This window comes from Rhinolophus hipposideros (assembly GCF_964194185.1).
Source record: "Rhinolophus hipposideros genome assembly, chromosome: 16".
NCBI lineage: Eukaryota > Metazoa > Chordata > Mammalia > Chiroptera > Rhinolophidae > Rhinolophus > Rhinolophus hipposideros.
Genome location: NC_138062.1, coordinates 40,355,449 through 40,499,627, shown reverse-complemented (window position 1 = coordinate 40,499,627; position 144,179 = coordinate 40,355,449). Strand labels below are relative to the sequence as shown.

The 144,179-nt window shown below is 40.3% G+C and overlaps 1 protein-coding gene across 7 annotated transcripts; it reads right to left on the bottom strand.

Moving 5' to 3' along the window:
• Nucleotides 1-48,343: 48,343 nt before the first annotated feature.
• On the bottom strand, nt 48,344-126,678 carry ADRA1A (adrenoceptor alpha 1A). 7 transcript variants are annotated; one of them, XM_081076918.1, is made up of 4 exons: nt 126,382-126,678; nt 123,643-125,196; nt 55,005-55,390; nt 48,344-50,507 (listed from the first exon to the last, which is right to left on the bottom strand). In XM_081076918.1, exons 2-4 carry the CDS (start codon nt 124,523-124,525, stop codon nt 50,499-50,501), a joined length of 1,278 nt encoding a protein of 425 aa, XP_080933044.1. In that variant the 5' UTR covers nt 124,526-125,196; nt 126,382-126,678; the 3' UTR covers nt 48,344-50,498. The 7 variants fall into 7 exon arrangements, 4 of the variants coding, with proteins under 4 accessions (XP_080933044.1, XP_080933045.1, XP_080933043.1 ...); XR_013995142.1 differs by lacking the exon at nt 126,382-126,678 and having other exon boundaries at nt 48,867-49,045; nt 50,321-50,507; nt 123,643-126,157; XR_013995143.1 differs by lacking the exon at nt 126,382-126,678 and having other exon boundaries at nt 48,868-49,045; nt 50,321-50,507; nt 54,229-55,390; nt 123,643-124,890.
• Between the last annotated feature and the right edge of the window lie 17,501 nt (nt 126,679-144,179).

Here is a 144,179-nt window from a genome sequence, read left to right as displayed (position 1 = left end):
CCTGTTGTAATTGTCACAGACAGTAGAAACCTCTAGTTGGCTGACTGTTTATGATCAGACTCCACATATTAAAACTGACTGACATCTTGGCTCTCTGTACCTTTATAGAAACAACACCAGCTGTTCATTGGGAATTTGCAAACAAGCTTAGTTATACTCATAGTTCACAGTAGGTGAAACAAAAGAGGAATTCAGTCACACAAAATCTGGAAACTAGTACATTTATCTTGAGCTGTCTCTCTTTTTCATGGCATAGGTTTCCCTCAAATGTCTGGAAAACTTGGATTGCTGGTTCCGATCTAAATACGAGGCAATAAAAAGACTGACGTAAAGGTGATCTGCTAACCAGGTGGGAGGCAGGGGTGAGTGCCCTTCAAATTGTATCTTGATGGCAAGGCAGCTGACCCATTTTGAAAAAGGGCATCCCTAGTTTATGTTTTGTTCCTTTTTATGATTTTTCTGGTAGTGTGTTGGGAAGAGACATGTAGACACCTACTTTATCTACTTGCTTTGTGGTGGTTGTGGGGATGGGTGAGCTGTTCCATACACAGATCTTCCATTAAGGCCCCATTGCTGGGCAGACTGAGTTCAAAGCCATGGCTGCTCAGCTCTGCTTCATTGGCTACCTGCCTCCACTTACTTTCCATCTTTCAGAGATGTATTGAAATCTCTTATCTATTGTGGAACTTCCTTCCATTTTCTTCCTAAAACTTTAAGAATTTGGTGGTAAGCCTATTAGTGGCAGGATGGTGAGTTTCAAAAAAAAGTAAAATGGAAGTTTATCATGTACTGCATTCTGGGTGGTGGTTCTAAGACTTCAAAGAATCCAGGCCAGCTATTCACAGCAAACACAGTTCATTTGAATCAATTAGCACAACCTTCACCACTGTGCAGGTGAATGGAAAGGTTGGCAGGTAGAAGTAGCCTTTATGCTTTGGGCATTTCCTTTGTTTCTATTGTCTTCCTATAGATTGATTATTTTCTACTTGTGTAGCAAAATCATATTTAAAAATTTGTAACTGATACCTATTGGTGTTATTATGCTTTTCTTTTAAACAGTAGTCACTAACAGAATTGGCAATTATAAATCCAAAATTCTTTAAAGAAACTGAGTTATCTGGTTTTTTTACACTTAAAAGCATTCTTTGAATTAATTACCATTATGAACTATAGGCCATTATTAACTATATGTAGGCCTGTACATTTAGAGATTTAGAGTGTGTGTGTGTGTGTGTGTGTGTGTGTGTGTGTGTGTGTTTAAATAAAACTGGGTTCCTGGTCAACATTTCCTGTAATGTGTTAATTAATTTAAAAAATACTTTTCAGTAAAATCATAAGGAATTCTAGATGACCAAAAACATATTGGAATATGTTTAAGCTCAGTAGTATTAAAATATAAATTAAAACTAGTAACAACGAGGTACCTATTGCCTATGGAATTAATATCGGTTATACATACTGATAATACCCAGTGTTGGAGAGGGAACAGACTGGTGGGAGTGTAAAGTGAGATGTTTCTGGAGAGAAATTTTGCAATAAATGTGAAAAGCCTTAGTTATGCATATGACTCTATGGAACAGTTCTTCCTTGAATAGCTTATCCTAACCAAAGAATCACTCGTGTTTGAAAGGGTATAACTGAAATAATGTTATCACAGTGCTATTTATTGACCAGCTATAGGAAGTAATCTAAATATCTAAAATAGGAAATTGGCATAATCACTTATTATTCATATACGTGGAAATCAATATAGCCAAAATAATGTTGTAGAATATTTAGTACTTTGGAAAAATCGTCATAATATGCACTTACAAAAAAGATAAAATCTAAAAAAGATTATTGATAATATGATCCCATTGTCTGTTTCATTTTTGATTATGCAAGAAAAAAATCTGGAAGGCTGTGCAGCCACAGTCCATTGCTAGAAAGAAAACAAACTTTTTAAAAATTAGTAGAGCAGTTTTAGTTTCTGGAAAAATGAGCAGAAAGCACAGACAGTTCCCAAGTGCCCATTCATCCCCACTCCCCTGTTTCTCTATTATTAACATTTTGCTTTAATGTGGTACATTTGTTAAAATTAGTCAACACATTTTAATACATTATTATTAAAGCCCATAGTTTGTATAAGGGTTCACTCTTTGTTTACATTCTGTGAGTTTTGATGAATGTATAATGACTTGAATCCATCATTACTGTATCATACAGAATTGTTTCACTGCCCCAAACCCCTAGCAACCATTGAATTTTAAAAAATGTTTTCATAAGTTTTGCCTCTTTCAGAATGTCATATAGTCAAAATCACAGAGGGTGTAGGCTTTTCAAATTGGCTTCTTTCACTTAGTAAGATGCATCGAATGTTTCTCCATGTCTTTTCGTGGTTTGATAGCTCATTTCTTTTTAGTGCTGAATAATATTCCATTGTCTGGATGTACCACCATTTATATATCTAGTCACCTACTGAAGGAAATCTTGGTTGATTCCAAATCTTGGCAGTTATGGATAAAGCTGCTATAAGTATCCATGTGCAGGTTTTTGTGTGAACATAAGTTTTCAATTCCTTTGAGTAAACACCAAGGAGTGTGATTACAATCATATGGTAAGAGTATTTTAGTTTTATAAGAAACAGCCAAACTGTTCCAATGTGACTGTACCATTTTGATTCTGTCCAGCAATGAATGAAATTTCCTTTTGCTTTACATCTTTACCGCCATTTAGTGTTTTAGTGTTTTGGATTTCAACCATTCTAATAGGTATGCTAGTGGTACCTCACTGTTTTAGCTTGCATTTCTCTGATGATGTATGGTGCTATTGTGTTTTTAATTTCAAGTGCTGGTTCAATGCTGACAACAAGTTATTTCTAACAGATCACAAGCATAGACGAAGATAGGACCAGACACCTATTTCATACCTATCAGGTTGTTGTCAAGTACAAACTATTTTCTGGCAGTTTAGTTACAAACATGTGTCAAAGTTTTATTTTAACCTTGCTGCAAAGGAAAAGGCTTTAACATATTCTCAAGATTCACTTTTGGAAGACACATTTAAAGGAAAAGAGAATAATCACTGTTAAACTGTATATAAAAAGTTATACTATATAAAACAAGGAATACTTGTCCAAAGCATTTATTGTCCCAACTGGCACACATTTGAGAGAGCAGGGGTATGCTATTAGTGATTATCCTGAGACAAACCTGCGACTTCACCCCATACCCAGGGACGCTTGACAGCTAGACTCAACCTACAACACAAGAGCATGGTTTCCAAGAACAAGTCTTAATCCCATCAAAGTTTATCAAAAAATTGCTCAAGCATTTGATTGGAAATGCTAATTTCTTTTCAGAATGAATTGGGAATTACATTGCACCAAAGGTTCTGTCCCAGAATGGACTAAGGACAATTTTTCTTTTCTTTTTTTACATCGCTTTTCAATCCTTATGGAGGCAGGTGGCTGTCTTGGAACATCCTTCTCTCTGGATTTGTTTCCTTTTCTCTCTTCTCCCCATCTTGCCCTCCGTCTCTCTGACCTCCTCCTCAAGTTTCCGCTCCTTGTTGGGGGTACTCCCTCTGAGAAGTCCATAGCAATAACAGGAATAATAGCAGCAGCAAAATCTTATGCTGTGATTACCCTGTAATAGATGTTCTAAATACTAGGCATATATCTACTAACTTAATCCCTACAAGAGCCTTTTGAAGTAGATACTGTACACATCCTATTTTAGTGGAGGTAACTGAGGCAAGAGAGGTTCAGTAGCTTGCCTAATGTCACACAGTTAATATGTGGTGGATTTGAACACAAACAGACTGGAGCTTCAGCTTTTTATCACTCTGTTAGGGAGAAGCATCTATCAGACAAACCTTTCTCTCTTTATATTTATTTTCACCTGGGCAAAATAAAAAGAAAAATGGGAGTGAGAGGGATGGAAAACTATAGGTCCACATTAAAAAAAAGAAATATATATATATATATGTATATATATGTATATATGTATATATATATATATATACACACATATATATACACACACATATATATACAGATATATGTATATATATGTGTGTATATATATATGTGTATGTATAGACAGATATGTATATATATATACACACATACCTGTCTTAGTCTGGTAAGGCTGCTATAAGAAAATACCATAGACTGGATGACTTAAACAACAGAAATTCATTTCTTTTGGTTTTAGAGACTGGAAGTCCAAGATCAAGGTGCCAGCTGATTTGGTTCCTGGTGAAACCTGATTCCCGGCTTGTAATCAGCTGCCTTCTTGCTGTGCTCTCACATGACCATTTCTTTGTGCACACGAGAGAGAAAGAGAGCTCTAGTCTCTTATTTTTCTTATGAGGACACTAATCCCATTACAGGAGATCCATCTTCATGACCTCATCTAACCTTAATCACCTCCCAAAGGCCCCACCTCCTAATACCATCACATTGGGAATTAAGACTTCATACGAATTTGGAGGGGGGGTGGGGCACAAACATTCAGTTCCTAGCAACATCCTCACCTGTAATGTGTTGGAAGAACACATGTGAACAAGTTAACAGTGGCAATCTCTGTGTAGTAGGACCAGAGGTGATGTATTTTTGCATATTTATAATTCTGTTTTCCAAAGAAATTTTATTTTTATGGAAGGGAACACATGCTCTTCCATCTTACAGTTGAAGAATGACCTCCAAATGTGTTTTTGCATGGAGGTATGAAAAGTTCTCTATGAATTCCAGGACAAAAAATTTACAATACATACCACCCTTTAAAATAGGTGAAGTAACACTATGGCATTCAAATGTACTCCGAGCAGGGGCTCTGGCCTTTATGAAAATTACAGACCAACTGAGTTAAGCTTTCAGCCCAGGCAGAGGAAGTTTCCTTCATGCATGCAGAGCCTAATTGTTGAATGACCACGCCATCCATCATTTCAGGTTCCTCTGGGTCGAGGCACAGATCATCTCTTGTCGTATTAAAGAACATGCAGAAGAGGCTCCTGGGAATTGGCAATTAAGAGCAACATGAATCAAACTGGAAAATTACCCACAATGTCAAACATTTGTTCAGACTCACCCATTTTCTCTGCTTTTTCTTAACTCCATTTTTTGTGGTTGTTGTTACCATAGGATTCAATTATGGATGGCTGCTTTATCTTTATCATAACGGTGATACTTTTTCTAGCCATTAAGTGCATGAACTCAGAGCACAAGAAATGAAAGTCTGAGTTGTTAATAGTTTAGTCTTCATGATGTCCAAATAACCATTTCAATAATTGAAAAATATTGTTCAGCTCTGTGGACAAAACTCAATCCCACCAATGTTGGGGTCTTCACTTTTTGTATTCTGTGTCCAATAATTCAATGTAAGAACTTGGGTCCCAGGCTTACATGACGGAAATCAAAGGCTACTATTCAAGAGGATCATTTTTATGTTTTAAAGTACTCTGTTAATGCCTTAGTAACAATCACATTTCTCCCTGGCTGAAGACCAAAGCAAAAAAGGAAATCTAAGTGTCTTAGTAGCTTTGGAACTGCATTAACATAGAATTTAGATCCTTTAATAATGAAGAGTCTTACCATATGGAGAACTGGAGTTTTCATGTTCTCTTATCAAAAAGTGGGGCCTTCCTATAAAGTAAAAAGGACAAGCAAGTCATAATTGGTTCTCATTTCCTAAGGAGTCAGGCCCAGTGTCTCTGCCTGGCTTCATGTATTTGACCAGCTTTGCTCTACTTCTCAGTTCGTGTGTTCTGCCCATCCCTGCAGACATCCCCGTTGTTCTACAAGTCTTCCTTGTTCACCTGTCTTTACACATTCTCTAAGTTATGAAGAGACTGCCTATCCTTTACATATTCCTTCTTAAATTCTACCATCCTTCAGAATTCAGCATAAGGCCCATCTTTTCCACAAAATTTTTTTGATCATTCTAGTCTGTACCATTCCCTTATTATTTAGAACCATGACAAACCATATTTGGGGGTCCATTATTCAGAAAAATTGTTATTTACTTGCTAATGAACTGGTTCGTTAATTCATCTAAGACATCATTACTGAGCTCCTACTGTAGGCTGAGCTCCAAAGGGCAAACATGAAAGAGATAAACTCGTAAGTTTTTCCCTTAAGGTGCTTAGAGTCTAATTGACGAGACATGAAAAGGTGGAAAGAGGTATAGATAATGTAGTGTGGAGGTCCATAAGAAGGGGACTTGACTTTTTAGAGAATGGGAGGAGTCAAAGATAAATCACTAGAAGAAAATATGACATAAATGAAGTTTGGATATTTTACGACTACCTAGCTATCTGGTTGTAAGGCATGCCATTTGAAGCTAGACACGTTTTCTTGTGAACTTTTCAATGCTGGCTAGAAAGTACTACTTTTATAAACCCTTTTTATTGTAAAGTACAGCACATATATAGAAGAGTACATACAAGTATACAGCTAAGTGAATTATTGAGGTGTGAACATTTATGTGACTACCACCCAGAAATATTCTATTTCTAGCAACCCAAAGGCCTTTCTAGATGGTAGTAGTCAGAGTTATGCAGAGAAACAGAATTAAGAGGATATAGACATACATATATGGAGAGATAGATAGAGATAGAAATAGAGATAGATAGATGATAGATAGATAGACAGACAGACAGGCAGGCAGGCAGACAGACAGATGGACAGACAGACAGACAGACAGGCAGGCAGACAGACAGACAGACAGACAGATAGATTGGAAGAATTGGTTCATGGAATCATGGGGACTGGTAAGTCTGAAACTTGCAGGGCAAGCCAGCAGTAAGTATAGTGATACAGGGAAGATCTGATGTTGCAGGTTGAATCTAGAGGCAGAATTCCTTCTTCCTTTCTTTTTCCTTTAAAGTCTTCAACTGACAGGATGAGGCCCATCACATTATGGAGGGAATCTGCTTTAACTCAAAGTCTACCGATTTAAATGTTAATCTTACTTAAGAAATGCCTTCACAGCAATCTTTCCACTGGTGTTTGACTAAATATCTGGGACCCGCAGCCTAACCAGGTTGACACATAAGATTAACCATCATATGGCTCACCATCCCTTTCTTTCCTTCCCTGTTTTGCTTTATAATTTTACCACTTATGTTGCATCCCTAAAATTAATGTAGGTTTTGCTGATTTTGAGCTTTATAAATGGGATTGTACGGAAGGAATATTTTTGTGTCTGGCTTGTTTTGATCATCATTATATTTTTAAAATTCACCCATGCTGTTATTGCAGTGTGTAGCTATAGTGCCTTCAATTTCATTGCGGTATAGTATTCCATTGGATGAACCTACCACCGTTTAGCTCTTCTTCTTTTGTGGGCATTTTGTTTCCAGCTGGAGGCTATTATCAACGACAATGCTACTATGACCATACTTGTATCCTGGAGCACATACACAACCATGCATTTCTGTAGAGAATTTCTTAGGAGTGGAATTTTGGGGTTGTAGGGGCTGTGCTTACATTTTATTAGGTAATGACAAGCTATTTTCCAAAGTGATTAAATCAATTTCCTTTCTCACCAGCAATGTGTATGAGAATCCCTTCTTCTCCCTCTTCTCTCTCCCCTCTTCTATCTCCTTCTGACTGCTGTCATGTCTACCATGAGTCAGACACTGTAGTCCCTTGCTTCTATACCTAACTTCATCTCATTGAGTAGTAATAATTTTATAATAAATACTCAGTAAATATATTGCACCACTGATCAAAAGACTGAATTCGTGGCTGAAGTATTTCTCATATCCACTAGGGAGCTATCTTGAAGAAATAAAATATCATCAGGCGCTTATCTAGTTTTTTGGGAGGACAGATTTTATTCCGCTTGAGGGTTGTCTAAGAGAGTTGTGGTATGCGTGAGTGTGCGTGTATGTGCATATTTAGAGTATTGCCAGATTTTTACATGTTTTTCTGATCAAATTGGGGTAAAATGGCGTTTCGTAACCACGATTGACATTTCCCTGAAAAAGATGATGGTGAACAATTCCAGATGTGTATTGGCTGGGTGTATTTCCTCTTATGTAAAATGTCTTTTCACTCCCATTTCACAGATGAGGAAAGTTAGGTTTAAAGGGTTGAAGTATCTTGCCTGTGGTTACATAAGGATTATGTGGCAGATATAGGCTTCAAATTCAGGTCTGTCTGAACACAAAACGTTTGTTTCTTCCATTACCTGGCACTGTTTCCTTAAGCAGTGAGACTGGTTTTAAATAAACATATCAGTAGTCATTCTCCCAAATAAGTGCTTTCTTTCAAAGGACTCACTTTAGACGTCTATCCCTTTATTCCTAAAATGAGGCCATTGTTTGAGTAATTTGTTGATTTCTTTTCACAATGGCTGCCATTTGAAACTGTCAGTTTTTAAGCCTTGTAAGAAAAATAGTCTTACTAAATTAAATTTTTCTCACTTTTATGGAATCCAAATGCTATTCCTCAGATTTTTCATCCACTTTAGGAACTAACTTCATTCTGAATGGCTATGGTTGCTTCAAAAGTTAAAAATACCACTAAAATTTTTGAAAATGTGCCTCATGCACTCATTTCAGTGGTTTTCCAGCTATGTCCCTTGCAACCCTCTGGATATACCTCCCTTCCTTGCCCCCCCATAATTAATCATTATATGCGGGAATCAGAGACTAGAAGAACTTGGTAGTAATTCATTTGGGGGATTGTAAATTTTTTTTAAATTGGGGAATATTGGGGAGCAGTGTGTTTTTCTAGGACCCATCAGCTTCAAGTCAAGTCATTGTTTTCAGTCTAGTGTGGAGCGTGCAGTTCACTGGCTCATGTGAAAATCGAAAGGGCGACCTTGGTGTTATGAGCACTGAGCTCTAACCACTGAGCCCACCAGCCATTCCTGGGGATTGTGGTTTTATGTGTGCTTCATCTATTTACAGTATCAGAGAGTCAGGTACTGGAAATCAAATTCGATTACATTTTTGCTTAACAGAATCACATCAGATAAATGCTTCCTGGACAGGAAAATCGAGCCAGAAGCTGAGTATATTATTAACTCCTCTCCAGCTGCATATCTGAGAATAAAATTCAGTCAGCATCCCAGTAGAAAGAGTTCAGAGCCAAGGACAGTTCATACACCTTGAATTTTAGTAAACATTGAGTTCAGATGGATATCTCCTGTTTATTGAATAAGTCAACAGGCAACATTTCATCAGGGGGCTTATGAAAGCTTCCTGCAAAAGAAAGGAGAGGGAACATCTTCCTGAATATTTGAATGGAAGGTAAAGTCTGAAGCAACCCACTGCAGAAGTAGAAGAACATTTTAGGGAATTATTTGCATAACAGGATGCCGAAAGACATGGCTTCCATGATGAAGGGATAGAAATTTATAAGAGGAGAACGTGCTGCCATGGAAATACAAGAAGATGAGACAAGAAGGGACTTGGTGAATTAAGGAACCCTTGCAAAGCAATTAAAAATGCAGCAGCTGAACTGCTGCTATCTACACTGATAGCTCTACTCTCTTCTGGAACGCAGGAGGAAAAGTACAAGGACTTTTAACCGAAATGATGTGGGAGTGGATAATAGCTACTGAAGATAGCAGAGAGACAACCTCAGCATCTCAGGTATTCCCAAGGAGGAAACAAAACAACTGAAATGGAAGCAGTAATCAAAGATCTGCCTGAGCCCTCCTTCCTGAGTTTTGTTCCATGGAGGACATATTCACCATGTTCCAAGCAAAAGGCCGCTCTTAATTTTTGATAAGTGATCTGTGAGGCAGTGTGAAGAAGTGAGGTCCATATTCTGAGGACCGGAGGTGGTGTCAGGAACAGAAATGCATAACAGACAGGGCCTCTAAGTTGTCTGTAGTATTTCTAGAAAGGTCTACATCTAAAAGCTTCTTGTTACCTTTAAACTGGTGCACCTTAGGCCACCATGGCCAGTCGATTTTAAAAAATCAACATTAGTCAGGGTTCTCCAGAGAAGTAGAACAAATAGAATTGGATGTATACATATGTATACATATATGCACACACATATATACACACACATATACACTCATACACATAGGTATGTTTACAGATACATACATATAGGTATACATACCCATATACATACACACGTACACGCATACATACACACATACATGTACATATACAGCTACAGATATACAGTAGACCCCCATCTATGGTTTTACTTTCTGTGGTTTCAGAATACAAAGTATTTGTTCTGAAAATACTGAATAGAAAATTCTATAAATAAACAGTTCTTCAGTTTTACCTTGCATCCCGTTCTGAGTAGTGTGATGAAATCTCACATTGTCCCACTCTGTCCTTCCTAGAATCAATGTTCCTAGAATCATGTTGACCAGAGTCTCCATGTTCTATGTCCCCTACCCCCCAGTGGTCACTTAGCAGCCGCCTTAGTTACCAGATTGATTGTCATGGTGCTGCAGTACTGTGTTCAAGTGACCGTTATTTTACTTAATAATGGCCCCAAAGCATAAGAATAATGATGCTGGCAATTCAGATATGCCAAAGAGAAGCCATAAAGTGCATCCTTTAAGTAAAAAGTTGAGTATAGACTGTATAAGATATTTAGAGAGAGGGAGAAAGCCCACATTTGCATAACTTTTATGAGAGTATGTTATTATAACTGTTCTATTTTGTTATTCGTTGTTGTTAATCCCTTACCGTGCCTAATTTACAAATTAAACTTTATCATAGCTATGTATATATAGGAAAAACATACTATATATAGAGTTTGGTACTATCTGTGGTTTCAGGCATCCATTGGAGGTCTTCGAACATATCCCCATGAGATAAGGGGGAACTACTATACACATATACACATATATTAATATACTTTTATTTATCTATCTATCTTCATCTATCTATCTATTAAAGGAATTGGCTCATGAAGTCATAGAGGCTGACATGTTCCAATATCTGCAGGATGGAGACCCAGGAGATCTGATGTGTAATTCTAGTCCAAGTCCAAAGACCTGAGAACCAGAAGAGCTGATGGTGTGAATTCAAGCCCAACAGGCCAATAGTCTGGCAGGCTCCAGATCCAGGAAGAACTGATGTTTCAGTTGCAGTAGGAAGGCAGGAAAAAGCTGATGTCCTAGTTTGAAAACAGGCAGGCAGGAGAAATTTTTTCTTACTTGTGAGGGCATCAGCCTTGGTGTTCTATTCAGGCCTTCAACTGATTGCATGAGGCCCACCTACATTAGGGAAAGAAATCTGCTTTACTCAGTCTACTGATTTAAATGCTAATCTCATCCAAAAACTTTGTCACAGAAACACCTGGAATAATGTTTGGACACCCTAGGACGCAGTCAAGTTGACATATAAATTTAACCATCACCAAACTCTGGCTTGTCGCTGATCGTATATGCCAATTATTAATGTCTTTTATCTTCTGTGGTTGAGGGAGGTGGGAACCAGAGTGAATTTGAAATGCTCTAGAAACACAGGACCCATGTCTTTTCTATGTCTAATAGGACTACTTCTGGGCACTGGGTAGGGGCCCCAGAGATAGAAATCTGCACTATTCATAAGGAAAAGCTTCTCTTTGAGAATTGAATTACAAAAGCCTAGCTCTCACCCAAACCTGTGGCAGGTGAGTTGTACCTGATAGAATGCCTCTGGGAGGAGGGGAATGAGCTGCTGACAAAGCAGCAGCTTCCCATATCAAATACACGTTACTCACCTGTGTTTTATAGATCTGTGTTTTATTGACTTATTTATTTATTTTTAATGTATTTATTTTATTAGTTTTGGGTGCGTCAAACAATGTAATAGTTAGACATTTATACCCCTCACAAAGTGATAAGTCCCTATTTTTGAAAAATCTGTGTTTCTTAACTTGACTGCACACTGGAAACCTGGAGAGCTTTAAAAAATATGGATGCCACCCGGAAATTCTAAACTAATTACTCTGGACATGACTTGGGCATCGGGATTTAAAATAAAATATATACAGTAGGATTCAGTTTTTTTGATGTATATATCTGTGCATTTTAACATATGCATAGACTTGTAACATCCACCACAATCAGGATACAGAAAATCCTAACACTTCCCAAATTTCTATGGTTCATCCTTTGAGATTTCCCCATTTTCACCCCGACTCCTAAACTCCGGTAACCACTGATCTTTTCTCTGTCCCTCCAGTCCCCTTACCCCTTTAAATATGTAAATTGATCATGTGATCATATGTATGTCATCTTTGGAGCATGGGTTTTTTAAAAGCTTTCCAGGTGATTCTAATGTGCTGCCAAGATTGAGAACCACCGACACAGTCTTTGTAGTTTGTCCCTTCAATAAATGTGAGGACAGCATCCTTCTTAACTGAATGAGCAGGAGCATTAGCTAGAGACCCGAGAATATTCCAACAAGAGATCCAGAAAGGCAATCCAATGTAGAAAGAAGAGAAATCATTTTTAAAGGAAAATAGGCGATGTAAATTATCGAAAAGCTAGTTCAAATAAAAAAAATATCCTAAAATGGGATTGTTCTAAGAGCTTGAAAATAGGGAACAAGACTTTCTTGGCAAAGAGTGGCATTGGATGACATACGAGAGCTCAGCTGCCTCTAATGGCCATACTTGAGGGTTTGCACATAGAGGAGGAAATAAGACACCATTTTTTCAGTCCAAATGAGTAAATTATGATTGCTGCCAGATGTCTCTAGGCAAAAACAGAATTTTAAGCAAGCGATGAAGACTGTCTCTTTTTGTGGCTCTAATTAAGGCGCCGTCTCTACCATGGAGCCAAATCACCATGAGGGAATCTCAGATATATTTGAGGAAAAACTTGTGGGTCTTTACTGCATTCCTCTGTGTCAAGGAGGGGGCTGGAGAAATGACAGCCTCCGTCGCCCTTTTTGATGAGCAGGTTGTGAAGGCAGGATTGCCTGCCTCCCTTGGACCATGTCCCCTCCCTTCTGTCCCCTCAGTGGACGTTCCTTTCTTGCTCTCAGACCCTGCTCTCCAGGAAGAGCACTGAAATTCAGACATGCGTGGAGGGTAATTTTGAAGGAGTCCCTGAAGGTCATCAGTGTCCACAGAGCCATATGCAAATGCATTTAGGGGCGAGAGTTATAGTTAAGTATTCCCTAATGGAAGTAGAAGCCTCTCTGGGTAATGCAAGGAGGCTAGGAATAAGAAAATTAAGCTTCATAATTAAATTTAACTGCCTCTTTTTTTTGTTCTGTGGAATGCATCAGGGAAGTCAGTGGTATTACCGTTTTGGGTTCAACTAAAAATAGCCAGACTGTAGACCTGAGACTGTGGAAGTTATCCTTCTGGCAACAGGGATGATAGCTTTTGATAATAGAATAAGTTGTGTGCACTGTTTTATTGAAAACGTGGGATACTGATTGTGGTTTTCACCAAAAGGTTTCAGGGTTGGGACCTTGTTCTCCCTGTACAGGTCCTGACTTCCTGTCCTGAGACTGTACATGTGAGGTCAAAGGACTATGGAAGTATCATTGCGGCTCCATTAGGAAATAAAATTTCTTCCTTTCTGTGTGAAACTCTCAACTGGCTCAAATTTGGGATGAAAGATTTGTAATTCATTTTCTTTTCAGTCATCACCATGGGTGAGTGCTGCAATGGTGGCAGCAATTGGATTGCTTTAATAAGAGCCAATCACGTGCAGTAGGTGCGGCCAGCAGGCTTTCCGGCTGCTTAGCCATCCCCATTATCAGTGGTGGCCTGGGCAGACACAGCGTCAGTTCAGCAGCCTGGATCGTTGGTGTTTTCCTGTTGTCTGAAATCTGTACACTTGTGTATCAAGCAGCAAGTGATAGTGCAGTCCTGTATGTCTATGGTTGATAATGGTGACAGGCTGAGAGCAAAAGCCAGAGCAGGAACAAATGGATCTGTTGTTCGAAAACAGGATTTGGAGTTTCTCAGGACAGGCGTTTTTGGTGTTTTGTGCAGAAATCTCCCATTGGATTGCATATTAGCCTACCTGCCCACAGAATGCCAGTAGAAGCCCCTCCCAGTCTCGTTGACAGCTCAAGCCTAATTCACCAGCCAACCAACCAATCAACCAACCAACCAGACAAGTCCTGCTCCCACACATTTTCAAAATGCCTGGATTGAGAAGTACTGAATCATGGAGGGAATTTCTGGGAAGGAAAACTTATAGGGAATGACAAGGAATCCAAGACGTTTGTATTATATCTTCTTTTAAAGCCGTTCAACATTTTTATTTATTATAAAGATATGCTCATTACAAAAATGTAAGCAATACAGGAGCACATCTCATGTCTAGTGAGAGAGAAAAAGATTTGTCATGAGGAATTGGTTCATGGGATGTTGGAGGCTGAGAAATACTGTGATCTGCCATCTGTAAGTTGACAACTCATGAGAGCGAGTGACGTGCTTCAGTCTGAGTCTGAAGTCTTGAGAACCAAGGGAGCCGTTGTATGAGTCCCAGTCTGAGTGCAGGGTTAGACCAATGTTCCAGCGCAAACAGTCCGGCAGAGAGCGACGATTCCTCCACCGTTTTGTTCTTTTCAGGCCTGCAGTGGGTTGGATGAGGCCCACACTCGGGGTGGGGGTAGGGGGCATCTGCTTCCCTGAGTTCACCGATTCAAATGCTAATTACTTCCGGAAACACCCTCACAGACACACCCAGAAATAATATTTAGCCAACTATCTGGACACCCCCTGAGCCCGTCCAGTTGACACATACAATGAACCATCCCAAGCCCTCCCTATTGCTTGGCAAACCAGGAAAGTCTCAGTCCCATCCCAACAAGGAGAGGGCAGCCAATAGAATGACTCAAGGCAATGGCTGGTCTATGTGGCCCAGCACCACCCCACACTGGCTCTTGTCTCCTCCTATGAGCTCCACGCCCCCCTCCTCACCCCCCACCCTCACCCGGCTTCATGGGCTCTCAGTGTGTGAGGGGTTTCTCTTCAGTTATGACGACCTATTCCAGTTTTGCTCTCTGACTTACTAGGCTGGAGTCCTTGCCCCAGTCTCTGTTCTGCACGTCCATCTGACTCTGGTATCCTGGAGCCTTTGAGGAGGGACCCATTCTCGCCTGCGACTGAGCAGAGGTCAGGAGTGCAGACTCTGGTGTTAGACGTGTCCCAGTTAGTCTGTGTCCCATGCGACCTTGTACAATTTATATCATGTATTGAAGCTTCAGTTTCTTCAGCTGTAACATGAGAATAGCAATATGATGCCCTAGCATTGTGGTAAGGATCAAATTATGATATAAGTAAATATATGCTTACTTAGTATAGTGCCTCACACTTATACCTTCCCAGTCTCATCATCTTGAGCCCACGAAATGGGATTCTATCAACTTTTCGGGTACTGACATTTTTTTTGAAAACATTATCCCCTGAAAATGTCATCCCCTTCTCCTTGAACTATTTCTGAGGGTTCCCCTGGGCACTGACTTGGGAGTGTCTAGAGCCAGCACCTCAGCTTTCCTAGCTTCTCACCTGCCTCCATGCTGCTGCCTCCCAGGCCCCTCTTTTGCTGGGAACTGCTGTCTCTGTGTGACCATGGACACCTCACGCTCTGGCCTTTGAAAGAAATAACGCCCTTCCTCTTTCCCTCCAGCACAACTGCAGCCAAGCTGTGCCTTCATGCACAGTGCTCGAAGGTTCAGGGCTAACAGAAGTGCTGAAAGTAATCTGCAATAGTGAAAAGAGGCGGCTGCTGTTAGAGACAACAGGCCTGCCTACCCTGCCGGACCCTGGCAGGCCTGGTCATGGGACGCCTGTACTTGAAGCAACTCCACAGCTCTGTCAGCTCCCCTGGCCCAGAGCCCCCTTAACTGCCCCAGGATGAACTGTTGTCCAGGGAAACTGACTACCGGAGCCCCAGTCCCTGAGGGACAGGACGGAGGCTCTTGACCCTCACCCCACTCTCATGGCCCAGATAAGGCAATCACAAAGATTTCTCAAATGTGGCTTATTGTCTTCTAATGAGTTACTTGTGCATAATGCCAACAGTCCAGGTCAGCGTGCTTTGCACCAACTTCCATGCCGGCCTTTTCATAATCTTTCCTCCAGAAAAGACCAAATCTACATGTTCTCTTGCTGCCTTCCAGGCTCAGGTTCTCATTGCTGGTGAGCAAACGCCTGGACAAAATGACACACACACCGTCCCCCAGGGCAAATGATCATTTGAAAGGATCACAAAGTCAAAACAGAAATTTAAGGAAAACCTTTTCGGATTTCACAGACGTAAGCATGGTTATGCTGCAAAATTACCCAAGTGACCTTACTGAATGGAACATGTAAGCACCTGGGCCTGAAGCACCAGCACGTGAGTTATTTCCAGAGCACCCACAAATATCTGCACAACTAAACAGATCTCACGACGTGGATGCTTCCAGAACTAAGAGAAGCACTGCCTTGAAGACAATTTTGTTCCTTACTGTACAGTGCAAAAACTCTTTGCAATTATATTCCAGTGCCAGCTTTGGGGGCTTCAATAATTTACAGGGCCATGGTAGGGACCCTGTGTTGACCAATGGCTGGTCCCATTAGGAGGGAGGGAGACTCAGACACTGAGTGATATAATCATAACAATCCTGAGAGAACAGGCAGTCAGGAGGTTAGCAGTTAGTTACATTTTGCACATGAGGAAATTTAGGTTCAGAGGAGCTAAATGAAGGCTGTGCGGCCATTTAGTAGTTGAGCTATCACCAGATTCCAGACCTTTCGAGTCAATCTCAAATGCACATCATAAATACTCTGATCCAAGTCTTCCTCATATTCTTCCTGGGTTAATGCATTGCCCTTCAACATGGTGATTTGGGGGTTCAATAGCTATCACCTCTTTTTGCTTGCCTGAGTTCGGGACTAAAGAAGAGATGGGACTAAGAGTAAGGCTTTGGGCCAAAGGCCAGATGGGTTGGTTCACAGGGCAATCCGGAATGAGCCAGATTTGCTCTGACAGTTCCAGGAAGCAGGCATCCCTGTAGAGGCCTATCCTGGTTAAACTTAGGACATGGAGGAACCAAGAATCCCAAGAGAAGGATAGAGAAAGGGGCTGAGCCTCGAATGCTCAGCTCCGAGACCCGAATGCACTAAGCATTCCTGCAGCCAAGGCGGGGAGAGTGGAGGGGAGCCAGAAGTATTACTCTAATGGAGATCTCAACATGAAGTCTGGAAAGGAGGTTCTCCCAGAACACAGACCTTAGGGTCAGCGTGTTTCTTGTCCAACCCTTTCTGCCTATTAATGCTGGATGAATCTCTCTAAAGCATCTTTTTTTTTACTGTTGAATTTCTCTGACTACCAAATGTTCACATGTCCCCATTGCCTCTACATCAAGTCCAAATCTCTCCTAGACTCCCTCCAACCTATTTACCACTGATGTCCAGCCCTGCCAGCCATTCCACTACCCCACAGGCTTTGCTCATTCTTATTTTTTATACGTTTGTGCTTTTTTTGTTTCTTTCTTTTTTCTTTTTTTTCTTATCCCACAGGAAGTGCTGTCTCCCACTTTCTTCTCTATCTGGCAGAGTCTCTCTTGCTTTCTAGTCCTGAATGATGAGTGAGCTTTTCTGCAGGACATCCCTGGCTGCTCCAGCTCACATTCATCTTTCCCTTTTCACATAGTTCTTTCAGTCCCTTTACCTAGTTCTCTAGGGGTGAGGTCATAATTATTCTTTTGCTTTGTTTTGTTATGGGCACTAGAGCTAAACTGCTTTAGAGCAAGACCCATGTCATACTTTTGGTATCCCCCCAAAGTGACCATTTGTCATATTTGCATATCCAGTAACTGAATCACTTTTCTTCTTATTGTGGGGAGAGACATTGTGTGAGACTTGGTGGAGGACAACTTCCCTCCAATGGAGCTGAAGAGGCCAGAAACTCTGTTTCCCCTTCTCTCCATGCCCTGCAAGTAGACATAGGCACACAACTTAGGCTTAGCCGGCATGGAACTTTGAATTTGCAGAGTACTGCAAAGATGCTGATTTAAAAAAAAAGCAAGCTGACAAATAGTTCAGGGTGATGATGGTGGCATCAGCAGTCTAGCACAGGGTAGTTACCCACTGAAAACCGCTGTTGGTGGCAGCAGAGGAATCAGAGCCAGGAATGGTGTCCTCACTTGATTGATGCCAAATCTGTGTTCCTGGCTGGACACCTGGATGGATTCTGTGCACTTTCTTAGCCTGGTTCTCCAACCTTCCTGCCAAGTCTCTGAGCTTATTGGTAGCTTTTTAATAAATTTCAGATTCGTGAGTGTTGGGTTCTATCACTTAGAGTCAAGAATTCCGTCTGCTATACTTGACAGCAGAGCTGAGCTCAGCTGAGGTATACGGACTGTCCTTGGACCTGAGTTAAATAATCTAGCCTCTCTTTTGGGAGTTTGAAGTCAGGTTGTAGAGGGCACCAAAATCTGGCTAAAGAGCCTGTAAACTGAGGTGGTTTGAACTACAAAATAGCAATCATTTGAAAAGTGAGAGACTCAACCAACTAATTCACTCAAGTTTTCAATTTGCTTGACGTAGTTTCCTTCCAGAGTTGATGACGTGATGGAGAGTGTATAGACATTCGCTGCAGCATGAGCCTTCTTACAAGAGTCCTCCCTACAAGAGAATTGGGTCATATGGGGTGGGCTGGGGGCTGCTGATTATTTAGCTTCATACATTTATATTGCATGTTTGAATATGAAGATCAGACTTGGAGATCTGGAGGGCCCTAGCACTGATTTTTACCTTCCTTTCAAGCTAAGAAGTTTGCCTCTTACTCTTTCATGGAATCTGGCAGAAGACACGTCTCCTGAGTCACAGACGAAGAACTTTATTACTCCTGGCACATACTTATACTAAAACGTTATTTGTAATCTGAAACTAAAATTTAACTTGACATCCTGTCCTTTTACTTGCTAAATCTGGCAATTCCCGGCACAAGACACTGCATGAACACCAGCATATTTGTGTTAGTTGGAGGTCCAAGAATTTCATCCTTGGCATACCAAGCAAGGCATACAAGGAACATGGTGAGACCCATGGGGATAGTGGCAGCAGCGTTGGCAGGTGGCTGAGGGATTGCAGGCGTCTGGGGCTCCAGCAGCAGAGGTGCTTTTCAGCAGTACCCGTGGGTGCATGGGCTCCTGGAGGTTCGAGCCATGTCTTTCAAGGCCATGCCTTGAGTAGCTCAGCACCCAGTGTGGGCCAGCTCCCTGATATTTGGGTGACAGTTCTTTAATTTGTCCTTTGTTCTTCTAGCCTTCCTTTCACACCCTTATTCCTTTGACCGCCCAGCCAGTACAACACATTTCAAACTAATTTTCTGCATTATATTTCTCTTTGGATTATTTGGAGTGATGCTTATATTCCTGGCTGGCCATGGACAGATACAGCTATGGTGGCATCTTGTTGATTAATAAGCTTATAAATATAACCCAGTGCTCAGCATGTAACGAATGAATAAGAAATGCTTAACCTGAAATGAATTAAATTATTGTGGGAGATTCATAGGTACCGACATCTAATAACATTATCCCAAAATAAATGGGAACCAAAGGCATTGGGGAATGTCACGGGAGAACATTTTCAAGCCAAGTATAAAATAATGGTGGTGTTAGGTAAGACATTATGTATAAATCAGAAGTGGAGGCAGTGGGAGATAGATTATTGGACTGAAAGAGCTCATTTTATTTTTAGTACATTTTCATTCATAAGATTAATCATGGTATGAAAGTATTATTCTCTTTTAGAAATCTCTCCATATGATGAAATGAAGTACAATCTTACATTCATAGGAGAAAAGTATTTTAGCAGTGTGAGCATAAAAGTAAAAATGGATATTCTGCAGTCATTGATTCAACAATATTTATTATGTGTTACGTGCAAAGTGCAGGGTTTTAGGAGTGTTTTACTAGAGTAATGTGACCTTTCAGATATAGTACATCAGGGTAAATGTAATGATGCTCAAGGGAATCTTAAAACATTTCTGTTGGAACCAGGGGCCTGATGTCTCAGTCTCTCCCAAGCATAAATCCTCAGAGCTAATTGCATAGGTTGGCCAACAAGAGGCCAACTGCTATTTACATTGTTATTTGGTTTTGCTCCTCTTTCAAAAACCACTAGAGGAAGAACAACCACCTTCCATGACAAAGAGGGGATTCTGGGAAAACATCTCACTTGATCAAACTGTAGTAGAGAACACCCACAGGAAGATTTAGTGGTTCCCAGTGGCCAAGCCTCCGATTTTAGGGATCTGTGGTGCATGATTCATTAAGAGAGTTGGGGGCAATTGCTGCGTATCTCTCTGTGATAGTTAATTTTATGTGTCAACTCGACTAGGTCACAGGATGCCCAGATATTTGGTCAAAGAATGTTATGGGTGTATCTGTGAGGGTGTTTTTGGGTGAGATAAATATTTGAGTTGGTAGACTGAGTAAAACAGATTGCCCAGATTGCTTTCCCTAATAAGGGTGGGCCTTATCCAATCAGTTGAAGGCATGACTAGAACAAACTGAGTAAGAGGGAACTCCTCCTGCCTGAGTGCTTGAGCTTGGACTTTGGTCTTTTCTGGCCTTTGGACTCAGACTGAAACAGCAGCTCTCTTGTGTCAACAGCTTGCCCACTGCAGATTTTGGGGCTTTTCATCCTCTATAATCACATGAGGTAATTCCTTATATGAATTCTATCTATCTATCTATCTATCTGTCTGTCTGTCTGTCTGTCTGTCTGTCTATCTATCTATCTGTTTGTCTATCTATCTGTACACATATCCTTCCTACTGGTTTGGTTTCCTTGGAGAACCCTGACTAATACAGTCTCTAAAGCAACCTGAAAAAGTTTCTTGTGGGGGAAGGATGCAAAGAACTTAAGTAAATGTTGTCCTTCCTCGAAGAATGTAAAATATGGAGACAAAACAGAAACATACAAAAGGTGAAATGACAAGGTAATTTAAGTCACTGCTGAAATACTAACACAAAAGGTGTCAAAAGGCAGTGCAAGAGTCCCTCAGAGGGGAAGTACAAACAATATTTGCTCGCATGTATCCTTTATACAGATAACAGGGAAGCCTTTGGAGAAGTTGGGGTTTAAGACGTATCATAAAAGATGAAAAAGACAAGAGAAGGCTTTCTAAGTGTGGATGTAGAAAAGGAAATTGCAGCTTGGCAGTGACTAGAAAATTCTGGCAGAAGCGCTGACTTGATGTAGGAAAAAAAGGAGAGATAAGACTGAAATGCAGGCTGAGATAAGATTGTGGAGGGCACTGAAAACCAGTCTGCAATTATTTTAGAGACTATGTATTTTTCGTGAAGATTTGCCTTCCAAATGACACGTCAGAAAAATTAATTTGGTGGGTGTAGTAGATTGAATGGTATCTGCCCCAAAGAATATGTCTACCCAAAATTTCAGAACATGACCACCTTGTTTAGAATGAGGGTCTTTGCAGACATTATTAGTGAAGAATCTTGAGATGAGATCATCCTAGATTAGGTTGGACCCAATGACAAGTATCCTTATCAGAGACGGGAAAGGATAAGACACACAGAAATACAGAGGCCATGTGACGATGGAGAAAGAAATTAGAGTAATGCAGCTATAAACCAAGGAGTACCAAGACTTTCCAGAAAGTAGAAGAATCTAGGGAAGAATTATGAAATGGATTTGCCCTCAGGAACTCTGGAAAAAAACAACCATTCCCACACCTTAATTTTTGGACTTTTGGCCTCCGGAACTGTGGGAGAATAAATGTTCCACATGTAAGACACCAAGTTTGTATAATTTGTGACGGCAGCCCTAGGAAACTGATGCACTGGAGTGTGTGGGTAGATTATGTAGGACGGTGGGCCTAGAGTTGAAGCAGCGAGCTCCCAGTAAGCTGTTTTGACAACGCAAGTGATTTCCCTGAGTTTACAAAATCAAGTACCATACTGTGTTCCTGTGTTGATGTATCATAAAGTCTGTCTATGTAGCATAAATAATACTGTTTAAAAAATAAAAAAAGAATAGTCAGAATTTTAGGTATCATAAGACCCAATCCCAACTCAAAGTTTAAAAAATATAACCTACTCTGTCATTATTGTTGTGATGGTTAATTTTATGTGTCAACTTGAGTGGGACATGGTGTGGGGACAGAGCCAGGAGTGCAGTTTCCAGGCTCTCACCCTCACGTGGAAAGGTGCTGGCTCGGGTAGTAAGTGGCCATCAACTGTGATTGGATGGCCATCAGCTGTGGCTAGTTGGCCATCAGCTGTAACCAGTGAGCCATTGGCCACTAATATAACTGCTGTGGCTACACTAGCAGCAAATGGGGGCTAGCAAGAAGATGGTGCTGGCAAGCGCGGATTGCAGTTAGCACAGCGGATTGCAGCTAGCCAGTGGGGTTGGTTGGCAGAGAGACGTGGACGGCAGGTTGTGGATCGTGTGGCTCCTGATACCTGTGTCTCCAACCCAGCCGCCAGTGAGAATATAGTGGTGTGACTCCCCTACCTATGGCTCCGTGGGTGTTCCTTTTTGGCCTCACCATGTCCTGCGTTGTTATGTGGGGAGCGGGACCAGAAACCCTGCATGACATCCTGCATGACACACCGGTGCCCAGGTATCTGGTCAAGCATTGTTTCCAGGCATGAAGGTGTTTCTGGAAGCAATTAACATTTGAATGGTGAACTGAGTAAAGCAGATGGGCCTTATCAATGCAGGTGGGCCTCATCAATCCGTTGGAAGCCTGAATAAACAAGGTTGAATTCACTCTCTGCCTAATTGCTTGAGCTGGGACATCAATCTTCTGTCCTCTGCTCTCCTGGTTTTCAGGCCTTCAGATCCAGGCTCGAATCTATAATCTACACCATAGGCTTTTGGCATGCGGGTCTCTGAACTACGCCCCTGGCCTTCCTGGATCTCTAGCTTGCAGATGACAGATTGTAGGACTTCTCAGACTCCATAATTGTATGAATTAATACTTTATAATAAATCCCTTTATCATAAACATAATAAATCTTTATATCTGTACGTCCTATTGGTTTGTTTCTTTGGAGAACCCTAATATAGTTATGGTTAACTACATGTAGCGAGACAATTTCTTTGAATGGGTAAATCCTTAAGGACCAACTCCTACTATTTGGCTTATTTTGGCCCCTTCTTCCTTTTAGTGCAGCCCATCCTCATGGTCATTCTGGGGGCATCTACTGAGGCCTTCTCTAGGAGTTAGGAGGGGCTTTTTCCAGGATGCACGGCTTTCCAGTCAAGTCATAGTCTGTACATGTTAGTTTTGCAAAGGCAAAGATGGTGCGGCACAGGGAGGATTTAATGGCATTTATTTTTCTTTTAAGAGCAAAGAGCTTTCTAGGAAAAATAGCAGTAATTCAAAGATCAAGGCCGATGCCTTGTGGGAAGAGCAGGACACATTGATTTATGGGGGTTGGAACAGAAAATGTGGTTTAAGAATGACAATGAGGAATAAAATAATGTGGCTTGGCTGACGGTATGTCAGTGCTTATTTGTGTAAGCCTGGTTCGAGAGGGCTTCAGAGAATGTTTAAGTCCTTCAGGGAGACTGAGACTGTCATTTGCAAGAAAGATAGAGCATTTAAAAGCCAAAATGGAAAACAAACAAAAAAAGGAACTCTTTAGTTAGTATGAAAACTGGAACCCCATTTATTTTGTTCGCCCGTCAACGGATATTTTTGAGCTGTCGCTATGTGCCAGGCACTGTACTAGACATAGAGATGTGACAGGAATTCTGACAGCGATGGTCCCTGTCTGCATGACACTCACAGTCTAGTCAGGGAGACAGAGGTTGGCCAAATGATTACAAATTAGTTCTATAATTATAATTTAGTAAGTGCTACCAAGAAGCATGGGGTACCATAAGATTGTATACAAAGAGGATCTGATCTAGTCTTGGGGTTGGGGTGGGGACACTGAAGCTGAGACCTGAAGGATGAGTAGCAAGAGGCTGAGTGGAGAGTGGAGAAGCTTTCCAGATGAAAATAAGAGGGAGCGGGTAAATTCTAGGAGCTATAAGGCAGAGTGACTGGAGAGCAGAGAGGAAGGGGAAGGGAGATCTGTTCAGCCAGGGACTTATTCAGGATTTTGGATTTTATCCTAACAGCAATAAGAAGTCATCGGGGGGTTTTCAGCAGGGCATGACATGACTGATTTGGCAGGAGACCAGAGAGGGATTTGGCCCAAATCCTCATTAGCAGTGATTAGATGTCACTTGCCTGGTCTTGTCCTTTTTGACTAAATGGCTTGAAAGCCCAGCAGGAATAGCTGTGGATGCAAGGTTTTTGGATTCTGATCACTTCCTCATCAGAAACATAGCCTTGACCTACACTGCTGGGTGGTGGAAGCTTCTGCCCAGGGAGCTATGGCATGTTCAGCATCGTTCTTCCAGGTCCTGCCAGTGTGGAACCAGATGCTCTTGTCTGACAAATTCCCATCGGTAGACAGAGGACACTTGTGGTAGGGGAAGATCTCAGAGGAAGAAGTGGAGTTACTGGAGAACAGCCATCGATTCTATGGCCAGAGCAGAGTCAGCCTGGACAACCACTTCCTGTAGGACATTTCCCTGGAGAAGCAGGAGAGATCAGACCCTGGGGGAAAAGAGATTCAATGCAAATGTCACAGTGGACACAGCTCAGATAGATCTCTAGGATGCAGGCTTTAAAGGTTGGAGATGGCTTGGCATTTATCTGCCTCGTGTCTTTATTTCTTATTATCCTGCCTTTTCAACCCATCTGACAGTTCCTTAACCTGGCACTCCAGAAGGAAGAGACTTAGGTGGGTACTACTACAGAAATTTTTTTAAAAAGTAGATGTTTATGTTTCCAATCAGCCAGTGATTTCTGTTCGAGGAGTCGAACTCCTAGAGCTGCATGGCTCTCTAGAAAGGCACAATGTAGAGGATAGATACTAAGGCACAGGCTTGGTGGCACCTGGGACAGAAGTGGCACAGAGCTTAGACAACATTAGGATTTGCTGTCTACCTATAGACACGACTGGAATGATAGCTAATACTCACATGGTGCTTCTTGTGTCATTTGACCTATGTGTCTAAGCTCTTCACATATGTTAGCTCACTTAATCCCTACAATAACCTTGGTAAATAGATGCTATTATTATCACCCTCATTTTCCGGGTGAGGAAACTAAGGCACGGAGTGGACACTTCACCGCCTGTGAGAGGCAGAGCTAGGCTTTGATCTCAGGCAGTCTGATACCAAGGGCCACGAGGTCAAGCCCTCTACTCTATGCCTCTCTAGAATGAGGACCAGGGACTGTGCTTGGGGTCATCCATTTTATAGAGTGCTTCTTATAAATGGTAGATGCCTTATGTCTTAGTCTGTTTGGGCTGCTCTAATGAAATACCACAGATTGGGTAGCTTATAAACAGAAGAAATTTATTCCTCACAGTTCTGGAGGCTGTAATTCCAAGGTCAGGGTGCCGACCTGGATGGGATCTGATGAGGACCCTCTTCTGGGTTGTAGACTTCTGACTTCTTGCTATGTCCTCCCATGGTGGAGGGGGAGAGGAAGCTCTCTGGGGCTTCTTTTATAAGGACACTCATCCCATTCATGGGGCCTCCACCCTCATGACCTACAGGCCCCGCCTTCTAATGATGTCATCTTGGGCATTAGGTTTTCCACATATGAATTTTGGGAGACACAGACATTTAGACCATGGCACCCGGTTTGTAAATCAGAGTGGAGAGACTGGGTCATTGGACGGAGCATACATTGAACTCAGGGACTCGGGGATCAAGAGGAAGATGGAGGGAATTTCTGAAATATTGAAAATGGAATTTAATTGGAGGAGATACTGAAAGGAATAAGGGGTCCTCAGAAATGGCTTGGGAACTAGAAGGGCCACAATTCCTATTACTAAAAATTTTAAGACATCACAGCTATTCCAAAAGCCCTGTTATGAGAGAGGAGTTAGTTTCTCTAGTCCATGGATTCCCCCTGGCTCTGCCCTTTCCCTTCCCCCGAAAAAACCTGAGTGCAAATTAACCCTTTATTGGGAAACATCTCCTAAATGAGTTTTGATTTCCAGCAGCATTCATTTAGATTTGCTGATAACCTGGATAAAGAGAAATCATGAATTTGTTTCCTTTTCCTTCTCTGTTTTTTGTCTACTTATTCCTCTGAGAAACACCAGATGCTGACGACGGTCCTCAGTCAGTACTACAACTGTGTCATCTCAAACCCCACTTATGTGTGGGATATCCAACCAAATAAAGGAAAGAGTGCTTGTTTTGGAAGCTGCTGCAAGGACTCACATCTGGTTCTGAAATTGCTCCTGTTTTTCAAATTCTGAGACTGGAAGGAAATACAAAGCTTTGGAAAAGTGTGACTCATGAGTGGCTAGGGTTGGTTGATCCAATTTTGGAGGTTCTGAAGGGCAGGAGGGCCTGGCTTGGCTGTTGAGGAGCAGACTTGAGGTCCAGGTAGCTGGGTGAGTAGGAGAAGATGGGAATGGGGGCTGTTATGACTCATACTTTGGAATTTCTATTAGAGGGAGGTAGGAAGATTCATTTCGTAAGGCCGTGAGTTCTCTATGGGAACAGGGCACTGAACTGATAGAACAGTAATGTTGAAACATTAAGTTTTATATGGTGATGAGACATTTTAAATACCTGCAGCACACAAAATGAATTAATTTATTCTGTTGAGTTTGGGTGATGAGACAACTGAGGATAACTGGAAATGGAAAATAAATGAATTGGCTTCTTGATTCAGTATTTATTATAACATTGAGATAAATCAAATTAAAAGATTTCTGGTCATAATAGAAAAGACACATCCATCACAGTTCTGAAGGACTGGATACTTATCTCTTTTATTCCAGGTGGGTTTATAGAAGCAGTGGCAAGAACTGAAAGTCAGCCACTGGAATTTGTTGGAATAATTAGATAACTATTCACAAAAAAATAAATTTAGAGCCTGACCTTATGTCATAAACCAAAATAAAATCCACATTGAAGGAAAGAGTTACATATAACTCATAAGTATTTCACAGAATGAGAAGAAAATGCAATAAAAAATCATGAGCTGGCAAAGACCTCTCTAAATATAACCCAAATCAGAAATCCTGAAGGAAAATATGAACAAATTTGATTGCCTCAGAATTAAAACAGTGAAGCAAAATAGAAGCACATTACACAAAAACAATGTAAATAAAGTTTAAAGATAAGCAAAACACTTAGAAAATATTACAGCATATGTAATAAAGAGTTGACTTTTTTAGTATGTGAACAATTCTTACAATTTAACAAGAAGAAGCAAAACACTACCGTGGGGAAAAAAGGCAAAGGATGTAAAAAGAAATAAAGATATACAGATTGTCCATAAATTTACGTCGTAATGTGTCACCTTCCCAGGAATTAAATATACTTACGTAGCAGGATGCCAGTTTGGTCTATCAGTTTGAAAAAGAATAAGCTAGAGTGATCATGCTGGAATAGTGGTGTGAGAGCCTGGGGACATTTGTGCTTGTGAACCCTGCTGGCAGAACGGTAAATTGACTCTCTTTTCTGGAGAACAACTTGGTCATCTGTGTCAAATGCATTTGTATGCATATGTTTTCAACTAGAAATTTTACTTCCATTTATTATCTTAAGTAAGTGATAGTGGATATGTGCAAAGGTTTAGCTGTAAGGTTGTTTATGGAAGTGTTTTACAATAGGCAAAAATTGGAAATAACCTAAATATCTAACGAGGGGCCTTGGGAAAGGAACTCATGCTAAGAACATATAACCTAAAACTCTGTTAACTATGAAGAATGTGTTCTGTGTGCTGTTTGCTGGCTTCATAATTTATGGGGACAGTCGGGAGGGCACACCCTGGAGTCAGGCCACCAGGCACTGAGCCTAGGCTCTATTTCTTGCTGACTGTGTGACCTGTAGCAATCTACTTTATTACCCTGTCTGTGCCTTGGCTTCTACATCTATAAACTGGAGAAACATAGTAGTGCCTAATCATAGGTTAGTTGCAAATATTTGTTGAACTTTTAAAGCACTGAGAATAATATTAAGTTTATAACATTAGCTTCCAACTGTAAGCTTTTCGACACTACCGTTAAGTGAATAAAACAAGGTATATTTTTGTTAAATATACTTGAATGTATGCTGAGGAAATTATTTGTTTAGGAGTCTAATCACGAGAATAAGAAGGGCATGGTTCTAAAAGATTTTTTTGCATGTTCAGCCATGTAGAGGAGTCACCTAATTACAGAGCATGGAGAAGAAGCAGTCTGGTGGGCTGTGTTTGACTGGATTTGGTGTAATAACTGTGCTTCAGGGGAAAGCTGAATCACACTTGTTCTTGTAGATTACACACACACACACACACACACACACACAGTGGACCAAAATATCTGTTAAAATTATTCTTTTGGAGATAAAATATCTAAAGTCCAAAAACAAACTTGAAATAGTTGGGTTTTGGGTAAGAGACCTTGTACTCTAATTTATCTGTACCTATAAAAAATAGGAAAAATATACAGGCCATATATCTAAATATTAATTAATAGTGATTGTTTATAGTGATTTTTACTTTAATAAATGCGATAGAATATTTTTCAGCCCTGAAAAGAAGGAAATCCTGCCACTTGCAACAACATGGATGGACCTTGAGATCGTTATGCTACGTGAAATAAGTCAGACAGAGAAGACAACTAGTGTATGATCTCCCCAACATGTGGAATCTACAAAGTCAGTCTCTTAGAAACAGAGAGTAGAATGGTGGTTGTCAGTGGTTAGGGTAGGGAGAAATAGGGAGATTTTGGTCAAAGTGCATAAACTTTCCATTATGAGATGAATAAATTCTGGGGACGTAATGTACAGCATGGTAACTATAGTTAACGATACTCGTCTCTCTCTCTTTTTTTTTAAACTTGTGTCTATATGAGATGATGGTTGTTAGCCATACTTATTGTAGTAATCATTTTGCAATATTTGTAAATCCAGACATTATGCTGTATACCTTAAACTTATACACTGCTGTATGCTATTTGTATCTTAAGATAACTGAAAGACACAAGTACTATATGTATACTTGAAATTTGCTAGGAGAGCAGATCTTTTTTTTTAATTAAATTTATTGGGGTAACGTTGATTAGTAAAATTATATAGGTTTCAAGTGTATATTTTTGTAATACATCATCTATATATCGCATTGTGTGTTCACTACCCAAAGTCAGTTCTCCTTAGTGATGGCATATATTTGACCTCCTTTTCCCTCTTCTACCAGCCCCCCGCCCCTTACCCTCTGGTAACCAGTAAAATGTTGTCTGTGTCTATGAGTTTTGTTTGTTTGCCTTGTTCCTTTGTTGCTTTCAGTTTTATATCCCACATATGGGTGAAGTCATGGTTCTTGACTTTTTCTGTCGGACTTATTTCACTTAGCATAATATTCTCAAGATCCATCCATGTTGTCACAAATGGCAGTATTTCATCCTTTCTTATGGCTGAGTAGTATTTCATTGTGTATAAACACCACATAGTCTTTATCCAGTCATCTGTTGAAGGAGGAGAAAAAGGAACCCTTATACATTGTTGATCGGAGTGTAAATTGGTATAGCTACTATGGAAAACAGTATGGCGGTTCCACAAAAAATTAAGAATAAAACTACCATATAACCCAAGAGAGTAGATCTTAACTGTTCTCACTGCACAAAAAGAATGGTAACTATGTGAGGTGATGAATGTGTTAACTAGCCTTATTTTGGTCATCAATTTCACATATATATGTATATCAAATCATCACATTGTACACCAGAAACATTAGAACTTTATGTAATGCTATTTGTCAGTTGTATCTCAATAAAGCTGGAAAAAGAGAGGGAAACAGCAGCAGCCACCCTCGTTTGACTGCTTGTTTTGGGATCTGGATGATCCTATGAGTGGCCCTCTGACCTCTGACCTCACTCCGTCCTTCTCTCTCTCCATCCCCTGCAGGGGAAGTGCCAATGCAGGTCCTGGATCCTGTGCCTCTAGGCTTGGGATGGAGGTTCCCCTGGGAGGGGTGAGAGGACTGTAAACAGCTAAGGGGGACTGAGAGAGCTCCAGTGGCTCGGGCCCTGTCTCAGGGGGCTTTGTGCTACTCTCCTCTCCCTCTGTGAGTCTGGTGTGGTTAAGGGACTGGAAGGATGTGTGTCCTAACCCATCCCCAAACATCCCCACTGAAAGAGATAAATACATCTTTGCCCAGCCCTGGCTGAGCTTAGGGGTCCCCCTGCCCAGGAGGAAAAGCCTATAGTAAAGATATGAATTGCCCCAAATTAATTTATGAATTTAATGCAATTTTAATCAAAATCCCAGTGATTTTTTTTCTTGAAACATGGCAAACGAATGTTCTTACTAAAATTTATATTGTAGATGAAATAGTTAAGTCTAGTCAAAGGTTTTGAAAAAGAAAAAATAATGTGGGGAATTTTTACTAGCAAATCATGAAACTCACTATGAATTTCCTCGCTTATAAAATGGGGAACAAAGATGCTATCCAGCAGTGTTTTTTTTGTGAAGATAATAGGGCATGACTTGTAAAGTTCCTGGCAATCGATAAACGGCAGTTGATATTATTTTGTTCCTGGCATAGCTTAGATAAATTTGCAGGGTTGGGGGGTGCAGTCAAAGCAGTGCCTGCTGCCTTCTAATCTCTGCTTGTAAAATAAGAAGTGAGTCCCTCTGTGTAGGAAGGGGGAAAGGGTTTACATGCTTTGGGACCCAAAGCATGTCAAAGGTTTAGGACAGCAGTTGAGAAGAGTGGCGCTGATCAGAGGCCCAAATATAATTGGAACTCAGCAATCAATACATATTGTTTTCCGCACTGATTCTCTAGCTGCTTGACCCCGGGTACATTCCTTCACCCTTTAAAGACCTCTGTTCTCTCATCTGTAAAATGTGGATTCATAACCACCTTCTGTAATATCATGGATATAAGTGGTAGTACGTGTAAAGCATTTAGCAGACTGCCTGGCACATGCCACCGTAGGTGGTAACAATGATGGCTTTTGAGGCAGATGACTGATTTTGCTAGGCTCTGCAGGGAAGAAGGACTGAGCTGGGGAAATTAGGTCTCCTGGGGTCCAGGACAAAGAGTGTGGCCCAGAAGGAAGTAGGCGCATGTGTGGAGATGGAGGACATACAGCCATCAAAGAACAGAGAGTTTGATTCTCTTGATATTTCCGAGCACCTGGTCATGATCCACATGGCTGTTGATGTGCCGAAGTCAAATTTGGCTTGTCTTTGTATTGGCTGTCCAAGGTCTCTGCGCTGGCTGCCGGAGTCCACTCTGCCCTTTCATTGATAAAAGTTATTAAACTCAAACCATCTGCCATGTCTTTTTATTTTGTAGACACACAGTTTTAAAGTTGCATGAATGGATTGATGGTTTTCCTCTGGCCAAGCACTGGTTAGCACACAATTCTAGAAGCATCTACTTCTTGTCTACAGGCCTACCCTGAACGTTTCTGGGTCAGGGTAAGAGTGTCAGTGGAGGCCCAAATGCTATTATCTTAAATCAAATACAGTCATTCTCACTATTCCCAGGTTCCGTAATCGCCAATTTGTCTACTTGCTAAAATTTATTTATAACTCCCAAATCAATACTTGTGACATTTTCACAATCATTCGTGTGTTCCCAGCTGAAGTGGAAAAAGCTACTGCCCTACTTTCTTGTTTTGGCTCTCACCCTGCAAACAAGTGTCCTTGTTGCAGTTTATTTATTGTCACATTGTTTGCACTTTTGTGCTTTTTGTTGGGGATTTCGCTGCTTGAAATGGACCTCAAGCATAATGTTGAAAGGCTGTCTAGCATTTCTAAGTACATGAAGACCATGATGCGCCTTATGGGGAAAACTCATGTGTTAGGTTAACTTTGTTCGGCATGAGTTATAGTTGGCCATGAGCTGAATGTTAGTGAATCAACAGTATATATTAAATAAAGCATCTTCAAACAAAAAAACACATTAAAAAAGGCTGTGTGTTGATTAGTTGATGAAAATGCTATGACCAGAAGCTCACAGGAAACTACCCCTGGATTTCCTCTAGGAGCAGTGCTTCAATATTCTCTAATTCAGTGTTTGCAGTGACTTTATAGAACATAACAAGAACAGACTGTATGTTTTTCCTCCTACTGTGACAAATACACATTCAGAATGATATGGAAGGCAGGTTCAAATGACTGAGCCTATGTGGAGAGCTGGCCTCTGGCCTGCAGTCCCTCTCCCTTTCCACCTCCAGCTCCATTGTGTGACTGTATCTGGACTCCATGGGCTGCAGGTCCAGGCTCTGCCCAGAATCCCTGGACACAGTCCCCTTGGCTACTGCCTGGGCTTGAATGGACAGACTGAGGAAGGAGCCTGAGCAAGCTTTGGGAGCAATCTCTGGGCCATCTGGGCAGTGCATTTTGGGTGTTCCAGGGTACCTGGAATGTGGTTCTTTAGGTTGTGGGGGTGGAGAGTGGTTACTCTGGCTTCAAGAATTTCTAGCCACTTCCAAAGTGAGGGCCTCTGAACGTCGAGACTGAGGACTCACTGCCTACCTAGATGGCTTGTAACCCTAAGCACGCGGGAAAGTGACACTTGTCAATCAGTGTAATTTTTCTTCATTTTCTGTTGATTATTTCTCAAGTTGATTACTGTCCAAAGAAGTGCACAGGGACCTTGTACCTGAGACACTCTGAGAATCTTGTCTTTCCTGCTTTGTTGTAGTATTTTCTCCTCTAGGTTTACAGCTGCAGGCACAACTTGAAGACATCTCTTCCAAACTTGGATGTAAACTCTCCTCACACCTTGAATTCCCGAGTGTCTACAGAGCACTGAGCCTGGAAAGAAGAGTCTCTTTTTTCCCCCCTCACCAAATATTTATTATAACATGACAGGACTCCTCCCGCCCTTCACATGGGTAGCAAACAGTGATTAAATCAGCGGCTCTCAAATTACTGGGGACAGGGGCACTAACTCTGGTGCTTTTTTTGCAAGTAATTAAAAAGAGTGTTCCTGAGATGAATTCTAAGAGGAAAAATTTCTGGAAGCAACATTTACTATCTGGAGAATTTCAAGATCTATGTCTTATAGGAGGCTTCCAGGGACAAGGTTGGAAGTGGCTGCAAAAAGCACATTCGTTTGAGGGCCTCCATACTGGTATGCCCATTTTATTGGTGCTGGGTCTCTCATGGGCTTCCTTATCAGAAAGCCAGGGCATCAGATTGCAGCCACTCACTCAGGGGATCATCACGTTAGATTAGGGGTTATTTAATGTAGTTGAGGGTAGGAGAGCCTTAAGCTGAGGATGGCCAGCTTTGGGAACTGGGGACACATGTACAGCTAAGCAATCACACGTCCAGAGATGTCTCGTGTCTAAACATCCTGTCTTGTTTTGAAAATCATGTCCTGATTTTGGAATGAGAGAACATTGTCAACTGTGGTTTGCAAATGTGCTTTTGTAGTGAAGCCACATTAGACATTTTATTAAAAGCTTTATTATACGCAGTGGAGAATTTTAAAAGCAATGTTCTAATTTAGGAAAGCATTTGAATATTGCACAGGGCAGCAAGTTTCTCTTTCTTCTTTGCCAAAAAGTAAGCTTTATTAGCAGCAGAGGAAATGTGACTCTGGCATTCAACAGTTGGAAAATTGTGAGCAGGTGTTCAGTCTTGCTCTGCCTCAGTTTCCTCTTCTGTCAAAGGAGCATACTATATGCTGTAAGGCTGGCTATAAAGAGGAGGCTGGGCAATGTTTGTGACGTGCCTGTCACGTAAGGATATTTGGAGTCAAGTAAGAAATGTCGTAGTTGCTGACTCTTTGCCTGGCTTATTTCCTGGTTTTAGATCATTTGCGGGGAGTCAGCCCCGGCACTTTGTTGTATTGGTGGGTCTTCATACTGCCCTGAATTTTGCTTCTTCCTGGACTTCGGAGCCCCTGCTTCCCTGACCTTTCTGAGCTTCCTCTGTGTTGTGCTCTGTGTTGAAGAGAGTGGCTCTTGCGAATTCCCCACCTTTCCTTCCATCCTCCCAGGGAGCAGCTTAATCTGCTTGGAGATGTTGCAAACAACAAACTGTATAGACTCAGCTGGGATTCCTCATCCTTGTGGGAGTGCACTGGCCCGGGCAGCAGCAGTTCCCTCCTGCTCTTGCAGGCTGTGTCATCCCTGGGCAGCACCCCTATCCTGTGTGCCCTGGGCCTGCACTGCCTATGGGGCCGCCCCTCACAAAGCTCCTTCGCCCAAAGGTATAAGCTGTATCCTCCAACTTGAAGCTTTATCATCAGTAAATCTGACAGTGTGTCTTCCAGAAGCATCATAGCATACTGGGCAAGAGACTAGTCTCTGGAGTCTGGGTAAGTGGCTTTAAATTCTGGCCCTGTCACCAACTGCTGTATAAATCTTGCAAATCCCTAAACCCTACGTTTCTCTTCTGTGAAAGGGGGGAAATAATATAATCTACTTCACAGACTTATTGGAAGCATTAGGTGAGTTAATATATGTAAAACATTTAGAATAATACCTACCTCCCAGTAAGTAGAAAAACAAGTGTTAATTAACTGCCACTCTCTGATCAGAGTTAGCAATTTATTCAGAACTTGCTGGGGGAAGGTAGATGGTGGATATTGGCCCCCTCAGGGACCCAGTTCCTCCTCTTCCACAATCCCCTCATCACTGCTGCTGTTCCTAAGCCAGAGCCTCTCCTGACCACCCACCTGCATTGGTTATAATTCCCACAAATGTCTGCTTAAATAAAGGTGCATACTGTTTCGGTTTTTAAATAGATTAATCTCCCTGCTGGAGAAAAAGAGCGCAAAATGGAAATTGAGTGTCTGTCTTTTCCTCTTTCCTCAGTTGTCCTTACACCATTCAACCAGGCCAGGGGCTTGTCCCCTACTCATTCACATTACTGATTTAGAGAGAGCTAGTAGTACTCACCCTCTGTCTTTTGGCATGCTTCCTAAACTTCTGCTTGCACTGGATTTCAACCATCAGGAAACTGTTCTTGCAGATATGAGCCCCTGTTTGATAATTCTTTTTGGTTATAGACCCTCCGCTAGGCTTCTTTAAACATTGAACTCTTTGGGGAGATACCTCATCCCCAACAGCTTTTTACCACCTGACCCTACCCCCTTCTTCTGGGAAATCTTTATTGGCTGGCTGCTGTGTGCCAGGTCTACGGGAAGGTAAGATACTCACCTCCCCGGAAGAATGCGTAGTGAAGGGGTGATTAAACCCTGCTCCAAGGGGTTCTAAGGGTCCTGTAGAGACTCCTTATGAGTCACCAGGGAGAGTGTGTATCTGGTGGGGATGTCTGAGTTGTTAGGGTTTCACCCTACTCTTTACATCATCGTCAGCTTTTCTTTTGTTCTGCATATTCAGCTTCTGGGTAAGAGTCCATTAAGAGACAAGATTGGACTTTAAAAAAAACTGAAAACCATTGACCTAATTTTTTTCCACTGAATTTATTCATGATGACATTTTATAGTGGTTCGACCCTCCCAGCTTGTGTTTGGCCAAGAGGATGACAGAGCAATCTGGCAGAGTCAAACAGAGGGGACCTCTGCAGTTGTCCCTGCAGCTGAAAGGCTCCCCTTTATTTTTGAGAAAAGCCTTTTGTGGCCTACGGTAGTACTATTTGTGTAATAAGTAAATAACATGGGATTGTTTAGGGGAGGTGCCTCATGTAAATTGATTATAAAAGCAATCTCCAAAGAATTCCAAAAATATTTTAAGCAGTGACAACACTGTTGAAATACGTTTGTGGCTCATAAAAATGCTAGAAGCTCTAAAATAAGCTCTCCAGCTCTTTTTGTTAGGACTCATAAGATCAAACTGTAACTTTCCAAAGGGCAGGAGACTGGACATTGCTTTATTAACTTTGTGAGGTGTTTGTTAAGGCAAAACCTTAGAGATCTAAGATAATCAGGGATCGACCAATTGCTCAATGACTCACCTCTAAAAATGTACCTAATGTAACTAATCAGGATATCTGCCTCATTCTGCTGGATATTAAAGGATCCATATATTTGCATGTGTGTAGAGCATTTCTATAAAATACTATAGAATGTAAGCTTATGGGGCAAGCCTTTTTTCTCTCTGTTCATTAATGTATTGCAAGATGATGACTGATTTATAACAGATATTCAACAGATATGTGTTAGATGAATGAATTTATTAGAAAATGGTAAAGGTGGTTGGTTACCTCCAGGAAGTAGAACTATTACTTTTTAACTTACATTCACATATGGTGTTTATATGGGGAGGGTGGGAAGAGTGTCTGCTTCCATCCTTATACTTTTGCCTTTGCCCACAGAAAAGAAGAAACTGCCCTTGTTTCACTGTTGTCCTTTAGCCTTATGACCCTCCCCTCCATTTCCCCCCTGGCCAAATTGAGAGGAAATGTCTATTTTAGTTAGTTGTTCTTGGACCTTGTATTCCTAGTAAGCAGGATTCCACTCTTTCTCCACCATTTCCCATCCCACTACATTATGAGTGTGGCCTCACTTCCAGAAGTAGGCATGGCCTTAATCATGCTCTCAACTTCAATTTTCCTACTCTGAACGAAGCACAGGAATTCTTTACATATATTAATCCAATGAGGAAGGTACTGTTATTATCCCATTTTACAGATGAGAAAATGAACACACAGGCTTAGGCCACACACTACTAAGGGGCAGGGGAGGTGTGCTGAAGTTGGCTCGTAGAGACTTCAGTTTCATGGAGCTGGATGGATAGGGACACTGGAGTTTTTTCCTCAAACCTGGACATTTTAGAATCAAGCAAGTGGGTATAAGAAACCTTTAGTGGAAACAGAGCTCTCCTAGGGATTAATAAATCTTGTGCTTTGTTTCCCATTGGCTCTTGTCTTTCTAGTTCCTGCAAAAGAGAACTGCAGGGTAGGTGTGGTAGCACTCAGGACTCCAAAGCTCACCCCATGATGCTGCAGCATTCTCATTTAGTTAGTTTAATATGTGCATATATTATCTTGGAAAGGAGCGTATGGTTCAGAACATAATAATAAAATGAGGAGTAAGCATGCGGATAGTGTTTTTTCTGTCCACCTACACAACAGAATAATTATTTTTCATAAACTCTTTTGGAGGCAACTTGCATTTATAAATAGGAGAGATAATAATAATTGACTGGCAGATGATTTGGTATGGAAAGGCTCTTTTAGAAAACTGGTTCACAGATTTATTAAATACTTCAGTTAAAATAAAAATGCAAAGAAACATAATTCTCGCTGAAAAACGTAGGAGTCTGAAACAGAGACTAACAAATTCAATGCAGGTAGGGGTGAGGAGTCAGTGGTATATAATGTCTGAGAAAAAGATGGCCACACTGTCACACGTTTCAGAAGAGTTTGCTATTCTGAGATAGTTTCTGCTCTGTGCTTATCTTAACAAAAACAATGACAACAATACTAGCTAACATCCTTTGAAGGCAGACCGTGAGTGAAGCACAGGAATTCTTCACATATATTAATCCAATGAGGAAGGTACTGTTATCCCATTTTACAGATGAGGAAATGAACATACAGATAGGCAGGCTTAGGCCACACACTACTAAGGGGCAGCGGAGGTGTGCTGCAGTTGGCTTGTACAGACTCAAAAGTGTATATCTCTCTCCAACACCATGTTCGATGATGTGTTGGCAGCTTGATATGGATCACTATTAGAGAATTTACACCACAGGAATTGACAAATGCTGCCAATTCTGTTTTGTGTTGGCTTCATTTTTTTTTTTGCCCCGGAGAGCTGGTTGCTATACATTTAACTGACACATCACTGGAAAGGATTCAAACCTCTGGTTGTCTAATTCCAGAGCATTTTGGTAAATATGAATATTTTCGTGTCAAATTATTGATAATAGTATTATAAATTTCCGTATTGTGTGAGCCACTTTTATTTGGGTATTCTGTTACTTCCAGCCAATTGCACCCTAATTGATTCCTAGCACTTCCTTATTGGATTGTGAGGATCAAACGAGATGATGTATTTGAACCAGTTAGAGCAGGGTTTCCCATAGTACATGCTAGCCGTGGAAGAACGCACAGCAGAGAGGTGGCCCTGATGTCATTATAGCCATCTATTTTAAATGATTTCTCTAACTTCATAGGAACCAATGAATGGCAACTCTGACAATATCTCCACTTTCTCTTACTTCCAGAGTCTATATCCTGAAGTAAAAAAATAAGTGAGTTAAAAAGAGAAGCTATCAGGGTAAACCAGTTAGTCTATAAACTACTTATGCCACTTCCAAGCTTCATGAAAACAATACCTGAACAATTGCAAACTTCTGTGTAGTTTAGGATGCCCTCCCATCCTCCATCTGCCCACCACACCCCAGTCCCTGTGGAGATCCAGAGAGTGAGGCAGCAATCATGCTAACCAAGCCTGGATAATGACCAGTAGCCCATCCCTGGGACATGACACCATCTGGCCAAACCCACATCAGTGTAAATGTGGTGCTATCATTTGACTTAGATGCTAAGGGCTTTGGGTAAAAATAATGATCCCTGATCACCAGGAAGGGAATGTTCATCTTTGTGGCTTGTCAAAATGAAAGCCACAACAAAACCAGCAAGATCAACGAGAAAACAAACAACCTGTAATTGCTGAGCGCTAACTAGATGTCAGCACTTTTCTAAGCATTTCACATGCACTGGTTTATTTTATTATTCCATCAAACCTCTGAGCGATGTACAAAAATTGTCCCCATTTTTGAGAAGAGGAAAATAAGGTTTAGAGATGTTGAATAACTGGCTTGAGATAACCTAGGTGGTGAATAGCTGAGCGAACTTGGAACCTGTGATAATTTGACTCTAGAGATCTTGTCCGCCATGGTACCAGCATGCTGCTGAGGAGACCCACTGAGGGAATGGACTAAAAGGGTAGTGCTGGGGCTTCCAGGCTCTGAGACCATAGTCAGACAAGAATCTCCACCAAAGAACTCTCCTTGAACTGTGTTGACAGTGACCTTCACTGACCACTCGCCCCCCTAACCTACTGCCTTGGCTTTGGGTCACTAATACATCCAGCCTTGAACACATTCAACATTTTTGGATGTCTGATGTCCAGTCTCATCTTCTCCTGCCTCTAAACCTGGCAATGCAGTTGTGTTTGGGCTCTTACCTGAGCCCTGAATGTTGCCAGCTAGCATATCCATGTACAATCTACCTTATTCAGCTGGCCAGAGACACCAACTCTCCTCTCTGAGCTGCCCGCTCTACTTCTTAACAGACATATTAACAACACATTATGATTAAAGAACTAGAACATTATGTGTTTAAAGAAAGAGGTTTAAAATATTTTATTGGAGAACATACATCAATATTGAGCAACACTTAAATATTATGGCATCCATATTTAGAAGGACAATATAAATGCTTATAATTTGAACAGTCACTTTATTAAACAAATAAAATAAATTCTTCTTCAACAGTGGGCTGCATGATCCATAAAGTATATTTTTGAATAATTTATTCATCTTCTTAGTAATATGTACATTTGTTTTCTTAAAGAGAAAACAAAAACCAATGTCATTCTTCACCACATCACATCATAAACACATGGACCTGTAAAAATGGCATGTAGAAAATTCAGAAACACTTAAACAGCACATTCCAAGGATACTGAGTTCATTTAAAAGGAATTTAATGCTTTAGAAGCTGTTGTGGGCAGCCTGGATGTGTTACACACTCGTCAGTACAACATACTGCAGCAAATTGAAGTAGAGTAATTCACACACATAGATATATTTTTCTGACTAAGAAGAATATTCTCCCTCTTGTAGCATAGAGCACAACCAAAACTCTCAGCACGATACAGATGAACTTTGTTTGTTTGTAACATGGAGGGAAAGGTGGTAAGATCAACTCAATAGACCAAATACCAAAACCTGGAGGAGGATGTGTCTCCCAAACATGGCACAGTTAGAAATTGTATCTTACAGGGATGTTACTTGCTACAACAATCATAAGGCTTATAGGAAAACCACAGCAGCTAAAATCAGCCAGTCAGCCCACATTTGCTCCTCTGGTAATGTGGAAATGCCATGTTTGTATTTTGAACAGACCTAATGAGGCGACAAGCAGAAAAGCTGCAGTAAGCCAGGAAATGTCACGGGGTTCATGTTTAAACAGCATCAGCTTTATTTACTAAAATAGTTTTAATTTCACAGATAAAATGAACCTCCACATTTGTTTTCCTTAGGCCCAGCCAGTCACCGCCCTTCCTAATTGTTATCTGATTTGTAAAAGAGCTGCTCTAATGCCTTTACTTTTATTTCAGTTTCTCCTACCACCTCTGCTGCCTTTGGTCTGGGATAAACTACCAGGTTCCTTTTACCCCTATTGTGCCCTGATAGAGCATAAGATACCGACCCTTTAATGATGGATGATGTGAAAGTCAGCCTCTGGGGTACTGTAGTGATCCAATTATTTTCTGGATTTTTTTTATTTTGGTAGGAAAAACTCTCTTAAAAGTTATTGCACAACACTTTCTTGCAAAAAGCAATTCCTCAATTTTTAAAAACACTGAATTGCACTGCATAAGATTTGTGTGTTAAGACTTCCAAAGCATTTGGTTATTCTTATGAATTAGCCACTTCATGATCGAGCAAATATTTCTTTGCATGATGAGAAAGAAATAAGACTTTTTTTTTCTGGTTAGCCATCCCATCACAATACTGCGCTAAGCTTTGAGAACAAAAGAATCAGACAACTGAGAAACCAAGGCCTTTCCATTTTCAGCCAAGCCAAACATGGAGCTCTGCGAGGAAAGCCCCTGAACTCATCATTTACAGGCTCATCCTCGGTCCTTCCTCGGCTTAAAAAAAGAGTGAGAAGAAAAGCAGCTGTGGTTTGCCTGCAGAGGATGTGAGGGATGAGGGCTTGCAAAGCCAGGTGGCCACCATGATAAGCAAGGCTGACTTCCATGTGCCCTGGCAGCCTGGAAGAGAAGGCAACCCCAGGACAGGCTGAGGTTCACAGCCCCTGGGTCTTTGCACAGGTTCATTCCTTCCTCGCTTGGAACAACTCCTTCTGTCCCACTCCATGTTGCCCTTTAGGATCCAACTCGGAGGTCACCATTTTTGAGAAGCCTAACTTTGAGGCTGGATTGGGTACCTTCCACAAAACTTCCATGGTACTGCATGAACACTCGTGTCACAACGCTTACCATGCTCTACGACAATTATTGGCTGGGCTGTACTCTCCACAGACCACAGGAACCTTGAGGGTGAGAACCATGTGGGCATCAGTGTTTTGCTCCACCTGTGCCTGGAGCCTTCACTGATATTACAGACGGATAAATGAATGAAAGAGCCGCTGTGCGGCAGCAGCTTCCCTCGGAAAAAAATGATTTTGTTTCGCAGCATGACTTTTTCTACTTCTATGGATGTCCCAGAATTTGAGGAATACGCAGAGAACTGTAATGTTTAAGTTTTAAGAATGCAACAGGGGGCATTGTACTATGCTGATTCTCAAAATATTGAGTATTTTCCCCCAACCCCGTTTTCCTTTCTCTTTACATCCTTAAATCACTGTTGTCTCTGTGTCGACAACAGCCATCTGCTAGATTTGTGTCTTAGATGAACGCTTGATAAAGAAGCAAATCCAGGGGTCAGGGAACATGTGCAGGTTCCTGAAGTGGATTGAAAAGACAGTGGGTAGCAGGGAAGGAGGCTGGGCTGGATATAACACTCATAGCTGGCTTCATGTAATGGATATATGTCCCCTCAAAAATCAAGACACATTGACCTTTAATGAATTATAGTAATACTTTTAATATACTAGGCATCATGCATCAACATGACCAAAATTTTATCCTTCTGTACAGTAAGCATTCTTACTCCAAACTCAATGTACCCATTTTTACAAGTTCAGACTTTGGTAGAGCTGGTGCTTTGTAAACTGAGGCCCATACTTAGTTCCCTGTTCGTCATCCCACTCACATTCTGCTCCCTATGAGGCGATGCTCTGCTTTCCTTCTCCCAGCACTGAAAGGACGGAAAACTCTTCTTTTTAATTTGGGCCAACACCGACCTGTTCACCCTGGCCACAACTCAGCTGTTGCTTCTCCAAACCCAGAATACCGAAATAGACATAGACTGTGTTTGTACAAAGCAGAGTTGGGCCAGTAACCTCGTCCCCAAACATGAGTTTTCCCTTCCATTTAAAACAAGTTTGAGATTCTGAGTCATGGACCATTTGGCAGGGAGATGGTAGCAGGTGCCTGCCAAACACAGCCTTTGAGTACGGCTGAGTGCACTAGACAGGCTGAGTCATGGGGAACCGGGCTTGCAGTATGGACTGCCTTCTGAGGCACATGCTCAGAAGGGTCCTGGAGATCATTTAAAGGGGTCCACAGAAATGCCCAAGCTCTCACTGGCAGCACTTGAAATTGGAGCTGAGACTGTGAGCTGGTGCTTCCATGATGTGGGTTTCAACTCCAGCTGAAATGAAAACTGCCTTTGGATCATGCCTAGGAATTTGCTGTTTTGTCTTGTAAACACTTGCTTCTGACAGTTATTCAGGCCAAGCATTGCCCAGACCTATTTCCTGAGATGATTTTAAACCCAAGCTTTCCTTGAAATGCTCTATTGTCTTCCACGGGTCAAAATTACTTCTCTTTCCCCTGACATTGGTTCTACAAACACACACACACATGTTTTACACAATGACAGCATTCTATATAATGTCTTTCATAGAACAGCGACAAGAACAAAATACTTCCAATGCCAAGTAAGTAGTCAAGGCGAGAAAGATGACAAACATCAGCGAAGCGTACCCTTGTTCAGGGCCGTCTATAATCTGAGAGCTTGATGGAAAGTTTCAAAGTCATACAGGGAGTCTGATTGTTAAAAATTAAAACATATGTTCTGGAAGGGATATTTCCAACTCCAGAAAATAACATAGTAGGGGGTTGGGGGTGGGGATGAAATGATTGAAACTTGGAATTTGGTGTTTAGTACCCTAAATTTAGGAATGATAGCACCCAAACAATGGTACACACCTGTTTAGTCCTTCCTTTCTGATAAAAGGGTAATTTGTGTCTTGAAGTGGTGGTGATGACTAACTTTGGGAAACTTACCCTGAACTAGGAGAAAGAGTGAAGGAAATGGAAAGACTTATTCTGTCATTTCCTGCATGTGGAGTTTTCAGTGCTTTAAGATACCTTTAAAGGTGACCGAATTTATAATAATGCTTTATTTATATAGCACTTGGGAAGGGAAATATATAGCATTTATATAACATTTGAGAGCAGGAAAGAGTGCTAGCATTTACTGGGGTCTACTGTGATGTCATATGTTTTACTCCGTTTCATTTGCCGACTACCCCATTTCACAGGCAAGGAAAATGAAGTCAAGAGGTTTCAAATGACTGGTCCAGAATCACTTAGGTACAGAGATGGAGCCTGAAATTAGGCCCAGGCCTTGCAGCTCCCAGGCCTCCGCTCTTCCCACACACCACTTCACAAGACCCCTCCTACGATGGGCTCTGGGTGGACCCGGTAAGTTCAGGCCAAGGGTTCAGCCAGCTGTGGGGGCAGCACAGGTGCACTCCAGGAAGAGTTCCACAGGAGCCTCAACTTTCCCAGGTTTTCTCTTTTCCCTGAACTCCCTCCAGACATTGCTGTCTTTGCTCTTCTCACACCCACATCCCTGTACGGGTTCTCTGTGAAAACATTCCTTTTGTGGTATAACGGTAACATCTTACATTTTACCGTATCAAAATGTGCAAGGGGCTTGGCACAGAGGAGATGCTCCAAAACGTAATTTTTACGATTTCAAGTTTATCTCTGCATACTTCCTCACAGTATATTCCATTGTCTGCAATATTGGGTTAGGTAGGTGTGGGAATACTGGAGAGTGGACTGCTTGTGACTTGTTATACCCCAGAGACAACAAACTATTTTCCTCCTTCCCCAGCTGATGAAGATAGCATGTGTTTGGATGCGGGCTATAAAAGCTGAAGCAACCTTTCTATTGCAGAGTGTCAGTGCTCAGGGGTTAAGATTAGGGCTAAGGGTTGTGTGTGATGTTCAGAATAAGGAGGCAGAAGGTCTGCTGAGCTGCTGGAGACAGCAGCAAACATGGGACCCCACTTTTTAAAAAAATTCAGTGGCTCCCTAATACATGTTTACCCCCCCTTAAGAAAGTACATAGAAAACTAGTCATGAATTGTTACTTAAATATTTGGTCCTACTTGCTTGGTTTGCTTTTTAAAATACCTCATCAGCTTACTTTTTAATAGCTTCCCTATTTTGCCAGACTGAATTTGGGTATCCTTATTTTTGATTAAAGGGGGTCGTGTGCCTACCCATTCACCCCTGTTCCCTCTTTCCCTGCTCTTTACAAGGACTGTCACCTCTGCTCTGACATGGGGGCTGGGTGCGGGAAGCTCTGTGGACTGAGCAGCATTCATCCTGGCGTTCAGCTTTTGATTAATGAGCCAAGGGCCTTCCAACCCCTGAGACTTTAATTAGCCAAGCTGCAGAGCTGAAATCTTTTCATTATGAAAGTTAAGGCGGGGGTGAGCAAAAGGAATGGGGACAGGAGTAGCAGAGAAAACCAAGTTGTTTTTTTTAATGGATAAATCAACAAACCATTGCTACAATCATTCAAACCGTTTTTGGATGGTTTTGGCCTAACTATGCTTACTAGTTTTGTAGGCCCTGCCTTTTCATGTTATTTTTCCAGATTGTACTGAAGCTGGTGAACCACATTATTCTAAACAACAAGAGCATTCCCTGGATATTGTGGGACCAGAAACCCTTCCAATGTGAGGGTGCCTGGGGAGGGGACAGGAAACCAAAGCAGCATTATTCCCTGCCCCCAAAGCAGGACAGCGGATACAATGCAGTTAGTGCAGTCCCGAGTCTTCCAAATGAGGATAAATGCTCTTTGCTTTTCAGGAGGAACCAGGCAAAGAAAAGACATCAGTCGGCCGCTGTCAGGGAAGCATCACGTGAGCAGTAAATTTGTCTACAATAAGAGGATTGGGTAGGTTGATGAAACAGGAATAGGATAGAATTTCTTCAGAAAAGCAAGGTGATCAGGCCAGCGTACCCTAAGAATGGGCAGCTGCACCCGAGAGACAGGTGGAGCAGCAGGTAAGACTGTAGCATTATAGCCACCGAGGGCTTAGGTCCTAGGGGCAGATAGTGTTCAGACGGTCTGCATGAAATGCCTTTTAGTAGGAAATGGCTGTCTGCTTCCTCACATCCAACCAAGTCAGTGTAGCTCCCTTTCCTCTACTCTTTCTTAGGCTGTGAGACAAAAGAGAAGAAAAGCTACCCGAAGGCTTGTTGGCACCCACTTTCCAAGCTAATCCCCATGTAAGGCAGATGTCATTGAAATAGCGTTTACTCACCCATCACTGGGATCGGGGCCTCATAGCGATCGCAGCTCCTCCGTGACCTATCTCTCGGGGCTGAGTTCTGCTATTGGTTCTTGATCCCGTCTTGCTGATTCACCTCAGGGTCTTGGGTCTGTCTCATTCAGCGATGGAGTTTGGCTTTTCTGGGTGCAAATGTCTCCTGGGGGAATCCTGGGCCTCCCTGACTCGAGATGGCACTAACCTGGGATTCCCCATGGTTGTGCTCTGCACCCATCATGAGAATTTCCCTGTAACTTTTCAGAAGCCCAGGGGGTCATCTGGTATCAGGAGTGCTGGTGGGTCATCTGGTATTTCTATGTCCCTGTGGACCTCATCTTCCAGCCCCCGCCTGTAACTGGTGCTTGGATCTTGTCCCTCCTTCCTCTTTGTCTCCTCTCTCCTGGCTAAGGAGGGGTCCTGGTCCTCAGACCTCCAAGGGCTGAGCACGGCTATGCGCATATGCAATGAGAGGACAGTTCCTGCCCTTCAGTTTTAATCTAGTTGAGAAGACAGAACCTGGATAGGTACAGTGTAAAGTATGTTTTAAAGTGGAAAAAACAAAAACAACTCACACACATGTTTTAAAAAGCAACAGAAAGATTATAATAAAGTGCACAATCAGTTGCCAAATGCAATTTGCAGACAATTGCTATGGAAACTGAGACAGGGTGATTGGGAAGGGCTGAATTTGAACTTCTGATCTGGGAAAAGAATGGTAAACAAATTTTTATTGGCTAAAAGGAGCGAGTGCAGAGGAGAATGTTATGGGCTCGTGTCCCTCCAAATTTCTTCATATTTTGAAATCCTAACCCCCAGGACCTCAGCGTGGGACTGTATTTGGAGATAGGGTCTTTACAGAGGTGGTTAAAGTTAAATGAGGTCATTAGATTGGCCCTAATCCAATCTGATTGGTGGCCCTACAAGCAGAAGAGATTACGACACAGACATCGGGAGGGAAGGTGATATGAAAACACAGGGAGAAGGTGGCCATCGGCAAGCGAAGGAGAGACGCCAAGGAGGAAACAACCCTGACGACACCTTGCTTTCGGACTTCCAGGCTCCAGAATTGTGAGAGAAGAAATGTGTGCTGTTTAAGCCCCCCAGCCTGTGGTCCTTGGCTATGACAGCCTGAGCACACTAATACAGGGGGATTGCAGATGCATGGAGCTGTGGCAGCAAAAGCAGGAGCATCTTTGGGAGGAGAGGCCCCTGGGCTTGGAGTGGAAAGGCTCCTGGTGCAAGCAAATGATAAGAGGATGGAGTGAGTCTGTGAACAAGTTCCAGGAGCAGGAGGGCTGGTGGGAGAGGGATGCGGAGTGCGAGCCCCAGGAAAGAAGAGACTCCTGCTTCTGACAGATGAGTCATTGCTCAATGCCAACATGAAACCAAGTTTACTTTACGAGATTAATTAGGGCTTTGAAGGACTTAAGGGAAAGTGAAAGGGAAAAAAAAAATGACAAAGGCAGGAGGCAAAAGAGAGTAAGAAGAGAAGGAGAAGGTGACTTTGTGGGGCTTGGAAAGCTGTCAGAGGGTTTTAAATTGTCAGCAAATGAGAGGTGTCAGCTGTAAGAAGAGGTACACCTCTGGGGAAGGGGATAGACACCACTTCACTCCTGACGACCAGCTGTTTCTAAAACATAACTACGCATATGTTTCTACCCTTCATGACTAATAGTATAAGACTAGAAAGACAGCAGTATGGGCAGAGGATGAAAGTCCTGGTCGAGGGCCTTGAGTGTGCCTGCACCCTGCGGGGCCGGTCTCCTGCTCTGGGCTCCCTGGAGACTGTGTGGGGAGGGGAAGGCCCCAGCTCGCAGCCTGATGCCTGATGTGGGCAGGGGACAGAGGTGCTGAGGGAAGCCACATCTTGTCATGCAGGGCTATGTACGGAAGGAACCCTATCCCATGGGAACTGGCACCCACTGGAGTAAGGGCACTCACCCCATCATTGGTCGTTGCCTGTAAGTTTGGCAAGAAGTAGAGGGTGGAATTATATACAGAGAGGAAGGGATAAGGAAAGCAGGCTGGAAAGAAGAAAGCGAAAGGATCAAGCCAGACAGGGGACAGGAAAAGGGAAGGGAAGCTGCCACACAGTGGTGGCCCAAGCCCTCCTTTCTCTGCCCAGTGGAGGCAAGGGTGCTAGTACTGGCCTCTATCCTTCCAGGTCTTTCCATATCAGTTCTGCACCTACTACCATTCAAAGCCCAGCCCGAGCTGGCTGGAAAGTCCTATTCCTCAATGCTGCAGACACCCTTCCCCGGGCCATGGGAATGGCACACCTAGTTTCCAACTGAGAACGTCTTCCTCTTCCTCATTGCCTGTCAACACTGGGGCAAGGATGGGGAAGGAGGTCCCTCCAACAAAGTGTTAGCTCAGAGAAATAAGGCGTCATCATCCCCAGGGGAGGGCTCACTATGTTTTCCCATAGTAATGCCGTTGCAAGTCCACTTAGGCGATTTCAGACTTAAACAAAAAGGAAAAACAGGAAAAAAAGAAGGAATAGGAGGAGGAGAAGAAAGCTGTTAGAAAGCAGTGTTTGTCTTTGGGACCACGTCATGACATCCCTCCCCAGATGTCTGCAGCCTGCTGACCCCCACAGGCTTGCAGGCCACACTTGGCCCCTTGGGAAGGCCTGACCACAGTGCCCTGTGCTGGGACCGTGGAGAGCCTCCCCTGGAGCTCACCACAACACAGGGCATTGAAGCGGGGCTGGAAAGGACGCACGCTGTGGTCAGTAAACCTTCCCGAGAAGGTAAGTGTGGCCTGAAAGCCTGTGGGTATCGGCAGGGGCCTGGAGGGACTTCCCATTGGTCCTGGTCAGATGGTACCTGTTAGCTATTTCTGCTCTCAGAGCCAGCTGGATTGTTCTGGGGGATATTGCCAGCGAGGTAAAGAGCTGAGAGACCCTGTGGACTCCCCTGGGTTTTGCCAACAGTGGGAGAGGGTGGTGTGTGCTTCACTCTTATCCTGATACCTATGTTGAAAATCACAAGGGGGTGGTAGATGAGGGTAAAGGGGATCAAATATATGGTGATGGAAGGAGAACTGACTCTGGGTGGTGAACACACAATGGGATTTATAGATGATGTATTACAGAATTGTACACCTGAAATCTATGTAATTTCACTAACAATTGTCACCTCAATAAACTTTAATTAAAAAAAAAGAAAGAAAATCACAATGATATACTAAAGTGTATCTTTTGGGTAGACAGGGTAGAATGTGAACCTGTCATTTTACCTAACAATTTGTGCAGGTTGGGAACACTAATGTCATCAAGTGGGGATGTGACAATGGCATATTTTTTAAAAGGTGCTTGCGTACTGAACACGAAAATCCCCTGCTCAGCATTATTTGCACTACACTGTAAGCTAGAGACACATGGATCTGGGATGGCAAACTATGGCCCACAGCTAAATCTGGCCCATGCCTGTGAACTGAGGATGGTTTCTGCATTTTTAGAGGGTTGCCCCCCCCCAAACTTAAACAAAAAACAATGTGTGACAGAGACAGCGTGGCCCACAGTGCCTAAAATATTTACTCTCTAGCCATTTATAGGAAAAGTTTGTCACTCCCCGGTATGCATTAAGTAGATCTTTATTCTTTGGTTCATCTGGAAGCATCCTCCCCCTCCTCCATGTATTACAATGCCTCTTGGAAGAATGCTTTCTTGACTTGCAGCAGATGAGCTTGGAACACGCCCAGCTCATAAGCTGGGAACTGTCTGTGCTTCTCTGTATTTTTCATGCCAAGTGCATCCTGGTGCAGGAGAGGAAGTGAGAGTCATGATTAGGGTGTATACAGGGACCCCCAGGATCCCCGGGAAGGGAGTATCTTGAAACTCCCTTTGCATTCCTGAGGTCCTTAAGTTGTTAATCAGTGCTGGCTTTGCCTTACATGTCACCCTTAGTGCAAGCCAAGAGACCCCCACTCTGCTTATTTCCTTTGCTCAGCTGCTGCCTATCTAGGGAGAAAGAGCAGAATTGTATCATTTTGTCTTTTAGCCAATGAAAGAAACAGAGACAAATAAGCACTCAGCTCCTAGAACAATCTTGTACTGCCCAGTGTCTGGCAGAGCTGGAATAGGAGAGAAGGTGCAAATCAAGCTGAAAATATAGATCAATGAGGAAGGAATGGAATTTAAAAGTCAGGGCCTCAAGAAACACAGTGGACCTTGGGGATATTGAAGGTTCATGGAAAAAGGAGTCAGAGGCTGGATATGAGGCTATTCAAAGAAATCCTTAAGCCTCTCCCCACCCCACCTTGTTTCTTCATATGCTAAATGCAGATAATCTGTATTATGGAATAATATTCAGAAATGACTTGAGATTGGCAGGAGTACTTTGACAAGCATGAAGTATTGTATAAATGGAAGAGAGTATTTGGAGTTTTCCTGTTGGGATTATCTGTGTTCACTTCTTTAATAGGCACCTACTATACTCAGGCTTTTTAATAGTGCCTTTATTTTTCTTTCCTCTCCAGATAGAGTATAAATTTGTTCTTAGATTTTTTTTTTACCTAATTAGGTTTGTATTTCTCATAGTTTATCAATAATCCTCTCCAGTTTGTAACGCAGCAATGTTGACTGTGGTAGGGAGGGAAAGTAATGTAATAACTCCTGAGTCACACAAAAAGGAAAGACAACTACTTTGTCTTTGCAAATGAATAAGCATCAGCTTTATGGCAGTTCCTTGCTTATCAGTTGCAGCAACATATTACAGAACCATCCATCCTTCCACTGCTTTGAGCAGTGTCCTTGGTAGGTCTTCCTTCTCCTTCTCAACAGCCCCCACCCCAACTGCCATAACCTTTTTAGGTGGGAGACTCAGTAATCCACGTTGCAGGAACGAAGAAGAAATGACATTTTCCTGCACACAGCAGATAAGGTCCATCCTCAGCCCTCCTAACATTTGAGTCTGGGGGAGCATGAATGAGGTAATGCTGATGGGAGCACTGGTCAGGGGCCGGGGTTCCTCTGCTGAAATCCTGACTTGCTTTTGCCAGCCCCGTCCCCCAACGGTCATCTCCACTCACTCAACTTGCAGGGACTTTGGAGGCCAGGAGGCCACTGCTGCCATTGCTTTTTGAAGATCGTGGACCCCGCAGTAGCCTGGGCTCAGCCCTGCTCCACAGCACAGTTTGTAGACAAGGAGCAGATGCCAACAGTGTTCCAACCAGGCTCGACTGGAGCTGCATGCAGGTGGTTTCATGCTTAAAAGTCCTAGTAGTGTAAAAAGAAATCAGAGTAACAAGTGAGCATACTTCTGATGTGGTCTCCATAGTTACCACCTCTGCCTTCTTTTTTGTCACCCTGTTTTCGCTTGCAGAGTTTACCTTCTATGTGCTTGGGCTCCCTTCTCCCTTTGCTGATGAGTAGAGCTGTTTCCTTAATTAAGTCGACAAGTACTCCCTTATGGAGAGGCAGCATCCCTTTTGGCAAAAGGACCTGAGCAGAACCAGCCCCAGAAACAAGTGAGAATGTGTCTCAAGCTGTGAGTAAGTAGCTGTGATTAAAGACTGGATAATCACCTTCCTAAGCAAATAGTTCCTGAAATGTTCTCACTCTCAGGCCATAACCATAAAACCTACTGGGCCATAAGGTCTCCAGGATGGCTTACTGTGAAGAGATCTGGGAGCCAAGACGCAAAGGGCATAAAGCTTTCATTTGTGAAAGGAAATCCAGGAGCATGGGAACGCCATCTAATAAGGAACCACCGCTGCCAACCGATTTTTCGTTCGTAAAGATTGCCTAGGTCTGGGGCTACCTGGAGATCAGCATTCTGAACCATGATCCTACGGTGACAGGTGTGACACTCACGTGTTTGACACACACTCTCTGAGCTCTGTGTAATCCTGGTGAAATACCTATAATTCCTTCTCTCTTTCTCCAACTCAAAAAAAAAATGCTGGACTACAGCTGAGAAGAGTGGTGTCATATTTGTTTTTTTATTTAGTTTAAAAAGGGATATACTTCCTGGAAGTGTGCTGATAACTGTGCCTGGTAATCAACAGCTTCAGCACACTACGCAATGTGTTTCGTATCCAAAATTGTGCTTTGCTGTCTGTAGGCCAATGCAGTCTCATTCTCTTATAAGTCCACCTTCTCCCAATTGGATATCATTTATCTTTCTTGCAAGGCCTGAATAACATTCCAGGCCACAATCCCCAAGAAAGCGGTGCAGTCTAATGGAATTGTGCGTACCAAACCCTTTCATTCATCACCTGCTCTTGGGTTTGGCTGGAATGAAGATTTGGCAGCATATTTACCGAGGTTAATTAGAAGGCGAATCCCAAAGAAACAAAACATTTAAAAGTTTGGGTATGGTTTAGTATCCTCAGCATACCCAGCGCCACGTGGGGGACTTTTACCCCCGTGTTTATGAGGCAGGGGTGCTGTGAAAAAAAAAAAGAAAGAAAGAAACATGCAGACTTCAGTGTTAGGGAGACCCAGGACTGAATCCAGGTTCCTTCTTGGCCTTGGGCCAGTACTTAATCACTCTTTACCAGTTTTTACCTGTAAAATATGAATAGTGGAATTGCTATGAGGTTTAGAGACAATGGGTACAAGATGCCTGGCACATCTAACAAAAAAACCTTAAGAAAATACTTATTTACCCAAATATCACTCTACCATGGATGGGCCAATCCAACAACATGGTGAGAGAGTTGGAAGCCTTAGTATTTTGGAGAGTATTAGCCTACCCTGGTGGAGTGGTTACAGGCAGAAGCCATCTTGGATGAGACACGACAGAGGCAAAAGGAAGAAAACTGTGACAAGCAAAATGCTTTTATGAAATCCTTTGAAGACATTTTTGGATAAAGAGATTCAAGGTTTCTTTTAATGCATGCAATTTGAATTGCAAAAGAAACTCAGATTTCGCCTGTCCCATAATGTCAAGTTGAGTTTTTGTGATGTTGAGACAATCCCAAAGCAACTGCCTTTTAGAACACTTAGAGAAGACATTTTGACCACTGTTGCTCTGGGTAAATTCTTCAAACTCTAAATAGAAGCAGTAAATATGTGAGTATAAATATGACAATCATTTGTTTAACTGTGACAATTTTAGATAGTTTTTGGCATGCTCAAAGGTACAGAGACTTTTGTGGATGAGTAAAAAATAACTTGTATATTGTTTATTCCACTTTGACTAAATCTTGGGTGACATTATTAATTTCTTGTAAAATTGGCATGTTTATACATAATATCATGTTATGGGAAAGGAAAATAATGTTAAAGTTTGCCTCCCTGGAGGGAGTGGGGTTAAAGAAGAGTGTAGCAAACAATTATTTATGGATAGTTAGCATGAATATAATTTTCATGGCTCTTAATCTGATGATGGAAAGATTCTTTAGTTATTTATTTTGATTAGCAGTGGCATTAATGCTAACTTTCTGGTGATCTTAAGCTTTCTAATACCTAACATTTAAATTTGTCCATAAAGATGTTTAAAGATCATCTTAAACATGGAACCATATTTTGGTGAAGAAAAACTATTACCATTATTTCATGGGGATTCTCTTCCTACAAGGGGAGCTGGCAAAAGAGATTTTTTTTTTCTTTTTAAATTCAGATGCTGAAAGAAGCTCCTCTGAACAATGAATCTTATCCTTCCTATTAAGGCAGAAGAGAAGCGAGGTTTGCATATTCAAGTCCTTCCCTGGTGCTTACATCCATAATAGGACACCCACATCTGGTAGAGCTGTTATGGAACATACAGACAGACCAGAAGAGTCTAAAAATCCAGCCAACATCTAATGCCAGAATCCAAATGATGAGCAGAAGGCAGAGTGTCTATCTATCTGGTCAACAAGAAGACACCCTCCAGAAAGTAGTAATATTCTGTGTCCAAACACAACAACAACCCAACTCAAAGCCACATGCTACCTTACCCTCCATGGCACTATGCAAAGATAGTAGCCTTTCCAGAAGGATGTAAGGAAATTGTCGTTTTGTTGCCAGGGAAGAAGGAAAAGATGATGAGGCCACTAACTTTGTCATCAAGGTTAAATAATGGCTATAATCCACTTCAAACTTCTTAGAGGAAACTACCCACATATGGGGAAAGAGGCTACCAAATTGGTCAGTAGTTTTAGATCAGTGATTCTAGTCAAGAATTATTCCCAAAACACAAATCTTAGTTTAAACTCTTATTGTGGAATGTGAAAAATATTTTAATTTGTACATATAGTTACCACCTTCATATTTAGTAGTATACTGAGTTATTAAGGTTTACCAAAATTTGGCATACATAGTAAAAAATAGCATGTTCCTCAAGTGCTTATAGAAAGTGGGAATAGGTAAATTGAATGGGCTCCTGGTTCTTTTACCAGAATAAATGGTTGAAAAAACTCTTTGCAAACTTCTAATTTTGATGGGTTTTTGGTGATTAGTCAGTATCTTCCCAAGCTAAGCATGTGTATCTCTCAAATTTTTTGAAAGATACACCTGGATTATAAGGTTCATTCCAACATGCTACGGGGCCCTGGGGACCTTGAACCTCATTCGAGATGGAATAGTGAAGCAGCTGAGAAAAAATGGAAGTCAAGATGTACTTTTCAAAATATGATAAACTGTGGATTTTCTAGAGGAGTTCTAGAAAAATGTAAGTGATTTACCAAGAAAGGCTTTACGAGGCCTTTATCAAAAAGGCTGTGGGGCAATTTTGAAGCCTCTACTTTAGCATGAAATTAGCACCCACCCCACACCACGCCAACTGCTCGATCATTAAATATGTCATACAAAAAGACTTCTTCCATCTGATCTTGGAACTGCTTAGTGGAATTTTCTCCATAGTAGTTAAGTTGAAAAAATGACCCTCATCTCTACTGCCTTCTATTAGGAAAAGCCATCCTCTCTCTGACGGATTTTTTCAACACTCTCTAAGACCCAAGCATAGAGGTTGTGTCTCCATTAGTTCAGAGACATAATGAGTGCCCCTCACCCTCATCCTTAAAAGGCATCAGGTGCAGTATCCAGTCACATTGCAGCAAAAGGTAAATCTCACGGTCAAAGTTCACCCAAGCTGATACATTGGATGTATCAAAAATGGTGGAGTTTAGAACTTGCTCTAAAAATAATGTGCTTGGATATCAGCCACCATCTTAAGGCTCTTCCTCTCCAGGCCCTCTCCCCATAAATATCCAACGTGGCTGTCAGTAAGTGTAGCCCGAAAATAAAATCCCCTCACTCCACCAAGAAATAGATCCAAACTTAGAGTGTGTGCTGAAAATATTCATGATGAAATCATAATCCTATATTTATAGTCTTTTGGATTGTGTATGAAATTCTGTTTCCCATGGTGTTTTTCGTTGAAAGGGCCAGACGTGGAGAAGGATGCCCGAGAGAACATTAGCCTCAAGGAAGTGCTGTTTATCCTCATTTTGAACTGTGTAGTTGTGACATCTTCCCTTCTCCCTGAGCCCGACCCATGGCCCGAGAGTCAGCTCTCCTCCCCCACCCTTTCCCAGATGGTCCCTGGTTTGAGGGTCCTGTCTTGTCATCCAGGAAGAGTGAACTGGACTTTCGAGTAGCAAGTGGAGTGGGTGCCTAAGATTATTCCCCCTTCCTTCTGACCTTTCCTGTCCTCTAGACTTCCTCCCCATTTTCACTGAGGGAGATGGTGTGGATCTTAATGGTTGGAACTTGATGGATCTCTCCATGGCTGGGGGTCGAGGGCCCCATGCAGCAGCAGACCTGCAAAAAGCTTTTACTTCTCACCCGGGCTGTGGTGCAGGCTGATTGGTCTTTGGGTACTGTAATCCTGGCTGCTCCACGGGGCAGGGAAGAGAAAAACTTCCATTCACAGACCCCATCCGTCTTGGAGATCTTATAGAAGGTCTCTCCTGAGCCCACGGGGATGCGTACTAGGTCCTTGTGCTGCCCCTGCAGCGCATGGCTGGGTGGGTGCAGGGTATAGCCCAGGGCACGTTTGGAAGATTGCTTTCTGCGGAGACACTGCATTCGCAAGACATTCTGAAAGGCCTTTTTAAACTCTTGACTGGAGCATGGGTATATAATGGGATTGATGCAGCTGTTTAGGTATCCGAGCCAAAATGTTATTTTAAAAACTGTTTCTGAGGGCTTGAAATCCGGGAAGAAAGACCCTGGAAGAAAACACAAAGATTCATACATGTTATTTGCAAGCTAACAGGCCAACTGGCTAGGAAAACAAGCAAACGACAAACATCCTTTTGTCTATTTTAAAAGTTTCAGATGATTCCAAACGCATTTGAGTTTCTCACATTTGACTGACTAGCCCCTAAGAATTAGCCTTCAAGACCATTCTCACTGATCTCCATGTGCAACATTAATTATGGGAGCAGACCCAATGGATAGGGTTGCACTGGTTGTCAGCAGTAAAACAGCCTTGATGTTTGCTATGAATCTTTAAATAATGAAAACATGAAATTTAGGCTGAGACTACATAGCAAATTGTTTTGCTTGAATTGGAAAATAAGTTGGAATTCATTCAAATAATCCACATAAAATGGGGTTATCTGAATATTCCCTTTTTTCTTTAAAGCAATGTCATATTGACTGCCTAATAATTGTGAATTTCTTCTCTCCTGAATATTGGAATTGTATATTTTAATGAGAATCCCAAATTTATAAAATACTGGCTTTGCTAACTTTTGGCCAGCGATTTTCAATTACATTGTAAGAATAATCCCCTACTTATGATGTTTCAACTTAAATTTTTATCTTCACAATGGTGTGAAAATGATACACATTCAGCAGAAACCACACTTTGAATTTTGAAGTTTGATCATCTTCTGGGCTAATGATATGTGGTACGTTACTCTCTCGTGATGCTGAGCAGTGGCAGCGAATGATTTTCCCCAACTGTAGGCTAATGTGAGTGTTCTGAACACACTTAGGGTTAGGCTACACTAAGTTCTGATGTTCAGTAGGTTAGGTGTAGCAAATGCATTTTTGATTTATGATTTCTTCAACTTAGGTTTATCAGGATGTAACCCCATTGTAAGTTGAGGAGCATCTGTATTTTCCTTTGATGATGCCTTTTGATGTTACAGTATACTCCTCTGCTCAACATACTCCAATGGTTGCCGAGTGCTTATAAAATGCTTGTCATTTGCTTGACAATCAGGGTCCTCCACAGAACTCAGCCTCATCTAGCTTCCTAACATTCATACTTTTACTTTAACCAGACTCACTACAAACTTTTCTCCAAGTTGTTGCTCTTTTTTATTTTTTTCTTTCTTTTTGTCCTTTTGAGTTGGGTCCCGAATTTCTCACTGGAAGTCCTTCCTCATGTAGGGACATCTGGCCCCTCTACCACATCTGGCACTTTGTCTCTTTTATTTTTGCCTCTTTTAGATGAAAAGGCTCCTAGGAGTTGGACATAGTATTTTATTTTGTTTTTAAAGTTCTAAAGGTTTTAAAGCTTTATAATCTCATAAAACCTACAAGAGTTCTTTAGGGCATCATGAAGGGGATGGTGGTGGTTCCTGTAGTAATAATGTAATAATAGGAATAAATTATTGAGCATTTTCAAATGTCCAGCATTGTGTTAAGTGCTTTGCATGCATTGCTTCACTACCTCATCACAACCCTAGAAGGTATATACTGTGTATTCCCATTTTACAGATGAGGAAAATGGGACTTAAGGAGTTTAATAACTTGCCAAGAACAATCAGCCAGTAAGAATGAAGCTGGGTTCAAACCCGCTTGTGCCTGGCTGCGAATCCTGTACTGCACCCTCTAACACTGAACTTGCCAAGAATTGGCACCACTGGCTGTCTGGTTTCTCTACTGCTGCGCAGAGCTTACTGCTAAATTGTCAGAGACAAAATTAGATCCTGATTTAGACAAGAAAAGCAAAGCAGTATTGAATTGCTTATTCAGAAATTGCTAGAAATTTCCTAACATAAAAATGCACAGTGACTTTTTTTTGGAATTAGTTGATCTGTACCCAAACAGTTTCAAATGATTGAAAAAAAAAAAATCTGAAGAACATATTTCACGACACATGAAAATTATATGAAGTTCAAATTTCAGTGTTTTCTAAGTTGTCATTGCAGTTTTGATTTACTCTTCGACTGAAAAATTATCAATAGATATTTTGTTGTGTCTATATATTTTAGTCATTCTACTTTCACTATAGTTTTATCAATTTTTTCAGTCATATAAAAATGTAAAAATCATTCTTGATTCACAGGCCATACCAAAAAAAAGATGTGGGTTGGATTTGACCCATGGGCCATAGTGTGCTAACACCTGAAATAGTATTAATTCCTCAATTTAAGGGAATTTGCTTGACAGAAGTCTTCATTCTATCCATTGATTATTATAAATGTTTATTATGAACAAGACAAAGATGTCTAAAATTAAAATTAATAAACAATATTCTACAAGACTAAGTCAAGGCAATGACAGAAAAAAGAACAAGAGATAATGATGGAAAAGACAACTTATTATCATTTGTGTACTGTATACTAATGATTTGTTACCTGGAAAACAGATGGTGTATTTTATATTTTAAAAAATCATGTTTCCTAGCTTTGACTACTAAAAAGACCCAGAAATAATGATCGATGCAGTTGTAATAAATACCCCAGTAGATCTTGTTCTCTAAATAGAGTTTCCCACTAAAAGGAACCAAGGATTCTTGGGGAGAAACAACTGATTCCAGGTATGGGCAGACAAACAGATAAAAACAGATATAAGTAGGGTAGTCACGAGAGACTGCATGATCACATCTAAAGGACTTGAGAGCTACCCTGAAGAAGTTACCACTGGCCTAAGTTGCCACAGCTTGAGACTCAATAAGGGTTTAAGAAGTATTAATGATCACAGTAAGGATTAATAATGGGTTTCAATCATAAGTTTTAATGATCCTGGAGGTGGGATGGGGTTCGATCCTCGTTGATTACCTTTGAAGGAAGGTAAATAACCACTCTATTATTTTTAAAATGGTAAATAAGTAGAGAATCAAGCATTTATTCTTATTTTCTTATAAAATCTATACTTCAGTTAGTAAATAGTTTATGAGTGGAATTTGTTCCTTATAGATGTTTTCCAGCTAATAATAAATGAAGATAGAATGGCAGATGTTACCATTTTGCAATCCTAATTAATATAGCAAATTGACAAATCTAGGCAATGGTCATCATTATTGATATCGTAAAAAGAAAGTCAATAAAACATTATATACCTCCTGATGAAAGTATACACTATCTGAACATTACTTTTAAAACAAACAAACAAACAAACATCTATCTGATGAAGCCTCCTGGATCTAATGACCAATTTCCAAGAAATACATAGAGGAAAGGAACATATTAAATGACACCAACAGGATGAAGTCAGGAAAATACAGACTATGGAAAACTGCTTAAACAAAATAAAAATTTCAAGGAAAATTGAAAAAGAGAAAGAGTGAGACAGAGAGATGAAGTGAGAAGCTGTAGAGTAAAAAAGACTTAAGAGATATAAAACCAACTATAATGCATGGACCTTATTTAGATCTCAATTTGAACAAAAAGATTCTAAAAGTATTGTAAGAAAATTGGAGAAATGTGAACACTGACTGGATATTTGATAAGTAATTATTATTGACATTTTGTCTTAGAAATGATAATGGTTATGATTTTCAAAAAGAGTGTTGTTTAGAGGTACATAGTGAAATATTTACAGATGCAGTGATGTGTTGTCTAGAATTTGCTTCAAAAGAATCTGCGTGGAGTGGGGAATTTGAGTAAAAGAAAACTGTCTCCATAGCTACTTAAAATTGTTCAAATTACGTGCTAGATATGTCAGCCTCATTACAATATTCTCTCTACTTTTGTGTATATTTGATACTCTCCGTAATAAAAATTAAAAAGATGAAAGCATGTAACTTATAAAAACAGTTTACTTACTACTTAAAACTCTCTTAAGTAACTTTGCTCTTTAATTCATCCTGCTTGAAGACCAAACACATTTGGAACTGTGAGGGACCCAAGGTCCCTCCTTCATTCCGACCTCCTGGATCAATTTTGAGCCAAGACTCCACCAGAGATTCACAGCACAGAATGCCATGGAGATGTCAGAGGAGACAGGCAGTGAGGCAGGAAAGCATTCATGGAGGACAGACTCGAGGACAAATATACCCCTCCCGTGGTCTCAGATTGGATAACACATGGACCTATGAGACAAGGGAAGGGAGGACATTTCGAGTGAAGGAAAAAGTAAGATCACAACGAACCTGGGTGGAAACATGATTAAATGAGAAAGGGTGGGCCCAGTTGAAAAGAGGCCCTGGAAATCAGGCAAAGGCATTTAATTTGATACGACGATAATGCAGCAGCCTCTGCACTGTGTGATCACAGTAAACTCTTGGATACAGTCTTGTTTTTAAGGAGGTATGTTCAAGATCTATTGGACGGGTTTATTCACTCACTGAGCAAATATTTATAGAGATGAGACTAGAATCAAACATGGAATAGAGTCCCATAAGAGTATCAGTTCTCAAAGCGCTCTTCCAAAGGGGCTTGCAAAGTGGAAAACATATTCATCATAATACCAAGACATTATTTGCCTTGTCACTCTCATCCTCTCACAACAGTATGGTAGAATGTTCCAGAGATGATACGATGTGTGTTATTCTGACAGATTGAATGCAGAGGTAAGGGGCCAGCTGTCTTTTATAGCCAGATATAAAAGAGATTGGCAAAACTGTAAAACAATATTACTCTTTTCACTTTTCTTTTCGGTTTGGAAAACATAGTTTCTTTGCACAAAAGTATGTTATTTCTGTCAACATGTAATGGGTTTATTATTGTCACTTAAAAAAATAAGTATTTTAAAAAGTTCTGAGTTTTAATTTCTAACATGATAATATCAACAAAGAAAAATTCTTTAGGGGTGCCAATAATTTTTAAGAGTGTAAAGGAGGCCTGAGACCCAAAAATATGAGAACAGCTGCATTTGAGTATTTACTAAGGATATGGAGGAAAAAAAGGGCGCTCAAGGGGAATTTCAAGGGAAAAGTGGTCAAGACCTGGTGATTACTTTACTAAATATTCATTAAGCAGTCACAGTCCAAGGTACTGAAATGGAACAGAAAGAATAAAAGATATCTCCAGGCTGTCAAGGTGGCCGTCTGATTCAAAGTCAGACACAAATTGTCATCTGCATTGACAAGTAAATTAGTTCTGAATGACTTGTAGTGATGCTCCAAATTATGAGGCCTGACAATTAATTTTGCAAACTTGTTGCGACAATGTTGCTAACCTTTTTTTGATATCAGAGGGATTATTCATTATGAATTTGTACCAACTGGACAAACAGCTAACCAAGTTTACTATTTGGAAGTGCTGAAAAGGCTGCGTGAAAAAGTTAGACGACCTGAACTTTTCACCCACAATTCATGGCTCTTGCATCACGACAATGCACCAGCTCACGCAGCACTGTCTGTGAGGGAGTTTTTAGCCACTAAACAAATAACTGTATTGGAACACCTTCCCTACTCACCTGATCTGGCCCCCAATGACTTCTGTCTTTACTCAAAGATAAAGGAAACATTGAAAGGAAGACATTTTGATGACATTCAGGATATCAAGGGTAATACGACAGCTCTGATGGCCATTCCAGAAAGAGTTCCAAAATTGCTTTGAAGGGTGGACTAGGTGCTGGTGTCAGTGCATAGCTTCCCAAGGGGAGTACTTCAAAGGTGACTGTAGTGACATTCAGCAATGAGGTAAGTAGCAGCACTTTTACTAGGATGAGTTCACAAACTTAATTGTCAGACCTTTGTATCTTCTCTTTGAGCTGAGTGGATAAGCAAAGGTTTGACCCTCTCTCACTCAGAAAAGCATGGCTCTATTAACTCATATGTCAAAATTATGTTCTCAAAAGGACTCTTAATATATTAAACAGATCCAAATATACTCACCCCTTGGCTTACATAAGTCATAAACATTGTCAACTCTCACCTACCTTCTGCTTATTCTCATTTACTTTTGTTCTGAGGACATTTTTCATTCTCAAATTATTTTTCCAGACAGAATTAATAACTCAGTTATCTTGACATGTCATTTAATGTGTGTAGAGGGAAAGCCCAACTGATTTGACTGTCTGGAGTCTAATGAAAAAGAGAACTAGGATGGTATCTGCCTGAAAAAAAAAGACACAAAGCTTATTAAATATTCTAAAGTTTACAAAAAGGATACTTTGGGGGTTATGTAGATTACCATTCTTCAAGACCCAAATGAAAGATTACTTTTCAAAGAAACTTTTCCAAAACACTACTCACCCACCACCACCCCCATGTCAAGACTGAGCACCCTCCTTGTGCTCCTCTGAGTATTTTGATTTTCATTTTATGGCGTTTATTAACCTCTGGTAGATGACAGTTTGTTATGCTTCTTTCTGCTTTATCTCCCTGCCCAGGGAGATCCTTCAGAGAAGGTATTTTACTTTACTCATATTTGATTCCCAACGACTTACATGGTGCCAAGTTTCAATAATGGAATTTGATTAGCTAAAAACATCCTGAGAGTTATCTACATTGCATTTGTTTCTTTAATTACATAGTTGTTCAAAAATTTATTGCTGGATTCCAACCATTTCATAGTCATAGGTATCAACATAGCATTGTGTTGTGAAGAATGATAGATAGAACTGGGCACATTATAGAAGGCACTTGTTTTTAGGCATTTAGGTTCTGATCCTTGACAGAAGAAAATGTGGGAAATATGTTCCACATTCATCCTGGCTTTCTCCCGGAGGTCATTTTCTAAACTGTGGTGCAGGGAAGTGAAGCTCAAATAGAGAGCATCTCTCTAGGTGGAGGAAACAGGTTATTACTCAAGGATACTGAGATGGATGCAATCTGCAAGGCAGGGTCCAGACAGAAGAAAGCTGTGCAGGGGAAATCCCAGCAATTTGCAGATGGGTCCCCTTGAATCTATGGCCAAATATTTAGCTGTGCAAGCATAGGATCGGTGCCTGTAAGAAGATTGGCAGGCAGATCCATTTGATTTTGTTGAGTTGGTTTAAGCTTTGTCATTGCTTCTAGGGCTAGAGTAGCCTTGCTCCTAAGTTATGCTTTTCGGGGGTTTCAGCTGAACCCAGATTATAGAACAAAGTCTCCACTCTAACTGTTTTCATCTTTAATGTGCCTGCATATGTGTGATCACTGAATCTCTGTTGAGCCTAGGGATAATAAGTGAATATTTTGTACTTTATACCAATAAATAAAACAATCTAGCTGAAATGAATAAATCTTGAAATAGACAAATTTTCAAACTTGACGTATAAAGAAATAGAACATTTGAATATATCAATTTATATGGAAATATTAATAATCTAAAATTGCCAATAAAACGTGGACAAAAACAAAGTTGGATGAGTTATATCACCTAACTTCACGACTTACTACAAAGGTACTATAATCAAAGCAGTATTGTATAAGTTTAAGCATAGACTGCTAGATAAATGGAAGAGAACAGAGACTCCAGAAATCAACCACACACATGCAATCAACTGATTTTCAACAAAGGTACACACAATTCAATGAGAGAAAAGAAAGTCTTTTCAACAAATGGAGCCGGAATAATTGGATATCTGTGTGGAAAAAAGATGAACCTCAATTTTACCTTACACCGTACACAAAAAATAATTTGATATAGATTATGAACCTAAACATAAAATCTAAAAGTATAAAGATTTTAGAGAACAACGGCAAAATACCTTTGTGATCTTAGAGTAAGGAAACATTTCATAGAAGGCTTAGAAAGCAATAACCATAAAAGCAGATAACTAAGTTTCATTAAAATTAAAGCTCCTACTCATCAAAAGATAAGATTAAGAAGACGAGGGCTGGTAAACACATGAGACTTGCTTTCAAGGTTAACTGAAATTGATGCATGTCATATTTTACATGTTTCTACTGGATCAAAATAAAATATCAGTTTTTATCATTGATGCCATATTCCTCATCTAATCTGTATGCAAGATATTGCTTTTGTGTGTGTGTTCCCTTTGGCTAGGGACACACCACCTTTCTCAGTAAACTGTCTCCTTTTTTCAGAAAAAAAAAAAGAAGGAAAAGAAAGGAAAATAAATAGACAAAATATAGCCTGGAGAAAATATATACAATACAAATGTCTGAGAAAATACTTGTATCCAGAATATATAAAGAAGCCCTAACACTCAATAATTAGAAACAAAGAATGCAGTAAAAAATAGACAAAAGACTTGAACAGACACAACATGAGAAGATATATAATGGCTAATAAGCACATGGCAAGATGCTCAGTATAATTAGTCATCAGGAACATGCTATTTAAAAGCATAGTGAGATACTACTGCACACCCACTACATTGACTATAATAAAGAAGACTGACAATACCAAATTCTGGTGGAGCAACCAGAATTCTCACACATTGCTAGTGGGAATGTAAAAACACTGGAAAACTGTGACAGCTTCTTATAATGTTAAATTTATATCTACCATATAACTCAGCAATTCTTCTCCTAGGTATTCCCTAAGAGAAAGAAAAATATATATCCACAAAAAAAGGTTAGTACATGAATGTTCAAAGCCATTTTATTCATAATAGACCCCAAACTGAAAATAACCCAAATGTCCATCAACAGGAAAATGAATGAATGAATGATGATATATTCACACAGTGGAAAACAGTCAGCTTATGACAAGGAGCAAGCTACTAATAATTGAGTGGAAAACACTCAGCTATGGAAAGGAGAAAGCTACTGATAATTGTAACAAGGATGAATCTCAAAAAACTTTATGCTGAGTGGAAATAAACCAAGCACAAAACAGTATACACTGTTTTGACATGAACTTTGAGAATAGGGAAAATTAGTGATGTTGATTATATATATTTTATATTTACATGAACTTTGACAACAGACAAAACTGATCTTATGAAGATGAAAATTAATACTGAGATTTGACTAAGAAGATGAGGGATTCAATAAGAAGGGGGAGGAGATGATGAAATACTCTATATTTCTATAGGGTATAATTTACATGGGTATATATGTACATGTCAAAACTCATCAAGATCGGAGTATTTTACTGTATGTAAATTATACCTCGAAACCAGAGAGTTACTCTAAATAAATAAATGAATAAGTAAATAAATGTATTTAAAAATGGGAAAGGCTTGGAATAGACATTTCTTCAAAGAAGATACATAAATGACCAATAAGATAAGCATCAAAAGATGCTCTACATTATTAGTCATCAGAGAAATGCAGATCAAAATCACAAGATACCATTTCACACCCACTAGGATGGCTATAATAGAAAAAATGGACAATAGCAAGTGTCAGTGAGGATGTGGAGAAATTGGAACTCTCATATATTGCTGGTAGGATTGTAAAATGGTATAGCCATTTTGGAAAAGAGTTTGGCAGTTCCTTAAAAAGTTAAATGTAGTGTTACCATATTGTTCAGCAGTTTCACTCCTAGGTATACACTTAAGATCATTGAAAATATGGCCACACAAAAACTTGTACATGAATGTTCATAGCACCATTATTCATAATAGCCAAACACATCCAATGGGAAAGGAATATTTTAACAATGTTTCTGGATCATCTGGTTATCTATATGGAAAAAAATGAACATTAACCTTTATTCACACTATACACAAAAATCAACTTAAAATGGATCATAGGCCTACGTGTAAAACCTAAACCCATGAAATTTCCAGAAGAAAACATAGCAGGAAATCTTCGTTACCTTGGGGTAGGCAAAGGTTACTTAGAATACCAAAAGTATGAAATACAATTTTAAAAATAAATTGGGCTTTATCAAAATTAAAAAAACAGAAACTTTTGTTTTTAGAAGAGACTATTAAAATCAGACAAAGGGGATGTGTCCAGAATATACAAAGAAGTCTTATAATTCAATAATAAGACAAAATATGTCTCAAAAAATGTGCAAAAGATTTGAAGATACACTTTGCCACACAAGAAATAAATGGCCACTAAGCACATTAAAAGGTAATACACATTATAAGTCAACAGGAGAATATAAAGTAAAATCACAATGAGATACTATTGCACACCCATTACAATGGATAATAAACTAAAACAAAACAAAACTGACCATAGTACATGTTGGTGAAGCAACCGGAAATCTCATACACCGTTGGTAGGAATGTAATTAGTTTGCCAAAGAATAGTTTGAGAGTTAAAAATTTAAAGCACACACCTATCATATAACCCAGTCATTCTCTCCTAGGTATTTAGGCATGAGAAAGGAAAATATATGTCTACACAAATGCTTATATATGAATGTGCAAATCAGCTTTGGTTGTAATAGCCCCAAATTGGAAAGAGTTGAAATTTTCGCCAGTAGGTAAAAGTGTAAATAAATTATAATATACATATTAGCAATTAAAAGAAACAAACTATTGATAACCACAGCATACTCATAGATGCATCTAAAAATCATGGTGAATGAAAGGAAAAGGCAAAAAATAGTACATACTGTCTGATACCATTCATACAAGGTTCTAGAAATTGCAAGCTAAATATATTGTGATAGCAAACAGATCAGTGTTTTCCTGGGGACAGAAGTCCATGACCCCATGGGCACCCAGACTCATGCTCTGAATTCCGCTAACATATGTCATTGTTCATTTAATGAACAAATAATCATACAAAGTGGAAAATCTTTAAACTGAAAGTTTGGGTTTTAATTCCAGAATGACCACTGACAAGTCAGGTAACCTTTGTGTTGTACCATGGGAAGAATATCTGATCCCTTAGAAGTTGATTGTATTAGAGATCAAATCAGATGATGTGTGAAAATAATAGCAATGATAAGGTCTGACAGAAATTTAATTTATTCTTATTGTTTATTGTTAACAGAGAGAAGCCATAAAATTGGGATTTCATAGATCATCAGGGAGCATCAACCACAAGTGGGCACTAAAATCAGCTTTGGGGACACACACACACACACACACACACACACACACACACACACACACACACACCGGATTCCATAGATGTTGATTGTGGAGATTTGGGAAATGGCTCTGAAATTTTTTTCTAACGCCACTGGTGATGCTTATTTAAGGCTTAGGAATCAAATCCTGAGATTGTTAGATGTCACTTTATTGTGACCACTAAAAATGGGGGTCCCTTTGGTCTACTTCTCTTTTAAAGTCACCTTCCTTTGCCCAGGGCAGTATCAGTTCATGTCTGTTGTCTCAGCGACATGATTTATAGTACTTTTGTTCGCTAAAGTATCATGGGCTGGACAACAAATTAACATTGAATTACTATTTACTGGTTGGGGTCTACAAGGTGGGTATAAACCCACTTTAACGATGAGGCAAGTTGCTTGCTGTAGAGAGGGGAAATCAAGACCTAACACTTGAGGCGTGTTCACTAGGTGCCTGGTACTTTCTAAATGCTTTCCATGTATTTTCTCATTAATTTTCCCCAAATCCTAAGAGGTGAAATATTATTACAGATTAGGAAACAGGCATGAGAGGCTAAGTAAGTTGACTGACACCATGAAAGAAGTGGATTTAAATTCCTGCAACCCAGCCCTGGAGCGCGAGCTCTCAGCCTCTACACCTCACCTTACCACAGGTGGCCACATCCTTTTTGTTCAGAGAATGAGCTGGCTTTTCTTCCTCTAAAGGAAGAAAGAAAATCTCTACCATACCCTTACCCCACCCCCAACGTTCCTCTCCCCCCACCCCAAGCATGACCTGCTGTGGGGAATTATTACTGTCCTATTTTTAACTGGCTGCCATTCACTCAGCCTCCTAACTGTGTTTGTATCAAAACAATTTCCCCCATAGCCTTCCTTCAGATGCAAGAAAACAGACCCCAGAAGCCGAGTGTTTACAGAAAGAGTTTACTTCTAAATTGAAAGCAGGATTTTGTTTTGCTTCTCCCTTGTAGTATGATGGATAAGAGGGTGTAAAACCTTTTTATCAAGTTAACATAGTGGCCCTAGGTGGAGAAAAGTAGCACAATTGAAGTTTTCTGTGGCTTCTGGCTCAGTTTTAACCGAACGCAAATGCAATGCCAGAGCCTGATAAAAATAGAAACTGCGCTGTCCAGGCGCTTCTCCAGATAGTGCTTGGGAATCCAGATAGTAACTAACCACTGAGAAGGGGTGCTATTAATTAGTGGGACGATGTCACGTCTAAGTGGAGCTGCTGGTATTGCCAAAGAATCCTGGGTTATTCCCTGAGTCTCCCTGCTCTGGATTAACTGAGAGTTCCATCATTACATAAAGCTGCCACATGCCTTGAAGGATGAAATAAGAGAACACATGCAGTTGGCCCTGGTTTGAAATGGCCTGAAGGAAAGTCCTGGAAAAGGAAAAAGAACAGGTCATGGATCCAGAGAAAGGAAAGAGACTTAAGAGGAGTAAAGGGAGCAACAGGCAGAGCCCACCAGCTCAGGTCACCAGAGTAGATGGGAAGGAGCAGACACTTGGGAGTGTGGGAGTGGGAGGATGGCCTGGGCTCAGATATGTGACTGAGTATCTGCCTCTTTACTGAGGGCTTACAGGGCTTGACATTACTTTTGTTCCTGATGTGGAACTTACGTAGGGGAAAACGCTACACAGATAAATGTGTTCAGTGAATGACCTTATAATTTCAGCAACCCTTGGCTCCCGTAACTGGGTGGATATCAATATAAGAAGAGAGAGTAACTGAGTATTTATGGGATGATCTGAAGCATCTCAAGTAAGAAAGCCCTTATCCATACCCGCTCCCATGTTCCCCACGAATCCCCCAAATGAACTTTACACCAAAGCCACCTTGAATTACCGTGAACTATGCCTTCTTGGCTTTCATGAGTTGGATTATGTCATTCTCTCTGCCTGGAATATTCGTCCCTCTTCCCTCGTATGCCACTCTGGCCACATACTGAAAACCTGTTAGTCTCCAAGGCCCAGCATCCCTGAGAAGTGCTATCTGATTATTCTAAGAACACTGAGGCCCCAACCGAAGCAATTTACTCAGTAGAGAAAACCAAACCAGTATCCTGATGTCTCAGCATCAGTGAGCAAAGAAACGGGAGGACTGTAAGATTGATAACTACTCAGTTCTGTTTCCCAGTAAGCCATGCCATCCTGCCCGAGAAGGCTAGACTGATACTTGCCTTGCAGCTTTTACTAGAGAATAGGGAGGAGCCGATGGAATAAGAGATAGTAACCATTGGTAAAAACACAACATCTCATTTCCTTGAGTGAAGGAATATAGTACAATTAAATTCAAATAAATAAGCATGTGTTAAGCTCCTACCTCTACTATACACGGGGCTATCCATAGAGGGCAGGAAGAGTCTCTTCCCCTAAAGGGCTGAGAGAGAGTCACAGCCACTGATTTAGCCTGATAAAATGCAAAATGAACACAAAGGAGTGGCAAACCTCTGTAAATGGCTCGCTGTATAATTTTTGCAAAGTTTCTTGAGCAATTTGGTCGTCAGATTCGCTAGATAGTTAATGAAACTTCTTTCCTGGATTAATACAGGATTTGTACAGTCTGTTCTGTGTCTCAGCTTGCAATTTTTATCACAGCAGTGAAAAGAGGTTCTGAGAGGGAAGCTCTTCCGCTCAGGCTGCCCTCCCCTTGACCGAGCTCCACTGGCATGCTCACGTCTTCACTGTTAACTCTTAGTACTTTAAACTCGGAGGTCAGGTCAGTAAAGCCAAAATCTTGACCAGCTTGAGATGTGGTCATCTCAAGGACCGAAGCAATTCTTACAATAGAGTGGTCATACGAGTTCTAGTAATTCAGGCAAATTGCACTTTAGGTTAATTTCACGCTGCGTTTCTGAATTCCCCCTGCAGTTTCTACTGAGTGTAATCATGATTACAGATTTTTTTTCTTGCTCCATCCTAAGAGTTGGTGACAGGCAACAAGCTTAAAACAGCCACTCTGTTTCACTCGGGAGAGAGGCTGCATGTGTACTCTAAATGAAACCATCTGTTAGAATCTTCCAGCAGCGTGCTGAGGAAGGAAATGGTGGAAAATCTTTCAAGAAGCTCAGTGAAAGGTAACTGAGTATTTATGGGATGATCTGAAGCATCTCAAGTAAGAAGGCAAGACCTTATCAATACCTGCTCCTAAGTTGCATTGGTGTAACGTAAGACCTGGCACGTTTCCACCTAACATACACCCAGAGATTTTTCCTTGCAGAAAAATCAGTGAGTTCATTAGAGGGATGGCAAGGAGACTTTAGCGAGACCAGAACCCATATTTAAGGTCCACCTTCCAAACCTAACGTACCCACTCCCATATAATCATGGATGGCCAACACAGCTTTGTGTCTTGGATAGCAGGTTTTGCAATTATTTTTAACTATTATGTTTCCTACTTCGCGATCCTAAATAGTGTGAAAGTAAAATAAAAAGAGTTGACTTAATTTAAACTATGATTAACAAATTATTTGAAAAAGTACCCCAAACCAACCAATCAACCATGATTCACCTGGGATGGCATTTCATTCTTTCATCCTTTTCTCCGAACGTGCTTCTATGGTCAACCAGTTTTTGGAGTTAACTCATATGAAAACGTGAATTTAAAGAAAATTCTTTGAATCCAAAATTCTTTGAATCTACATCAAACACCAAATCAGCCAACAAACATAGACTCACTTTGGGGGCATTTACTTGTTCATCATCATTTTGTGTGAGGCCCCTGAGGAAGAAACAGAGATGGAAGGCTGAATCCTCCTTGTAGTGGACTCACCATCTAGCTGTCCAAAGACAAATGGGCCCTTACACCAATCTCTCTTCATCATTGCCACTAAACTCCAGTGCACACAGAGCCCACTCATAAAATTTTTCATCAACCCATGGGAGCAATTAAGTGGGGATCGACTCTCAACATTTTTACATTAAAAACATTTGAGATATAACTTAAGATTGTAAAGCGTCCAAATCTTCAGTGTTCAGCCCAGTGGTTTTATACATACGTACGAGTATGTATAAACACAGGAAATTGCTACCCAGATTTGGATTCCAGAACATTTCCAGCACTTTGGAAGGCTCCCTCATGCTTGCTCTCAGTCAGGAGTCAACAAAGGTAATGACTATTTCAGCCTCTAACACTACAGCTTAGTTTTACCTGTTTTTGAACTTCATAGACATGGAGCCATGCAGCTTGTACTCTTTTGTGCCTGCCTTTCTTCACTCAACATTACGTCTGTGTGATTCATTCATTTTGTTATAGGTACCTCTAGTCTGTTTTGTATTTTTTATTGCTGTATAGTATTCCACTGTAGGAATATGACACGATATATTTACCTATTTAATAGGTGACAGACGTTTGGATTGTTTCTTGTTGTTGGGCTATTACAAATAAAATAGTTATGAACATTCTTATAAATATACATTTTGGCAGGTATAAGCCTTTAAGAAAAAACAAAGATGTCTGATTTGATAAATTAGATATAATTTATGTATTTTATTTTTGGAAGAAGAGGACAGTGTGGTCTATTGAAATGGGAAACTGGACTCTGATCAGATGAATCCAGAGGTAACCTCTGTAAAATTGTGTTATTCTGCTTTCGATGCTTCCACTCCTCCCTCTTCCCCCACCTACTTCTGCCTTCATTCTTAGCAACGGCAACTCCTACTCACCCATTTTTGTTCGGGGGCTTTCTCCAGACTTTCGCCACACTCCTTCAACTTATATCTACTGAGAAAAAAATTATAATCAAGTAACTAATACTTAGGTTTAAATAATAATGATACCACTTTCTTGATGATACATGCATATTAACAGGCAATAGAAGAAATATAGTCTAACTACAATTTTTAAGCATTAATTCCAACTATATCTTTACTACAAATTGCCAGCCAAAGGACATGTAATGGAATATTATACTTGCTTTAATAGTGAAATATACTAGAGGAAAGTATTTTTTCAGTTAGAGTTTTAGAGTACTGAAAGCTGTCTGGTTGTTCTGAAAGATAAATATTTGCTTCCTCCTATTATATCCATGGTAGGCAATGTAGTCCAGGCCACCAAAGGAGCAGGTAAAACAATTTTCAGTGACATGACTAGGGTGAGGCTTTTTAAGGCAAGATTAGAAAGAAGGCAAAACAAATATTTGGCTTCCTTTGGTCTTTCCTTTCCCAAATCTACCCTTTCAAAACTCTCTGGCTCACTGATCCTATTCCTTACTAGAGGGGAACCTGTGACCTAAAGGGATTTTAACTATCCTTGCATCCATCCTCCCATCCATCCATCCATCCATCCATCCATCCTTCTATCCATCCATCCATCCATCCATCCATCCATCCATCCATCCATCCATCCATCCATCCTTCTATCCATCCATCCTTCCATCCATCCATCAAGGCTGTGTTGACAAAATGATAATGGTGGTTATTTCTGGATTATGGAATTTTAGATGGCCTTTAACTCTTTTTTGTATTTGTCGGAGTTGCTGTCATTTTAATAATCCACACATCATCTCTACACAATAGTCATTGTCATTTTAAAATTGTTTTAAAAATTCAAATACATCTCTTTTCTTTTATCTCTTGAACTGAACTTTTAATGGATGTGATTCAGTGAAATCTAAATTAATTATAAATGTCGTTTTTCAGATTATAAGAAAAATTTAAAAACCAGAGTTTCTCTATTGGATAGCATCTTCCTGTAATACCAACCCTTAATACCGGGGCTGCCACAAAAAAAAAAAAAAAAATGTATACACATGACTTGTATTCATCTTTTGTTATCAGTATATATTGAGTATTACAATTTTAATACAATTTTGTCCTTTCTTAAAATGTGTACATTTATTTTGGCACCCTCTGTATTTGACTCGTTTTAATTATTTAGAAAGGCATGCATTTTATTTTTTCTATTGGTTAATATCATCTAGACACATAGGCCAATAGGTCAAAAGTTTTTCACTACCAAATTTTCTCCAAGACACACTGGATTAAATTCTATGGTAAAAGATAGTAAAATAACACTCTCAAAGACAATTAAAGATCACATATAGGCTTCCATTTCTGGACACAGAAAACAGCTAGCGAGGTAACAGATTTTAATAGCTATGTATCAATAAGTATATAAATGTAAAGACTAAACAAACAAAACACAAATCATCAGATTGGTTTAAAAGCAAGACCTAACTATATGCTGTTTATAAGAAACCAACTTTAAATATAAAGACAAAGGTATGTTAAGAGTAAAACGGTAGAAAAAGATACACTAGGCAAATAATAATCAAAACAATGTTGGAGGAATTATAATATATTAATGTCAGAAAAAGTGGCTTTTGGCCAGGGATAAAGTGGGACATTACATAGTTGCTTTTTCCAAAAGCTATTACAATCCTAAAGGTGTATCTATTTAATCGCAGAGCTTCAAAATACATAAGCAAAACTGATAGAAATAAAAGAAAAAGATAAATCCACAATTGTAATTGGAGACTTCAACACTCCTCTTAAGTAAACAGAAAATAAGTAAGAATATAAAAGACTGGATAATACTTTCAAACAACTTGACCTAATTTATAAGAACTACTAAATAAAAGTAAAATATACATTCTTGTTAAGTGTGCATGGAACATTCCCAAAGATAGACTGTATTCTGGTCATTAAATAAACCTTAACAATTATAGAAGAATTGGAAATATACTACACATATTTACAGGCCATAATAGAATTGAAATAAACATGAATTACCGGACGATAACTAAAAAATATACAAATCTAAGAAATAACTCACTTATAACTCATGAACCAAAGAAGAAATGGCAGAGAATCTATAAACTCTTTTATCTGAAGGAAAATGAAAACATAACATGAAAAAGATGTGGTTGGAAGCTAAAACAGTACTTAGAGAGAGCTACAGGTGTTAAAAACTGATAGGAAATTCTACAAACAACTCTGTGATTGTAACTTCAACCACTTAGATGACATGGACAAATTCCTTGAAAAACATAAGCCACTAAACTTATCCAAGAAGAAATAAATAACCTAACTAGTCTTTACCTGCAAAAAAAAAATTCAATTTGCAGTTGAAAACCTTACAGCAAAGAAAAATCCAGGCCCAGATGACTTCAGTGGAAAATTCTATCAAACTTTTAAGTAGTAAATAGTATTAATTATACATAAACTCTTCCAAAGTAGAGAAGATAGAGACTAATTCCCAACTTATTTTTTGAGGGGTCAGCATTATCCTGATACCAGATAAACACTTTCTCAGAAAGGACAACTACAGACAAATATCCCTCATGAACAAAGAGAGCAGGAGATAGGTGTCCCAGCCCAAGCCAAGGCTGAATTCACCCTTCCTCCACCTTTTAGTTCAATTAGGGCTTTCTATGGATTGGATGATTGACACCCATATGCACTGGTGAGGTTGATATTCATTTCTCAGTCTACCAACTCAAATGCTGATCTCTTCTGGAGACACCCTCACAGACACACTCAGAAGTGCTTTATGCTTTCTGAGCTATCTGAACATCCCATAGCCCAGTCAAGTGGTCACATGACATTAACCATCACAGATATATCATGGTTTTGTATGGAAAGAATCATTATTGCAAAGACAGCAATTCTCTCCAAATTTATCTATAATGAAAATGAACAGATTGCTTCATAGAGAAGATAAGGGCCAAGAATAACCAAAAAAAATTTCAAACAGAAGAAGGTGGAAGAAGGAACTCAATTTCCTAAATATCACAGTATTATAAAGTTCTTATAAAATAAGCTAGTGCTACAGTTGTTTAAGAATGGACAAATAGATTAAGAGAAAAGAATGGGAGACGGGGAGACGTCAGAGACAGTCCCATTCATATGTCATCTTAATGTATGACCAAGGCTGCATTACAGATGGTGGGGGGTGCGCCGGAGAACGATTCTTTGATAACCTGTCCTGATGACTGGTTATCTAAATGGGGGAAAAAGGGAGATTGGATTCCAATCTCATATCATACATAAAAATTAATTCCAGGTACATCAAAGGCCTTGTTTTATATTTATATACTACTAACTCATGAATGAGTTTCAAATGTATTATGCAAAGTGAAAGAAAGCAGGTTCAAAAGGCTACATACCGTATGATTCCGTTTTTATGACATTCTTGCAGTGGTAAAACTATAGAGACAGAAAACAAATCAGTAGTTGCCAGGGCCTGAGGGTGGGGAAGGAAGTTGACTACCGAGGAGCATAAAGAAAGTTTTGGGGATGATGGAACTTTTTAATGCCTTGATTATGCTGGTGGTTATATAACTGTGTGTGTTTGTTAAAACTAACAGAACTGTGGAATAAAAAAGAATGAATTTTACTGTATATAAATTATACCTCAATATAATGCCTGCAGGGAACTTTCTATTAAAAAAGAATAACTAACCGTTATTAATCTGTGTGTGCCTAGCACTGTAATTAGCATTTCTATATTCATCCTTTCACTTAATTTTTGTACAATCATCTTATGAAACAGATACTATAATTATTAAGTGAAAAAGATTAGGAGAGACAGAATCATTTAGTTAACTGTTTAGTTAAAGTTGGTTAAATTATTTTTTAAAAATTCTTTAAATCTCTTCTCTAAGAGTAATTTCTTGATGAAATGTCCTTGATCTCCTTTGGCCTACAACTTCATATCCACTCAACTGGATAGTACAGACATTTCTCTCTCTGTTAGTCTTTTCACCATTTTCCCTAAAGTATATACCAAACATTCTCTGCTTCTCTGCTACCACCTACCACCTTACTGAGACAGGTTAGTTAGTACGGTTGCTAGGTAGACAGTGGGGTCCCTGATGAAATAAACAAAAAAGCCGCCATATCCTGAAACTCCAGGCCCTGGAATGTCTCCTTCACTCCAGGACAGAGACAGGAGGTTAATAAAGCCTTGAGGTTAATAGATAATCTCAAATCCCTTCTGGCCAGACAAAGGAGCAAATCTGATAGGTAGGAATGGGTTGGTTTGTTAATCCATTCAGGATGAGCAAACAGATGAATTGTATTAGAAGGCTCCAGCCCCCTTCCCCAAACAGGAAAGGGAAGAGATAAAAGTAAGAACTTTTGCCTCAGTCACTGGGTACCCCCATTCAGGACCCCCTCCCACTCAGGAGCTGCAACCTCTTCTCCTGCCTCTAATTATCTTCCTTTACAACTCCCTGGTCCATGTGTCCATTCTTCGGCTTCATGAGACACAATCCCGGCCCACACCCAGAACTGCCGGCAGATCCTACGTCATTTACATCATTTGGGGACTCACAGAAAAATATTCCTACATCATTACCAAATCATGCCCACCTGCACACACCAATACATGCACACTGTTACAAAAAAGAAATGGCTTCATTACACTGGAGATTCTGGAAACATGCTGCTTCTATAAGTAATAGGTGTATAAAAAAGTAACAAGTGAAGAAATGAAACAAATAGAAAACAAATTTGGAAATTCAGACAACAGAATAGTAGTTACCAGAGGGGAAGAAGTGGGAGGAAGGTGAATGGGGTCAAATAATATGGTGACAGTAGGAGACTAGACTTCGGATGGTGAGCACACAACAGAGTGTACAGCTGTAGTACACCTGAGCTTTATATAATGTTAACCAATGTTAACCCAATAAAGCTAATAAAAAAGTTTTTTTAAGCAAAACAGAAAGAAAAAGAATTGGTCAAAAACTTAAAAAATCAAAATTTATTTTGAGATAATTGTAGATTCACATACTATTGCAAGAAATCATACAGCGAGACCTCCCAGCACCAGGTTTCTGCCAATGGAAACATCTTGCAAAACTGTGGTACCATATTACAAGCAGGATATTGACGTTGATACAGTCGAGATACAGAACACTTTCATCATTGCAAGGACACCCTTACTTCCCTCCCAGCTCCACTTCCTCCTTCACCTCTGGCTGCCACCAATCTGTTCTCCATTTCTATAATTTTGTCATTTCAAGAATGTTATGTAAATGGAGTCAAAGTATGAAATAATTTTGGGATTGGCTTTTTACCACTCAACATAATTCTCTGTAGATACATCCAGAGAATGTTGTACGTACCAATAGTGGCTTTCTTTTTAATGCTGAGTAGGGATGTATCACAGCGTGTTTAACCATTCATTCCCTGAAAAACATCTGGGTCTTTTCTGGTTGGGAGTTACTACACATAAAGTTGCTATAAATATTCCCGTACAGATTTTTGTGTGAGCATAGATTTTCACTTCTATGGAATAAATGCCTAGAAATGCAATTACTGGGTTATATGGTAGTTGCCCAGTTAGATTTTTATGAAATTGTCGAACATTTCCAAAGTGTTTGGATCATTTTACATGGCCAGCAGCAATTTATGAGTGGTCCAGTATCTTTGCATCATTGCCAGCATCTGATGTTGTCACTTTTTTAAAAATTTAGTCATTCTGACAGTTGTGTGATGCTATCTAATTGTTTTAATTTGCATTTCTATAATGGCTAATGATGCTGAACATCTTTCCATGTACTTATTTGCCATCTGTATATACTCCTTAGTGAAATGTCTGTTCATGTCGTCCATCTGTCATGTTCTACTTGGATTGTTTTTTGTTTGTTTTTTACTGTTGAACTTTGAGAGTTCTTTATATATTCTAGACACCAGTCTTTTATTGGAAATATGTTTTCAAATATTTTCTCCCATTATGTTACTTATCTTTTCATCCTTTTAACAGGGAGTTTAACTTTTAGATCTATTTACCTTTTTTCTCAATTTATTTTATATTTTTAAAAGATTTTTATTAAAATATAGCTAACATACAACATTATATTAGTTTCAGGGGTACACCATAGTTATTCAACATTTATATACCTAAAGAAGTGATCACCATGATAAGTCCAGCAACCATGTGACACCGTACCACGCTGTCACAATATTATTGACTATATTCCCCATGCTGTACATTACATCCCCATGACTTACGTGTTTTATACTTGGAGACTTGAACCTCTTATTTCCCTTCACCTTTCCCCCCCTTTTTAATTTTTCAATTACAGTTGACATTCCATATTATTTTATGTTAATTTCAGATGTACAGCATAGTAGCTAGACATTTGTGTAATTTACAAAATGACCCCCCTGACTAGTTTAGTCCCCACCTGGCACTATACATAGGTATTACCATATCATTGACTATATTCCCTGTGTTTTACTTTACATCCCCATGACTATTTTGAAACTATCAGTTTGTACTTCTTACTCCCTCCATCTTTTACACCCTGCTCCTCAACGCCCTCCCATTTATCACCCGAACAAATCTAGAATTCATTTGACATCATATATAGTAATTATAATATTATTGACTATATTCCTTATGAAATACCATACATCCCCATGACTACTGTGTAACAACACATTTGTACTTCTTAATCCCTTTACTTTTTTTCACCCTGCCGCCAATGCCTTCCCATATATCATCCAACAAATCTAGTACCAATATAACACCATATATAGTTATTACAACGTTATTGACTATATTCCTTATGCTATATCAAACATCTCCATGATTACTGTATAAAAACCAATTTGTACTTTTTATTTTTAAGATTTTTTTATTGGGGAAGGGGAACAGGATTTTATTGGGGAACAATGTGTACTTCCAGGATTTTTTCCAAGTAAAGTTGTTGTCCTTTCAATCGTAGTTGTGGAGGGCGCAGCTCAGCTCCAGGTCCAGTTGCCATTGTTAGTTGCAGGGGGCGCAGCCCACCATCCCTTATGGGAGTCAAACCGGCAACCTTGTGGTTGAGAAGACGCGCTCCAACCAACTGAGCCATCCAGGAGCTCAGCGGCAGCTCAGCTCAAGGTGCCGTGTTCAATCTTAGTTGCAGGGGGTGAAGCCTATCATCCCTTGCGGGACTCGAGGAATTGAACTGGCAACCTTGTGGTTGAGAGCCCACTGGCCCATGTGGGATTTGAACCAGCAGCCTTCGGAGTTAGGAGCTCCCACCACCTGAGCCACTGGACCAGCACCAATTTGTACTTCTTAATCCCTTCCTCTTACTCACTCATCCCCAAGCCCCTCGCATCTGGCAACCATCTAAATGTTTTCTGTATCAGTTTGTTTCTGTTTGTTGATTTTGTTCTTTAGATTCCACATATAAGCAAAATCTCATTGCTTCTGTCTTTCTCTGATATTCCACTCAGCACAAGTCCCTCCAGGTCCATCCATGCCGCCACAGATGGCGAGAACCCATTCCCTTCCCTGGCTGAGCAATATTCCATTGTATACATGTACCGCCTGCTCTTATCCATTCTTCTATCGACAGACACCCAGGTGCTTCCACATCTTGGCCATTGTAAACAGTGCTGCAATGAACATATGGATGCATGCATCCTCTCAAAGTAAAGTTTGGGTTTCTTCAGATAAATACCCTGAAGTGGGATTACTGGGTCCTTCTTTGTTTCTTGTTACAGCCTTTGTTTTAAAGTCTATTTCATCTGGTATAAGTATTTCTACTGCAGTCTTTTTTTTGTTTTTAAATTTCCATTTTCATGAAATAACTTTTTCCATCCCTTTACACTCTGTCTGTGTGTGTCTTTCAATCTAAAGTGAGTCTCTTGTAGGCAGCATATGTAAGGGTTTTGTTTTCTTATTCATTCAGCCATCCTATGTCTTTTGAATGGGGCATTTTATCCATTTACATTACAGTAATTGTTGATAGATATGTAGCTATTGACATTTTATTATTCATACTTTTGATCTTTTTATATTCCATCTTAACGAAGTCCCTCTAATATTCCTTGTAATACTGGTTTGATGGTGATGAACTCCTTTAGCTTTTTCTTGTCTGGGATGCTCTTTATCTGTCCTTTAATTAGAAATAATAGCTTTGCTGGGTAGACTAATTTTGGTTGTAGCTACTTGCTTTTCACTTGTTGAATATTTTGTGCCAATTCCTTCTGGCCTGCAAAATTTCTGTTAAGAAATCAGCTGACAATCGTATGGGAGCTCCCTTATAAATTACTAGTTGCCTTTCTCTTGCTGCTTTTAGGATTCTCTCTTTGTCTTTAAACTTTGCCATTCTAATTATAATGTGTCTTGGCGTGGGCCTGTTTGAATTAGTCTTTTTTTTGACTCTCTGCACTTCCTGGGCTTGTATGTCTATTTCTTTTGCCAGGTTACAAAAGTTTTCAGTTATTATTTCTTTAAATCAGTTCTCAATTCCTTGCTTTCTCTCTTCTCTGTCTGGTACTGCTATGATGCAAATATTGGTACACTTCATGTTATCTCAGAAGTCTCTTACACTATCCTCACTTTTTTTTGGATTCTTTTTTCTTTTTGCTGTTCTGATTGGTCATTTTCTGCTACCTTGTCTTCTAGATCATTGATTTGACCCTCTGCTTCATCTAGTCTGCTGGTGATTCCAAATCTTTTATGGTTTCTATGTGTTTGTTTATGCTGGCTATCTCTTTGTTGAAGTTCTCACTAAGTTCCTTGAGCATCCTTATAATTATTGCTTTGAACTCTGTATTTGGTAGATTGAGTGCCTCCATTTTTAGTTCTTTTTTTCTGGAGTTTTCTCCTGTTCTTTCATTTGAGATGTATTTCTTTGTTTCCTCATTTTGGCTGCCTCTCTGTTTGTTTCTATGTAGCAGGTAGATCTGCTATATCCCCCAGTCTTGGCCAGGTGGCCTTGTGTTGTAGGTGCCCTGAGGTCCCAGTGGCACAGTCTCCCTGATCACCTGAACTGGGGGCTCCAGGAGTGTCCCTTGTGTGGGTTTTGTGTGCCCTTCTGTTATAGTTGAGCCTTGATTGCTATTAGCGTGTCAGTGGGTGAGATTGGCCCTTCGGCTGACTTGCTGTGGGCTTTGGATGCATCCATAGCTCAGGGAATGCAATGCAGGGGACTTATCCCATTGAGTGGAAGTTGCTCTAGCAGGCTCGGGTTCCTGTTGAGACTGCCCTTTGTTTATGCTGCTTGTGGGACTAATTGGGTGGTGTTCTGTGGTGGTTGAAAGCCAACCTTACAGGTATGTTGGTTCTGGGGCTTCTTGGGAGGGGCTCTAGGGCAGGCTCAAGTTACCCACTGCCTGTGACCAGCCAGGGACTACTTGGTAGTAGCTACAAAGTGATCCGCAGTTTTTCGCTGCCTATTCTAAACCTGAAGGCACGTGGGAAAGGCCATGTTGCACACCAAGAATGGCTGCCACCAGTACTGTGCCTGGGGTAGCTCTGCCAAATGTCAGGACACCCTGAGGCTGGCTGCCCCCTGCTATATCCCTTAAAGTTTAGCCACTGGTAAAGCCTCGTGCGGTATGCGAGTTAGGTGAGGCAGGGTCTCAGGGAGTCACAAGAGTGGGAAGACTTGTGGTCACCAGGTTCATGTAAATTCTGGGGCTAGTGGACCTACTCTGGAAAAATCTCAGAGCACACCATGGCCAGTCACCGCCCACAAGTGATCTGTGGAACTATTGATTGTTTTCCAAGAAAGAGTGCGATTTGGATGGGGCTGGCTGCTCCTGGAGAAAGTGCCTCTGTAGGTGGGGAAGTTGGGTAGGAAGGGGTCCCAGTGAGTCAGCAGGTTTGAGCTGTGGATCTCAGCAGACCAATCAGATTTAGATTTGGCCGTAAGCGTAGGGGAAGGGCTCAACACAGGAAAGAGGGCATCAGCCTGCCTGCTGCACAGTAAGAGGACCTCGTACTGGAAAAATGCTGACTTTCCTCAAGTCTGTCCTACAGCCACACAACTCAGTCTGCCCCTCGTATGTCTCTGACACACCCTGAGTTACTGTCCCTCCGCTGGAGCCCAAGGTGAGTGCCTGGGAGTGACAGAATCTGTGTGCTGGCCCTTTAAGAGGACGCCTGGTTTTCTCACCACCTTTCATCCCACCCAGATGGTTGGAATCCCCTCTATTTTTCAAGCCATGTGTTGTGGGGGCCCCTGGCACCAGTACTCTGGTCTGGGCAGGCCAGTGTGGGGCTGGGGTCCTTCACTCCTCTTGGGGGGAACCTCCACTGCTGTGATATCCTTCCCAGTTCTGAAACGCCGCTCAGAGGTTTGGGTGTAGCCAGTTCCGCGTCTCCACCCCTCCTACCAGTTTTGATGTGGCTTTTTTATGTCCTTAGTTATAAAACTTCTGTTTAGCCAGAATTCAGATGGTTCTCCAGGTTGATTGTTCTATAATTTAGTTTTAATTTTAATATGTTCATGGAAGGATGCAGGCACAGTGTTTATATACTCCGCCATCTTGGATCTCCTTAACAGGGTCTTTTGAAGAGCGAAAGTTTTAAATTTTGATAAAATACAATGTATTAATTTTTCCTTTTATGAGCAGTGCTTTTGGTGTCAAGTCTTTTCTAGACCTAGATGTTAAAGATTTTCTTCTTTGTGTTTTTCTAAAGGTTTTATACTTTTATGTTTTACATTTAAGTCCATGATCCATTTTGAGTTAATTTTTGTATAAGGTGTGAAGTTTAAGTCAAGGGTCAATTTTTGCCTATGTATGGATGTTCAGTTTCTCCTGTATCATTTGTTTAACTGGCAGTTTTTCCTCCATTGAATTGCTTTGCTTTTGTATCTTTGTCAAAAATCCATTGAATATATTTGGGTTCTCATTTTGTTTCATTGATCTGTGTTTCTATCCTTCTGCCAACCTACATAGTCTTAATAACTGTCACTATATAATAAGTTTTGAAATTGGGTAGAGTGATTCTTCTCACTTTAAAATTCTTTCCATGAGTGTTTGTTTCTCATTTGTTTGTCTTGTTCTTTTGTTGCTTTTTTTTAACATACCACGTATCAGTGAAATCATATGGTTCTCTGCCTTTTCTGTCTGACTTATTTCCAGGGGGGTGGTAGATGAGGGTAAAGGGGATCAAATTTATGGTGATGGAAGGAGAACTGACTCTGGGTGGTGAACACACAATGGGATTTATAGATGATGTAATACAGATTGTACACCTGAAATCTATGTAACTTTACTAACAATCGTCACCCCAATAAACTTTAATTAAAAAATAAATTTAAAAAAATTATTTCCAAATGGTTTTAGCTATTCTAGTTCTTTTGCCTTTCCATATAAATTTTAGAAGACTTGTGTATAACTACAAAAAAATCTTGCTAGAATTTTGAGTGATAATGTTAAACGTATGTCAATTTGGGGAGAATTGATATCTTTACTACGTTGAGCCCATTAACACAGTATGTCTCTCATTTATTTAGATCTTTGATTTCTTTTTTTTAATTAAAGTTTATTGGGGTGATAATTGTTAGTAAAGTTACATAGGTTTCAGGTGTTCTGATTTCTTTCATCAGCATTTTGTTGTTTTCAGCATACAAATACTGTGTTACATTGTTAGATTTAAACCTAAGTATTTCATATTTATGAGCAATTGTAAATGGTATGGTATTTTCAGTTTGGTGCCCCTGTTTTTATCACTAACATATAAATGTACGATATTTTGGTTTATCTTGTACCCTGAGAGCTTGCTGAGCCCCCCTTTTAGTTCTAGAAGTTTTTTAAAAAAATAGTTTCCTTGGAATTTTCAACATAGATATCGTATCATCTACAAATAATGACAATTTTATTTTTTTCTAATATGTATATATATATTTTCTTTCCTTTTTTCGTCTTACTGCATGAGCTAGAACTTCCAGCAATATGTTGAATAAAAGCAATGAGAGTGGATATCTGTGCCTTGTTCCTAACCTTAGGTAGAAATGATTTACTCTTTCATTGTTATATTAATGTTGCCTGTAGGTTTGTTATAAATAATATGTGTCAAATTGAGGAAGTTCCTCTATCTATTCCTAGTTTTCTCAGAGTTATCATAACTGTGTTTTTGGATTTTGTCAAGTGCTTTTTCTGCATCAATTGATATAAATGACTTTTCTTCTTTAGTGTGTTAATATGAGTTACATTTATTGATTTACAAATATTAAACTAACCATGCATCCTTGGAATAAATCCCTCTTGGAAATGATATGTAATTCTTTTTATATATTGCTGAATTCTATTTGCTATTATTTTGTTAATGATTTTTGAATTATATTTATGAAGGATAGGAGACTGTTTCTTTCTTCCCTCCCTCCCTCCTTTCTCTTCCTTCCTTAATTTTCTTTCTTTCATACTAGCTCCAAAGTAAGTTGAGAAATGTTCCATCCTTTCTGTTTTCTGGAAGAGATTATGTAGGATTGGTATTAATTCTTCTTTTGATAGAATTCTTCACTGAAATCATCAGGGTCTGAAGATTTCTTTTCTGACAGTTTTTAAGTTATGAATTCAATTTTCTTAATAGTTAGAGGGCTATTTAAATTATTTATTTTATATTGAGTGAATTGTATTTTGCTCTTTTCATAAAATTAGTCCATTTCATCTAGGTTGTCAAATTGATGTGTTTAGAGTTGTTTATAGCATTCCCTTGTTGTTTTGATGTCTTCAGGGTTCGTAGTGATACCCTATTTCATTGCTGATATTGGTGATTTACATCTTCTCTTTTTGTTTTTCTTGGTCAGTGTTGCTAAATGTTTGTCAATTTGATTGATCTTTTCAAAGAACCAGCTCGCATGTCATTGATTTTCTGTATAGTTTTCCTGTATTCAATTTCATTGATTTCTGCTCCTTCTTCTTGCTTTGGATTCATATTGTTTTTTTAAGTGGAAGCTTAGATTATTTAATTGAGACTTTTCAATTATTGTTTATAATGTGTTATAAACATTAACTTAATTGTTTATAAACTTAATTTTTTATAATGTGTTTATAATGTAAGTATTTCCATCTCAGCACTACATAAGCTATATCCCACACATTTTGATATATTTTATTTTCATTTTCATTCAGTTCAATACACATTTTTAAAATTTATGTTGAGACTTCCTCTTTGGTGTATGGATTATTTAGAACTGTGTTGTTTCGTTTCCAAGTGTCTAAAGTCTTTCCTGTTATCTTTCTGTTATTGATTTCTTATTTAATTTCATTGTGGTCAGAGACTACATGTATGATTTTAATTTTACATTGTTGATGTGTGTTTAAGGTATAGAATGTGGCCTATCATGATATGTATTCTGTGGATGCTTGAAAAGAGTATGTACTCTGCTGCTATTGGGTGGCATATTTTATAATTGTCAATTAGACAATCTTGGTTGATAGTCTGTTGAGTTCTAAATGCTTGCTGATTTTCTGTCTGGCGGTTTTATCAATTGTTAAGAGAGAGGTATTGAAATCTCCAAGTAGATTTGTGTATTTGTCTATTTCTCCTTTAAGTTCTATCAGTGTTTGTTTCACAAATGTTGTACGTATGTCGTTTGGTACATAAACATTTAGGACTGCTATGTCTCCTTTGTGAATTGAACTGTTTGTCTATGCTCTGAAATATACTTTATCTGATATTAATATAAGCACTCTTGCTTTCTTTTGACTAACGTCTATATGGTCTGTCTTTTTCCATTGTTTTACTTTCCACTCACACATATCATTTTATTTGAAGTGAGTTCCTTATAGAAAGCATATAGTTGGGTCATGTTTTTTAAATTCACTCTGCCAAGTCTGTGACATCTGAGGCAAAAAATAAAACTGAGGAAACTTATCACTGTGCTGTTCCTTGGGTCTGAAGCTCTCTGACGGGTCTGGCTTCTTCTCTCCATCTTTCAGAATTTTCTTATGTCTATTTTATACATAATACTCAGAATATTTTGTTGTAATTATTGGGAGGAATAGGTAAAAATATATCTACTCCATAGTCCAGGAACTAGAAGTCTCTAGTCACATTTTGCAAGCATTTTTTGTTGCTATTTCTCTATACAGTACAGTATATTGGTGTAGAGGGGGAGATTTTTGAGTCAGATTAACCAATATCCACGACTCTTGTGCTATATCTAATCTTGGCAAGTGAACAAACAGCTTACATTCTTCATCTGTAAAAGACTTCGTCTGTAAAGCTGTAAAGCTGTACTTCATCTGTAAAGCTGTCTCACAAATTGTTTTGAAAGCTAAAAAATATCTTACATAAAGTGCTTAGCATGTGGCTAGTGAGAACTTGAAATATGGCTAGTATGATCGAAGAAGTGAAACTCTTAATTTACTCAATTTTAAGTCATTTAAAGTTAATAGTCACATGTAGCTATTATACTAGACAACACAGACTTACATTGTTATAAATGAGGCTAACAATAATTCTCAGGGTTAATGCAGAGTAAGTAAGAATATGGAAAACTGCTTTGAAGACACTTATATACAATCTAATTGATATTTGTAGTCAGTACAATAACTCGAGGAAGTTTTGGGTACACGCCAGGAAAATGTTTTCCCCTTTCCAAAAGAGAACTGACATTTCGTGTTATAGGCATGAATAGAAGAGTAAATATTAATACCAGCAAGACATGAATAAAATGAGGGAGCATGGCCACAGGAAGCAAAATATATAGCTAGCCTTTCTTCAAAATGTGCTCCTTTCTGTGACATACTCGTATGGCCACACAGTATGGCATCTACCTTTCACACTCTGTCACTTGATGAGCTCCAACCTACATGGTGCTGGGCATGGGCAGCAATTTTCATCTATTTCCTCATGAGACATCACTTCACAGAATTCATTATGGAGATGTGTCGCCAATGGGAATGTGTTCTGGCATGAAAAACTGATACCTGGTGAGTCCTATCTTTGATTCCCCTCAAAAAGTTATCCAAGGGAAGAAGATGGGGTTCATTGACAGGTATCTCACTACTTCCCCATGACAGATGTGAATTCCATGAAGCAAAACAACCTTCCCTTCATCCTGGAAATGAGGACAAGGGATAGACCAGGATGGATATCAGGCTGCCAAGGTTCTCAAAATTTTTGTGCCACAAATTATCTATATGACATCGGGAAACTCAGCTCCCTCTCTTCCTGTATAGAATGGAGGATCAGAACTCGATGGCCCAAGACCCTCAGCAAAACTATAATTCCATTATTTACAACCTGACCTTTGTACATTTTGGGGACTTCAAGGAAATCACTCCCTGAGGTATATTATAATTACAGATATAGCAATGAGGAACCATGAGATGCAATAAGACCATGATTTGGTCAAAGCCCTACAGTAAGATGGTGGCAGAACTGGAAACACAATCTTTTAACTCTAAGCCTTCAGGTCTTTGCCCCATACCATGTTGTTCTGAGCTTATTTGGCAGAAAGTATTGCTCAGGGATGAGAAACAGACTGCCTAATGAATAGGTCTGCTTCCCTCTCCTTTCGCTGCCCCTCTTTGCTCAACCCCCACACCTATTCACACAAGCTCTGGTTTGGATGTGTAGGAAAGAGAAGAAAAGCAGAATAAAAGAGGAAGGAAGCAAAATAAAAAAGGGAGAAAAGGGTAGAAAGGATGCTTAATCCGTAGAGAAAGAAAGGCTCTTATTTTCCGGAAGAGCCAGCATTTTCACAGAATCACCAACACTTAAAGAAAGTGAAAACAGAGAGGTAAAGTGACTTGTTCAAGGTAACACAGGTCTGTTTAGTAAGAAGACACTAACAATGGACAGCAGATCCTGTGAATTACTGCCAATTAGATTTCCGATCCCGACTCTGTTGCTCTCCAGTTGGGGAACCTTGGTCAGGGCAGATTTTCTGAATTATATTTTTCTCATCTCTCTAAAGGGGCTCAGGATACAAACATCATAGGGTTATAGTGAGGATTAAATGAGACAATGTATGTACCATGGCTGTCCAAGATAGGAACATAATAGAAGAGAAAAATTTATTAGTTTGGACTAGAACCCAGATATTCTGTTTCAACCAAGTGATCTTCCCTTGATAACATGCTACCCCTCCTCTTTCCTGCCTCCTACCCAATGCCAGCTCATTCCCTTAAGCCCTCTAATTAGCTAAATAAAGACTGCAGACAGGACCTATGTAAAAACAAAAAAAAATGCTCTCCCAGCCAAGTGGAATCCCCAGGGAAGTGAAGAAACCCACATGGCCAATTACCATAGCATCATTTCATTTCCTCGGTGTGACTAATACCCAGAGAAAGTCACTTAAATGCTAATTGCAGGAGAACAGGTAGAAATCATGTTAAATGAGCCCATCTTCATTTCTGGGGAAAAGCTCTCTGATCCATGGGTATGCTTGCTTCTTAAATTCCGCAGAAAGAGAGTGTGGCTTCCATTTCCAATTGGACATTGGCTTTCAGTCGCATTCATGGTTGTTTTTAATTGGCTGGCAGATTTATGGCATGGAACTGAATTATCAGCATAACAATGTGCCAGCTCCATTCTGTCAGCATTTCATTTTTCTGAATTCAAGCACTGGATCAAATAGGGATGCCTGCATGCTGCTGAGAAGCCAACGACACCCACATGTCTCACCTTCAGCTGGCTAGACCTTCCAGGCCTCTGTCCCCACTTCTATGCTGAGGGAGGGGGAGGGGACAGCTCTTTTAGGAGGGTGTTAGGAGATCTCTTCCCTGAGGGCTACTGTAAATCATCACTTGACCCCTTTCTTATCTTCCACTTCCCAACTGCAACTGCACTTTCTTTTCCTTTTCTCTTCTCCTTCCTGCCTTTTAACCATACTTCCATTCAACACCACAGTGACAGTTTGTTTTTGTTTTTTTTTGTTTTTTTACGAAAGGTAGAAGGCAAAGAAGATTGATTTCCTTCATTTCTTAATTCTGCTCTACTTTCTCACCTGCAAAGTGACCATGAGCACCTCGCACTGGTCGTCCGAGGGTCTCTCACCCCCCCAATGTCCTATTCAGCCCACCTGCAACAGTCAGCCATTCTCATCAAAATTTCTAATTCCTCCTACTTAAGTCCTATTTATTCCCCAAGTCCAAGGTCAGGTGCCACCTCTTCAAAACATCTTCCTTAACTACACCAGCACTCACACAACTCCCATCACTTTTTTAGAAAAAAAACCGCAAAGTTTAGTTCATAATTATATAGAAATTGCATTGTCATGTAATATAGACTCCCCATCCTGACTTAGTGATCCTTCCGGGAGGAGACCAAATCTCCCATCTCACTGTATGCTCTGCAGGTGTCCTGTTCTATGCTAGGCACAGAGCATAGATACCTATTTGATACCTGTTTACAACAGAAAACCCATTTCTGAGTTCCACACTCTGGTGTTTGCATGAGGGCATGAGCTTGGTAAACCACAGGTGGGGACAGAGCCAAGAGTACAGTTTCCAGGTTCTTGCCCTCACGTGGAAAGGTGTTCACTCGGGTAGTAAATGGCCATCAACTGTGACTGGATGGCCATCAGCTGTGACTAGTTGGCCGTCAGCTGTAACCAGTGAGCCATTGGCCACTAATATAACTGCCGTGGCTACGCTAGCAGAAAATGGGGGCTAGCAAGAAGATGGTGGCTGAGCTGGCAAGAGCGAATTGCAGTTAGCATGGAGGATTGCAGTTAGCAAGTAAGGTTGGTTGGCAGAGAAGCGGACAGTAGGTTGCGGATCGTGTAGCTCCTGCTTCTTGTGTCTCCAACCCAGCCGCCAGCGAGAATATAGTGGTATGACTCCCCTATCTATGGCTCCGTGAGTGTTCCTTTTTGTTCTCACCATGTCCTGCGTTTTTATGTGGGAAGCGGGACCAGAGACCCCGCATGACACCCTGCATGACACACAGAAACAGCTTTCTATGGTGCAATGGTTCAGTTTAACCCAGAACACACTTCCTGAATTCCTCCAATGTTCCAGGTACTAAGTTGGACACTGGCCATATCAGAAACACATCCTGGAGCAATCTTTACCTCTTCTTTGTAAGGAGATAGCCAACCAATCTACAAGCTGGCCTTATTCTCATCAGTGTAAACAGGGTGCATTTCAGCTGAGCCAGTACTTCAGCTGTCAAGCTCAGCTCAAGTTCAATTACCTTCTGTGACCTTCCTCAGACTGTGTAACCATCAGACTGTGCTTCCTAAGACAGTGAAATTAGGAATGTTAGAGTAATTGAGTGAGACGATTGTTTTATGGGACATTTTGAATCTGTTTCCAATTGGCAGCTGGATGCTTCTGGTTCGCACGCAGCTCTCATGCATGCCACATTCAGGGACCCAGGCTCCTTCCACCTGTGGCTCTGCCACACCCTGAGGCCTTGGGGTGACTTGCATCTAGGAGACAATGGCAGGGCTACCTTATGACTTTCGTGGCTCTAGCTACTTTTAGTTTCATGGTCCCCTTCTTCCATACAAAACATTAAAGATTATAATTATGATTCTGTGGGTATGAAGATGAATATATTGTGTATTCATACATTTTCTTTGACCTAAACGTTTATTTTGTAATTCTGATTTTAAAGAGATCAAAACATGGCCATAAGCCCTTAAAAGTATCATGGGTCCTAGAAATGGCACTCATGTAAATCTGTGCTTACGTCTTCCTGATCTGAACCTCTATAGCGCTGGTCTGCCCCATGCCCCGGGCACCCAGCTTATGCTGCCTCACTTTGCCCATGGATATGCCCCCGTCAGCCTCACCAGACAGACAGCAGGGTTTTGAGCTTTTCGGTGCTATCGAGTGCGTTGCACAGTGTCTTGCCTAGAGCTAAGGCGCTGTATGTATCCATGACACAGCGGTGCACAATTTGGGACCCTCCTTAGCTCACGAAACCTTAGTTTCCTCATCAGTAAAGCGGAGTTAAAGGTGCTGAATCCCTCTCACTGTACTGATGTGAGGATGAAATGAGATGATTCACGTTTAATACAGCGTGCAGCACGTGGTACGCACTAAATGAATACTCACATTATTTATCATCGTGATTTAACATGACAATAACTTATAGAATAGTTGGGATTTCAAAGAACTGCCATAGGATGATACCACAGCGGTAGTTTTCATGTCTCCTCACAGCCAAAACTTGTTTATGGAAAATGTGGAAGTTTACCGGAAAGGTTTTGGAATAAGACCGATGTGGATTTAAATCCTATTCTGCCACTCACCCAGCTGGGTGACATGTGACACATAGTTATTCTGAGACTTTGTTTTCTCCTCTGTAAAGTTAAATCATAACCACACTTACTTCACAAGTACTGAAAACCTGTCCTGGGTCTCCTGTCATCAGGCTGCCTTTGCTTTTTGTTGAGGAAGATTAGTGCCTAAAGGAATAGGTGCCACTTGCCTGTTGTTACAAAAGCCTCTAAGTCCTCCCAGGAGACCAAGAGATTTGGTGCTAAGCTCAAGAACACTAGCTTCCTTCCCCGGTCCCTATTCTCTTAAAATAAAAACACTGTACACCGGGAAGAGGTAAGCCTCAGTCCTTCCTCAGTCATTAACGCCTTCACATGCATGTGCTTCTTGTCTGCAGGCTCCATCAGCTGGGGGAGGGAGGGTTTAAACATACAGGGCTGAGGGCAGAAGGCCTGGGATGCCCAGGACTGATTTAGTTCTTACTTTAAATATATGTGTGTTGTCGTTGTTGTTGTCGTCGTTTTCCTGTGATACCGACATTGCCATCGTATGCTGAAGTCCTCCCGATTTTACAGTGATTCCATTCCCTGTAGAATTCTAGTCTACCAAATGAAATCATAGGGTGTGAGTGTCAATTCTGCTCGTTTTTGTGGTCAGCAGCCTAACAGTTAAAGGACCTAAACATTGGAAATGCCAATCATGCCTGTTGCCTAGCGAGCACGTACATTTGCTAGGGACACGTGATAACCACATGTAGGCCATCTTGAGGTAAAGCCCGGGACCTGATCCGAGTCTTGCCTTTGCCACATGCCGGCTCTCAGAGCCCCATCACTTAATCTTAGCATCCCTCCACTTCTGTTTCTTTCTTTCCATTTGAAGCATCACCATACCCGTCGTGCAGGGCTGTACGCATGAGGCAGTGCATGTCAAGCTTATGGTGTCGGGCACATAATAATTTTGCAAAAGCATCCTAGCTCAGTACAGCAGAGCCACACGACATCAATGATTGCTGGAAGCTGGGAAACACACTAAGAATGGTGCTGCTTTCCAGCTGTCACCTGAGCTGGGAATTGAACCATCACCCACAGTGATCTGTAGAGCCACCAGCAGCCTGCCTGCCTTCCCTGCTGGCAAATCCAGAGTCTGAATAAACCCTACTGGATTCAAGACCTTATGACGAGGGGGGAAATATAGGTCTAACAAGAAAATGACTACAAAACAGGGCAAATTCTAAGGGCTACTAATAATATCCATAAAACAAAGATGCCTAGGAAAGGAACAGCAGGAAGACAAGACAGTTCTCAAAGAACATTCTGAAAAATGAGAAAATCAAGAGATAGGCACGTTCCTTAAAACAAAGAACAATATTGCAAAGATTCCAATTAATCTCATATTTTTAATAAATATAGTAATTCGAATGCAGTTTTCCTGTGCCACTTAAAATTATGGTACAAATTACACCTGTAAGAAAAAATGGCAAGGTAAAGATGGATGATTCAATAAATGGAGAAAGAAAACAACGGCAACAAATGAACAATAGGCAATATGATAAACTGTTGAATCACGTATCAAAGAAATGCAGCTAGAAATCACATAATCCTTGAACCCACTTCTGAACACAGGGAGACTACATTTGGAGTTTATTATGAACATGGGCACAGAGGTGGCAACAAGACTCAGAAGAGCCTAACATAAAATTAAAGCCTAAAAAAAGATCAGTAATTCCATAACACATCGCTCCACTTATGGACAATCCTACAGACTCCTCCTAGTAAGTGTCTTCAGAGGAAATACTAAAAAATCCTGATCTAAGGTGCAGGTAAGCTGAGCAGAGACTGATTTATTAGGGAAGCAGTAGCTCCATGTTCTTAAATGCCGAGAGTATGGAGGGAGGGCTGGATTGGGGTATTGCAGAAAGAAGGAATGCCAGATGTTTGAAGAGAACATCAGTCTGTATGAAAGGGCCTCTCATAGACTCGATTCGACGATCTATGTCAGAACCCCAGGGACCCACCCCAGCCCCATAAGACAGAATTTTGGGGCCTGGGAAGCTATGTATTTAATAAGCTTCCTCACCAAAGTTTGAGAACGATCACTTTAGCTCCTCCAATCCAGAGCTGTCCCTGCCAGACACCAAGGGGTGCTCTTGGGTAGGGCCTGTTGGTCCCATTTTGGGAGATGGAAGGCTAGGTCAACATTCACAACCACTATTAACAAAAGATGCTTCATAGCTTATTCCATTTGAACTTGTCTTCAAACCTTGAAGACAGCCATGGATAGATACCCTTCCTTCAAAGAAAGGGGAGTATCTAAAGGAATTTGGCAGTGAAATTGTGATGCTTCTACAATCTCACTCTTGTCAGACTGGATCTGAGCCTTGCATTCTTCTGCTATCTCCATAACCCCAAACCTTAGTCATCAGGATTCCTTTGTTCTTGAGTGTGAAGATGACACGTGTCTGGACCATCGGGAAATGGCCATGAAAGAATGAAGCTCTGGAGCCAGACAGTATTTTTTTAACACAAAAAGGGGAAGAATTAACCGAAGGTAAAACCAAAGATGGTTGGGCTAGAGGGACAGCACAGCCAAACCTTCATCAGTATATCTATGGCAAGAGTTTGCAAAGATGATGGTTTACTTAAGGAATTAACTGAGAAATAAGCTGTTCTGCCCACAGAACATTTCATTTCAGCTGCCAAAACTCCAATTATTTTCCTACCCTGTGATGATCCTAGGAAAAGAATGGACCATGTTCTACCATAGTGCCAAGTCCTTCCTCTGGACACTGTGTTACCTCCATCAGAATATTAAATTATGATTCTGCAGCCTCTCAGAACTGACCTGGGTTGCTGCAGTAGCTTTCCAGATAGGGTCAGCCTCTTTCTCTCTCTCTCTCTCTCTCTCTCTCTCTCTCTCTCTCTCTCTCTCTCTCACCCACGTCATCCCTTTCTCACACACACCCACCCATTATCCTCTTTATTATTTTCACAAAATTAAATGATTTGTTGAAAGCCCAAGATAGCGGTCTTCATCAATGACTTTGTTCTCACTCATACACTGGTACTTCCTGAACTTCTGGAGACTGAGGTCTCTTATAACACTCCAGAGATGAGTTTGGGATGGAGGAGGGGAGGCTCTGGAACATGGGTCTCTAGAGCTGTAACCTAATCACGTATCCTTGGCAGCTAAGGCCAGATCCCCTGCTGACTTGTCGAACTCTCACATGGATGTTAAGAAGATTAAAATCATAGCATGCCTAACACAGCTAATAAGAAAGATTTAAAACAATTGGTAAAAATAGACTGAGTTATGAAATGCTTATTAGGGATAATAATTCTGTGTCACAATAACAGCGTATAGGGTCAGCTTCATTTCACACACCAAAAAGAGGAGAGGAGATACCGACGATGCAGAGGCAGGGAGAGACAGCGTCTGCAACACTCCATGCCCAGCACCCAGCCAGGCAGGCAGAGACACATCTTCCAGGCAACAAGCGCCCCACCACAACCCATCACTGATCGTGGCCAGTTTGGAAAGGGTGCAGTCACAGGGGTGCCTGTTGACATCCGAAGTCTTGGATATTGGAGGATGTGCATCTGTGTGCCCAAATACCCTAGATGGATTTTCCTCAGTTTAAGAATAGTTACCTCAGTCTTCCCCCTTTCCTGCTTGGGCACATCAGCGACAGGCCAGTTCTCTTCCTGATTGTTTTTAGGGACAAGAAGAGCATAATTCCACCTGTAGGGAACTAGCTAAGGAAGCTGTGGGGGTCTGGGGGGGCACTCCCCAGGCAGCTTCCTCCCCTGCCCATCCTTGCCCCACCTTTGCCCTCCAAAGAGCCTTCTCATGGCCCTGGCTTGTGCTGGCAGCAGCACCAGTCCCTGGGCTGTGGGCTCCCTGTCCTGTGCAGCCACGTGTTCCAGGCTGGCTAGAGAAGGAGAAAAGGTTCTGCTGGTCTATACTCCGTATTTCTCATCCATGTGGAGGAAGGAGCCACCTGGAGGCCAAAGGACTTTCTCAAGCCCATCAGCCTTGTCTTCCCCTCACGAAACTCTCCTTCCTTTCAACAGGGAAGGGACAAGGTGGATCTGCATCAAGAAATGATGAAGATTCGAACAAAGACCTGATCAAAGATTAACCCTCTGACCTTAGGGTGGGAACATAAGCAGCAGGGAAGTCTCCTACATTACTGGTGAAATGGTATAACAGAGTCTTAAGAAGGGTACCTGGCAACACCCTTAAAATTAAAAGCACGTACCCCCTTTACACGAACAGTCCCCACTTTGGAATCTGTCCCATAGAAGCTAAAGCACCTGTATATGGAAGCGTCTCTGTAAGCAACATGCACCATTTGGGGGCAGACGCCTGGCAACTGCGTGACTGCCCACTGACAGAGGAACGAATGAATGCAATACACAACAGATGGCTTTCCTAGAGAAGTAAATGAACAGAGCACAAGTGCAGGCAGATACAAAACAGCTTGTGAACACGTGTTTTCTTGGGAGAAGTCGGTGGGGCTGGTGTTGGTGTATAAGACAAGAGATGGGGAGGAGTTGGTAAAAAACAAAAAACAACTTCACGAAGATGACACTAACATTTTAAGTAGATTGTGTAGGTCAAGGAAGTGGAGAGAGAGATATACTATAGGAAAGTCGACTCTGAGATGGAGGTTTGTCTGCGGGAGGCTTATGGGAGGAGCCCTCAGGATCACCCCTGTGGGGAGTGGAGCAAGCTGCACCTCAGCCAATCCCGGTGGAGCTGAGAGTGCTCTGGGTAGTTGTCCCAAGTTAGGATGAAGACCAGGCATTGGACACGTGCTCCCATCAGCAGCAGGTGATCACAGGAGGTGAGACTGAGCTGTGAGCTGTGAGCCGTCGGCACTCCCCGCTCTGGGGGCTGAGCACTGCAGTCATTGAGGGAAGGGACCCGACAGCACAGCATCCATCGCACAGGGGTGTGATCACTTTTATGCATGTTTGTGAAATCATAGCTACAGTGTGCGTGCAGTTGTACAAAGAAAAAGAATACGCAGAAGAAAAGAGCAGCCTCTTTCACTCTCGGATTCTACATTTATCTCTAACATGGGCAATTCTAAGCCTCACCAGACTCCATACCAAGGGCAAACAGAGGTGACTCCATCCTGGGCAGTTTGGTGGTAATACTGCCTGATGATTTCCCCTGACCTGGTCACAATGGAAACCAGGCGCCCAGCCCCACAGCTGAGCTAGCCTCCGCTCTTGAGAACTCTGACCGCCTTCTATTTTTGAACGGGTTGGAAATAGAACCAAGGAATATATTTTGTCTGCCTTTTGCTTGTCGGGGTTAGGTATCTTGAATATGGGTTCAAGTTGAAATTAAGCATAAAATACCAAGTCAAGACCTCAGAAGGACACCCTGCTGTCTCCCTGGGAGGCAGAGTGATATAGGGTGCTGTAAAATTGAGGCAATTGCTCTGACCCAGCACTAACTAGGAAGCCCTTAGGGACTCTCTTGAGACTAATTAAGATTTTCTAAAAAATGTAGGAACTTCATAATTAGACATACAATGAATCCCTCAATCTCAACTTTCTTTCTTGCACCATATAACTGAGGCAAAACAGAGACAAGGCATTCAACTTGCATTTTTCTTCCAAGGTTGTTTTTCACAGTCATCTGAATGAGGTTTTACTTCTATCAGCAAGTGTTTCAGGAATAATGGAGAGGCACAGAGCCTCAAAGTTCTGTGTTTTTGTTGAAATGGAAGATTCAGCCACTTGCCACGTTCCATCTTCATTCGTTTAACATTTTTCTGGAAATAATAGCTAATGCAATTAGCCAAGAAAAAGGTGATTTAAACGTATTGGAAAGGAGGACCAGAGTTAGTAAGTGTAGATGAATAACTTTTTATACTTGGGTAACCCAAAAGAATTAGAACTGTAATAAGAAAGCAGGAAGGTAACTGGTTAAACATTAAATATATTAAAATCTATAGCTTTCTTATATACCAGCAATAATTAGAATTAGCATGTAGTGGTGGACAAGATTCCATTCACAGTGACAATAAAAATATAAAATACCCAGGAAAACATTTAACAAGAAATGCAGAGAATGAACAGAGAGAAAGCTCCAAAAATTAACTGACTTAAATGAAGTGATTCATTCTTTATGGGAACTCTTTATCAATTTTGTTCATTTTAATATATAAGATAACAGAATTCCAACCAAGTTTATTTAGAACTAGACATTTCTAAATTTCATCTGGAGGGTTACGTATGGATGAAAAGCCAAAATGAGATGGGGAAGTGTCCCATTCAATGCTAGGATATATTTTAAGTTACATTAACTTATAAATATCAATACCAAAACAGAAATAAGGCTGTCTGCTGATCATTCAGCCATTCTGATGTATCCAGACGTGGAAATTGGCATTCTCTCCTTCCTCAGTTGGCCATGGCCTCTTGTGAATGTTATTTCATCTCATGGTTATCTCCACCCTGGACCCATCAGCCCAGGAAAAGATCCATGAGCTCCGTGGTCTGTGGCCCCATCTTAGGAAAAGCAGTTGTAGCCCTATGCGTTGGACTTTCATTTCTTTTGATGATACTGAGTGAGTTTCCAAGGTCAGACATCAGAGCATGTCCTCTGGGTCTACAGGACATCAAACATCTGGGAGAGAAGTAACCCATCCAGTTGGAACGGACTCATGTTTTCCACTTCCTGTCAGCCTTTCTCTGGTTAGGTAAAACATGAGGACTCATAATTTCCCAATTGTCTCCGGGTCTTTTGATACCTCACATACCGTATCTTCTCGCATCATCTGTGTGTAGGGCCAGTTTTTTCCCAATCCATCGTGCACCAGTACTTTTTAAAATGTGATAAAATTAAATAAGTAAAAATAAAATTTAAAAACACAGGAAATAAAAGGCCCAATTATTATTATTATATTCAACAGACATAAAATGATTCTGCCTCATTGCTATAAATGTCTCTAAACACTCTCGTCACAGACCACTGACAAGCCATTGGCCGCTGGGCCCCTGTCCACCGACTGCACTGTTCTAACCTCATCACTGACACACTGGCTACCACTTTAGCTAAGGATTCTTCACACCCTGTCGTCTATGTAACAAGATGATCTTACATTTTTATAACACTTAACTTTTTATTGCACTCAAATCTTTTCCCTCACATGACTCACCAATACTCTTCTGAGGTAATTGGAACAGCTTTAAAACAAACCCCATTTGTCAGAGAAGAAATGCAGATCCTTGTGGAGATATTCAGTAATGCGCCCAAAGTGGTTAGTGACGAAGCTGGAACTCACCTGAAGTGTTCTGATTCATGATCTCAGGTTTTTCCTACTCCTTAACTGAGCCACATCTGGGGCGATGAACTGGATGCTGATCTGCTCAGTGAGTCTATTCCCACGGCCCTGGCCAACAATGCATTTTCAGTGCTAATACCGTAAAAGTCCCTTTCTACCTTCCTTGACCCCATATCCTTGAAGAGAAAGCCCACCAAATTGTCCAGAGCCCTTGGGCTAATAATACTGCTAGAATGCATAGCTGCATTAGTAGAAAATTTTTGAATGATCCATAGTTCTCCAAAACGGTAGCAAATATCAAACTGCAGCAATGTTACTATTATAAAGATTCTCAAAAAATGTGAAAGCAATTCTCTATAGAGACACGTGTACGCCAATGTTCATTGCAGCTTTGTTTACGGTGGCCAAGACATGGAAACAACCAAAATGTCCTTTAATAGATGAATAGATAAAGAAGTTGTGGTATATATACACAATGGAATACTATTCCGCGTTAAGGAAAGATGATATAGGAGCATTTGTGACAACATGGATGGATCTTGAGAGTATAATGCTAAGCGAAATAAGTCAGACAGATAAAGCAGAGAACCCTATGATTTCACTGATATGTGGTATATAAACCAAAAAGAACAAGACAAACAAATGAGAAAGAAAAACTCATAGACACAGACAATAATTTAGTGGTTACCAGAGGGTAAGGGGGTGGGGGGTGGGTGATGAGGGTAAAGGGGATCAAATATATGGTGATGGAAGGAGAACTGACTCTGGGTGGTGAACACACAATGGGATTTATAGACGATATAATACAGAATTGTACACCTGAAATCTATGTAAATTTACTAACAATTGTCACCCCAATAAATTTAATAAAAAATAATAATAAAAAAATAAATAAAAAGATTCTCATTCAGCTCTTTAAAAAGAGAAGTGTAGCAAATTATTCAGGCTACAACGGCCATAATCAATGTGGCATCGAATATTAAGCAAGAGCTAATGAGTAGCCTCTTGTATGTCAAGTTTGCAAATTAAACTACAAAGAGATCTCTGAAATTTCAAACAGAATCTCTACAGGAAAAAACACAGTTAACAGGAGAAGTGCTAAGAGTCAGTTCAAGTCTACAATAGCCCTCGGGTACTCCACTGGATAGCCTGAGGGCTGAATGATATTCACAGTGGACATGTTTTACAGGACAAGATAACAAAGGTCCTCTTTATAAAACAATCTTGCAATGGCTGTCTCTTCGCTCATCCCAATGAGCTAACGTATATGGACAAAATGTATCGTATCTATGGCTCAGAATGTTCCCACCTTTGCTGGCATCGATTCCTATCCTAACATATTACTTTAGTCTCTGTCAAAGCAACTCAGAGGACATGGAAATAGAAGCATCTTTAAGTTGTGGAAGCAGTGCAATGTAGAATTAGGACAACTCAGATTTTTTTTTCTCTTTCTTTTTTTTTTTGGCTTGAGTTGTTCCCGTTGGCTGTCTATACTGATCACAAGACTCCTGTTTCTTAGGGCTGTGTAAAGTGAAGCCAATAACTGCCTACAAAGCAGGACAGACGTTCATACAGATGTTTCACACCATGTTTTCTTTTCTGTCACCAAAAGAAACTTGGAGACTTTCTTTAGTTTATAAAACTGCATTTAACTACTTGGGATAATTGAATATTTTTCCATTTTATATTTAAATATGTAACAACAAGAGGCCCAGGCTGGTTTTTGCCTGACTCTATCTACATCTAAAGAAGCAAAGTTCCTCAGCGTTTGCGTGATATATTAGATCTACTGTTTACATTTGAGATATTCTTTCTAATGAGGTAACAGAAATGGCTATATAAAAAACACATGTAATAAACATTTTAGAGTTCCCTCTTAAAAAAAATCAATGAGTTTAGAGATCCAGATCACCTTCCAAGTCTTTGTGACAGGTAGAAAACCCAAATGCTTGGTTCTGCTGTTCATCCAAAATATGACACAGCTGGTCAGGATCTCGCACTCTTCACTGAAACCAGACTTATCACCTCACATGTAGAACTGGACTCGGAGTCTCTTTAATTTAACAAATATTTATTCCGCAATTACTACTGTGCTTAGGCCCTGAGGATTCAAAGCTGACTTAGACTGACGCAGGTTAAGCCCGTGGAATGCAATTTTGAGCTTAAGAGATGCTCATCTAAGTCAACCCTGTCATTCTGCTGATGAATTGAGACCTGGAGGAAGGAACCTTCCCAGAGTCACATAAGAAGCAAGTGTGAACCTTCAAAAGTTATACTTCTAAACCAGGGTAATTCAAAAGTTTGAAATCAGGGTTACTATGTAGGCGCCATTACTATCAAAGAAATGGTAGAATATGTAAGTACTGTATGCATATCCCTATCCTGGTAGCTTTCGGACTAAGTTGTCAACCCATTTCTCGCCCTGGATGCAGAATGCTCAGCTGTCTGCACAGTGTGCCCAGGGATACCCCCTCATATAAACTGCCTGTGGAGCCTCCAATCTGTCCTTTTTTTTCTGAAGACAGAGTCAAGGCCACGATGACCCCTCACTATGTTCTCAGCTCTCTTCTAAGTCAGTCAAATATTCAACCTAGTGTAATAAAGTCCATGTTTTCACATTCAAGATTTTTATAATCTAGGGAGATATCAAAACAGATTTGCATGCAGAGGTATTTAAAAACTATGTTATAATTATGTGCATGCTAATTATATTAATAGACTATGGATAACGCTAGCTAGTCAAGTCACTTCTTTCATGAAGCCTTTTTTGACAGCCTGTCCCCTCAAGTTGGGAAAGCAACCTCTTCTCATACTGTGCCTGTGTAATTATCATAGCCCTTTATTGGGCTCTGTTACCTGTCAGTCTCTACCTTGAGTCAGGGTCTGCTTGTGTTGGCCACCCAAGAGGCTCTCAATACATTTCTTTCCACAAAGGGAATGAAAGATATTTGAGATCCTAATCCACTCTGGGGTGGCTTCCCAGAAGAGGAAAGCTGGGATTTATTTTAAGAAATGGAAATGAGGCATAAGAAGTGGAAAGAGGCATATTTCTTTCTTCACTATGCCTAGAAAATAGGAGTGGAGCTTGGGGTGGGGGTGGTGAGAAGGGCGTCGGCTAGAAGAGAGGCACAGGTTCTTAGAGTAGTCCCATGATTGGAGAAAAGTTCTCAGGGGCAGATTCAGTCTGCCAAGGTCAAGGATGAGAAAAGGAACAGAAGTTCTGACTCTGGGCACAACTTCATTTGGGCCTTCATGCCATATGTCCTCCATACAAGACACCTTTGTACCGAGCTTTGCAGTGACCTTGGGAAATCACTTCCATCTGGAAGCTTGGGTGAGTCCCAGGAAGGCAATATGCAATTTCTCCAGTTTGCATTTGGCCTGGACTGTTGAATCTACATTCTGACCCTTATGAAACACTATTGCCCAAGAGCACTCGGGTGGATGCAACACTAGTAAATCAAAAGCTATAATTCCCTTCTGATGCGCACAGTTAGAGAGAGAACTTACAGTTGGATCCAGCTGATGGTCTGACTTTGAAACAAAGGGCCCCTCTGGGATGCTCTGGGCACTTGGTCAACACAGTAGCAAAGAGCAGGGGTTTGGGAAGGTGGGTGGGAGAGGATGTTGCATGCAATATTTTTCTTTCTGGTAATTGTCCCTGGAGTTCCATTTGATAGTGACACCTGAACTTTGTGACATAGCTGGGTTCTGCTCCACTGGCTTTTGTACAAAAAACGTGATGCAAACCAGCTGGGGTAAAAGCAGTTACCATGGAAACCCCAGACTTGGGTTTGGAAAGTAAAAGTGTTATTTACGATGACCACAGCTATGGTTTGTACCAATGCACTTCCTGGGAAGTTTCTTTTCGTCCTGAACTTTTGCATTCCTTTTTTTTTTTTTTTTGCCCCGCGGAATTTGGCAAAAGAAAAATTTTAAATCAGATTGGAAATATTACCTTCCCAGTTAAATAGCTAAAACAGGAGGTCTTGATTTGTTCAAACCATATTCGTCAAAGACGAATTTAACTCTAAATGGAGAAACTGCTTAAAGGTCAAGTTTTGTCTTGGATACTTTGAAAGAGTTGCTAAGCGTTTTGGTCCCCCAGCAAGGCTGGGTTGACACCAGGAGGTGTTATTTGTGTTATTTCCCCCAGACCGTTTTTCCACCTCTGAGGAATGAGAGGAGATTTATGGCTGTCGAGAGCAAATACATCCTTATGTGGGCATGATCACAGTTGTGGCCAATCCAGTCATGATCGCAGGAATAGACTGGTCACTTTAGCACACTGCCTGAGAACACAGAGGACATTAAGGGCACGAGATCGGGCGCCAGAGAGAACAAGGTTCCAATTCCTCCTTTGCCACTGGTGCTTGGTGCGTGACCCGAGGCAAGTTACTTAACCAGCCTCTGCCACAATTTCCTCACTTCTGGACTGAGAATTAGAATACCTATTGCTCCAAATGTTTGCAAGGACTAAATGAAACCATGCACAGGAAGCATTAGTATCAGCCCATCATAAATTAAAGTACAAAATGAAATCAATCTCTAACAACCCTTTACCCTAATGGCAAGGAAGATGGACTGTCTTACCCCCCCCCCGGTTTTACTGAGATACAATTGACATACGTTACTGTATTAAGTTTGAGATGTACAACATGATGATTTGGTTTACAAATATTGTGTAATGATTACCATAACAGGATTAGTTAACATCCATCACCTCATGTAGATACCATACGAAGAAAAGAGGGAAAAAATCTCCTTGTAATGAGAACACTTAACAAGGAGTTAAGAGAACACTCTTAACTTTCCCATATGTCACACAGTGAGGTGGATAGTCTTCATCTATCTTTTGGTGTACATGTGTATACATTTCTGTTGAGTGTGTGCCAGGGGATAGAATTGCTGGGTCTCCCTGTATAAAGCCGTATCGTTTTGCAAAAAAATAAAAATAAAAAATACGGAGCCCTTCATGAATTTGTGTGTCACCCTTGCACAGGGGCCATGGTAATCTTCTCTGTATTGTTCCAATTTTAGTATATGTGCTGCTGAAGGGAGCATGAGGACAGATTATCTCTGATCCGTGGTGTTGGCAATACACACACATGCACGTACGCACATATATTCAACTATACACATCTATTTTTAAAAGCAGCTCTTCAAATACAAGTGTAATTAGTGATCTTTACAATGAAATCGTATTGAATTAATTGCCCATATGAGGAAATTGCCTCATATGGGCAATTAATTCATCGGAGTATGATGAGCCCTGTAGGATACAAGTTAAACACCATCCTTGTCCTTACAATCTCAAACAGGTGAGAATGACATAGACAAATAACAGGTGCACATGTAGTCACAATGGTTTTAGGGAAATCTAGAAAGCTAGGTAGTAACACTGCCTCAGTGTTAAGGTCCGATGCATTAGAAAAACAAATCAACAGTAAATCAATCAAAAGGAAGAATCCTGTGAGAAGGAAGTGGGAAGACAGGAAAACAAAAGCAAGCAGACCAGGCTAAACCATACTCTGGCTTCAAGTAACTGTTCCAAGGGCCACAAACCCACCCACAGCTTCCCTTATCGCTCCTCCCCAGAGCCCCCCAAAGTATAACTTCCTCTTTGTGCCCCCTTTCTCATTCCACCCCAACTGTTAAGGCTTTCACAGGCACCCTCTTCTTCCAATCCTCTCAACCAACTCCTGAAGATTCTCTCTCTCTCTCTCTCTCTCTCTCTCTCAACCTATCTTCCTTTCCTTGGGAAAAAGAAACAAATAATTGACCGTGAAGCCCTTGGTGGTAATAGTTCAGTCTCCTTCATTCCTCCCCCTTCTTCCCCTGGTAGGCAGCTTGCTCTGGTCTCTGCCTTCTTTTTCTTCCCCCTACAAGCTCCCACCCTGCCACTCTGCTGACACTGTTCCTTGGCCATGAATGTCTACCGGCTCTCAGCTGGTGATGTTCCTATTTAACTACATCTCTGCCTCTCTCCCCTATTGAGTTTGACAAGCCACACGACCTCAGGTCACTGAACCATTTTTTCCCCTCATTCTCTTTCTCCTTGACTTTTCTGCAGCATTTGACATTGGCACCACTCCTTTCTCACTGACAGTTTCTTCTCTTTTTGTTGCCAGGATTTTATGCTATGAGGAGTCTCCCACTTTTCCAAAACCTCAGGCAATTTTTTTTTTCTGCCTGTTTCTCCCAACTTCATACATGTTCTAAAATTTAGCCCTAGGCCCCCCTCCTTGAGAGATGACCCATTCACTTAGCGTCACCATTTCCCCATTTTCATGTTAAGAACTCTCTCCTCACCAAAATGCTAATACGTGTATTCACTACTAATCTCTAGATCAGTCCTGTCCAATAGGACATTCTGAGATGATGGAAATTGTCCTATACCTGCCCTGGCCAATATGCTAGCTAGTAGCCATATGTCGCTATTGTACGCTTGAAATGTGATTATCTGGAATCCTCGAGGAACTGAAGTTTTCATTTTACCTAATCTCAGTGAATATGAATTTAAATTTAATTCCCCACATGTGGTTAGAGGCTACGTACCAAACAGCACAGTTCTAGATAGTTTCACTTAAACATCATGATTTCAGGCTGAATATGGTAAAAAGCAAAGTCCTTCCAGAGCATACGCTTCTTTCCAGCATCTCTGCCCATGGCACCACAACTCCATCCCACACTCAAAGCTCAAATGCTACCTTTGGTTTATCCTACTCTGCTTCCTCAGAAGCAGCTTCTGATTTTCACTGACTGCCTGCACCACCCTCTGTGTCTCACGGGCCCCACCCCATCCCTGTTCAGGTTCTCTCTCAAAGCAAACGATCAGCCTGAGTCTCTCACTTCAACACATCTTGCCGTCACTGCTAAACTAACCTTATTCCAAAACTGCTCCATCATGTCACTTTGCCTGTCCCAAACTCAGTGGCTTCCTATGTTCTCTTACAAAAAGACCCAGGAGAATGTTGTCCCACCAAGCCTGGTCGGTGTTGTATTCTGTGGCCCTCCTTGCATGCACTCACACACTCAGCCAACCCTCTCCCCAGGTGTATCTCACTAGCCCACGAACATGCCATGTTCGCTCTGCCTTGGGGCTTGGCTTTTCAAATCCTGCTTTTCAAATCCCCATTGAAGACTCCCTCCCTCCATGGAGGTTTCCACGACAATCTAAGCCCTGCCTGACATATCTTGCCTCTGAATTCCTAGAGCATTTATAAGGAGTGTTATCTCGTCCTGATAACTATTGTTTCACGGGTGTTATCCTGTCTTCCCTAATTAGAGGGTCATCTTTCTTCAGTACCCTCCAGACTTAGCTCAGAACTGAGCACATAGCAGATACTGAGTGACTCACAAACATGTCTTGACTAATCAGCTAGTTCAGGATAAGGACTAGACATGAAAACATCTTAGAACTCAGCGAACATTAGACTTACCTTGTTGATAATTTATTTCCTGCTCCCCGTCATTCTCTGCTCATACCTCTATTTGTCCTGGCTTTTTTCCAGCTTTGATTCCTCTCATATGTCTATTTCTCCCCTTCATCCAGGAAATTATATGAGCTAATCATGGCAGAGTCAGGGTAGATGGAGAGTGTAGGATTTTTCATTTTCTCCTGGACATGGTAGCCATGGCTTTTGCCTTGTTTGTCATTAACTCAACATGGTTCTATTGAGGAAGTCAACACTCTATAGAGGAAAAATCATGATGTATCTCTACTAGCTTGGTAGCACTGGATAAACTATTTGACTGCTATGAGCCTCACTTCTTAGGAGGGTAAAACAAGGAGAAAAAAATGCCTCCTTATAACTTTGTAGGGGAACCATGGAGTTAAATAAAATAACACTTGAAAAATGGGCCAAGTATATAGGATTGGATGAATCAGAGGTAGAATGCAGGCATTTTCATTTTAAAAAATGATCCAGAAGGGCAATGTTTAAACCAGAGAATCTAAGGAAAGTGCAAAATTCTAGACTATGTAAACAAATATGAAAGAGGAGAATTATCTGGAAATCACAAGCAGCCCAGACTGGCTGCAGAGGGCCACACAGAGGTGAGTGGGAATCTGGGCAGGTCTCTTCTTCTTAGGAGTGGTGAGGCAGAACAAAACTGTAAAAGGAAAAAGAGTGGGCCTCATACAGAGGCCAGACTGGACATCAGCTACCCAAGAGCAGGAGGAAACTTTCTTTGTTTTTCTACCTACAGGAGCTAAGCAGGGCATTGAATTCAGGGCAGAGCGTGCCTTTCTACTTTCTCCTGATTTATAAAAAAGAGGCTCAGAAAAACCACGCTCAACTTTTCACTGCCAAGGGTCACTTTATTATTTTTCCCCACAGAATCTGTATTTTGAAAGATTTAAAATGACATAGAGTAAGTAAAGTGCCTAATACATTGCCTAACACAGATCATTTGTAACATAAATGTTAGTTACATAAAACAGATTGTGATGATTTGTTTCTCCTCCTGTTTTTCCAATCAAAGATAGAAAATCATCAGAATTTTGAGCGTCGTGAGATAACCAATGTTGCCCTCATAGAATCATACAAGTCCATCATTCCTTTTCCAAAACCTTTGGAGTCAGGTGTGTTTTGGAATTCAGGATTTTTCAGATGTTATGACGGTAATATAGGTCATATACTGTACATTGTATAATACCACTAGTGGGGTGTGGAGCAGCACCCCACAATCAAATGCATAAATCTTTCTGCAACTTAATGCACTGTATAGAATATAAATTTTTATATTCTGTATTCTATAGCCTCTTTATTTTGAAATCTCTGTTCTTACAGATCTCATAGCATCTATAGATTCATGTCAGTTCAGATTGGATTTGCTGTCAAATAAGTTCTGATCAGGTCAGGTACAGGCCCAAAATTAGTAATGTAGAACTTCCTGTCTTCAGAGCTTTTGAACTTAGGAATTTCAAAGGAATTGTGTACCTGTAGTAGTCTATGTATTTTTTTTTTTAAATAAAGCTTCCATTAAGCTTTTGGAAATGTAAAAACTAGGGAGTAGCAATTTCAAAACTTACTACAAAGCTATAGTAACCAAAACAGTGTGGTACTGGCATGAGAGTAATAGACGGAAATGACCCATATATTTATAGTGAATGGAATTTTGACAAGGTGCTGAGAACCTTCAATGAGAAAGAATAGTTTCTTCAACAAAATAGTAATTGGACAATTGGATTTCCACATGCAAAAGAATGAAGTTGAAATCTTATCTCACATCATGTATAAAAAATTAACTCAAAATAGATCAAAGGCCTAACTGCAAGAGCTAAAACTATGAAACTACTAGGGGTGCCAAAAAAATGTATACAAGTGGACACTTTGATCAGTGTGGCTCAAGCAGTAGTTCGCAGTAACCAGAAGTGTCTGGACACTGATGGTAACCACTTTGAGCACCTCTTGTAATTGCAGACGTCAAATGTGACTTGTATTCACCTTTTATTGGTTTATATTGAATATTACAATTTTCATACAGTTTTCCTTTCTTAAAATGTGTTTACCTTCTGTATTAGAAGAAAGCAGAGTGACAAGTCTTTGTGACCTTGGATTAGACAGTGATTTCTTAGATATGACACCAAAAACACAAACAACTAAAGCAAAAGTAGATAGTTAGGACTTCATAAGACATTTATGCATCAAAGGACACTATAAAAAAAAGTGAAAGGACAACCCACAGACAGAATGTGAGAAAATATGTGCAAATCATATATCTGATAAGGGTCCAGTATCTCAAATATATAAAGAACTCCTACAACTCAACAACAAAAAGAAAAAACCTAGTTTAAAAATGGGCAAAGGACGTAAATAGGCATTTACTTCAAAGGAGGTTTACAAATGGACAAAAGGTACATGATAAGATGCTGAACATCATTAATCATTAGGGAAATGCATGTCAAGACCATAATGAGATATTACTTCACATACACTAGGATGGTTATAATTAAAAGGAAAAAAACAAAAAAATAAGAGAATGTGGAGAAATTGGAACCCTCATACATTGCTGGGAGGTATATAAACTGGGGCAGCTGCTGTGAAATACAGTTTGTTGTTTCCTCAGTAATTTAAACATAGAAGTACCACGTGAACCAGCAATTTCACTCCTAAGTATATACCCAAAAGAATGAAAACAGGTACTTGAACAAAAACTTTTACGTAAATATTCATAGCAGCACTGTTCACAACAGCCGAAAGGTAGAAGTAACTCTAATGTCCATCAACTGTTGAATGTATAGATAAAATATGGTATCCATACAATTAAATATTATCCAGTCGTAAAACAGAACAACGTACTGATATATGTCAAAACACGGACAAAGCTTGAAAACATACTAAGTGAAAGAAGCCAGACACAAAAGGCTACATACGTATGATTCCATTTATATGATTCCATTTATATGTACAATTAAGAATAGGCAAATCCATACAGAGAAAAGCAGATTGAAAGTTGTCAAGGGCTTGCGATGGGGGAAATGGAGAGTGACTGCTAATGGGTACAGAGTTTCATTTTGGAAAGATAAAAATGTTTTGGAAATAGATAGTGGTATGGTTGCACAACATTGTCAATGTACTAAAGCTACTGAATTATACACTTTAAAATGGTTAAAATAGTGAATTTTCTGTTATGTACATTTTACTGAAAATATAGTCGATGGGCAACTATTACATTTTTAGGGATCTTAAGGCATCTGAAAACCTCGTTTTATTTGTAATCACTAGCCAAGATGTTGGAAACACAGTGAAAAAAAATCTGAATAATAATCAGAATTGGTGATCTGTTTTAAATGTGGTGTTTCTAAAAATTTTGACAGATTTTAGGAATTCCTCTAATATAAGCCAGAGTTTATCAATTTTGGCACGATTGTCATTTGGGGCTTGACAATTCTTTGTGGTGGGGGGCTGTCCTGTGCTCTCTAGCATGTTTGGCTAGAGGCCAGTAGCACCATCTACCCACCTGTGACATTGTGACAACAAAGAATGTCTCCACACACTGCCAAATGTCCCCTGGGGGGCAAACCCAGCCCTGGTTGAGAACTATTGCTATGACTTCTTTACAAATGGTTTGTTCTTCTGGGATTTTATCCTCTCCTTGAGTTTCCTTTAAAAAAAAAAATCCATTGCTGAGATTGTCCTTTAGTTATTTCCTAATGACAGCAAAATCAGTTTAAAAAACAGCACGTTGCCGAACGTAGATAAATTTCAAAAACATTTCTAACTATAATGAATCAAACTACACGATCAACTTGTAAGCAGCAGGTTTCTCACTGGGGACTAAATGCCCTGGCAATAAGCTAAATGTGGATGGCACATTAAAAAAAGGAAGGAAGGAAGGAAGGAAGGAAGGAAGGAAGGGAGGGAGGGAGGGAGGGAGGGAGGGAGGGAGGGAGGAAGGAAGGAAGGAAGGAAGGAAGGAAGGAAGGAAGGAAGGAAAGAAGGAAGGAAGGAAGGAAGGAAAGTAGGAGGAAGTTAGTATGTAATGTTCCTTTTCAAAACCCCTTTTGGGCAAAGACTACTGCTCTGCCAGCATTTCAGAATGATGACAGCTGTTTTGCCCTTTGTCATCTTTCCCCCGTTCCCCTTTGAAAGTACACCCCAACTCCTTCCAGGACTTCTGATACCATTTACTGATGCTGGAATCAGATACCATCAACACAGATAGCAGCTGTGTTCCAGAATCTCTAAGTGGCCACAGCTGGCAGGAAGGCGAGAGCTGAGCATCGAGGACCCAGGGTCCGCTTCAACTGGCACAGCGCCACTTTTATCAGTTTTATATCTTGGGCTTCTGAGTAGAATTTTATTTGAACAAGGAGTTCTGAAGCTGAGAAGTTTGAAAGCCACTGGCCTCATGCAAGAACCTTTTTCTACAGATGAGGAGACGGGATCCAAGGCTTTTAACTCATGGCCAGACGCCTTTCCTCTGTTTCAGGAAAGGCAGCCAAGCACTCCAGCAAGATGTCACTTTATCTCTGTTGTGCCTCAGTTTCTGCTCCTCTACATGAGCATAGCAACTTCTATCTTGCAGGCTTGTTCCAGGAATTAAATTAGACGCAATAAGTGGCATGCCAGCACCACTGCTTTGGACTGAATGTTTGAGTCCCCTTCAAATTCACATGTTGAAGCCCTAACTCCCAGTGTGATGGTATTTGGAGGTGGGGCTTTGGGGAGATAATTAGGTTTAGATGAAGTCATGAGGGTGGAGCCCCCAGAATGGGATTAGTGCCCTTATAAGGAGATGAAGGGACCAGAGCTGGCTCTCTTTCCACCATGTGAGGACACAGTGCCCAGGAGGAGGGCCCTCACCAAGAACTGGACCATGCTACATCCTGATCTCGAACTTCCGACAACCAGAACGGTCAGAAGTAAATGTCTGTTGTTTAAGACACCTAGTTTCTGGTATTCTACTACAGCACTATAGCAGGTTGAACCAGACAACAACCTATCACATCAGATACACGAACTAGTTCACGTCTTTGCCTTGGAAAGAGATGTGTTAAATGCTTCACATGATTTCATATCATCCTCTGGTGCTCAGGGCCACAAGAGAAGGCTTAGCTTACTAAAATATACGATATACCCAGGGTGCCAAAAAATGTATAAAAGTGGACACTTTGGTCAACGTTGCTCAAGCGGTAGTTTGTCATAATCAGAAGGATCTGGACGCTGATGGTAACCACTTGGAGTGCCTCTTGTAATTGCAGAAGTCAGACGTGACTTGTATTCATCTTTTGTTTTCGGAATATATCGAGTATTACAATTGTAATACAGTTTTCCTTTCTTAAATGTGTATAGATTTTTTGACACACACACACACACACACACACACACACACACACACACACACACTGTCACTGCGTGTCCCCATAGGTATCTTCTTCTAACTACTTTGTCTTAAATCACAAACTGCCATGGAAACTATCACACCTCAGGTTATTCTCATTTTCTTTCACATCTTCATATCCATATGAAAAGGTACCTGAGCTGAGACGGTGACTTCGAGATCAGGCTGAACTTCCTCATTCCCTTTCTAAATTCTTAATAAATCTTAAAGAATACACCAATGGGTGAAATTTTACACCACTGCTGAAAACGCTAGGGAAGGGCACTATCTATAAGCCAGAACCTGTAAGAAAATTCTAGAAACTACAGTTTGGACATGAGAAGGCTGAATGAAGAACAGATGAGTTCTCAGTTACCTCAAGAACAGGAAGTAAAGGCAAGATGGCTCCAAGTTGCTGCTCAGTGACAACCCCAGGGGCTTAGAATAACACACACTGGGACACTGGCAGACTCAGGGGTAGCTTGTCGAAGACAAATCTCCTCTACTCAAGTGTCTGAGAAGAGTACCGATGCTGAGGTCCACACAGTGGGAAGTCCCTTGGTTTCCTGGGCAATGTCAGCAGACGACAGCAGGGAGGCTGTGCAGGACATGAGTCCCAGGGGGCCAGTCATGCCACCCAGAGGAGAGGCCATTTCACCCACTGTGCCAAAAAAACAGAAGAAAGAAAGTCTGCTGCACGAAAGTGAGACCTTTCCCTTCTGTCTCCTTTTCTGCTCCTTGGAGATAAATACATCTGTACTCTGGCAAATTTAAACTACAATTAAGACAATTATTTCCTTCTCCTCTTAATCTGAATCTGAAAGATTTGGGCAGGGACCCACCCAGTTCCAAACAGAGCCCATTTAAAATTTTATTACTAGGTCATCCTCTATGAGGTTGAACAAAAAGAGAATTACTGTTCACTTGAAAAGATTTAGCAGTTCTGCAAGAGGATAGCAATCTGAGGAATCAGAGCAAAAGTCTACCTTTAAAACAGTGATATGGAGAAAATCTTGAAGGTGTATTTAAATGAGACTTAAGGAACTATTAGGTTTATAAAATGAATGTCAGCAATAATGAAGATGGAACAATGGGCCAATGAAATAGAGTGGAGTAGAGGGGATTGTCTACTACTACGTAGGCTAACTAGGTCAAATACAACACAAACGAGAAATTCAAATGGAAGTCACAGGAGAAAACAGTGAAATGTTGACTAACATGAGAAAAAAAGCAAAAGAAGAAGTGAGAAGATATAAGAGATCCAAAATACAGCTAATATGAATTCCAGGGAAAGAATAAGACAGAGGAAGTGCTTACTATAGGACACAGTCTTTAACCCTGGGTGCTAAAAATGTGCACAGGGTTTCAGGAAATAGCAGTGAAAGCTTACCCCCCAAAACAGAAATTTCCAGGAGACATTTTAAAATTTAATTAGGAAAAAATTCTATAAGCATCTTGGCTAGAAAATAAATACTTAGAGAGAATACGTGACAAAAAGCAATCGGCAAGTTGGCCTCGAGTCATTTATAAAATACTAACTAGGAAGAGACAAAGGAGTAACAAGTTTTTTGAAATTAAAAAAATACATAACTTGAGTTCTATACTCAGAGAAGGTCTTTTATGTATTTAGGCTCAGGCATGGAAAGGCTTAGAAAATGTATTTTGCTTATGTTTTTATTGGGAAAATTTTATTTGAACATTAAGCTCTTCTTTAATGTAATAGCAAATATTTTAAACCCCGTGAACCATGCAGTCTCTGTAGCAACTACTCAACTCTGCCATGGTAGCATGGAATCAGCCATGGATAATTTGTAAGCAAAGAGACATGGCTGTGTTCCAATAAAACTTTATTTACAAAAACTAGCCATAGTTTGCTAGCCCCAGTTCCACATGGTAAAGTGAAATCCAGAGGTCATGAATGAGTAAATTACAGCATATATTAAGAGGGCAATTAGTATTACTAAACTATAGAAAGATACAAAAGACAGACTAGGTAACACGATCATTTGAAATGATCTAAACTTAAAATGCAAAATGCTACTAACCAAAAGATATAGGTTTCAGGGAGAAGAGAAAATAGAAGTGTGCTACACTGCTTCCCTTACATGATGGACAAAGGTGGGTGGTGGGTAGTGATAAGAGAAATGAAGGTTAAAAAAATGTTTTTGCAAAGTTCATAGGAAACCTCTAGTAGAATTTAAAATAGGAGACAACATTTCCAAAACATTGCAGAATTAAAAAGCAATGAAACAAACAAACAAACAAAAAGGTCCATTTTGCAGGAGACAAAAGAAAAACAAAAAAGCATAAAGCCAGAAGTCAGAAAGTATAAAACCAGAAGACAAAAATCAAACCAAATATATCTGTTATAATCAGTGGAAATCAGTTAAATGCTTATTAAGAGATAAATATTCAGATTAGATACATTGACTATAAAAAATCCATTTGATGCAAGATGAACAAGCTAATAGATAAAAAGATGGGCAACGGTATGTTGGCAAGTGCAAACAAAAATGTATTAGCGATTACAATATTATATTTTTAAAATGTACTATTAAGGAAAAATAAATAGGACAAAAAGCCTATCTTTAAATGATATTATTGACTCAATCTTTTAAGTATCAAGCAACAGCCTCAACTTATATAACACAAAACCTGTTAAAATTATAAGAAATAATTGGAAGACTTCTTCCCAGTAGCAGTGGGAAGATTTACCATACCTCTCACAATATTTGACAAATAAAGTAGATGATGGATTAAGGTGAAGATAAAGAATAATGTATAAAGATGATCTTAAAAACACTCCTGTTAAAGTTTAGTTAACATGTATCGATTACACATTAAATATATTAAATATGCCAATTATTGATCATATATTAACTCATAAAGAAAACCTCAATAAATTCCACATTCTCTGACCACAGTGAAGTAAATTTGAAATTAATTTTTTAAAGTGGGGGATAAAAATACCAATTATTTTCAAATTAACAAACAACAACAACAACACAATGAATTCTCTCCTGTCTACACAGGACAAAGGAAATATTAAAAGTGGAAATATAGATCAACTGGATGAGAGTGCTACCTAGGAAAACAATAGGGAAGGAACTCAAGTTTGCTTAGAGAGGCAGGTACAGCTGTGATTGTCTTTAATCTAAGACAAGAAAGAATTAAAATACATAAACCAAACATTCTGCTCAAGCTGATGTAAAAGAACAAATATAACCCCCAAAATAAAAGAAAGACATTTCTAGATATTAAATTAGTACACTGGAAAACAGATGAAAATGATTAATAAATCCAGGGTATGGGTTCTTTGATAAAAACCAATAAAATAGACAACTTTTCCAGACATCTCAGGGAAGACAAAAAGAAAGAAAACACAGTACATGATGTGGGAAATGAGAAAGATAGAAAAGAAAGGAAATATTAGGGAGAAAAAAGAATTTCATGTAGCATTCTATGCTAAAATGTTAAACCTCAATGAGAAGGAAAATGGAAAATAAAACAACATAGATTATCAAGTCTGACAATCATAATAGCCCACTATCCATGGAAGAAATAGAAACCGGTCTCCAAGAATTGCATCCATAAAAGGAGCTATGCCCAAATGTTTTATGGCCAAGTTCTTTCAAACCTTCAAGGAACACATAATTCTTACACTATTTAAACGGTTCCAGATTGCAGGAAAAAATATAGTGTCACAATTCGCTTTATGAAATTAACATAAACTTGATACAAAAATGTGACAAAGATAGCACAATAAAATAAAACATAGTAATTTCACATAGAAATATAGACGCAAACCAGAAATAAAATATTTAGTATAATGCAGTAATATAAAAAAGAGTAATAACTGATCAGATAGAATTTAATCCAAGAAAACACAGAGGATAATTTTATGAAATCACGTTTATCAAATCAATGTCAACAAAGAGATTAATATTAAAAATATATCAAAAAAGCAGCATTGATAAAATTAAAAATTTATTTTTGATAAAATTGTTCTATAAACTATAGAAAGATATTTTCTTGAAATGATGAAGTGTATTAATCTAAAACCAACAATCAGTGTCATATCTAATGTCGAAATACCAAAGCAGCATTTCCCATCGTCATGATCAGTTTTGTCATTGTCATGATCAGTTTTCCAGCACAGGTTAGTAAGTGTGATTGAAAGTAAACTGTAAACAATAGTTCCAAAGTAGTTTGGGAAGCAAATAGAGAGACATGTTGTATTTCTTAACAGGAGGTCTCAGTGTGATAAAGATGTCACTTTTTGAATTAATCTATACATCCTAAAACATGATTAATATGTGACTGTGTGTGTGTGTGTGTGTGTGTGTGTGTGTGTGTGTGTGTGTGTGGTGTTCGTGGGGGAGGGGCATAACATGACAAAATGAGTCTAGAATTTTTCTGGTAGAATGAATATGCAAGGACAGACCAGATAATTTTGAAAAAGAATATTCAGCCAGGGAACTTAAACCAGAAAATATTCAAATGTATTATTAACCTACAGTAATTAAAATAATGAGGCACCAATGCTAAAGAGACAGATAAAAGGGACACAAGTGGGAGTCCCAAAATAGATTCTAGATTCTACTATAACAAAGGTGATTTTTCCAAATAAGACAAGAAAGGATAGATTACTAAATAAGTCTTTTAAGAATATCTGGCTAACCATTTCAAAACAAATACAGTTAGACGTTACCTACCAACATACAAAAATAAATTCCAGGTAGATTACAAATGACGCTCTAAAAGCACTAAGAGAAAATGGAGGTTATCTGACTTGCATCAGGAAAGATCTTTCCAAAAAATCCCTGAGAAGGCACAATCCATGAAAAAACAGATTAAAATATGTGACTACGTAAAAAAATTTAAATGTCCATATATTGGCAAAAGCCACAAAAACAATACAATGCAAAAAACCCAATGGGAAAAATAATTGTTAAATAGGTATAAGGGTTATAATACTGTTAAATACTCCTCATCTCTATTCCCTTCTTAGTAAACCTATCTCTGTCTGCCTGCAATCCATTTGCCATTTTGATTCCATAAAAAGTGGACACCACTCTGACAAGGAGGAAGACATGATTCAGAAGAGTGTCCCATTTAGCCAGAAACAGGGGCATCTACCCTCCCCAGGTAGACTGTGGGGAAAAATGGAGAAAGAGACAGTGGAAAGAAGCAGTGAGGTGTTTGTCATGAGCTCTCCTCTCTAAAAGAACGATAGAGGTATTTAAGAAGGTAAAGGTGGGAGTGAAGTCGCTTTTTCCCACTCTCCATTCTGGGAGATGACACAGAAGGGCTACCACATCTGTTAAAGTGGCAGCAATGTAGCCCAGAGAGCCAGCCTGGGCTGGCACATGTGTGCTGTGGTGTGGAAGGAACACACAGGGCTCTCCATGCCTTGAGACAGAGAAGGAAAGTTGCTGAGGATGTGGCTCAGGAGCTTATGAAAGATGATCATGGGCGCTGGAAGAATAAAGTGATTCCCTGGCCAATGGCAACAGAGCAGGTGTTACCCCAGCCAGGAACCAAATGGAGTCACAGACAAACCTTGAGTGTCTGTTGTAGCTGTAAGGACAGCTGCAGTGGGGCTGGGTCATCGAGCGGGATGACAATGGTCCCCAGGGAGCCGCCTCAGACTCATCAGGGGATAAGAGCATGATGGCTGTGGCTAGTTCTTAGGGACCAGTCACTAGACTGCACCAGCCTCCCCAGTGCAGGACACTAAAAATCAAAATGAAGGGACAGCTGAGCACCCTAATTTCCTGTCTCTCCACCCTCCACCATGAAGCTATGTGAGCCCTGGCTCCCTGAAAGGCAAATCTGAAAGGCTCAGTTACCCAAAAATGACTAAGTAACTTCAATGTATAAAAGGAGCTTACAAATAGAAAAGAAATAAAAATCATTAGCTCTATAAAATGTGGCCCAAAACCACAGACAAGCAATTTATATCACAAAAGGCAAAATATAAATTACTCATAAAAATGTGGGGGAAAATTTTCAAATAGTAAAAACATATGCAATTTAAAAATGAGGAGCCGCTATGCAAGTGCCCAGCTGGCAAACCAAATAGCAGGGTTAAAAGACAGCAAACCTTCCAGACCAGGAAAAGGCCTTAGAAAAATGTCCTCACATCCACACCTGAGACCATGAAGTCACAAATACAACAATGCCTCAGTCACCAAGGGTTGTCTCCTTCAAGGTAATGACCTGCCTGTTTGCAGCCTGATTTGAAAGTCAGCTATTGTTCAAAGAATTGTTAGGACGCGTTGTAGATGTCTTCTGAGCCTGCAGCACATGCTTTTGAATATGATGGTAAACCTTCATTGATAGACTCCTCTTGTGGAAAGAGCCCAAATAAATTTAAAGCCAAGTCTGGTTATACTATTTACGATTAGCAAAAGGTTTTCTTGTAAATGTGCTCTGGAGGCAGTGACAAAAGAGGCATTCCAGAACTCTGCGGCAGCTCACGGAAATAAATGCTCTCAACGGCATGTGAGAAGGATTGTTTTGGCAGGATCTCTCTCACCTGTCTGTGTAAAGGTCTCCCAACTGGTCTATCCACAGTCTTCTTTTCACTAAGCCTTTGAGATTTTGAAATGCAGACTTGATCGTGTCATCCCTGTTCCTGGTCGTCTTTGGATAAAAACAAAAACTCATAAAATGGCTCAAAAGCCGTATTTGACCTGGACCCTTTCTCCAGCTTCCTTTGACACCAGCTATCTCTTCTCCTTTCGGCTCTGGCCACACAGGCCTCGTGGAAACTCCTTATGACTATCAGGCCAGCACTGAGTCTTTGCCCATTGCATTTCCTCCCTCCTCCTTATAGCCACTGAATTCCTCTTCATTTTACAGATCTCAGCTCCATAGGTCAAGCCCTCCTTCCCAGCAAGGCTTTTCTGCTCTCCCTGCTCACAGGCAGCCTTATTCATGTAGATATTTTCAAGGCACCACCCACATCCTCTTCACTGTACATAGTTTTGGATTTCTATGTGGTTATCTGATGAACGTCTATCTCCCCATGATAATTAGAAGTCTGCAGGAAGGCAAGGACCCCAGCTGTTTTTAGTCAGTGCATCGTCGCCCGAAGCCCAGCATATAGGAAGTTCTCAATAAATAAAGGGCACATAAAAGAGAATTGCTGTTTAATATACTTGTGAGGTGGACGTGGTGCAAGGTGGCCTCAGTAACCCCTACCCCCACCCTTCTATGCAGCTCTCTATTGCTCATTCCTCAGGAGATGAGTCTATTTCCTTGAACCTACTGGCTTGCTGGCCTTGTGACTTGCTTGCACTGCAGAATGAGGCAGCAGTGACACTGGACAAGGTCTTGGTAGCTCTTCAAAAGCCTGGCAGCATCTGCCTCTGGCTCTGTTGGAGAGAACTACCACACTCCAAGAAAGCTGGTCTAGAGTCCTGGAGGAAGACAGGCCCCCAATTCTGACAGCCAGCCGTGACAGCTGGATGAGCTGTGCTTTGACTCATCCCCCACCCGAAGAATCGCCAGCCATAAATAGTGTTTCTTTAAGACACTAAGTTTTGGGACGGTTTGCGGCATAGCAAGAGTAACTGAAAAACTGGTCTCTTAAAATCATAATGGCTCTTAGAGATCCACACCGTTATCTCCAAGAGATCAACCTTTTCCAAGGAATCTGGGGTCTCATCCCTTTGTACCTGCAGCAAGAAACACAATCTCTGGTTATCTTGAGCATTCACAAGAGTCAGAGTCATTCTACATGTACTTGCCCTTGTTCCTTGCAGTTTTCGTATACCACCATCTGAAACTTGGCTATGTATTTAGTCATGCAGATTTTCAGCTCCATTAGGGCAGGGACGTGTTTGCCTTCATCTCCAGTGGTTCTCTGCTGCCTGGCACACGGTAGATGTTCAGTGAAATTTTGCTCAATGAATAAATGAATCATTCTCTGCCTCACTGCTTCCACCTGACAAGCCTCTTGCGAGCTCTGCCTCCCCATAACATCCCATTTTAAAACATATTCTCCCTGCTCACCACTGTGCTGTCTACTGTCTTTTTTATTTTAACATAATTCTCAAATATTGTATGTCTACATGAGTCACAGCTCAGCCCAATGCTGCCCCCTTTGATTCAGAGTTAATAATAATAATGACCAGGTCCAATAATCATGCCTATTTTGTATTTAAATCGGATAATGTATCCAAAGTCCAGACACATAACTACCCGTTCAGTAAATGTTGTCTCTTTCACCCCTTTTTCTCTAATGCTCCCTCTTTCCCACACCTCCAGGGACATCCATTCCTCATGTCAACAAATGTCAGTGATGGTCTATGAATCACATGAAGTCTGATAAAATCACCAGCTGCCTTGTATCATAGCCCCTATTTTATGAAAAAGAAAGCCTTGGTTTAAATCTCAGGCCAACACTTTTTCCACCCAATGTACTGCCTCTGGAACTAGTGGGCTCTAGACAAAAGGATGCATGTTTTTTTTTACCCTTCCTTCTTTCGTATGTTGAAGGCTAACACCTTCAGATTCTCTCTCTTCATCTCCATGATCAAACTTGTTTGTTAGAAAACATTCACTCCAACGTATAGATGACTGACAACAACCTCCAATGTGATTCCCCCTCTCACGAAGGGGTTCTGAATTTCAACCAAACATTTAGGTTGCAGAAAGAAAACAAGACTTACAAGATTTAGACTCGAGAGCAGGCAAGTCAGTTTCCTACCTGCTATCACACTAGTCAGTCCACAGACCCTGGTGAGGAAGGCTGGTGAGGGAGGGTGTATGGAGGCAGGGAGCAGACAGCCTTTTTACTGTATAGAGGAACAGCCTTTGTTGATGAGATGGAGAGTACTACTCACTCACCTGATTATCCTGGACCAGGTCTTCCACACGTGGGTACTTCACTTTTCAGCTTTACATACCACATTCATCTCTGCCCTGGTTTTAGTTTCTAATCCCGCTGTTCTGGCAACCTAGAGAGCAGACCCATAACCTCTTCTTCCCAAGAGAGTATTTGTTGTGCTTAAGAGCTATGTCCCTTGTGTATGATAATACAATGGCATATTTATTCTTCTGTTCACCTTTGCATGAAAAATGTATTTAAGATGTTTACTAAAAACAAATAAAATGTCATTGATGGCCCCACAGAAGTAGTCAGCCTTCATGTCCCTGCTCAGTTAACAGCGATATTTCTAGAAGCTTCCACAGTGACCTCCAGACAGGGTGAATTGTTATATTCCTCAGCACTTGTAATAGCGTGTTGAGGACCAATCTCACAGACTTATGATAATTGTTCCTAATTTTTCTCCTTAACTAGATTGTGAGGCTCTTGGGGGCCTGGAATATGCTTTATTCATCTTTTTAACTCAATACCTGATACTTATTATTCAGTCAATAAATCCTGGAAGATATAGTCTCTTACTTATTTGGTGTCAAGAAGAAATTGTGCACCACATATCTGGTAGGTTTAGGGGTCTTTTGCCCTGTTGAGTAGCCTGGTTGGATGCGGTTAACTCTAAATTTTCTATTTTCCTCTTGTGACACCACATTAGGATTTAAAGGAAGCACAGTCATTCTGGGTGCTCCTGTCTTATCACAACTCCCCTCCATCATAACATCTTCACCTCATCTTCCCCAAGAGAGCTGATCTAAGAGGGAGGCTTTGATTAGACTAGTACCCCTTTCACCAGAGGACTCACGACCCAGTCCATTATGCTCATGTCCCCACTAATCACTCAATCACCACCCAAAGTCCCAAACTCCTGGTCATCTATCATCACCCAAGCTTCTTCCACCACTTGTTCAGTATGACCCCTCATTCGATCCAGTTTATGTCCCTTCATAAACATCCTCTCTTTACCGGGGTCCCTAAAATCAAGTCAGTCATCAGTAACAGTCCCTAGAATCCTAGCTGTCAGAGAACAACACACAACTGGTGTTGACTTCTTGAGTAAGACCTTCTTGACTGGTCTTACTTTAAATTTATGACCATAAGTCTCAACAGGACCTCCTGGTGACTCTGCTAAATTTCCATGATCTATTTACTCTGTGACCTCAAAGATTAATATTTCACATCTTTTTTGACTCCTCAAACCATCATCATTTCCTACTCCTTCCTCTCTCTTAGGCAATGATCTTGCTACTTATTTCACTGAGGGCATAAATATATTCTGAAGAGATCTTTACCTTTCCCCCTCCACTGTGTTTTCTCCTCACTTCCCCACCCTCCACTTGGGCACTGAATCCCTCTCCTCCCTTGCCTTTACCACCAGCATCTCTCTATACCATCATTCCCATCAGAATACAGACATGATATCTTTTCTCCCACCTTTGAGAATTCTCTCTAGATCCTTTCCGCTACACTCTATTTCCCTGCTCCACTGTCTAGCAAAACCTTTCTAAAGAGTTGCCTATTTTCACCATTTCCACTTCTGCATCTTCCATTCTCTCTAGAAAGCACACAACCAGGCTGTTGTCTCATCACTCCCTGAGACTATTATCGTCAAAGGACCTCTTCATATCTGCATGGGCCACCACATGGCCAAATCTAATGTTGATTCTGTCTTCTTCTGATTTGGCCTGGTAGCTGCCTGTGACACAGCCGATTACTCTTGCTTTCCTGAAGCATTTCCATTTGGCTTTGGGACCACCACACTCTCCTCCCCGGCCACTCCTTCTCAATTTCATTTGCTGGTTGGTTCTCCTCCTTTTTCCAACCCTCAAATATCAGAGTGCCCTAAGGCTCAGTCCTTATCTCTCTTTTCTCCATATACTTTCTCTTGTAGATCCTTCCATTTCTGTGCCTTTAAATATGTTGAGGTGCCCCGAGTTTATATTGGAGTCCAGCTTCTCCTCTTAGCTTCGGTTCATATCTAACTGCCTACAGGGCATTTCTACTTAGATGTCTAATGGACACCTTTCAACATAGGCTATACGAAATAAACACTTGTCCTTTACTCTCCCACCAGCCCCTTGTAACCCGGTCATTCTCTAGTTTTCCCAATCTCAGTAAAAATGCATGATTTACCCAGTTACTTAGGCCCCAGACCTGGGAATTATCTCCAATTCCTCTCTTTCTCATACCCTATGTCCAAATTTGTCTGCCCTACCTTTGAAAAGAGTGCTGAATGTGATCACTTCTCACCACCTCCACCTGTCTCACCTGAGTGGGGGCATCAAGACCTTTCTTCCCTTGATCTCTCTACCAGGCTTGTAATTGGTCTCCCCGCTTCCACTCTCACCCCCAAACAGCTCACTCTCTACCCAGCAACCAGAATGATCCTTTAAAATTTAAGACCAGCCACTCACCTGCTTACAACCTTCTGATTGGATGACTTCCCGTTACAATTAGAATAATATGTAAATTCTATTTTGACCCAGTAAATCCACATTACTTTGACCTTGTCTAGCTCCTCAGGCTCTTTTCGAACTTGTCTTCACCCTCAGTCTGTGTAGTTCAGCCATACTAGCCTCTTTGCTCTGCCTTGCACAAGTCAGGTTCTTTCCCATCTTTGCATTGGCTTTTTCCTCTGCCCAGAAAGCTCTTCCTCCCAAACTTTGCAAGCTTGCTCTTCACTTTAGTCGGGTGTATGCTCAAACATCACCTCTTCAGAGAGGACTTTCCTGACCACCCTCCTCCCATTGTTGTACTACTCTCCATCCTCTTATTCTGTTGACTTTTTAAATAGTGCTTATTAATCCTGAATTCTTGGCACACATTTACTTGTTTATGGCTATCTCTCACAAAAGAATGCAAACATCTTACTGGCAAGGACTTTTTGCCTTATTCATCCTAAGTGTCTAGAACAAGTGCTCAATAAATACTTGACAAGTGAATAGATACATGAATAGATGTGTGAATTTCAGGAGGAAGTAAGAATTAGCATTCAGAAAGGTAGGTAAGCAGGCAGTAGCTCAGGTAAAGAGTGTTATTTAAGTAAATTCAAAGCTCTGATGTACTTTCAGGAGCAGAGTAAGCAAGAATGATGGGCAGGCTCAATGGAAGGTCAGCTAGTGGACTTGGAAGAGCCTCTCAAGCAGCCCTGTCAGACAGAAATTTCTACAATGATGAAAATGTTCTGTATCTCTGCTGTCGAAAACAGTAGCCATTGGCCACATGTGGCTATTGAAATGTGGCCAGTGGGACTGAGGAACTGAATATTAATTTTCTTTAATTTTAATTCACATTAAATAGCCACATGGGGCTATAGAATTAGACATTGAAACTCTAGAACTTGAAGAATTCCTTCCCCCCATTTGTGATTTCAGGATAAGAACGTATACCTCACTGAGTTGTTAAGAGGACTAGTGAAATAGAAAGCTTTGTCAAATTTCTGAAACAGAGCTGGCCCTTAAAAAACAATAGCTGCTTTCATTACACAGAGTTGCAAATTAAAATACTTTAAGTACATAGCACTTAAATTTGGCTCTTAAGTGTCAGAAACAGACTTGTATTAATTTTATATATTTTTTTGTATTCCAGAGTTAGTGAATAACCAATGTGTGGGCCTATATTTGAGCTCACAAACTAAAAATAGCAAACAACCATTTTGGGATCCCACGAAGGCCTTTCAGGGATAGATGACTGTTCCAAGCGGATCAGCTTGCTGATACTTCTAATGAGTAATCAGTTTTGACAACAGTTAATTTAGCATTTGCAAAATTTGGATTTGTAGCATTACTGTATTATTTTCAAACAGTGTCATCGGCAACTTCCCAAATGATTTTGGATAACAGTGTTTGCTTTAATACTTACTATTAAAATAAAGGGAAAAGTGCTTACTGGAAACATTATGTTGACTTCTTTAAAGCTTAAATTGGTTAGGACATAAGATCATTTTTTTTCTTGTCAGTGCTCACCATGCTTTCTTCCACACTGAATCCAGAATATAAAATTAACACAGATATAGAGCACAAGCAGACCATTATAACTGGTCCTTAGGAATAATTTAACGTAATAATAAAATTACACATTTGTTTAGAATAAGCATGGTGCTTATTTTTAGGTCAAGAGAAGCTGAGGTCCACAGAAGCAGAGGTGGAAGTGGCATTCCACAGCCCCTGCCTGGGTGCCTGGTGGAGACTCTGGGACTTGAAAGAAGTGGGTATTTAAATTAAACCCAAGCTTATTGGCATTGAGAAAAGTTGGTATTCTTATTAAAGAGACCAATTAATCTGTATCAGTCGGAAGCTACTTTCAGTAGTGGAAAACGTGCCATAGGACATAACATAAAGGAGACTGGCGTAGAAAGGGAATGAAAGTTCACCTTTCTGCAAGGGAGGCTTTCCTAACTGTCCTCCTAGCTTTGCTGTCTGAAGTGCAGATCATTTATCATCAACCCCCGACTGTGAGTCGAGTAGCAGAAGGGGATGAGGGTGAAGACCCTGAATACTAAGATGAGGTGTGGTAAAGACTTACCAATGGGCATCACTAAGAAAAAAGGCAGCCAGCAGAGGACGAAGCAGCCGACCACGATGCCCAGTGTTTTGGCCGCTTTCTTCTCCCGGGAAAACTTGAGGAGTCTCACGGAGAAGTGCGTCTTGTTCCTAGTGCTGGACCTCCCGCTGCCTCCGACCGGGGCATTTTTCCGATGGATGCGGAGAGTCACCTGCTCCGAGTCCGACTTGTCGGTCTTGAGACCGCACTTAAGGCCCCGGCTCTCCCTCTTGGCCACCACGTAGACCCGGCAGTACATGACGAGGATGATGGCCAAGGGCACGTAGAAGGAGCCCAGCGCAGAGAAGAGCACATAGCCGGGTTCCTCGGTGATCTGGCAGATGGTCTCGTCCTCTGGGGGCGGCTGCCTCCAGCCGAACAGAGGCCCGATGGAGATGACGAGAGAGAGCGCCCAGATACAGAGCAGAGCCGTGAGACCCCGCTTCTGGGTGACGATGGTGGGGTAGCGCAGCGGGTAGCTCACGCCGATGTAGCGGTCGATGGAGATGATGCAGAGCCCCAGGATGGACGCAGTGCAGCACAGGACGTCCACCGCCGCCCAGATGCTGCAGAAGACCCTGCCAAAGGCCCAGTAGCCCAGGACCTCGAAGATAGCGGAGAAGGGCAGCACGGTGGAGGTGAGCAGAAGGTCAGCCACGGCCAGGTTGACAATGTAGTAGTGAGTGACCGAGTGCAGATGCCGGTGGCAGGCCACGGAGAGGATCACCAGAATGTTCCCCAGGACCCCGAAAAGGATGAGGCCCCCCAAGATCACCCCGAGCAGAATGGCCTTGGAAATGTTCACCGGCGCCGAAGGGTGAGTGCAGTTGGAGCTGTCGGAGGCATTTCCAGAGAGAAACACCATGGTCTCTGCTGGGCGAGCGAGGTCCGTGTCTCCAGGGCCACCCCCGGGCGGGGGTGGAGGCGGGAGCGAGGGACCAGGGAGTCAAAAGGTCTCGGCTCGGGGGAGCCTTGCCCGCTGGGGTTGGCTGGGGGTGACAGAGAGCGCGCGGGTGGGTAGCAACCCCGGCCAGTCCTGGAAACCCTCAGAGGGCCACGACGCAAAGGGGCAGGGCATGAAAGGCGACATGACCAGGGGTGCGCGGGGCTGCCCGCGGACCTCCTCCACCCGCTACGCTGGCCGCAGGTTCCAACTCCCTACGGATCGGAGGCTAGGTGCCAAGCTGGAGGAGACAAGTTGCAAAATGCAATCCCAGAATTACCGGAGTCCGGTTTTCTGCACTGTCTGATCCCTCCTGATTAGAAAATTCAGCATTCTGCACGTAATTTGGAATTCAAAAATCCAGTGCCAGTCTCCTTCCAAACCACAAACAAGTACCGGTCTGCCATCGACTCTCAAAGGCGGGGACCGTTGGCATCTGGGCACGTCTTCTGGCCCGCAGTCACCCACAGTGTGGCTGGCCCGCCGTGGACTCGTGCTGGATCCAGCTTCTTGCTAGGCGCGCAGGCCAGGGGACACGGATGTGCAATGTTTGCCAAAACAGGCGGCTGCGGAGCGTTGCGTGCGGCGCCCTTCTGAAACAGCGCAAAGAGAAAGGCAGGGTGTAAGCCAGGAGCCCTGAGGAGCGAGGGCGTGCCGAGCTCGACGGGTCGGACCAGACTGGGAGCCCCGCGGACTCTGCAGACCCGGAGCGGCAGGCCTTGCCGCAGCGGAGGAGCCGCGAGAGGGGACCGCGCGCGGTGCCCGGGCTGGGAAGCTGCCCTGGTGCGCTCCGCCGCGCCGCCTCTGGCGGGGTGGAAATCCCGAGGAAACGAAGCCCAAACTGCAGCACCTGACCGCGGTGTGTCGAGCGGCTGCACAGCGAAATTAGTATCTCCGAAAGCCACGAGGCGAGACTGCGGCTGGCAAGCGTGTGGCACCCGGCTGCCACTTGTACAGGTTGCTTCGCAGTCACCTGCAGAGGCCGGCCGGGGAGAGGGAACCGCTGCGACCCAGGACCTCAGGGCCAGTGCCACACGCACGCTCGCGCCGGAGGAATTCACACTTGGGTGTGTGGAGCGCGCGTGTCTGTCTACCAGCCAAGCTGTCCTGAGAGCCAGGTCCTGAGCAAAGCCTGGCGGGTCCCGAGGTCTGAGCGCCTCTCCAGGATTCCATTCCAAACCACGGGGTCAATGGTCCCGGAGGATTCGAGCCTCGAGCCAAGCCAGGTGGGCTGCTGGTATGGGGGGTGGGACGAAGTATCGCTCTTCAGAAGGGGCTTTGCCAGTGGTAGTCACTGCGGATTTTGTAGGCGTAAAAATCAAGCCCGCGCGCCAGCGAACACGAGACGCCCACTGTCAGCATAGGAAACCTACGTTTCCACAGCTGCAATTCTACCACAGGAACTCAGGCAGAAGTGCGACGAGTGGGGACGCATCGTGCCTTTGGGTTAGGCGCTGGCGCGTGACATCCAGGCAAAGGCTAGTGTGAAAACCACAAGTTCAGGAGCTCACGGGTGCCACTAAAAGCAGGCACCAGCAGAAACCCTTTTTCCCTACCGCGGGGCGATAAATGCGGGGTTAAAAAGCACACTTGTTAACTAGGCGGTAACTTCTCAGAATATATAAGGAAAACGGGATGGCGTGGGGATGCTGGTGGCAGAACGGGTGAAAACAACCTGGAGGCGCTCGGGGAAAGTGGGGGTTCCGCTCACCCGGAGGCCGAGGGCGATTTGCCCTGACCCATCCACCCTGCTGGATACCCGCGCCCCGCGCACTCACCTGGAGCGCAGATGCAGAGACACCCGTTCACGTGCGGCCGGGAGCGGTCGGGGTTTCGGTCCCAGGAGCAGCCCTGTCGCCTCCTCTCTGTGGGGAGAGGGGACCTTCTCTCCCAGGCACCAATTCCTGGTCCTTTTGCACCAGCTGACTCACCCCTCCACCACTGATGTCTTTAAGCAACTGGTTCTGTATCGCTTTACCTAAAGATTTTAAAACAAAGAATGAAAATAAGAAAAGAAAAAACATACAGCTAACCAACAAGTCCACCTTCACCCTTTTAATATTTAGCTCCCAGACATGAGCAAAGAACCGCAAGGAACTTTGCAGCGCTCGCTGACGTAACACCGGCAGGAGCCCAGCGAGCCGCGGATCTCCTGCAGTTAGCCTGGTACGCGGCAGCAAAGCACATGCGCATAGCGGTAATGTCCCCCCCTCTTGCCTTTGGATTCTCACTTTGCTTTTTAAAAGGTGTATGCGGGGCGGGGAATTTTCATTTGTAGTAAATAACTTCTTTGAATGATCTGATTTTAAAAATAAAGAAAAACCGACACTCGCCAGCTCTATTAATTACTATGCGTGGTGTGTTCGAAGAAACGCCCCGTTGAACAGCTTGATTCGGTTAATGCTTGCACTAAGTTCTGTTAAAATCAGGAAAAAGCATGTTGTTATGACAAATATGCAGGTAAATTATGTTATTTGCAAATGTTTTAAGATGCAAGTAAAATCAGATAAAATTCAATAAATCTGATTGTAATAAAATTATATTTCCAGGAAGATAAAGTGAGTATATCTAAACCTTATTGAACATGATCCATCTCTCATTTCTTTAGACAAATAGATTTAAAAAGCCTTATAGTCCTGCTGTAGTTTCTTACATGGTTAGTGTTTCGAAAATGCCACCCATTCTTTTCCAGTTTTCATAAGAAAATGTATCCTTTAAAGGAGAGTTACTTCTCTTTAATTCACTTTGATTAGTTAATAGAGTATGAAAAGCTGACATCACCAGGCTTATTTACTTTTTTTTTCTGGTAAATTCCGTGTTCTGTTTGCCTTACGATTGAATAAAGAAATATGTGTTTTGGAATATTGGGAAAAAAAATGCTAGGAATTTTTCTCCACTCTGATTCCCACCTCCTAAGTCATCTTCTTTCATCTTTATTATTCAGACAAAACACACTGTTCTTAAAATGTTTACTAGATTTCCTTAAACCTAGTAACAAAGAGATAGCTTTGAGCAGTGGTATGCCCTTAAACTCCTTCCCTTGAACAAAAGTTTATTAATATTATTACCTTTCCAAGGGAGATATTTGGAAGGCTCTGTAAGCAACATACATCAAAATGCCTTGGAGAAATGCCCATGAGAGAATCAGGGAGCCCTGCTTCGTTGAAGACCTACTATTTAGACTTCCTTCTCTTGTACACAATCCCCCCCCCCCATGTCCATAGAGGTAATTACCATTCTTGTCATGTTTGGTTAGACTTTAATATCGTTTTATTTGACTTTAATATTATTTTAAAAATGCATAGACAAAAGGCTTGCTCATCCACAAATTGAATTGTATATTGTAGGAAAAGCATACTGGGTGAGGAGACAGGAAATCTGGGTTCCCTTGAATTACTAAGTCACTTGCTGTCTCTGGGATTCAGTCCCCTCAGGTGGAGAAGGCTGGATTACAATGCCCTACGACTCTTACATTGTATCATCAAATGTGTTTATAATGTCTGTTCTTCAGAAATCCATCCTCCAGAGAAATATATTATTGTTTAGTTTCATATTCACTAACCTTATACGACAAATGTGAGTTTTCTATTAAGATCTGTTCCATGGTTGATAAGGGAAATAGTGTTATCAACAAGAAAAGCAACTGAAAATTGCTCTGCTCTGCCAGGTCAACATGTACAAAAGTCTTTGGAACTCCCAGTCCCCCATCCCCCAAAAAACAAGCGTAGGCACAATTCCTCCCCTCCCCCCACACCTAACTATCTAGTGCCAAGATTTGGGAGAGTGGCTCCTTATTTCTAGCCTATATGTTGCCAGGTAAGTCTTTCAAATCAGCTCTCAGCCTGTAAACATCACTCTGAGAAACTAACTCCCAGAACCAATTACTCCTCACCACCCTCACATAGACCCACAAACAGCAAACTATCCATCTGTTGGTTACTCTTTAAAGAATAGTTTAATCAATTAGTAAACAGAAACCTCATTTAAAATGAAGTAGGGAGGCCAGAAGGGGGAGCTCTCAGGCCCTACATCAGTCACAAAGCACAACAGGCAGAAATCTTTGTAATAGCCCTCCCAACTTCCTCTTCCTCACTATGAGAGTTTCCTTTTTGTATTAGGAGACTTGTACATGGCCTGCCATGGTTGCATCTTCCAAATTGCAACTTTGTTGTTCCCCAAGAAACTCATTTTGCTGGAGAAATATCTGGCTGACTTTTTGTTTAAGATCAACAGTTGACATGGTTGTCCAAAAGTGTTGAGTTAGTCCCATGGGGAGACATGAGGAAAAGAGAGTAGAGTCATAAAGATCCTGGCCCTACCCTCCTACCAGACCAGGGCAAAACTCAACTTTTTTGAGCCTTGGTTTCCTAATTTTTAAAGGGAGACAATAAACCTAGGCGGTTATTAGGACGAAGTAAGTTTATAGCTCATGAAGCTTATCAATCCTCTTGTTACTAATCTTAGCCCTTTCCCTTTTCTGCTACTTCAAAGTGAAGCACACTTCTAAACCAGAGTGGTCCAATTTCCACATCTAACATGAAACAGTCATATTCAGCTGGAGAAATGTGCAAAATGACCTGAGAATTATGCCTGAGCCACTGATGTAATCAGAGTGGCCCAACATGGTGGACAGGGAGAGCTGGCCCTGGCCACTGGCTACTCCTCCTTTTCTTCTCAGGCCCCCTTGTCCCACATCTTGAAGATCCATGCAAATATGTGTGAACACTTCAGTCTATCCATCCAGGCTGCTGTCCCTTGCCTTGGGCCTCGGGGTACACACACCTGTGATATGGTCTGCCCTTGAGAGGATGAGCCAAAGAAAAAAGCCTAGAGGCCCTTTAAATGCTTGTGTGGCCATTTGGGGCAGGAGATTCTGGGTCTGAAAGCATGATCTATAAGGGAAGGTACAGATTTCAGGCAAGGCTATTATTACCTTAGTCTCATGGAATCTTTGCCCCATGGAAAGGGCCACATCCAGAGGGAATCAGAGTTGGGCTCTCAAAAGCGCAAAACCCAAAGCAGGGGTCCTCTTGCCTGGACTTAACGGTGCTAGTCTGTAGACTTCAGGTGTAATGCAAGTTGAAAAATCCCCTGTAGGGGAGGTTCTGGGATGGTTCATGGGATTGCTTGATTGAGGGCTTGCAGGATAAGCAGCATTTAGTCTGGTAGACAAAAGTAAGGAAGTCAACAACAGCTATACAGTAGCTGTGTGTGTGTGTGTGTGTGTGTGTGTGTGTGTGTGTGTGTGTGTGTTTAGAGACATTGGAGGAACCAGTCTAATTGGAGAAGAAGGGTTTGCAATAATCATACGCCCAATAGCTTCGACTGGCAGGGCTCTGTTAGTGATTAGTGAGAAAGTCAGAAAGTGTGGGAGGCTCTGAGGAAAAATAGTTCAGAATCTGTCAATTATTATCTTGGATGACAATACGCAATGGGATTAGAAGCTGTTTTCTGGGCCTTACCACTCCAAGTGACAAAGTAGAGGGCTTAATGCTAATATTCACCAAAAAGATCTAGTCTTTCAACTAATTCTCCTAGGGCTTAAAAAGTTAAAGTGGGGGAAAAAATGAAAAATGTGGCTCAGAACAATATTGACACAGTCTCAAGTAAAAATTCTCCAAACAAACATTGTGTTCTAATCCTTTATTGAACGCACAAAATTGCCTACTGACACAGACTCTGCTGAAGGAATCCTTGGTAGAGATAATTCTGTATGCGGCACCATTCTACCAGCTCATTCTCATCTCCCTGAGATAATAACTTGTTCCAAGTCTTGTGAGCTGTGGTATCCCATCCTTACACAGTAGTGTGTTAGGGTGGGAATTCGGAGTCAAGTCAGCCTATAGCTAGATCAGGGAAATTATTCCTCCAAAACGATAAAACTTTGCTCTGGCATAGCAAATGTCAGTCGAGGCACAGCAATCAGATTCTTTCAATACTTTTCTCAAATATCATCTGAAAGGGAAGTGAAACACCTAAATCAATATCTGTACCAAATGTAGACATTCTTTATCTCATGTGTCCACCTGCTGATATACTATTATAAACACATTAAAATGCTTATTGACCTGTATTTCATTATAAAATACACACTCATAATAGCACATTTTAAAAAGTTAGACATGTGTAAACATAAAACTTAACTGTAATTCTACTACTGGAGAAATAGCCATTGTTAAATATTTGGTACATTTTTCCATTTTTTATCCATGTGTGTAAATGGTATACATAGGAATATGTACACAGCTAGATGAAATATATATATGTATTTAATGTGTGTGTGTATATATATACATTAAATACAATACTGTAATCATACTGTATCTACAGTTATATATGTTGCTTTTTCATTTAATATTATTTTATGAACACATCCTGTATTATTACATTTCTGTCAAAATATGATTTATAACAGCTGCACAGCAATTCTGGGATGGTTGTACATGTTGATAAATTTATTGCTTGTACATGTTGATAAATTTAAGTATTTGGATATTTAGTATTTAGATTTTTTTCATGATACAGAAAACTTTAATCCAGATTGTTCAATTAAAGATTAAGATAACTGAAAGTTTGCATGATATAATCAGTTAATATTACTGTAATAAATATTGGATATTTTATACACTCTAAACATTAAATATCACCTTCAGAATTCTAAATATAAATTGAAATAATTTTAAATTAATAATACCAAAGAACAAAAAAACTCCTCTTAACATGAATATGTATTCCAGGTGAATTGTGATAATATACTACATATATATATGTATATTTATTAGTCCCCAGGGATAAAAAAAAAAAACATAATCCCTACCTTGGAAACTTTATGTTCTAGGCATTTTGCTGTTTTTCACGCGTTAATGATTTTATTGCTCAAAACAATTCTGTGTGATTAGTTGTCATTATTCAGAATTTTTTGATATAGAAAATGAAACCCACTAACTTTTAGTAACTTTCACAGGGTTGTATAAATACTGGGGAATTCAGCAAAGCTATACTCAGTATGTAGATTTTTTTAAAAATAACAACTTGTACTGTGATAAATACTTATATATAATGTTGTACTGTAATTTTTTCTTAAGCTTAACTTCTGTAAATGAAATTAAAGGATCAAAAATTATGAACATTTGAAAGGTTACAATACATATCAACTTCTAGAAAGGTTTTACTAATGTAAACAGAAAGTATAAACTTGTAACTATAGTGTATTACAGAACCTTTTTTATTTTTTGCTTCTTGCCAACCTTGAGTATTTATAATAAAATAGACAAGTACATGGATATACAGAGGGTGTCAAAAAATGTATACACACTTTAATAAAGGAAAAAACTATATTAGAATTTCACTGATGGTAACCACTTTGAGCACCTCTTGTAATTGGAGAAGTCAAACATGACTTGTACTCATCTTTTGTTATTGGTATATGTTGAGTATTACAATTTCAGTACAGTTTTTTTTCCTTTCTTAAAATGTCTATACTTTTTTTTGGCACCCTCTGTATATAGATGAAATGAACCTCAGCCAATCTGATAAGTAAAAATCTCATTATAATTTTTTATTCTTTAATTATGAATATAGTTTCATACATTTATTTGACATTTCTATTTATTCTTGTGTGATTTGTGTGATTTGTTTGTCAATGTTTCTATCAGTCAGGATTTAGTCAGAAACTGCTGTAGGTATTTCAAACAGGTATTTCCTTGTATTTCTAATACAAGGAATTAGAGGCTTATGAGACAGTGAAAGATTGGGCCACAGATCAGGGGAAGCTATTTGCTTTCAGGAAACCTGGCAGTACAGGAATAACAGGAAATCACAATAATGAGTTCAGCTGATGGAAGCATCAGTAACATGCAGGACTCCCAGATGCTCCTGGTAAAACCTCACACGTGCTGTTGGCTGAAGCCTTCATTCCTGCACAACACTGTTACAGGATGAACATTGGCTTCTGCTTCTCTTTTACTTTCAGAAACCTCACAGGAATTCCTCTCATTGGTGAATTATCACCAAGAATTCTGCTGATAGAGATTCTTCTAGCCATTGCAACGCAAGGAAGAACATAGAAGGGGGAAAATTGGTTTTGAGTGGCCGATAGGTAATTTGGTATGTCTACTGCCCATTTGTATAGTGGTGTTTCCCCTTTTATCTTATTGGTTTGTAAGAACTCTTTATATATTATGGCAGCCATGACAATGTGTGCCTCCCATCTCCTGCTGCATAATTGAGCATAACTGACTGACAGCCCAGATTTTGTCCTTCTGGATACTTCCGAGTGCTTGTGCCACACTTCCTACAGGCTGCTCCCAACCAGTGGCTAAGCATGGCAGAGGTTTTAATGCAGGCTGGTTATCACTGGGATTTCTGGGAGACTTTGTCTCAAGGACTCTCTATCAGTTGGCAAGAAATTTCTTATAACTACAACAGTCTGACCCTTTCTTTCCCAATCCTCCTTCCTTCCCCTCTGCTTCATAAGATTCTGACTTGAATCATAGTCTGAAGGCTCTTCTCCAACTCTTCTTTTTTCCTTCACAGGAATTTCCCTCAATACATATTTTGTATAATTAATCATGTCTTGGTGTCTGCTTCTTGGAGGACCCAAATTAACACATACAGTAAGGATGTCAGCCCTTTATGATATTTGTCATTTCTTCCTTTCACAGGAATTTAAATTTAAATTGTTATTCTTCCTTTCTTCATGAATTTATATAAAGAGAGAAGCTCTCCACATAAGTTCCTGTAATCAACAAAAAGAATGTATTTATTTATTTATTTATACTTTGGCAATCTAAGAACCTAATCTGCCCACATTGTGGGAATATTTTATAGGATTTTACTGGCCAGTGATTTTTCTCCATGGTCAGACTGGTCATGAAAGAACCCAGAGGAGCTTCCTTATTTCTCTCCCCCCTAGTAATTTTCCTTCTACACTCAGAATTTCTGATACGACAGAATTTAACCCATATGAAGCAGATAAGAGTCTGCACTAATTTTTAAAATTATTTTAAAATGAAAATCTTAACGTAAGTATTGAAAACAAGAGGTCCCTTAATTTCCTCTGACTGCAATTTAGCAGGAAATGTAGGTTTACTCGAAAATCTTCGTAAAAGGAGAGTATCTCTTCTCTCTCATTGCAGAATAAGTTCTGGATCAATATGAAGAATTTATATTCAGCCTTGTTAACTTAATTGCCATTAATGCAGTTTTGTTGTCTTTATTGAGACATAGGAGAAATTGATAAAATAGTCTTGTTCCTCTGTCTAGCATCAGGAAAAGCAACACAAAACCAATTTTATTGTGTTTTTTCCCCCACTTTCTGAAACCACCTTAATCAATATTGTTTACTCCCTTATAGTAATAAACAAATCCAGTTAAGAAAGTTCTAACAAGCCCATAAGGAAAAAAAAAAGTCAGAAGGCAGGCCAATCGATTTTATCAGAAGTACCAATATGTTATTGGGGAATTCTTGGAAAGAAGAGTTAAATTATCAATAGAAAATCTTTGGGGAAAGAAGGCAAGCTGACGATTCTGAGCATCTGTTTGATATTTTCAGTGGCAAGTGAGTTTCCAAATATGAGAAAGCAAGTACATTTTTAACTTGAAGCAAACTAAATATTTAGACTAGTGTCGAAAGTTTGCTCTCCATTAGCCTTCTTTTCATGGCTGCCCCCAAAACATGAAATTTAAAACTGTACTTGCTGTGTAAACTTAACTTCAAGGCAAGAACCCTAGCCTTCCTTTAGAGCCAGATTTGTATTTCTTAGTTCCCATATAAAGAAATTATGTAACTACCAACTATGACAGAAAAAGCAAAATGAATAATCAAGGCAATGATTGTATTTTGTCTTCTTTTTGCGTTTTCCCCTATGTTTTTTTTTTATTTGTTCTTTTTCTTTTTTGTTTTTTTTATTCGTTAAATATTTATTTTGTCAAGGCAATGATTATAATGGAAACATTTGGGAAATTAAAATATCCAAAATGATTGTTGGTGAAATACTTATTTGGTTAAATTTCTTGGTGAGGTACTCCTTTAGTTACTTCCTGTATTGGTCAGGATTTAAGCAAAAATAAAAGATTGAACAATGAGAAGGATTTAACTGAAGAAAGATAAATGAAAGTCCTATCAGTGCTTGGACATTTGGCTCTCCACATGGAAAAGGTAAAATCAAATTACAGCTCTATCTCACTCTATACACAAAAATAAATAATGCTAGATTAAAGATCTAATGTAAAAATAAAATTGTATTTATTTATTTATTTATTTTTAAATTTTTAAAAAAAGAAATGCATGAGAACATTTTCATACTGGGATTTAGGAAATGTTTTTAAATAAGACACAAAAATAGAATTCTTGAGAAAAATTGATACATTTAACTACATCAATATTCAATCCTTTTCAGTATGATAATAGGGATAAAAGGGACAAAAGTGCAAGGTTAAACTACGACTCTAATTGGGAGCAAATATTGTAAATTGTGTAACAGACCAAGATTATTTTCCAGAGTATGTATGTTGTATTGTCTTCCAACTTTCATTGTGTCCAAGAAGACAGGCAAATTTATATCATTCGTTCACTATAGATAATGTATAGTTTTTTATCTAGCTGATTTTAAGATTTTCTCTTTCTTTGTGGATTTCAGCAGCTTGATTATGATGTGTCTTGTTATGGTTTTGTTTGTATTTACACTGCTGATCTACTTGGATCTGTAAATTTAGGTTTCTCACTATCTTCGGGAAAATTTCTTCAAAGGAATTTTTTCACTTCATTCTCTCTCTCTCCTTTTCTGAGATTACAATTGTAGGTATGTTAGAACACTTCACTTGGTGGTGTTTCCCTCATCTCCAAGCCTGCATTAATTTTCTTCAATCCTTTTCTCTCTGTTTTTCAGATTAGGAATTTTCTATTGCTCTATCTTCAAGTTAACTGACTCTTCTTTTCTTCACCTCTAATATGCTATTAGACTATCCAGCAATTTTTAATTTGTGAGTGTACTTTTTTATTTCTAAAATTCCCATTTATATATTTTTATAGTCTTCATTTCTTTTCTTTTTTTAAACTTTTATTTATTTTAAGTGTGTTTTTCCAGGACCCATCAGCTCCAAGTCAAGTAGTTGTTTCAATCTAGTTGTGGAGGGCGCAGCTCATAGTGGCCCATGTGGGGATCAAACCAGCAACTTTGTTGTTAAGAGCACCGAGATCTAACCAACTGAGCTAACCGACTGCCCCAATAGTGTTTATTTCTTTAAGTTCTCTCACCTATTCAATCATTGTGATTATATTTTCCTTTACGAACTTGAATATATTTACAATAGCTGTTTTAATTTTTTTTCTGGTAATTTCAACCCTTGGTCATTATGGGATTGAATTAATTTTTATTCACCGTTTCTTGTCTCCTCTGAATATTACATTGTTATATTTCTTTATATGTCCAGTAAATTTTATTATATGCTGATCATTGTGTTGGTACCTTTTTAAGGACTCTTGTGAAGAGTGTTGGTTTTTGTTCCAGCAGATAATTAACTTGCCAGGACTCCAGTTCTAAGCTATGTCTCCCTTGTAGTGAGCAGTAGCTGAAATTTCCTCTTAGCTATTTTAGTTTCCACCTTCATTTTCACAGAGTTCCCTGGAATTTCCCCTGTATACCAATAATTCAGCATTCAGCCAAGGATTTGAGCAGATTTTATATGCAGACTTTGGTGCTCTTACCCTTTGTGGCTGTGTTCTGTTGGGGACTTCCCCTCTTAATTTGTCACCTGCTTGGCCAGCTTTGAATTCTGTCCTCTGACATCTAAAGCAAATGAAACTGGAGATTTCTGTCACCCTATATATCAATGACTGGGATGTGCCCCAGGCAAAATAGCACAGATACACAATCTCACCTGGTGCACTTTTCATCTTTCAAAGATGAACTTTCTTCCAGTTTCAGCCCTTTTTTGGTCCCTCTATATAGTCTTTCAAATAGGGTGTATATAGACTGTCAATCCTCATGATTTGCAGAAACATCTACTTGCCCAAATGTATCACCCTTAAATAAATGTTCATTGCATTTTGCACTCATTCACATTCTTGCATAGATCATCAAAAAACATTGAGTTGCTCTATGTGCACATTCTCAGTTGATGTCTGCCTTCTTCTTTCAGCTCTCATACTCTAAATAAGTACCCTTTTGTGGTCTCTTTTGTGCTACATTTTCACATATTTGTGCTTTTTGTCGGTGATGCAATAGTTTAAAATGACCCCAAAACATAAGGTTAAAAGTGCTGTCTAGTGTTTCTAAGCTCAAGAAGGCTGTGATGTGGTTTATGGAGAAAATATATATGCTCGATAAGCTTTGGCCCCATGAGTACTGTTGGGCCATGAGGTCAATGTTAACGAATCAATAATATATATTAAATAAAGGGTCTTTGTGCAGAAATACACATACAACAAGGTTACGTATTGATTAGTTGATGCAAATGTGACCAGAAGATTTCAGAAACTTAACTCCACATTTCCTGTAGGAGCAATGGTTCAGTATTTGTTAATTCAGTGTTTGCAGTGACTTCACAGAACATAATTACCATGAATGAGAATAAACTATGTCAGTCACATACACACAGGCACATACATACTGTATACCAGGGGTACCAAAAAAATGACTTGTATTCCTTTGTTAAAATGTGTATTCATTTTATTGGCACCCTGGTGTGTATATGTACATACATATATGAGGTATGACAATTAAATTCGCAAACTTGTTGCGGCGATGTTGCTAACATTTCTTGATATCAGAGGGATTATGCATTATGAATTTGCAACAACAGGACAAACAGTTAACCAAGTTTACTATTTGGAAGTGCTGAAAAGGCCATATGAAAAAGTTAGACGAGCTGAACTTTTCACCAACAATTCATGGCTCTTGCATCATGACAATGCACCAGCTCACATGGCACTGTCTGTGAGGGAGTTTTTAGCCAGAAAACAAAAAACTGTATTGGAACACCCTCCCTACTCACCCGATCTGGCCCCAGTGACTTCTTTCTTTACCCCTACAAAATAAAGGAAATATTGAAGGGAAGTCATTTTGATGACATTCAGGACATCAGGGGTAATACGCCTACAGCTCTGATGTGCATTCCAGAAAGAGTTCCAAAATTTCTTTAAACAGTGGACTAGGCACTTTCCAAGGGGAATACTTCAAAGGTGACCATAGTGATATTCAGCAATGAGGTATGTAGCACTTTTTCTAGGATGAGTTCGTGAACTTAATTCTCAGACCTCATATACCTATATATTCCAGTATTTATAATTATTATGTTCAGAAGGATTGCTATGAGAAAAATACTATACCAGAATACCAGAAGCTAGCAATCTCATTTGACTTTTAATGTTTGTCAGTTTCCAACAAAAATATTATTGGAATTTTAATTGTAATTGCAAAGTTAATCTGTAGAGAATTAACCTCTGTGTGACAGTCCCATCAGCTACAATGGTATATTTCTCTTTTTACTCATAATATATTTTTCTATACTATTTAAACAATATTTCATAAGCATCTTGCATGACTGCGGATAGAGTTATTTTTAGATACCTTATAGTTCTTATTCCTATTATAAATGGTGTCTTTTCTCTATTAAATTTTCAAAATTTCTTTTCTTGACATAGAGGAATGGTATTTACTTATAGACAGAAAAAGTTAAAGAAATATCACATTATGATGTGTCAGGGACTTTTGCTTGGTCTGCCTCTCAATGCTGAATATTATGAAATGAATAATCATGAATTGTAATGAATCTAGCTATAACATCAACATATACAATGCAATAACGGTCAGAATTATGGGGAGAACATGTTATAGCCATAATCATAGTGGAAGGCTTAGTTCACATATCAGAAACTAGTAGATCAAGCAGATCTAAAGTTAGTAAGGCTGGGTAAAATTTTCACAAGACAATTAATGGTTTGATGAAATAGGTGTATAGGGGTCCCTGTGCCCAATGAACATTAGCCTTATTTTAACATATTTATTTCCAGCATTTTATTTTTAACTTTTCTGGGTCATTTTGTTATAAGACTATTCTGTGTAGTTTCTATAAAGCTTTATTTTCTTCTAAATGCAATTTAATAGCTCTGTATTTTAGTAGGTAAGTTTCATCTATTCACATGCATTATAATCACAGATGATTAAGTTCTAGCTATACATTAATTTCATCAAGATTTTTCTTTAACTAATTAGTTTTTCTAATTAAAGTTTTTATTTTTAGATATTTGTAGATCACATGCAGCTGTAAGAAATAATACAGAGCGATCCCATGTCAGAATTATAGGGAAAAACTGTTATATCCAATAATCATAGTTTGTATTTAGTTCTCTGTTTTCAAAATTGGGTTTATTTCAATCATATGATTTTGCTTTCTGATTATCACCACTTTTGTCTGCTTTTCCTCTCCCATTTTCCCTCTTTCTACTTTATTAATAAAGTTATTCTGTGTTCTTCCATCTAATTTTCATTTGAAAATTTATACATATATTTTATTCTGTTAGTAGTTATCAAATTTTTGTTATTTCTATTTAAAAATACATTTTTCAAGCAAAAGCTAAACTTATGCTGAGTTTCTCATTCTCCTAAAATCAATCACTTTAGCAGGCCTTACCTACCCATTGAGCTACACTTCCCAATCTCTCATTGTCGCTAATTAGAATTCCACCTTTTAAATATAAAATTAACAATAGGTATAATTAAACTTACCAGCATATTTTCTGATTTTTCCTCACTTTGCTTGTTGCCATCTGTTCTTTTCCTCTGAGTTGACTTTTCCTCTTTATTCAATGTTTATTGAGAACTCCCTCTGTAGCAGCCACTGTTTTAGACAGCTGAAACATATTGATGAGTGAGAAGACAAAAATCTCCTTATTTATAGATTTATTTTCGTTAATGTATAATCTTTAATAGTCCTCTCCCAAAAGATGTGTAAGCGATATGAAACTTCCTTAATCTGTGTATGCCTGAAAACATCTTTATTTCATATTTACTCTTGAAAGACAGTTTTATTGGTAACAAACTTTAACATTATTTTCTCTTTAGTTTTTAGAAGATTAATCCTTTTTCTGCTGTTCTTTGTTTTTGCTGCTGCTAATCTTATCAATCTAATTGGCACTTACTTGTAAGGAAGCTTTTATCACTCTAGTGGCTTTTATTTTAACCTTTTTATTCTGCAGTTTCATAAAATGTTAATTTGTTTTATTCTGTTAGATTCTATTGTGTTCTTTCAAAGTGAAAACTCATATAATTCTTTATTTCATGACAATTCTCACCTATTATTTTTTGTTTAAACTTTTAAATTGAAGTAAGATACATATGCATAAAAGTGCACCAGTTTTAAATGTGCAGATTATAACAATTGCCCAGGTTTTGAATGAGAACATTGCCAATTCCCCAGAAACCTCCTTCATAGGAAATTACCCTCTTCCTGAAAGGTAACCACTATCTTTTTGTCTCATTTTATACTTATGCCTATATTTGAACTTTATATCAGTTAAACAGTATATATTCAATGTCTGGCTTCTTTAGTTCAAGGTTATATTAGTAAGATTTAATCATACTGTTTCCTATAAATCATGTAGATCATTTATTGACATTGCTTTATAGTATTTCAGTGTATGAACAAACCATAATTTATTATTTTTTTCTTTGTCCAGTGTTTAGCTATTGTGGATAATGTTGCTATGAATAGTATGTAAAAGTCTCTTGGTGCACATGTGCTAGAATTTCCATTGGCTAGATTTCCTAGAAATAGAAGGCCCGGATCATAGGGCAAAGTATAAATTCTAAATATTCTACTTTAGTAGAGATTGACACACACTTTTCCAAAGTTGGTGTACCAGTTACACGCCTATCAGAGGTACAAGAACCTCTATTATCTCAGTCTTCTTAATTTTAGCCGTTTTGGCATGTGTATGGAGAAATAACTTATTGTGGCTTTAGTTTGCAGTTTCCTGATTACTAATGAAGTTGAGAAATTTTTCATGTTTATTGGTCATTTAACTATCTTTTTGTGAAGTGATTTTTCAGCTCTCTTTCTGAAATTTATGTTGATTTATCTTTTTTTATTAGCTTTATTTTTTAAGTATAAATTTTACTGAGGGATAACCTATGTGAAAAACAAACAGTAGAATCTTAAGTACACTACAGCTAAATAGATTTTCAGCAAATAAACTACCTGATTAAGAAATACAATTTTACCAGAATTCCAGCAGGACATTTCATGACCACTCCTGGTTACAGTCATGGCCACTTAATAACGGGGATATATTTTGAGAAATACATCATTAGGTGATTCATCATTGTGTGAAGACCATAGAATGCACTTACACAAATCTAGATGGCATAGCTCACTACTATAATTATAGTGCCATACTTTTATACCACTGAGAGCATAGTAGGTTTGTTTCCACCAGTGTCCTCACAAACGTGTAACTGTCGTGTAAGCTCTGACAGTGGGTTTCTCTTTTTTGTAATGCCAGTGCCTGACTTAAGCTTTGATTCCTCAGGCATTCACTTCAAAGAGGCATCATCCACTTCCATGAAGGCTATCTAGAATAATCACATTGCCAGCCAGAGGACTAGATAAAGAGCCAGGGCCCCTCTCTACCCTGAGTGAGGCTCCTTTGTTTTAGAGATCTTGGTTGATTTTGGTAACTGACCATTTGGGCTGCTTGTTTTTCTCTCTTTCCACGCTTTAAATTCTAGCTTGTGTTTTAAATTTGCCGATAGAGAATGAGGCCTGGAAGCCCGAGGCCCCACCCCCATCCCAGTAAAAGCAGAACCCCAGGTGCAGATGCTGGTGCAGGTGCAGGTGCATGCGCGCATGTGCACGCGCATGCGTGCTCTTTCTCCAATCTCCACTGGGCTGTGTGCCCCTGGTGAGCCTCGTCTGCCCCAGAACCTGTGAGTAATATGCTCTCTTTTTTCTTTAAAGTTTCCTAATGGTTATTGTGGAAGGGCATCTTGTAATGGTAATAAGAAACACAAGGGGCGGTCTAGTTGTAGCAGTGGTTTAGAAAGGGGAGAAGCCTGTGGGAAGCTCCCTAGGCCCAGAAGTATGCTCCCAGGCATTACTAGCTGATCGCCTCACTATGGATAGACTGAGACAGCACAAAACAGGAGTGCTTTTCTTTAGTATTTCAGACAGTTGCTATGTTGCCACGGTAGGTGATAGGAATTTTTCAGCTCCATTATAATCTTAAGGGTTCCCCTAAATGCGCACTTCTGTGGGATGAGGGTGCTGTACACCCAGCTAACATTAACCTCTCTCAAACTTCCAAAATTTTGTTTATATTATTTGTTGATAATTACCACTTTGTACTTAATTTCATAGTTATTTGTGTTTATTTTATTCTTCCCATAATAAGGCTTACTTTCGCTGAGACAGAAACTATTTGTATGGTATATACCTTTATATTATGTGTTATTTCTAGCACAGTACTTGGCCCATAGCTAAGGTGACTACATGTTTCATTTTCTCAGGACTGTCTAGGTTTATGCTATTGTCTTGGTGGCCATCTGGTTAGCACTCCCTTCTCTCAACTCTCAACGTTGTCCTGGTTTATATGTAATGTTATTTGTCATTCAACCCATGTTAGAAGCCAAAAATGGGGGTGGGGGAAGAGACAGAATTGATAATTACTTAGCAATTAAATTGTTTGATGGAGTAAGATACCTCTAAGAGACTAAGACAATCATTGGTGCCATTAATAGAAGGGAGTCAGGAGGAGAGCTTTGTGAGGTGGCTGTGGTAAGTGGTAAGTGTGGCTGGCTCTGTTGACTTAGTTTGCTAGTGTGCTAGTGGCAGAATGCAGAGTTATAGATAGAATGTTGGAAATACAATGGTGATGAAAGCACTGGGAGTTAGTGCTGTGAGCCAGGTTCCATATTCCTTACATAGGGATTTAGCAGGGGATAAGACAAAATTTCTGTTCTCATAGACCTTATAATATAATGGGAATGGGCCTATTAGACAACTGTTTATTAGTATGAATGATTTTGTTGTCTGAGGGATGGACAACAGCCCTGAGAGTTGGGGTCAATCAAAAAATGTTGGGAAATGCACATGTTTTCAAAGAGGAATAACCAGAGAATCAAGAACCAGGAGACTGAAATGTCAAAATTTTCAAAGCTTTTTAAAAGAAGTGTATGGCTTGATGTCAGATGCTAAAAATTAAAAAAGAAAGAAAGACTGAGGAATTAGAGATAATTAGTTGTATGCATTTTGGAAGTGGACATACTATTTGCTATCACCGTTTACCACATTTGTTGACATTCTTAAATAACTTTTTTTTTGTTGAGAAATACCTTAAAAGTCTCATGGGAAAAATATAAATTCACTTATTGTCTTGTTTGTCACCAACATTTGGTGACATTTAATAGCTGTTCAATTCCTAAATGTATTAGACAAGGTAACATTGTAATCACAACCAGCCAATAGCATTTGAACATGCCTCTTTTCCTTACCAAAGTATATTAGTTTTCAGCAAAATCTCAATTTCTCTTTTTCAAAAGAAATTAGTCTTCTCTTGCTTTAACTTCAGAAGGATAAAATCTTTGGCATTTGAAAATGAATCTCTATAAATATTTTTTACAAAAATTATTTTTTTTCTTTTGTACGTTTTCTTCTTTGAATGCAGAAAGTTAGGAAACCACAATTTCTTTTCCTTATAAGTAATTTCCCATGCAAACAACATGCTAGCTTCTAAGAAAAGTTTGAGGCTTTCTAGTAATTTATGGTTCAAACTAAATATTTCTTTGGGATTTTCCCACACTCTATCATTGGGACAGTATATATACAAACTAAGTCAAAATGTCATCAGAATAATTCTATTTCCTAGGAGTTCAACAACATTAATAACAGCTAACACTTAAATATGGGGTGGCTGGTTAGCTCAGTTGCTTAGAATGTGGTGCTAATAACACCAAGGCTGCTGGTTTGATCCCAGCATGGCTACTGTGAACTGCACCTTCCTTAAAATAAATAAATAAATAATAAAATAAATAAATAAAAACACTTGGAATTTGTAGTTTACCAAAAACTTTCACATACGTTATCTCTTTGGAGTCTTTGAACAACCCTATAAGATATCATTTATTGCCCACATATTTAAGATGAAGCAACTGATCTTAGAGAAGTCGAGTGAGCTGGCCCAAATCACACAATGACTTAGAGGTAAAAAAAATCTAGGTTTTCTAAAAACTTAAATCTTCACTCTTTTCAATAAGAAAATGTCTGAAATAAAATGAACTTATTGTTGGGTTGGAGGTATCATCAAAGTGAAAGAGTAATGCTAATGTCTATCCCATCAACTTGGTCTTTTGCAAGGGTTAGTAAACTATTCCCTGTGGGCCGGATCCAGCTCCCCTGCCTCATTTCTTGTGCATGTCCTCCAGCTAAGAATGTTTTTTCATATTGCTAAGGTTTGTCAACAAAAAATAAAGAAAGAAGAAAATGCAACAGATCTACATATGACCAGTGCCGACGAAAAAACATCCAGCCTCAGAGAAAGCTTATAAGTTTATTTAAGCCAAACTGACAATTGTCAGGA

Coding starts and splice junctions, on each gene's coding strand:
- ADRA1A (XM_081076917.1), bottom strand. CDS start 124,525: ATGGTGTTTCTCTCTGGAAATGCCTCCGACAGCTCCAACTGCACTCAC. Junction 55,391..123,642: donor TTTCTTAGTGATGCCCATTG/GTAAGTCTTTAC, acceptor GTTTTCTTCCAG/GGTCTTTCTTCCCGGATTTC.